At 40.9% G+C, this 125,034-nt stretch overlaps 3 protein-coding genes across 6 annotated transcripts; 1 reads left to right on the plus strand and 2 right to left on the minus strand.

Moving 5' to 3' along the window:
• Positions 1-7,607: 7,607 nt before the first annotated feature.
• Positions 7,608-15,403, minus strand: THOC7 (THO complex subunit 7). Of its 2 annotated transcripts, XM_021537254.2 has the most exons (8): positions 15,272-15,403; positions 14,868-14,985; positions 13,907-14,034; positions 13,495-13,581; positions 12,451-12,508; positions 9,386-9,452; positions 9,196-9,265; positions 7,608-7,982 (listed from the first exon to the last, which is right to left on the minus strand). In XM_021537254.2, the coding sequence occupies exons 1-8, from the start codon at positions 15,288-15,290 to the stop codon at positions 7,915-7,917; spliced, it is 615 nt and encodes a 204-aa protein (XP_021392929.1). In that variant the 5' UTR covers positions 15,291-15,403; the 3' UTR covers positions 7,608-7,914. The 2 variants fall into 2 exon arrangements, with proteins under 2 accessions (XP_021392929.1, XP_021392931.1); XM_021537256.3 differs by lacking the exons at positions 14,868-14,985; positions 15,272-15,403 and adding an exon at positions 14,499-14,597 and having other exon boundaries at positions 7,797-7,982.
• A 63-nt stretch (positions 15,404-15,466) lies between these two features.
• Positions 15,467-102,243, plus strand: ATXN7 (ataxin 7). 3 transcript variants are annotated; one of them, XM_021537251.1, is made up of 13 exons: positions 15,467-15,503; positions 33,578-33,670; positions 41,682-41,936; positions 42,445-42,513; positions 65,432-65,536; positions 90,111-90,363; positions 91,029-91,291; positions 92,013-92,095; positions 93,816-94,081; positions 94,503-94,701; positions 95,617-95,738; positions 96,020-96,971; positions 98,074-102,243. In XM_021537251.1, the coding sequence occupies exons 3-13, from the start codon at positions 41,693-41,695 to the stop codon at positions 98,089-98,091; spliced, it is 2,574 nt and encodes an 857-aa protein (XP_021392926.1). In that variant the 5' UTR covers positions 15,467-15,503; positions 33,578-33,670; positions 41,682-41,692; the 3' UTR covers positions 98,092-102,243. The 3 variants fall into 3 exon arrangements, with proteins under 3 accessions (XP_021392926.1, XP_077642287.1, XP_021392927.1); XM_077786161.1 differs by lacking the exon at positions 15,467-15,503 and having other exon boundaries at positions 24,029-33,670; XM_021537252.3 differs by lacking the exons at positions 15,467-15,503; positions 33,578-33,670 and adding an exon at positions 41,491-41,541.
• A 4,983-nt stretch (positions 102,244-107,226) lies between these two features.
• PSMD6 (proteasome 26S subunit, non-ATPase 6) lies at positions 107,227-113,666 on the minus strand. Its single transcript, XM_021537257.2, has 8 exons — positions 113,449-113,666; positions 112,241-112,446; positions 111,578-111,723; positions 110,406-110,625; positions 110,189-110,297; positions 108,924-109,092; positions 107,680-107,757; positions 107,227-107,532 (listed from the first exon to the last, which is right to left on the minus strand). Exons 1-8 carry the CDS (start codon positions 113,591-113,593, stop codon positions 107,436-107,438), a joined length of 1,170 nt encoding a protein of 389 aa, XP_021392932.1. The 5' UTR covers positions 113,594-113,666; the 3' UTR covers positions 107,227-107,435.
• Positions 113,667-125,034: the final 11,368 nt, after the last annotated feature.

Here is a 125,034-nt window from a genome sequence, read left to right on the forward strand (position 1 = left end):
CATTTGTTGTGTTCTAGTGCTTGTCCCTATGGCGCTGTATCCCGTGGTTTCTGTTTGCCCCCAGCCAGGCTTGCTCTGCAGCTGACCACATGCAGGTTACAAGGGTTCTGAAATCCTCTGCTTGCTACTTGCATTAGCAGGAGAAAGTAAATATTCCCACTGCTTTTTAGCAATTCCCCTCCTCAGGCACTGTTAGTGGCATAAGCCATCTATCAGCTGGCAGCAGGCTGCAGCAGCAACTGGCACACTTGAAAAGCCCGTGAAATTGGATTTAAAAGGATCCACAGGCCAAGTAAACACTGGCAAGGCCTGGGCCTGTGGGAGCAGGGAGCTCTGGGCAGAACCTGCATTCCCTGGCTGTGTCACCAAGGCTGGGCTTGTTGCTCCTGCAGCCCAAACTGTAAGAAAATGCTGTGCTGCCAAACAACCCTGTGGCTTCCCTCAGGATTTTGGTCTCTTAACTATGCTGGGATGTTTTTGTTCTTTCTTACTTTTTTTTTTTTTTTTTAAAATCTGAATAGTTTTGCAACCCCCCTGTGCCATTTTCTGCACAGCCCCTTACCCAGATTGCAGGAGCTGTGTGATTTCCTTCCTAAAACTCGCTTGTTGGGTGATGGCTGCAGCCCTTACGTGATATCTAGCAAATTATCATCATGTGAGAGGCCTGAAATAGAGGTGAACAGTTTTCTGTCATTGATTTGGTGTAGGATAGCACGGTGTTAGCTGATGTTCTTGTAGGATTAGGGTCTGGGTTTAGTCCTATCAAGTTCAGGGAGTGTCTCTGCCTGCATCTTGAGAGATGATGCAGTGGAGCACAAATCCCCTTTTTACCTCTCTAAATTCGGTAAATATGCTGGCTGTTTAACGTATTTGAACAAGATTACACAAGGGTTTTTCCCCATGTGCCTTGAGATCCTTTGCCATCCCTTGGTGTGCTTAGTGCAGCAGCTGGCAGGTTTGGTGGGTTAGGCAGTAAAGAAGAGAAAAGGAGAGAAACCATCACAAGCTAAATACAAACATAAGCTGTCTATTCAAAGGGGGATTTGCTGACTCTTACACCATCATCCTGAATGTGTAGTACTGCCAAGTTAAACCCAAACACACCCCAAATATGCCTCTCTGCTCCCCCAGCATCTCAGCACTGCTGCTCTGCTCAGGCAGGTTTTGGACAGTGCCCATCTGGCCAGGGCAGTTCCTGTCCCCCCTCACTGCCACCCTGTGCCCCGTGTACACAAGCAAAGGCACCCACGGGCATTGCCAGAGCCCACACAGGAGAAAAATCTTCCCTCCACTTTGCTGAGTGTTGTGGGCTGGGAAAGGTTGGGGAAGTGCTGGGAAGAACCTGTTTTTCTATATAAAAAGTGGAATGAGTCTGTGCTCCTGACAAGCTGAGTTCTGAGGTGCAGAAGTTCTCTCATTCCTCCAGTGACTCCTGCTGCTGTTACACACCAGCAAATAGTTTTGCTGCTCACATTTTATTTGACTGAAGCTTAGGTCTCCCAGGAAAGGTTTCTGCCATCAAAACCACCAGTTTGCCTTCAATCGCTCCTCAAGTCACCTCAATAACATAACATGCCAGTTTGTCAGAAGGGCATAAATCTCACACAGATGTGCAAGCTTTGAAAAATAACCAGCGAGGGAGAAGCTCCAGCATAACCAGTGTCCTGGCACCAGGGCATTTGTGGGTGTGTGGGCAGGTGGTGGATGCTCCCACTGCAGGGGATGTCCCCACTGTAGTTTTGCACCTTGCTGGGCACAGGGGACACTGTGGTGGTCCCAGAGCTCCATGACCCTTCCCATCTCTTGCAGCCACAATAACAGAGCAAGAGAATTGATCTGAAAGCTTTCTGTGTATTCATGCAGAGTGAGTCAGAAGATACTGACATCAATAGGCATTTGAGGCAATTAAGAAAAAAACCCCAAGATTTCCCCCCTCACCCCCATGTTTTCTCTCATATAAGTTAAAACATCCTCACCTCTGAATTTCCACAAGGTTGTCAGAGTTTGCTTAATGTAACTGGGAGAAGCAGCACCGGGCAGTGGTGGTTGTTTCCATGTGTTGTGTCTAAATGTGTGTCTTATGCTTGATAATCTACCACAGGCTTTTGAATTCGGCTTTGAAGCTTAGCGTTGTTTGGGAGATTTTAGCAACAATACAGCACTTTTGGGAAGATACATAGTTTGAAATAGGAGCTCATGGACAGAATTTTGGTGCAGCAAATGGAAATGTGAATTTCATTTAGGCTCATAAGATTTAAGTGTAATAATATTTTATGTAAGTCTTTGGGAAGGTGTCTACAGTCAGCTTGCCCTGCCACATCATAAATTATATATTTTGTTTTTATTACAAATGGGCTCCTGTTGGGGCCTATTTGTTACATGCAGCACACTGCTATTTCCAGCATAAACTTCTGATGAAACTTTTGTGTTGAGAAGAGCCAGCTCCTTTCCTCCTTGGAGATAAACCATCATTTTAAATTCTCTTGCTGGTGACTTTTCATTGTCAGCAAACTGACCAAACATGAAACAAAAAGTTGTTTAGGTAGTTTACTTTTTCTATTCCCTTTATTGTGAAAGCCATTTAAAAACACATGTCTTTGCTGTTAAATATTTTAGGAAATCTCATGCACTATAATGCCTTTAGCAAACTTTTGCCAAGTTTCTCACTATGATGATGCAAATTCAGAGCAAACCAGTATGTAATGGTCCTGAAACAACTCTTGTCCTGGTTTTGGCTGAATGTGTTGGAGGCAGCAGAATCTCACATGCCAGAGGGTGTTTTGTTCCTGCTGCACTGTCAGACTGCTCTGCCAGCCCGTGCATGGGGGAGGCAGTGTGGAGGGTTTGGGATCTGTCATAATCAGCAGGAAAATGAAGAATTGGATGCACTTGTGTTGCATCGTGTGGCATCCCAAAAAGTGGAGGTTTTGGGATTGCACCTTCTGCTCCTTGGCAGTGCTTTACGTGTTTTGTGACATTTTAGAGAGAGGCTTTGAGAATCAGGGTAGTTCAGGCAACATGGTGTGGTGGCAAGTCAAACCCAAACCCAGTGAAAATAAAGTGTGGGGGTGAGCAGGGAAAACCCAGGACTTGAGCTCTGTGAACATTGTGGGTCCCTCCAACTCAGGATATTCCATGATTCTCCAGGGTCTGAACCCCTCAAGACAGTGGCAGGACTGGCTGTGCGTGGGAAACAGTACTGAAATGAAAAAGGAGATGTCTGAAAACAGCTCACAAGGCTGGGAAGCGCTGGGAACAGGGCCAGTGGGATGTACAATCCCAGGAATGGGCCGGTGGGATGGGATGGGATGGGATGGGATGGGATGGGATGGGATGGGATGGGATGGGATGGGATGTGCAGATGGACACTCGGATCCCGGGAACGGCCAGTGGGATGGGATGGGATGTGCAGATGGACTCACGGATCCTGGGAACGGGCCGGTGGGGTGGGATGGGATGGGATGCGCGGATGGATGCTGGGATCCCAGGAACGGGCCGATGGGATGGGGATGGGATGGGATGGGATGGGGATGGGGATGGGATGGGGATGGGGATGGGATGGGGATGGGATGGGATGGGATGGGATGGGATGGGATGGGTTGGGATGGGATGGGATGGGATGGGATGGGATGGGATGGGATGGGATGGGATGGGATGGGATGGGATGGGATGGGATGGGATGGGATGGGATGGGATGGGATGGGATGGGATGGGATGGGATGGGATGGGATGGGATGGGATGGGATGGGATGCGCGGATGGACTCGCAGGTCCCGGGAAGCGCCGCGCCCACCCAGCCCGGCCTCTGCTGCCCCCTGCCGGCCCCGCCCCGCAGCGCTCCCCGGCATCGCTCCAGCTCGAGGGAGCCGCCGTGGTTTGCGGCCCCTCACAGAACCCACGCAGACATAAATGTAACAAGTGTGGAAAAACGAGTCTGTTCCCAAGTTCCTTCCCCGTGGGCTTGTCGATTAAGACCAGCTCCTGCCACTCAGCCAACAACGGCTGCCCAGCACAACCAGTGCTGCCTCTGGCCAGGTCCAGAAGTGCTCTTTCCATTGAACAAGCCCTCCATGGTTTCACCTGGTATAGAGGTGTAAGCCCCTCATCCTTCCCTTCAGGACTCTGCTAGCCCAGGCAAAGTCCACATCATACTGCATGCCTGGCTTTAGGATTACTCTTGAGTATCTGGGAAGTTCTTTGGTACAAGGATGCTGAGCTTCCTTGGCTGGGATGTCCTGGTGTCCCATTCCCCAAGTGCCTTTGGCACACCACTGAACAGCCTCACACAGCCCTGCCATGCCATGCCAGCTCCTGCTGGACACTTTCCTGCTGCCAGCAGGCAAGTGAATCACACGAGGTCAGGGTGGACACAAGCCAAAGCCAGACCTGGCTTTGCCCCCTGGCTGCTGTGGCGCTGCCCAGCACACAGAACAGCCTTTCTGTTCTACCTTTGCACAGTGCCCAGCAACACACAGCCCTGGGCTATGAGTGGAGGGAATTCTGCAACGGTGCTAACAGCCTTTATTAAAATCGACTAGGGAAATGAAGGCTGTGGTAACCCAAGAACACGTTTGACAATTGGGGTGAAGCACAAAAGGTGGAGCACTTCTCTGTTGCTGACTTGCTTTCCCCAGGGTCTGTTGCATATAGATTTATAAAGTGGTTCATACACATCCTAATGCAGCTAGTTGAGAAAGAAAAAGCCACACAGGTTCCCAGAGCAGAACTAACAGTACTTGCCTGCATTTCTGATTTTTTTTCTTAGTTTTTTAAACATATGTGAAAAGGAAACCCACCTGAGCCTTGAGTAAAGGAGGGAAAGCATGGTACAAGCCAGCTGTGACATCTGAAAAACTTACAAGTATCTCAAATAACTCATAATTTCTAGCTCATAAATATTTGGGATTTTCTTTTTTATTTTTTTTTTCAATTTTCTTTGCTGGCAGCAACTTTCTTCAAATTAACATGGTTTCAGAGATATCCCATCATTTGACAGTGTGTCACGGTGACATTCTTTCTCCTCCCTTCTTCTATCCCTCCATGAAGCTTGCTAAATCTGTCTTAACAAATCCTGCCAATTCTGTCCAATGTTCTGTCCAACCTGCCAATTCTGTCCAATATTCCACTCCCTCTCTGCTGCTCTCCTTTGGACAGGACATAAAAACAAGTCCTGGCACTGAAAACGTCAGTTTATCAATTCAGCAACTCTCTTTCTGCTTGTATTTTTGCATCCACATGACAAGGGAACTGAGATGGACCACTTAGGCATATAATGATTTTTCAGCTTAGATAGGGTCAAGGAAAATCATAAATCCAGGAAACAGGTTTTTAAAATAGTGTGGTTGTTGGGATTCTGAATTTAAGTACCTAGGTTTTTATACATGTACATTTAGAGTCAATGCAGGTAAGCAGCATGTCAGAGAACTTTCTAGGCAGGGATGTAGCAGTGACCATCATGCGTGCCTTGCAAAAATGACACACAGAAAACTTCTGGAACAGAAGATTAAAGGTCATGCAGATATACATTTCCAGCATATGCAGGGCAGATTCAAAGCTGGAACCTGAGTCTTCGTAACAAAGCAGGTTAAACAGTGGCTGGTATATGAATTCCACTTGGTTTTGTTTTTTGGTACAAATCTAATGTTCAAGAGGTTAAAGGTATAAATACTGAAAAAAACAAGAGCAAATATTTTGGGTGTTCCACTGAGGTTGTATTTGCAATGAATTTATGTTACTTTTTTCTTTGACATCACTTTCTTGCTGCCACCTTGCACTAGGGCAACTTGATTTTCCAAGGCAGTAATTTATTTTCAAGATTGCATCACTGTAATTTGAACTAGAATATATTCCTTTGCCATGCATTTGTATTGCTTCTCTTGGGTACAACTCTTATTTCTCTGTAATATTCCTTACCAGAGGGTCAGACTTAGGTGTTGGCATGTTTCTGGTCAGGTTCTGAACAGAGTAGTGCAAGTTCTGAGATAAGATACTTGACTGATCCAAGTAATTTCTAAAGGATTATGTAAAACAATGAATGGAAAAATTTCAGATTTTCACTGTGACAAAGACTGTTTTTAACTGGTGAATATCATCCTCCTCTGCACCAAAATACAGTCCAGATAGCTCATGGAGGCCATTTTAACCACAAAAAAATTTAATATGCTTTAAAATTGTCCTTGAGTCCTTGTCACTTATGATCTTCATAATTCATACATTCATGACAATGACTCCTCCCTGACTTGCAATAATTTGCTGCTTTACAAAATATTTTACCGTTCTCTGTTGTTGAGGCGAAAAACCCTGTACACTTAATATTTTTGAAGGTGTACTTCTGCTAAATGCCTGTTGTTTGCTTAGCCACCCCTCAACCTGCCAAATTCGTAGTGCATGAGAAGCCCTGCATGTCTGTACAGGCTCCATCAGGCAAACCTGAGCTTCCCGTGTTCTGAGCTGACCAGCTGTGAACCAGAAGCCTTTTGACAGCTTATTAGTTCAAGGCTCCACTGTGCTACTGAAGCTGTGTGACTTCTTATTCAGCTGGCTTGCCTTTAGCAAACTTGGAATAAAAGCAAAACAAGCTCAGATATGTCTGTTCAGCCCCAACCCACACAGATCCACAGCCACTGAGAGTGGGGATTACATAGCATCTAGTTATAGATGTCTGAAGTCTCAGTTGTGGAAATCCCCCTCAGCTGTCAGCCAGTGAGACAGCAGCTCTGTTCCATGTAATACTGTTATTTCACCTGAACCATGCATGCTTATGGCACAGTCTGAGTGAAAGCCAAAGTTTTCCTTCACCCGAACCACAGGAAGGTTCTGTTTAGTGAGTGTTTTCAGAACATGACCTACTACTGCCCCTTGTTCTTTCCTCCCTGCCTTACAAAAAAATGTAGAGCATGTTCCATTCTCTTCTCTTTTGGGGAAGGCTGAAACTTTTCTTACTTCCCAACAGAATGCTCAGACAGTAGGATGATCCAGATGCATGGATAGATTCCACTTTGCCTACTAATAACAAAAGTATCTCTGAGTCTTAGACATTGTGATTATTGCTCTACTGCTTCAGTTTGTTATGAGAAAAGAAGGGTTCCACCATCTGTTTCAGAAATTATGATGTATTTTGATAATAGTCAATTGACAGATAAAATCCAGAAGCAGATTATAAACGGTACTGGGATTAGACTCCTGGTTCTTCCAGAACAAAGCTTTTAAATTGAAGTTTTAAATATGCTATTTCAAAATGTGACTATTGATGTGGTACAACAAACACAGCAGAGCAAGGCTTGGATCATTGCAGTTCTTCACATCACTTTGAGGAAAAAATTAAAGCTAGCACTGTATCACTTTTTGTTTCTTTATAACCCTTAACAAGCATTAATTCTACAGAAGTAATTTCTTTTATATGAAACAATCACATTCTAGTCTAGTCACAGTAAGTTCTAAAATGGCAGCTACTTTGAAAAACTAAGAGCCTACTTAGCTCAAATTTGGATCCCATCTAGAACAGGGTATGGAAGCTGGGACTCATTAAAAGATGCACTGCCCTCAGTCTGATGACACGTAAGAAAAGTAGGCTATTATAAGGCTCAATTGCTACTAAAAATAGGAAAATCTGTGAAGACACCTTTTATTGGCAAAGTGTTACAAGCACTTTAGTTCACAAGTATGGTGTAAAAGCTTCATCCTTGGTGAAACAAAGTATATTTGTCACAAATTACAAAGTTTGTGGATTATCACCAAGTGACTGCCTGCAAACATCTGCAACTCTTTTCTCCTGAAACATATGCAAAACATGTATAAAAATTCACAGAAGCAGTAGAAAACTATTTCCAGCTCAATCTCTCTTACTGTTGACTTCAACAGAAAGTGAAGATACTTGGACTTTCTTAAGTAGTAATTGTCAGTCTTCATATGACATCTACTGCTTGGCCTCTGCTTCCATCTGAGTTTCTTGTGATTCCTCAGCTTCTGAAAGTTTTTCATCATCTAAAATTCAATATTACTGTTAGTCAAACACACTTGGTCATATATACAGACTATATTGCAGAACTTTTGTCCCACTTAAATATTTTGATTGCCTTAAATGTGTAGTTGAGTATCTCATTCTATAAAATGCTATGTTCAAACAAACAAAAAAATCCTTCCGTTTTTAAGGATGTTATCTCAAACAGCTGTTACTGGAAATATGGGGTAAATTCTATAGTGTCAATTGAAGGAAATGGTACTAGATTGCTTCTAACCCCTTCTTTCTCTTTGCCTACTAATGGTTTATTTATTCTATACTGAAGCTGTGCTTTTCACTAAACTACTACTTCCTTCACAAAATCCTCAAAAGTAATCTATATAATCACATGAAAATGCATTTTCAAGACTAATACTTAAGCAAGTGTTAGTAACACATAATAACAATAACCTTCTGCTAAAGTGCACCTAGGATTAACAGTTCATTCTGCTTAAGAAGATCTAGATGGCCTTAGAGAATGAAAGTCTGCTCTTGGAGCCATCTCTGCATTTAATCAGGTCATACTCAGAGGCTGTACCAATTGCTCTGTCTTTGAAAAACAGTGCAAATATACAGCAAATACTTAAAAAATATTACCCATATTAGAGCATGAAAAGTTAGCGCCGATTTGAAAATATTAAGTATTTGTATGAGAAAAGATGAGTACGACTAAATCCTGAATTTAGCTCTTGTGTCTGACAGTTTTAGTCCCTGCTCTATCACAGATTCACAGGCTCAGCTGGTTGTCATTTATCTTCCTTGTATTTCATTTTCTTTTTAGTAAAGCCTCAAATGATACCATGGTAGCAGTGACATGTTTAAAACTACTGAAATAGGAATTATAAAACGAAATTCGGAAATAAGCACAAGAATAACTCTCTGTAAGAAATACTGTTAAAAAATAAAAAAAACCCAACAAACCTCAAATTGCTATTTTCCATCCTCACATTTTAAAGAATACTTCTGCCTACAAATTAACCTGAAGCTAGTCAGGAAATGGCACAGTGGGTAGCTTGTAGAAGAAAATAAAACTCTGAGCAGGCTTAGGCTCTGGACTACTACTGAGAAAAAATTCTGCCAATGCAAGAGGTCACTAGCCTCAATTGCACAGAGCTATCCCCCTGCTGGAAGCTGTGATTCCTTTTCATCTGCTAAAACATAACCCAGTTATACCTATTACCAAAGAACAGCACTTACTCTCCAGGGTTTGCTGAAGTTCATGGATGGTGCTCAGAAGAACATGGAACTGCTTCCTTCTCAGCTCCAACTGGAATGATAAAATACATGTTGTAGGAAACAGCACATACATCCAAACAACCTATGGCAGACTCTACATTAATTGTATTCCTAACAAATTATTATATAACCATCTCTATGAAAAACCTACCTTATCTTCAACATTTTCCTTAATGTGAGAAAGATTTTGCAGTTCTTTTCCCAAAGCTTCTAGCTGCCTGAAAAGAGATTGTCAGAGTATTCTTTAAAAATTCTGTAAAATTCTTGCAAAACAGATTTGCTCTAAGTAGAGGAGAAAGAACAATAAAATAAACTGTTTATGTAAACAAAACAAGCGAAACAATTTAGAGATAAGGTCACTTCATGCAATTCTAAACTATTATGTTCTAGACTTGTAATTTCAGGACATTTATAAAAAATTAGGCCTCCAAGCTGGAATACAGTTGTACCCTGGCATTTATAACAATTCAATCCTGACACAGCATGTTATTTACTTGACCCTACAATACAAGTCAAAGTAGCAGATTCATAGAATCTTAGAATATCCTGAGCCAGAACAGACCCACAAGGAACATCAACTCCAGTTCCTGGTCCTGCACAGAATACCCCAAGAGTCACACCCTGTGCCTGAGAGCATTGTCCAAATGCTGCTTGAACTCTGTCAGGATTGGTGCTGTGACCACTTCCCTGGGGGTCTGTTCAGTGCCAGATCACCCTCTAGAGGGAAGAACTTTTTGCTCTCACTTGAGCTCACCATGGACCACCACAACCCTTTTTGAGGCAAAGAACAGCAGGTACCATAATATACCTTTCAAATGAGAATGGAACACGAACTCTTACAGCCAAACCTCCAGTTTGGTCCTTCTACTTCTAATGCCTATTGTAATTTATACACCATGCAATGAGAACAAACTGCTCCTTTAAAGGTGAAGTGGATTGAGGCTGATCATCCCTGATTAATTAGCAGGCAGAGTCATAGAGGGGTCAGCAAGGAAATCAACCTTTTTTTCCTGAAGCCCACTGACAGCTGCTGCAACTAGTCTGGGCAGGGAACCACAAAAAGTCCTCCAGTCCTAAGTACGTCACTGTGGATGGGAAAAGGTCTATTTTAGTGCTACCTGAGGGGTGCTGTCTTTTTTTGAGCCAGCATGCTTGGTACCTGAGAGAGTTGTGTGTGACATGACCCCTTTCTTCAGCTTATAGGCTCATACACTGATTTTGGAAGCATTTGGTTTCTAGTTTCTGAAAAACTTCCATTTAGCCAAATCTTGCTGTTTACACTGTACTGTCAGGTATAAGAAGACTGTGAGAGCACAGACTTTTTTCTTCTAATAACATCCAAGCTACATCTGGAATTTTACTCCTTTTACTTTACATTCCAGAGAATCTTTGCTTAGCCTTCTTACCTTCATATTTCCTTTTGTAAGACTCAGTGTCATTTCTTGGTCCTCTGAACAGCTCTTCTGATCCTGCATCTAATTACACTGTGGGCACTGCTGTTCAGTACTTCTGCTCCTATCACTTCCTGAATTGGCTCCTGTGCACTACTTGTGACTAAGCTGTTAACAGCTTCTTTTGTGCTGTATGACTCATTGTTCCAAGAAACAGACTCTTAAAAGCACAAAGAAAGTGTTTTTCTAAACTTTGTCCTATTGTGCCAGATAACCTGCAAAGGCTATAAATCTAACTTTTGCAATAAACCCTTCTGTTTCTTCCCACAAGAAGACTTCTCAAGTGTTTTTAGTGATTAAGAGTTCCATGAAAAGTGTGACATTGTTAGTGAGGTTTCCTCTATTCTAAATTAAGGGTGGCCTTTGGTTCATTGTATCATTTTCTGTGTATTTCCTATGGACTGAACTCTTACCAACTATAACTTACCACTCTTTCTAGCTTTGCTTAAGAAACTTATGCATGGATGTGTTAAGCAAAATTAGAACAATCCCTCCAAACCTACAAAATCCAGCATCCTCCAAGATAAAAAAGTATAATTTATCACAGAATTATAGAATAGTTTGGGTTGGAAGGGACCATAAAGATCATCTTGTTCCAACCCCCTGCCATGGGGAGGGACATCTTTCACTAAACCAGATTGCTCAGAGCCCCATGCAAACTGGCCTTGAACATTTCCAGGGATGGGTCAGTCAAACTTCTCTCATTGTTGTTTCTATTCTTAATGGACTTATCTGAAAAACTGCATTTTTGGTAGTTCTTTATTAAAGCCTCACTTGATAAATATCACATGCTGAATAATGAAGTAAGAAGTAGTCAAGCCTCATGAGAACTGCCTGTAATAATCAAAGCTGGGGTAATAAAATCAAGGCACAGAAAAACAACATACAAGAAAGAAATGTGTGAAATATTGTCAGTGGCTTATAGCTATAAAAATGCTATTATTAGGTAATAGTATAAACAAATAGTATAACCAAATCACTTCCATTTGCTATGGAAGGCTATGGAAAATGGAAATACAGCCTCCCTTGGCAATTTCACTGAAAGTGGGAAGAGGATAAGTGCACAGCTGTACTTATATGGGAACAGTAATCCCACACCACATCTTTAATCAGTTTAAGAACAAACTCATACATGCAATAAATCCTGGAATGTTTCTATGGCTCAATAAAGTTAATCTCCTCACAACTGCCCCAAAAGCACAGACAGTGATGCAAACCCAGAATGTGACAAGCAGCACACAAGGCAGGTTGGACAACAGGTAGGTCTGCCCTACATGACAGGGCAGGTTATGTGTGGTGCACAACACAGCCATTTACAACTGGGCATGCAGGAACAGCAACCAGAAGGGAAACAAAAAAGAACCCCTAGGAGCTTTCTCCTGTTTTCTCTCATTCCACCTTACTTGCTTGTGTGTTATGCATTTCAAGTGACTCCTGAATCTGGCTGGTGCTAGTTAAAGGACTTCCCACCATCTCTCTTTTCTGAGCAACTCGCAGGTAAACTGACATCAGATGTGCATTTACATCTCAGTTCACTTATTCACCTTAACAGTGGAAAAATTTCAACTATGGAACAATTAGCAATCCTTCTGACCCATACAGATTAAGATTTTAAAAGATCATAAGGGCATAGAAACACAAGTTTTTATTGTGTCAAAGAAATTGTATAAACGTGAGGAAAAATCAAACTGGTATCAAGGAAATGTCAAGTCTGGTGACTTCTAGTTTACTGTTCTATTCTAATTTAATGTAGTTTTATACTTACTTCAGTGTTTCATGTCTGTCTGGGTGATGCTGTATGACTTTGGCCAATGCATCATATTCTGAAAGACATTTAAATAGTTAATCTAAATACTTCTGAAAATATGGATTCAAGAACCCAAACTCAGGTATCATGAAATGGCAGATTCTTTTTCCTTGAAAAACTGTTTCAATGTTTTTCAAAACACCTTAAGACAGATCTGCATTGCTGCACACAGTCTTTTGTGTCTGATTCATAAACACTGGGTTTCGATACAACCAATGTATATGTGCAGAAAATGGTGCTGATTTTACACATGAACATTCAAGATTTTTAGAAAAAAGTATAAGATGCATGGATTTTTTTTTTCATTTTGAGGATTTTTTTTTAAAAACTATTACACATTAAGAATAATATTATGGTTATATATTATGGTTATACAGGCAACTAACACAGCCATTTCCTGGTAGTAGGACCATAAATATGCAAATTACCTCATTCACCTGGAAAAATTTGTGCTGCAGACAAGACAGAACATACCAAAAAGTAAACACTTCAGAACTATGTTCGTGAAGATGTAAGAACTCCACATTCCTACTGGTTATTTTATTTTCCAGTTGAGTTCAATATTATCTACAGTATTGATCAAATCAACTTGTATTTAAAACCTTTCATGTTGTATTTCTGAAACTTTTGGCATTTCATTTATCATGAAAAAAACATTTTTTGATTCTTCTCAACTGCTCATCTTTTAGAGTGTTGTAGATTTCAATGCATTATGAGTATATAATTTTAAAAGTAGGGTAAAAACACGCCTCTTAAAAAGGATGTACAGAAAGGACACTGTTTTAGGTTTTCCTGATGCTGCATGTCATTGAGATTTGGTTCAATCTTGCCTGTGCCATCCAGCCAAAACTTTCAGTTGTCAGTGGAACCCACCAGGCTGAATACACTAATCACAATGCCCTGCACATTCAAAAATTTAGAATCTATTTTCCAATACAATGTATTCTAGAAGATCAGAAAACAGTGAAGCCCACAACTATAAATACAGATATGGCACCTTACCCTGGCGATTTTTTCGAATCCTTTTTGCTTGCAGGATTTGTTTTTTGCATTCAGAGATCTTCTCATGGGCTGCAGCTATACTGTTTTCTTTTAAAAAGAAAGAGAGTCATATTGAACTCAGTACATGTAAATAAGCTATTCTGCTAAATTATAGAACATGGTGGCTTGTTAGCTCCATTAGCTTAAAAACTATATAGATGCCAATAGGTTAAAAAAGCTCTTGTTTGTATGTATTCTATGTAATTACAAGATGCTTATAGCACATATATGAGTGCTATCTAGTAAGAAAAACAATCCAAACCCAAAAAACCTCCAAACCACTCATCAGATGTATATATTATGTTTACTAGGCTTGAGCTTGTTCGCAGGAGAAACTGCCAAACAGAAATCAGTAACATTTTCTCATGTTTACCTATATCCTTATAGATTTTTTCATAATTTTCCATCTCTCTCAGGTTCATGTCATATACCAGAAGAGTTTTTCCCATTGAAAATTCACACTGTGATAAAGTGCTCAGCATTCGTTGGTACTGGGTATATCTGAAAACAGACAAGACATTTACTCTCAAGCAGCATAAAAATTTTTCCTCACTTCACAGAGCAAGAAAACAAAACTTCATGTAGCTTAAGGGACAGCTAAATAGCAATTATTCAATAAAGAAATTATATTCAGTGTATAGTTGGGGTTTTTGTTGGAAGTGCAGCTAGAAACCCTGTACACATTGATTTCAGCATCATTTCATTTTCAGTGTAGAGTGGGTATTAAAGCAGTGAGCAGTTTGACCCAGGGCTTATAAATTTTCCAGCTCGGGTTGGCTCTGTACCACCAAATTAGTATTTTAATACTGCAGTGCTTCTCTGTATACACACTGGTAATATTGTGATCTCTGGGATTTTATATCCATTACTAACACAGACCCTACAGAATGCTGTCACTCGTTACTCACTAATTTAGACTTAAAAATAAATAAATAAAAAAGAGAGAACGACAGCAGCAGAAATACCAGCAGTATTTCCCTTCCCTAACAGAACAAACGCAGAACTGCCAACTCAAATATCCGAGTCATGATCCTGTTATAAGAGCGGGACTCCTGGCTGGAGCACGCAGCAGGCACAGCATCCTGCGGGCACTGGAGCGGTGCTGGCAGATTTCACGATACAGCCCGCAGCCCTCGGCGATTGCTGACCCGTCTGCAGCCTCCTCTCCCAGCACAGTCCTCGGCGTTTGTCCTGGAAACACCACAGAGCCGAGGAAAAGCAGCTGTGCACATTTTTAACGCGGACCTCTTCCAAACGGATCGAGCCCCGCTCCCCACTGAAACGCAAGCTAAGCAGTTCCAAGACTTTAAAAACCGAAGCAAAACAACAGATACCCTTCCTCCTGAGATCCGGAATTACACCACTTAATGAAACTCTTCACCAACAAATTGATCCGCCTGTCGTCGCCAGCTCCATCGCCATCGATCAGCAGCCGCTTGCGGATAACTTCATCTGCGGAGAGGCTCCCGCTCAGCCCTCACGCCATGGCAGCCGGCCCCCGGCGCCGCAGGGAGCGGCTCCCGGAGCCGCGGCGGGCGGGTCCGCTGAGCCGCGGGCCCGGGGCCGCCTTGCAGGCCGGCCCGCGGGGCGAGCGGCCCCGGGCGGGCGCGGGGGCCCGGCAGCCGCTCCCCGGAGGGCGGGCGGGGGGCGCGGCGCCGCGGGGAGCCGCGGCGGGGGTCGCGGCGCGGGGCGGGAGGGAGGAGGGGAGGATGGAGAAAGGGAGGGAGGGAGGTCTCACCGTCGGTCACGGCCCCCATGGCGGCGAGTGCCGGAGCCGGCGGGGCGGCGGCAGCAGCGAGTGAGGTCAGCTTCCCACAATGCAGCCGGCGAGAGCGGCGGCCATGGAGGGGGAGGCGGCGGCTGCTGGGGCCTGAGCCGGCGGGCGGCGGACGCGCGGCCCGGGGAGGGCGGGCGGGCGAGCCCCGCGCCCCGCGTGGAACCGGCCCCCTGGCGAGGGGCGGCCCCGCCAGGTGAGCGCCCCACGGGGGAGGGAAGCGGCGGTCCCGCAGCCAGGCTCCACCTCCCCGCCCCCGCCACCCGCACCGGCCCCGCCGCCCCCCGCCCGGCCGCCCCGCCATGCCCCCGGCACATGGTCCCGCGCCATCGAGGCCGCCGGGGTCGGGGCCGCCTCGCCTGCGCTCCCGGCTCGGGGTGTCCTGCCCAGCGCCCCGCTGCTCCCGAGCTCCCCGCGCAGGGCTCCGCACGGTCCCACCGGCGGCGGCGGCACGCGGGAGCGGCGGACGGGCCCGCCGTGGTGGCGGTGGATGGTGCTGTCACGGTGTCGTTGAGATGGCACTGTGAGGGTGGTGGATCCCCTGTGCTGCCTGGCCAGCCCCGGTGGCTGGAGGCAGCGGGAGCGATGGCTCCTCGGTGCCTTTTCGCTGGTGACGGTGTGGAGGACGTGCCCATGGCACAGGTGTCAGGACATGCAGCAGGGCCAAAAATTGTTCTGATGTTTCCTGGTGAGTTTGGCTATGATCAGCAGATAGGAAAAATAGCTGTTTCTTCCTGTCCTGGCAAACTAAGCTGGTGCTGGAAAACGTTGCTAGAGGCGTCTGGAGAAAAGATATATTAAGGTGTTACCATGTATTGAGTTTAAGGCTTTTGGTCCATAGGCTTGGATGCTTGCACAGTGCTGGTAATGTTACTGTAGTGTATATCACAGTAGATGAGGCTTACCAGAACCCGACACCTTTCTATTCCCTCTTAATTTTGGTTTGAACAGTTAAGTGGCCAGCTGTCTTGTTCTGCTGGACACTATCCATTGACAGTTTTAGGATGGTGGGGAAAATTAGAGTGAGAAAAGAACAAAGTTAATATGTGCTATCATCTGTTAGTTCCTGGTTTTAGACCTCTGAGAGGTTAAGAGGCTCTTTCTTGTTCTTGATAGAGGCATTTAACAGCTCTTCACGGATTTCTAGATTGTTTCAAGTCAGTCCTTTGTCTTCAACGGGCAACTGATCAGGCCCTTTGGAAGGTTCTATTAGGGGAGCATTACTGGGAGCGGTCATTAAAACTCCCACCAGAACTTTTAGGAATAAAGCGTTTCCAACATAGGAAACTTGGATAACTGTTCTTGAAGTTTTTATGTACTCTTATGTGATTGGTGAGTGATATAATTGTATATGAAAACCTAACGATCTACCCAGTTACCCAAGTTGGGCCAAAGAATGGGCCATGCATTCATGAAGTATGTAAGCTGTACTGAAGGTGTTCACTTCTATGAACTCTGATATGTTGCCATTTGTTGGTTTGACTTAAAACTTCGTTTTTCTTAAGGCTTTGATCACTATGGTACAGCCTAGTATTTTGCCAAAGGGTGAGAAGAAGACCTAGCTGAAGTTCTCTATGCAAATTTTGTACAGTTCCTGCCTTTCTCTCTTTATCCACTTATTTCCTTTTGCAAGTCTTAAGCATTTTGAAACATCCAGTTTAATCAAGACTTAATATTTTTTTACACCTCTCTGAGCTCTTTCCATTTCCTGAGCCCTTTTGTTTTTTATCACAGAGGGAAGTTGGTCAGAACAGAAGACTATTGTGGGTGAAAATACACAATTATTTATTTAACCATCTCAAAACTTCTCTGTGATTTTCTGTCATTTAATCCAATACAATCTTTTCTCACTCTTTGTTCATCATTCCATTCTTGGTCAGATGGTCTTGTTAAGCTCTCCAGAATGACAAATAGATAGTCCTTGAGTAATCAATTTAGAATACAGCAGTACATATGACTAGTTAATAACATTTAATGCCTTTTGTTCCATTCTTCGTATGTGTTACTAATTACGAGCTTCTATGATTTTTTTTATTCCAGGTCTTAAGCTCATAAGAACAATTTTGAGAACAAAGCCATTATTTTTCTTTTTAAGACAGGGCTTTCAGGCATCATCAATGTTCATTAACTTTTCTCCTTTAGAATGGAAGTAGAACTTGGTAAATACATCATCAAGAATCTCACTACGGCTAGGTATTGATGCAACAGCCTGTTTGTTCTCTCTCTTGCTCTATTTTGACATATTAAGTATCCATGGGATGTTTTTGATTGGGAAGCCAGGTCCAGCTTGCTGGGTTCCTGTATGCATTTGAGAATTCACTGTGTCTTAGGAGTTTCTGTTTTGCAAGTTTCTGTTTTCCAAGTAGAATTCCTCTTCTTGTAAATGTGAAACAACCTTTGTTCTTGCGTGTGGAGGGTGTTGCATTGGACTGTATACAGCCATGCCTTTGCCATCAATTCAGTGTGATGTATGGTGTAGATCTCTAAAACTGGGTTAACTTATTCTTATTTATCTGTACCTCACCACTTTGGGTACTCTGGGCAGATTCTATCAGCCACAGTCTTTTATATAATCCTTCAACTGAACCTTCCCTAAAGCATCAGTAGTGGAGATTCACACAATAGGAAAAAATTCTTGCACGGGGGACAGCACCTGACTTTGTGCCAGCTCTTTTGGAATAAGTACCTGTGTGTGCTTTCAACCAAGCTAAAATGTCACACAATTTTCCCTCTTTCCTTGAATTCTTTTATGTGTGCCATATGGTAAGACCCTGGATCAGCTTATACATAATAATTTGTTGCACATCTGTCCTTGTCAAAAGTGTTAAATAATCCTCTGTAATGTTTCCAGGTGATTCTGGATGCAAGAAGTATAACCTAGGTAAGTTTAGTACTGCAAGATGTTACACGTGTGTGGAACTGGCTTTGATTTTTTCATAAGTATACTTTTTTTTTGTTCCTGAAAATATGGCTTTTAAGTGCACTGATGTTTTTTTTTTTTATTGAGGAAATCTGTTAATGCTGAAGTTTTCTTTCCTGAGAAACAATCTATGAGAGCAAAAGTTTAAAGTGACTGTATACCTCCTCCCTTTTTCTTTAACTGTGTGTGTATATGATTTTTTTTCCCAACCACACAAAAAGTTAAAGGGGAAGAAGCTTTTTATAGTATTCCAGCCTATAATGAACTATGATTTTTAAGAGCTAAGAAAACAGCTTTAACTATTGACAAGGTGGATTAAAAATATTTTTCTTTTGCCTCCCTAATAATTTATGAGGTGGTTTTAGAGTCCAGGTTTTCTTCATGTTGACTAACTTCTAAATCAGACTTCTGTGTAACACTAAATCTTAAAGAGATCTAAGTATAGTAGGTCAGAAACTGCAGGGTATTTTTATCCAGTCCAACCTATATTCTTGTCAGAAAGCCATACCAAATTTATTTAGTGAGACCTATTTTCTGTAAGCCTATGTTTAGCATTACTTTTTACCACCATCCTTTATCTTTCTGTTGATAATATACCGGGATTCTGTGCAAGATGGATAACAAGCTAACCTATCAGGCTGTTTTTCTCATTTGAAATTGTTAGAGTTTTATTATCTTTGCAGTCTTCTGTAGCCTCAGCATTTACTGAAAATTAGCATCAGTGTTCCAAGAGCTTGTCATCTTGTTCTGTAAAAATTCTAAGACACTGGCTGTCTAATTCTGCAGATATTAAAATAGTCACTCTTGGCAGATAAACCTGAAATCTTTCAACCCAGTGATTGAGGTATAAAAAGTAGCGAGTGATTCTCAGCCTTGTAAAAAGCTTTCCTGACATGGACCCTTGTCTTTCTGCAGAGCCAGCCCATTTTCATAGAATTACAGCAGAATGGAAGAAGGGAGGGTGAAAATACTTGTGACTGTAGTGATAGTACCAATAATTCTAAAATGCAACATTTTATTATCTAAACAGCAGTCAATTTTGCTGTATTCTGCCTGTGTTACCAAGATTGATTAAATGTGCTGTTAATCTCATACTTTAAATACCAGGCTCCTATCAGATAATAGTTTAATCACAAGTAGTGGTCTACAGTATTGGTTTTATTTGTTATTTTTTATTTTGTAACTGAAAGAAGCCTGTAAAATTTCTGAAGTTTTGATGGAAGCATCTTGCAAAATATTAGTCCTGGAAATATTTTGTTCATTAGAAAGACATTTTATCACTACTATTTTTCTCCTGAAGGGAGAAAAGCTTATTTTAGTCATAAAATTAAAAAAAAAAATAGTGCTTCATGGTCCTTTGAATTTTTTTTTCCTAAGTAAGGGCTCTGTGTCTTAGTTAATCTTAATGACACAGGTGGCATTCTGATATTGTCCTCTTTCAGCTATCTTCACAGGAATTATGTAACAGCTTTCCAAATTTCATATCCAGATCCTACTGAATATTTATGAAGCTTGAGGATCAATTATTGCACATTTTAGGATGATCTGTGACTAATTTATTAAAGCTTGTCAAACTCAGCTTGGAATTTCATTATATTGGATGTGTAGGTATTGAGTATAGAAGCCAGAGCTTTTAGGTGCAGAGATGCAAAGGGAAGTGTGCCCTGTGTGTGTGCCAAAAGGGGCTCTGTTAGAGTGGGATTAGCAGGAGTGGCACTGTGGGTCATGATTCCTACTCCCAGGGGCTTGGTAGATTCCCACTTAACAAGAAAGTCAAGGTGTTTTAACAGGTGTCTTGAGAAACTCTGTGTCATGAAGCTGCTGCAAGAACAGATTAGCTGGTTAGAATTTTCTTTTAATCTGAAAATCATTAACACTGTCGACTGCCTGTGCAATGGCTCAGAGATCCCACATGATGTCTGCATTCTGTGATTTAAAGTGACTCAGGTAATTTTGGTATGGCATTTCATGCTGTTCTGTGATTCTGTTTCAATGTGTTTTGTAAGAAAGCAGACGTTATTTTGGAGGTTTTTTGACAGGATTAGGCAGTTATCTAGCATGCTCTTAATTTGTTGGTAGGATGTTTTCAGGGTGACTTAATTTTATTTTATTAAGGAAAGAGAGCATATTTTTGTTTTTTCCTTCCTCCGTCCTTCAGTTCATGGCAGTGGTAGTGATCAGTGTTGTGCCAGGGTTTTCGGAGGAAGAGGTGGATGTTTAATGAGGTTTTACCACTGACTTAGAAGAATTTGTCTTCGCTGGCATTGGGCCAAATGGTAAATATTTTTATTTAACTGTGGTTTGAAACATTGGATGAACAATTAGAGAGCTGTGAATATCATATTTACTTGTATCAAGTTTAAATAAGTAACTGTTAGTGCTACCGAGGAAATTTTGCACAACGCTTCCAAGGGAAACCAGGCATTTCCTCCTTTGGAAAGAGCTCTTGCCCGACTTCAGAGCGGTGTTTTCTGAATCACGTGGCCAGATGCTTTGACTCAGCTAAGAAAGCTGAATCAGAGCTATTGCACAGCTTCTGAGTCAGCTTTTTGAAGTTTAAAAAAAATTGCTTGGTTAAGTTTGTTTTCTTTATTTTTTAAAAGCGGTCCCAAACTGTAAAAGAAAACATAGAAATTTTACAAGGCTTTGAGCTTGGCCACATCATGGAGAGATGTTGAAAGAAAGGCTTCTGTTTCAGGAGATGGGGAAAGAGTATCATGTCTATTGATAAACATCTGTTTCTTGTTTTAAATTGAGTTTATATTTTGCTTTGAATTATTTCATGTTTTATTTTCTTGTAATAGAGAAACTCTGCTAGTGGGTAATGTTCAAGCACAACTAAAATTTACCGTGTCCATTGAACATGATACACTGACACACGTTTTCACCCCAGATTTCTGAGGTACAAGCCTGAGCAAGGGAATAGAAATAATTGAGGGCATGATTCCATGCTTGGGTGATGCCTGTTCAGGTTTTCATTTGTAAAATGTTGAATGAAGTACATGTGGCACTGGCTGGGCACTGGAACAGGCTCCTCAGGGAATGGTCATGGCCCCAAACCTGCCAGGGCTCAAGGAGTATTTGGACAATGCTCTCAGGCAGAGGGGGAATTGTTAGGGTGTCCTGAACAGGACCAGGAGTTGGGGTTCAATGATCCTTATGGGTTTTTCCAGCTTATAATATTCTGTGGTTCTGTGATTCCATGATCCTGTGAAAACACTGAACTTTGTTAGCCTACCAATAAGGACTGGAAACAGTGAACCCCAAAGTGAAGTTGTGGCCTTAAGAAGATGGTATATTTTCTGCACTTTCCTTTTCTGGTGTGCCAAATGTAGCTTCTAAACTTGCTTCAAATGCTGCCTAAACAGATGGTTTAAACAAATATTTCAAGAGAAATGTGATGAGAGGATAACTGGGCATTTCCAGCAGCAACTGTCAGACCCAGAAGGGGCAGATGCAGTTTGTGGCTCAAGCTGGTCAAAAAGGGAGGGCTGGTCTGGCTGAGACCAGTTGAGTCATGTTTCCATGAAGGTCGGGGAGCCAAATTTTTTAGTATTTGTTGGTGTTTTGTTAAAATTATACCAGCCAGAAAGGCTTGAAGGAGATGATGAATCTGCACATTTTCTATGCAGTAGCTGAAGTACAAATGTGCTTAAATCCTGCCTCTTGCCAGGGCTAAGCACCTTTCTCCAGGGAGCATTTTGGATTCATGCTCTCTTGAAATTAGGATCATAAGCCCTTTCTTTCAAAAAGGGAGCAGAGGTCAATCTTTGCTTTCAAAACCCAGGAGGTGGTGGTGGTTCTGGTTCCCTTTTCATCATTAGCAGAGCTGTTATGTGCTGGACCGCTCACCACATGTGTGGGAGACTTCAACCCAGCTATCCTCCTTCCTGAGGGGATTAATGCCCGTAATTCTTTCCATCAGAGTGAATTTTGTAATCACCAGACTGTTGACTAGTACGAGGTGGTGTTGCTGTCAGAATGATAGACTGAACACAGCAGTGAAACCCAACACAAAAGATATTCAGTGACTGAGGACTAAGGTGTTTCAGGGAGTAATTCATAAAAGCAAACCAGTAATTTCAGAAGTGCAAGAAAAGAACAATCAAGATAATTTTTGAATTGCAGGTCAGATTCTATTCAAAGATGTACGAGTGCCTCCCTGGTGATTTTTATACTTTATTTCCATCAAGGATAGAATTTGAACTTGAAAAATACAAGGAACAGGGGGAAAAAAACCCCAATAAATTGTGGAATAAAATAATCTGCTTCATGGAGTGTTTGGTTGAGTTACAAAAAGTAAACAGACGAGCTAATGTCAAGCATCAGGGAATAGAGGAATTGGACACAAAATACATTATCTGTAAAGTATGTGTGTATCCATATGTGTGTATACATACATGTACATTTTTAGTTGCGATATGGAAGTGGCTATATGTGTGCCAAAAACATGTGCCAAGCCCATTTCTCCTAGTAGTGGCTATGAAACTAGGTAACAATGTGTCTATTTTTGCAATGTTTTATTTCACAGATTACAAGGTAACTTTTTCTTATGTTTTATAAATAAGCATTCAGATTCGCTTGTTGAGGTTTCTTTTTTTGCAAAACATTAGTGCATAATGCTTGAAAATCATGAGTTCTTTTTGATCCTCTGCCTTTTGCTTTTATTCTAATAAAAATTAAATTTTGATTATACGTAGAAAAAATTGAACTAATAAAACAGGCAAGGGAGATAAATTGGATTTTATAACTTAGTTCAATAAAGATTGTATTGTAGGAGATCAGAGTAAAACAAAGCCATGCTATTAATAAGTATGCACCTGTGATTTTGTGGCTCATGTTGAATATTTTCACTTCAGTTTCATTCCAGTGTCACTTTGGCAGTTATGAGTTGGTGGTTTGGGGCTTTTTCATTTTTGAAAACTGCTTGTGGTTTTTGGTGTGTGTGTGTGTGAGTATATATATAAAGTTAGGATGGTGTTGAACAGTAACATATCCTGAAATAAAATAGTGCACATGTATATTAAAATGAAACATACAAGATTTTAAAATAATTGTTATTAGTTTGAAATTTTAATTTTGGAAGTATCGAAATTGTACTTGAGCTGCAGGCACTTTGTCTGATTGGACTAGGAGGATGTTTATTGTCTGATTTTCTGGTGGAGCTTTTCTGTCCTGTTGTTATGTGAAAGGCTGGCACAAGAGTGACTGACTGTAACTGTAGTCATGTCATCAAACAAATGGAAGGAAATAGTTCAAGAGCTCTTGTTTTCAAATATTTAGAGAAGTCTCTCCTGGTCTTGCAAGCCCTTGAAGGGATTTTGAACCTTACTCATCTTCTGAAATGTTAGCGTAGACTTATGATGATAATAGAGGTAACAAATTTCCCAATGACTGGATTGTTCTTATCGAATCTTAATTTGTAATTGCCTCTCAGTCTTTCTAGGATTGGCTTACTAAATTTGGCACAGAGAGTTTCAACTCTGAGACAGCCATTTTGCAACCTACATTTTCTTCTCTTTCTGCTAATAGCTCTTAGTGAAATTGCTGTTCTGTGTCCTTTTTTGAGATGGATGCTATGTGTTGCAAAGGCCTCTAAAAGTTAAGTTGTCTTTGAAAAAGCAGTTGTTTTCTGCTGGCTTATGTGCAGGTGATGTCTTTTAAGCAGCTGCAATAACTGTCGTGGTTTGGGGAAAAACAGGTAACAGGCAGCCCTAGCACAAGGCACCTTCTGGGAGATGTGGGTAGGGTACAGCACCGAGTGTTGTGGTTAAGAAATATAAGCAATTCACAAAAAAATGTAATTTTTTTTTTCTTTACAAAGAAATAGGAAAATATCACCTTAACTATGTGTGAGTGCAGTTAAAGAATGGTTTGTGCTAATCCAGTTGTCAGCAGGGCCCAGACTTGGCTATGCTCCATTATCCTTTTGGTTGAGGAAAGAGTAATTGGAAATTCCATGATCTCTGATGTCGAGTCGAAGATCTTCCCAAACAAGTGTCTCATCGAGTGCCATGTTGATATGAGATACAGTTGTCTGTTGTTATCAGAGAATTTAAAGCTTAAGAGTGATATTTGCCTTAGAAAAATAAATGTTTCAGAAAGAGAAAGCATAACTATTGAGACTTTACACAGATAAATATAGTACTGGAGGATATATAAAAGAAAAACCTCACCTTCATGTGGTCATATTTTGTGAAGATTTACTTTGAAGCTTTCCAGTCAATTTATGACTTTTTATTTTTCTTGCCATTTGATGAGTATTTTTCTATTTCTGGTTTTTCATAGCTTTTCTTTGAGCACCATCTCTGATACCAGTGGGAACCTGCATGGTTTTTTTGCAGGGCAATTGCGCCAACCTCTTTTTTATATTTGTGCTCACACAATAATAGTGACATTTTATTAACTCATGAACAGGGCTTGAATTTTTAAAGTTATAAGAATATTATCTATGCTTTTATTTGTTTTACTTACATGTAAATCACTGCATAGAGGTGCATGCTGTGTTCTAGCTGAGCTTCCTAAACTTCCTTAGACAAAAAAAAAACAACAAAGTAAATCTGTATAATATTAAGGATCCTGAGTTTGTAAAAATAAGTCTGCTTGATCTGCTTTAGTTTTGAAATAAAGTATTCATTAACTGCACACATGGAGGACATCAGGTCTGTATTGAATGAAATTAGGAAAGGGGTGATGTGGAGATGCCAGTGCAGTTGCTTGAAGATTTAAACAACCACGATGCATAAACAATGTGTGTCTGCCACAAGAATGCAATTCCTTACAGTGCAAAAGAGGGGACTCAGAGGGTGAGAACACAGATCTGTTGAAGGGCATTGCAAAGCAGGGGGCTTGTGGCAGGTGGAGAAATAAATAGGTCACATTCAAGCAATGAAGATTGATCATGGACAAACACTGTTCTCTAGTGGAAGTATTGAAAGGCTGGAATAATCACCCATGGGACAATGGTTTATCAATTGCCCCAGGTCTTTAAGAACAAGTTTGATTACTTATATTGTTCCCACCAGGTACCTTAGTTATCATGCCTTGGGGCTGAGGGATGGACTGGCTGACCTTTGGAGGTTCCTTCTAGCTCTCCTTTGGTTAACAGATCTCTAAGTGGGCACATTTTAACAGGATTGTGCTGAAAGCTATTCTCCAGCACTGTAATCTGTTAATCAGTTCTATTTCAAGTGGAATTTGTTGTATCTGTGATAATTGCCAAGGAAAGGTTGTGTTTTTCAGTGGGTTTGGGTTTTTGTTTTTTGGCAGTGCTTCTTTCATGTCATCCTCCAGGACAATTCTACAGTGAGTCCCTGTCATCCTTCTGTTTAAATATTCTTCTCTGCTGCAGTGTTGCATCTAGGCCAGTTGCACAATTGTTATTCTGCCTGGGAAAGTGATGGGGATTCATGGAGTTCCTTGTGAGGGAAAGCATGTCCTGAGTGTGGATCAGAATGAGCAATTTTTCCAGCTGGCTGCATTCAAACTGTTGATTTCAGTTACTACAGCTTGACATTTAGTTCATATGGTAGGTAGCCATGTTCCACAGTGAGATTTTTAATTCCATTTAATTTCATTTTATCTGTGAACATGTATCCCCTTGGGAAAAATTAATTTCTTAGTGGGACTAGCAGTAAAAGGAGGGGTACTGTGGAACCTGGAGGTTGTGTATCTAATGGAATGATTTGATAAATGTGAGAAGAAATCCTGTTTTTCTAATGCTCTGTTACAAGTCTGCCTGTCCATGAGCAGCAGAGTGAGGAAACTGGAGAACTGATTTCTTCACAAGGCATTATTAGTCATAGCTAATAAATTATTTTAATAGCTAAAGAATATGCTAACACTCATACAGCTTTGGCTTTGCAGCAGTGTATAGTTTGCAGAGAAGGGAACTGCTACTGGGAATATTTTAAAATGCAAATTATTATATTCTCCAGGTAAATTATAACAAAAAAATCTTTCCTTTTATTCTGTTAAAGAGTATCTAGTGGTTGTTTGACTAATGCTTGAGAATTAGGCACCTTATTAATAGTTACATAAGTAGTAGTTAGAAAAAGATATGATTTTATACAGTATAATAAGCAGCTATGAATTAATACAGTTTATAAATATGTGTTAAGCTTACAGTGTATCAGAAGTGCTGTTTGCTTGGGTGGGCTTTTGTAGACATTTAAGCCACTGGTATATTTGGGTCAGTATGAGTATTTCTTAAAATGTAAATATTAGGGTTTTTAAATTAACTTTCATGCCACTAAAAAGACATTTCTTGTCTTATTAATATCACTGATGTCATGAATGTTGAAGCCTTGTCAGCATTTTTACACACGTAGTGTTTGAAATGTCACTGTTGCATCTTCAGATAATGATGAGATTCTGTACTCAGTTTCCTAGCGTGGCCCAGCACATTTCTTAGCAAACAAACTGAAACAGGATTGAAAAGCAGTATAGTGCTATTTTATATATATTTTCCCACATATGTGACTTAAATATGTATAACAAAATAACAGTTTTCAGAGAAAAACAGGGAGATATGGGCCAAATGCTTGCTATTCAGAAGGTATGTTAAGAAGAGAAACCTAACTAATTTAATCTTTTCAGCTGGTTGTAACTTTCTAGAGTGTGAGTTCTTGGTTTGTTTTTTTCTTTTGGCTGGGGCTCACACTTTTGTTGTTGCTGTAACATTTCTGTCCTGCTTGGTGCACTCTGGCTCTAGGTGGCAGTCACTGGTAGGCAAAGGGAAGAGTCATTCTGGGATGGATGCTGGGCTTGCTGCCTGCACAGTTTGGCTTCTCCAGATGAAATTTTTATGGTGTTGGACAGCATTAAAAGTGCCACTCTGCTTCTTTCCCTTCTGAACTGCGGCAGAGATACCGTGAAGAAAGGAAAACAAAACAAAAAAAAAAGGGCAAAAAAGGACAGGAAATATTGAAGTGAAATATTCACAAAGGAGAGCTTTAGTAATGCTGACAATATGGAGGAGATTTCTTTTATATCAGCATGACTCCTGTCCTAGATTAACAGACAAGTTTGTTTATAATGGAAGAAATACCAGTTTTTCACTAAATTCAGTTTCAAAGAGAAACACAGACTGACCAAAGTACAGTCAGGGATAATAGGAGTGGAGAAATGTGTGATTGTAATTTCATTTGAGTGAGGACTTCCCCACACTCTTATGGGCAAGTGTTGAAGGAGAAATAATTCTCTTTTTTACATAAGTCCTTGTGTCTTCCACCCTATGTCCTGCATCCCCATCTTCCCTTTGCAGTGTCCATCCTTTCTCAATTTCCAAGCTTTTTTCCATCATTAGACAGGTATTTCCCTTCCTTCATATTTGTTAGCTGCCTGTCTCTTGATTCTCCACCGTGTCTCTTCTCTATAAAGTAGGATGGGCTTTAAGGGGGTTTTTTTCTCACTCTTGGTGTAGGTGCTGGTTGCCTCCCTAAGTCCTCTCTGCTAAACATCTAGATAAAAAGTTGCTGTTGGAAAAGGCAGCAGCACTCAAGCAAAAGAGCAACAGTTTCTCGCCCCTTGCTGTGTAGGGCTGATTGCACTTCATGAGATGAATGCTGCTTGATAAGAAAGCTGCTGTTATCATAAAATCACGGTTCAAACCCAGGGTTAGTCTATACATTTTATTGATCTCTGGTTTCAAGTACCATGCCAGATAACAGTCTTGTTTATCTATGTGCAAATCCCAAGAATCTCTTTGGAAAGATCTGAAGTAATTCTGGATGTACAGAGATATACTTAAGTTCATGTTTTGGCTTTCAGTTTTAAAGATAAATAAAATACTTACTATTATTTTGCATATCGTATTAACTACCAGCTCTAAATGCTTTGCAGATATTCTGCAGGATATTTTTGCCTTAAGAAGAATAACCAAAAACCAAAATATCTTGATTTTTGCTTTATACAAACCTAGCAACAAGCTTTTAATTTATTAAATACTTGTTTTAACTGTGGAAAACTACAGATTTTTGAAAAGAAAGGTGCTTTAGCTGCAGAATAATAAAAAACCCAAACCACAAAAAAAAAACACCCAAAGATTTAATTAGTTCTATATTTTCACATGTTTATAACGAAAAAGACCATTAACTTTTGCAGAGCTGAGTTTGACAGCTCAGTCAAGTGCATTCCCAGGGTCAATTTGAGAAATATGGGCCATCATCTGTGAGGGAAAGCTTTCTGAGAGTTAGGATTATTAATAATAATTTAGTACAGATTTCTGTGTGAAGTTCATGAGTAAGAAATACAAGGTAGAGATAATCCTGGTATTATGACAAGATTATATATTAGGGTGACAGGTATCACAGTCCCTAATAGATTGCAGAGGACAGAGATAATGAAGAGTGATGCTTTGTGTTCCCAGGCCTGCCTTAGGCCTAGTATGTAACTGTAGGCAAAGCACTCCTTCCTCAATTCCTCTGTCTGTAAAAATGATGATAATGATGTGGATTATTTTGTGTTTTGTTTGAACATCTTAAGGGAATACGTAGAAATGAAGTGGTAGGAACATGAAAGGAAATACAAGGTAGTAAAATATGCATCTGTATTGCAGACAGCTTTGTTCTGGCAATTGATTATAAGATTATTGATTCTACTGTTCTTTCCTATTGAGGGTGTCACTATGTACTTGTTCACAGGATTGTAGGAAAAAAAACCTTGCTGTTTCTTACACTTGCCTATCTTTCAGCTTCTCATTCAGAATTTGTGATAAGGTTATTCTGCTTTTATTCTTGCCCATTACTACCCCCATGAGGGGCAGTTAAAGCTGTAGTTGGTAGAGGATAAGGACAGCAAAGGTCTGTCTGTCTTTATTTTCTCTATCTCCTCCCTTTCTATCTCTCTGTCTCTCTTTGGCCGTTGAAAATGTAGGTCATATTGCATCACCATAAAATGGAACAGTCAGAAAGGTGTTTGAAAAATGCTGACATCCTTAGCCTGGGGTGCATGCCAGTGTCCTTTGTTTACATTGGGAATAGTGTTGTACCTGTGTAGGAACCTGCATCTCTGTTAAGGTTAGTGGTATGGTACCTGAATTATGAGTCAGATTTTAGGATGACTTTCATCTGCTTGCAGTAATTTAAAATTAGACAGATAAAATGCAGCTACTCAAAATAATGATATACACCAGGAGCTAATTTGAAATCCTTAATCTGCAATAACTGTGACGGTGTCATTTGAATAATGTTACCTTTAACAGAGAAGCTTGGTAATAAATTTTGCAAATCCTATTATTCATGTACTCTCAATTGTCTTGATTAGCTGTGCCTTTCTGTCTTGAAAAGTATGTTTATATTATATGTTTGTATATTCTTCTTCATTTTTTACTTCATTATTATTTTACTTCATGCACCCTTTTAACTGAGCCAATCAGGTTTTTTTTTAATTTTAAAAATGGAAAATGCTGATGTCCAGTGTCTCACTGCTAGCTACCAGGCTTTCATTGTTTGTGTTTCTGATGTAATACAAGTTGTAATTGGTATGAAATATTCCTGTGGTTTAAAATGCAGGACATATTTTTTCTTCTCCACAGACATAAATACAATTTTAAAAGAAATTTATAAATATAATTTCAACTGTCTATATATATCTTAGTTTGCTGCAATAAGATAATGTGTTTTAGGGTTGAACTTTGAAATAAATAGTGGTATAAATGATGCTGCAAGATGTGGATGTTTTGAAATATAGGACAAAATACTTGCTTATAGAAAATCTTGCATTATTTCTTAAATGAGGTATGTTTTTTACTTTTCTGTTCAATGCTTTGTATGGTTTTACTTAAATTGTTGAAGTGGAATATGCAAAGGGTTCTTATGACTTTATTAATCTTGCTGCTGAAGAAGACTTCTAAGTTAAAAGAAATTGTTGCAAGATAAAATCAGTGATGACATGATTTGTTGAGGAAGATAATGAAAGCTGGTCTTTGCCTATTGTCATTAGACAAAGGAAAATTACAGTAGTCAAAATTAAGACCCATCAAGTGCACTTTGCTGTGCATAATAATTTTGCAATTTTTGTCAATTATCCAAAAGGTGTTATTGCTTCTCCATTGATTAAGGTATTAGTTATGTAGTAACTAAAAGATTAGTTATTAAAGTTTGATCCTTTTAGTTATTAATTAAGATACCTATTTTTTAAATAATTTCAGAATAACTTATTTCATTATTATACTTTACACCAAATATTCTGTTGCATCTGTGTTTGCACAGAATAATAGTAAATATTTTGGTAATTCTGGGAAACACTTGCTATTGGTATACATAGGAAATACGTGAAATCTTGAGAAGCTGTAATTTTGTAATTGGTATTTACAGAAGTTTGGTATTTAATCTCTGAATGGAGCTGGCACTTATTTTTCAGCCTGTGAAGATGTGAAGAATTGTGTCTCCTGGAGAGACCAGCAGGGCCAATTATGCAACTGGTGGTTCTGATGCCATCTTTGACCCCTGAGATTGTGCAGTTGGTGGGTTCAGAGTCAGTCTCCAGCACAGCCAGGATTATTAGCCTGGGAGCTGCTGGGCTTTGCCCTTGAGTTGCCAGCTGGCCATAGGAGCAGCCCTTGGCCTGGTGCTGCCCCACTCCTGCTCCTGCCTCTCCGAGGGGCACAGTGACATCTCCTGAGGTTATCCCCAGACTCACAGCTGGGTGTGATTACACCCTGCATGTCCACATCTTTGTTTATATAAATACAGCCTTGGTGTTCTATATTAAATTTGAATATGTAGTGTTCTAAAATTTAGGTACATTCTTTGGTGCATATTTCTGGCACCTGAAAAGAGACAGAGTTAAAGGACCTTGGATAGCTGAGGCATTAAGTTTTGATGCTTTCAAAAGTTAGGGATGCTCTATCACATACATTTCCATTTTCTGTATTTTAATGAGTTGATTTGCAATTGCAATTTTCATGTAAATGTGTTTCCCCTTAAATGGATAATATGCATTTGTAATTGTAACTCTGCCTATATTATGGGTAATCTGTGTAGATACAGTTTTGACTGGGTATATAGCTCTTGCTCTTCCAGGTTGTGCTTCCCTGCCTTGCATATCAGTAACTCCTCAAAGTATCAAACAGGAATTTTGTCCAAGTTTCTTTGATAGTCAGGCAATGAGAGTGACATAATGCTTCACTGGATTGGAAATGCAGGCCTTTTTCCATTTTGCTGGATGGCTGCTTTGGCTTTTTTTGTCATTTTTCCACCTTTCAACTAGCTCTCCCTTTTCCAGGGTACCAAGGAGAGAGCTCCACCTGGCTTGTTCTCAATCATCCCTTGACTTCCTTGTGTTACTCTCTGCTGACAGTTGTGGTTGTAATTGACCTGCTGTAAATTCTCAACAAGAATCATTCCTGTTCTCTGCCACCCATTATCCAGAGAAAGAGTTCTCTTTAAAGGGTTATTAAGCTGTCAGTTTATTCTTTTGAGACTTACTCTTTTAACTTCTTTCCAATTCAACTGCAGGTGTAGTCCCTACAGCAAAATTCACAGGTGGTGACATAGTATGCTCTGATCTTTCATATACAGGAATAAATTTTTTGCTGATCCTTCCTTCACCCTTGTCTTCTCATTACTACCCTATTCCTAGATTTGTAAGTCTTGGGAGATGTCTTCTGCTTTATAGTTTTTGTTTTCATTTTTGCATGAAGCAACAGAACTTGCCTTTTGTGAAAAAGTTTACACCAGAGTGTTTTGCATGCAAAGCTTTCATATCCCCTAAGGAAAATGGGGTAGAGATGGAGGAGTGAATTACTTCCACAGCAGGTAGGTCGTATGCTCAAAGGGCTTGGAACTTGGAGGCTAAACATTGAATAATCTTCTGGGAAGGGGATGATCCATACAAATTCAGAGTCTCCTGTCCTAAACTACTAACGGACAAAAAAGGATTTTTGGTAAACACTGCATTGCATTTTCTTAGTTAGCAGCAGCAGGAGTTGAAGAGAAAGTTTTATACTGTAGTATTCAGTGAGATTTGTATGTGTAACAAGCATTTTCTGAGACTTCTACCAGTGTAGAAATTTACTAAGAATCACTTCTGTTAAGCATAAAGTAAAACAGTGCCTGCAGAGGGGAGAAAAAAATAATATTGGACTTGCCCTCAAGTCTTGTCCATTGAAAACAAGAGAAATTTGGATTTTATGCAATAACTAGAATATAAAGTGAGAATGTTCTTTGGATAAGCTATGTCACTGAACAGAGTCAATCTTAGAAATAGTAAATATATCTCTAGAGGATCTCAGTCAAGGTAATATCAGCTGCTTTGCTGCAGTTTAAAGGAAAAGAGGAAAAAAGGGTTTATCCTCAGTGTATAAAAAGACTTTAAAGATATAAACTTAGTTGGCAGACATTTCCCAGAGGAGCATCCAGAAGCCAGGAAAAGCTTCATTCAGTACCTTCCACTGGAGCAGAGCCCTACAGACTGGGGGACAGCTCTGATACCCTCTTGGACTGCATTCCTCTTGTCTGGACTTTATTCCTGTGAGGGGAAAAAATTAGTTTTCTCTGAAGTGTCATCCAGTCCCAGTGCTAGCTGGCTAATTTATATGTATCTTCATGGCTTTTTAGTGATGAAAAAAAATCAGTTTAATTTCAAAGCACTTGTAAAAATCAATTAACTGATCTTAAATATAACCTGTGCACAAAAATAGTTGAACTTTTTTCTAAGTTTTAAGGGCTTTGGTTTAGCTGTAACCGGTTTGGCACTGATTTATGCTAAACCAAAGCAAACTGGAATTAAGTTTAGTTTATATAAACAATTTTATAAGCATTGAATGAAAGGATCTTAAAACCTGAGCTTGAGATGATAAAGGTCCTGTTTGTGGGAAGGCCTCATTCAGAACATTTCTCTAAATTCTTCATTGGAGGTGCAGTGATAGTCCCTGATGTGGATTATGCGAAGGATCATTTTTACCTCTCCATGTTCTGTGGCACGGCGGTGAAGCTGTCAATGGCTGCATCCTGAGAGCCCCTATTCTTGGAGTTGTATTTTTTAAAAACCCTGAGCAGAAAATGCAGCACTGTCATATTTCCTGCGTGTGATACAGACACAGCCACATGCTCGGGAACCTGGTCAGCGAGAGTCGATGTGCAGTAACTGGGCTGAAGATAGAGGTTTCATCCAATGCATACCTTTGTGGTAATGTCAGGCTGCCATTTAGAGAGCTGCTCTGTACAGAACACACCATAACAGCTCCCTGCTTACCTTTCAGTTTGAAATCCATTGCACAAACTGTGTTTGTAAAATTGATAAAATGGTTCGTATTCGTTTTTAAATAGATACATTTATCGCCAGGAAACGGAGTTAAGGTTTCAAATGTTTCAGTGCTGTACTCTTTTTCTGTTCTTTTCTTTCAGAATTAATCAGGTACAAGTTAGGAAAAGCTTCCAAAATCTGAACAGATGAAGATCAATTGATAAATCAACCCAGAGATTCACCATACTTTCAAGGTACTGTGACATGCTTAACCAAATATTTTCCTTAAGCATAAGATTCTCAATCTCTAGATGCGAGAAGCATAGAGAACAGAATATTAGCAGGGTTGCAAAGCAAGTCTGAACTGTTATCAGATGCAGTGGGAAGACTTTTTTAAAATGCAGATGTTTATTGTATGTTTCATGGAAAATGAAGTGACGTTACAGTCAACCTAGAAGGAGTTCAACTTGACATGCAACTGCCAAACTTAAAAAGATAAAACTAAGCTGGATTATATCTTTCAATCAATTAAGTGTTTTGGAAAAGTAAATTGTGGCAGATGGGGAATATAGTAGAATCAATATTTTAAATTTATTTGGTTTTTGTATTTTAGAAGAAGTAATCTTCATTTTCTGAATAATTTTTTTTTCCTATTTACATGTTTCCATATGTTAAAGCATTTAAAGGCTGTTAGGCCCTGGCATATGCCATAGCCTACCAGCTGCATCAGTCCTATTGTTTTACAAGTTCAGAAAGTGGAATTGTAATCTGGGATAAGACTGTACAGTTGCCTAACACAGTGGGCTTATTCTATATTACTAGTGTTCATTGCAGAATGCTAGAAAAAAGAGAAAATTATGGTAATAAATTGAAATTTTGCCTGAAGGGCTGTTAGTGCAGATTATTATATCAGGTACTGCTAATTCATTGAAAGATTATCTGTTTCTTTCTCTGTTTCCCTTACTCTTTACTCTTTATCATCACGTGCATTTCACCATTTTGTATATTTTTGCTTAACTCCATGAAAAAAAAAAAAAAAAAAGACTTCACTCCTATGTACAGATATGAGGAATCCAGACTATTGCAGCCTGGTCAGTATTTGCTGGGCAAATCATCTTTAAATACATTTTAAAATAGATTGCAGCAGAAAGGGCCATTACAGCTAGCATGGATCTGGCCTGCAGAGTTATTTAAGTGGCAGAGTTAACCTGAGCTTAAGAATTGTGAGGAATGTTTGTTACTGTCTGGATCTTGCAATATGTCACATTCAAAGATGTAATAACCTGAAGTTTTTAAAGCAAAATGCTTCCCGTGTAGCAATGATTTTCCAGCTACCTGAGAGGTGGCTGTCTTGGTGAACCCAGAGTGTCTGGGTTGCAAAAACTGGCTTTATTCTTTTTACTTCCTTGCTCCTCATCACTGAATAGGGCCACAACATCTATTAGGCTTTCATATAATCCTAGGAAAGTCTAGATTGGAACAATCTTCTGGACATCATCTGTTTGAGGCAGGTTATCTGAGGCCTGGTCAAACTAAGGATTAAATATTTTTGGCTAGAGAAAGTTCACAATTTCTCTGGGCAGTCTGTACCAATATGTAATTATCCTCACAGTAAATATTTTGTTGTTACATCTGGACAGAACTTCAGAACCAACTTGTGCTTGTTGCCTCTTTCCGTGTCACCTTGTTCCTTGTGAAGAGAGTTATCTCCATCTTCTCTATAATTATCTTTTATTTATTGGAAGACTGATTACATCTCACCTGAATCTTCTCTTCTTTAGGTTGAATCAACCCAATTCCTTTTAATTTTTTTATATTTTTCCTTCTGATCTTCTAATCACTTTGTTGGCTCTTTGCTGGACCCTGTCCAGTTTTTTAATATGTCTCTTGAAGTGGCTCAGTCTTCCAACATGTCACAATCTCTGTACAAAGGGACACTATGGGTGGATCTATTTGTTTTCCAAGTTTTTGGGTCACCTGCAAACTTACATGTTTATTCCAATCATTCAGATGATATTGGATAGGAATGAGCCCAGTATTGATCCCTAAGAAACTCTGTGGCTGATTGCCATTTGATTTTGAGCCATTCCCACCCTTTGAGCACAGCAGTTTAGCCAGTTTCTGGCAATCTTATGGTCCCTATCTGTGACCTTTCAAATGAATTCTCTTAGCACCCTCACCTGCATCCTGCAAGTCCCACAGACCTGCCCATGTCCAATTTGTGTAATATTTTGTTGCTATCTTGCCAAGCATGTGGTCAGAGCAGGTAGCATCAGCAAGCATCAATCAAACATGAGAAGAAAGTTTAAATTTAAATTTCCTTGCACCAGGGTTCTTAGGATCCTTGGTTTGATGTTAAAAGCACATCAGAGGTTATGGGGCCTCAACAGCTTCTCTTCAGTGATAGTGTGGCTGTGGCCTCAAGAAACTCGAGTCCTGTGAGCTGTGCTTGGACCCAGAGACTTAAACTGGCAAGAAACCAGGCAGGGTTATGAAACCAGGCAGGGTTAGGCTCCAGCAGAAAATCAGTAGTACCAAATCGCCCCCATCAAGTGCTTTGGTTTTAATAAGTGGAAATCCAGCACTAATGTTCCTGTTACAATTGGCCTGAACAGCTGTGTACTTCAATAATTCTAAGTTGTAATATCATATTCTCTGTGTATAAATGAGAATCTGAAAGGTCATACCTGTTTGATTCCTCTGATTAAAATGATTCATCTGCACAGTTAGGTTGCTGAAATAGTTTTAACATTTCCAAATTCAAAAGGTAATTTCAATACCTTATGTAAAATTAGTAAACATTAGTTTGATTTCAAGATAATTATCTGGATGTATTTTGTGTAGTTTTGCCTATTTAACACTTGGAAACTTTGTATCACTACAGAGTGTTTTCTCTATAAATTTCCCTTCAAGAATTGACAGTATGTGGTGTCATTAAGTAGGGCAAAGATCTGTGTTCCTCTATTCATTATTCTGCTTTACATCACTGTGTTGTGAATTCTTGCAGACATATTTGAAAGTTAACTAAAGAAGGAAGTGGTTATAGTCTTTTGCTAGGTTCTTAATGCGTGGTAATAGCATTGTCTGATAATTTGGATGTAAAGGTGTTATTGTGATGTTTGGATAAGCATATAAGGGCATCTGTTTCATTCTCACCCTTATGCAGAATTCTTTGCAGATTTACTTATAAATCTCCATTCCCCAATTCTTCCTTCTCAGAAAAGGATATCTCAAGTTAGTCTTCTAATCTTAATATTGTTCTTTCCCCTGGTACAGGTGGTTTGTAGTAGATATGCACAATAATTTGTATTCCAGCATTTAAAGGAGCTGTATTCCAATGATTCTGAGCATCTCCAGTTTCACCTTTGAAGTGTTACTCATAAATAAAATTATATATGTCAATTATATGATGTATATAAAATTATATACATCAATCTGTTCCCAGGATCCATGGGAAAAGGGATAATAAACTAGCATGATTTCTTATATAATTTTTTTATTGTGTGCTGCTTATGATTAGTATTATTTTGCAGGATCACAATCCTTTGTGTAGTTGTAAGGGGAAAAGTTTCTGATTTTCTGGATGTCAGAGTGAACTACAGATAATCATAATGTGTTTTTCTTAGTGTATTAATATTTTGCCATAATGGGGCTTAAATTAAATGGTCTGTTTGTTATGGCTAGGTGGTTCTGTCTTCATCTGAATGTATTGATTTATGTGAACTTTTTATCTCTTACTTCCACACTTGCCCAGTTATAGTCTTATATTTCTCATACTGGAGATACATTTTAAAATGCATAGAATGTGCTCCCCATTCCAGCATTTTCAGCAGGAGGTGATGGGTCGGTCAGGACTTCAGCATGTCAGCTTCTTGAGTTGTCACTTTATCCTGAATCCCACCTACATTACAATAATGACATTTCTTCTTAGTTTTTATGCTCTTCTTGGTCATTTCATACCGTTGGCTAGAATTAACTTACTTGATTTCATTTAGTGCCATAATGCCCCTCAGAGCTTCTCCTTGATAGACATTCTGTGAATTCACTATTTTCCTTTCTTCTGAGTACTGATAAAGTGACACCCCCGTGGATTCTCCCTGTCTCTCCCTTTGCACTTCAGCTCTCACATCCTTTCACTTCCATTGTGGAAAATCATCGGCGAATCGTATCATTGTACTTCTGCTCTTAAAAGAGTTCGGCTGCAGATTCATCCTTCCTTTTTCATTCCAGTTAAGAGTTGTCATATCTCAGGTCCTATACAGAGGCTGTCATACAGATTCTAACTGAACAGCTGAAGTAGGTGTTCCCTGTTTGAACGGCTTTCCCGGACCACCTGGCAAAAGAATGAAACCTGCTGGTACAGGTGAAAAAATGCCCACAGTGTCATGCCATGAAATAACCATCCGCTGCAGTTTTCAGCACTTGCATGCTGTCTGTAGGCATACATTTAATCATAGTGTTGCCAGCCATGTTTAATCTATTGTTAAATCTATCTAGTGAGCTTTAAAACTGTGAGTTTTCCTTTTCTGTATGTTTTGTTTCCTATTTTTGTCTTTCTTTGCTTTTGCAGGCTGTGTTATATGGTTTTTTTTTTGTTTATGCTTTCTTCACATAATTTTTTTACTGTTTTCTCTACATCATATCATCCACTGTTTTCTGCTGTTTTCTTGCTTCATATTTTTCCTTCTCTACTTTCTCTTTGAGTTTAACCTAACTTCTCTTTGTGCTTTCTCTTTGTTCTCCGAATACTTGTTCCCATTGACAGGTATGAGCAGTTAATGATTTTTCACACATTGTCTCAGTCCCAATGCTATTGCTTGGGCTATTTTGTTTTCTCAGATAAGTCCTTAGAACCAGTGGCATTTCCAAGCTCAGTCCCAATGCTATTGCTTGGGCTATTTTGTTTTCTCAAATAAGTCCTTAGAACCAGTGGCATTTCCAAGCTCCTTTTTGTTCTGTTAAAGAGAAGTACTGGCTTCTAGACAGTTTTACATACTTGAATGTTCTCCCCACTCCTGGCCAGGTTCACCCCACTTAACTCTGTATGTCTAATTTATGTGTGTGGTCATCCATGGCTACTTCTGTGGTTAGTGGGAAGAGAAGGGCTTGTTCAAATAGTGGTTTACACCAGGAGGGACCAAGCTAATCCCAGAAGTATTCCTTCCTCTCTGCTGCCCACCAAGGGAGCTTTGGATGACTGCTCTTCTAACCGGATGTCTCAGATTTGTAACAGTCACCTCTGTGAAAGTCTACTGCTTGTACATGTGTTTTCAATTCTGATCTCCTTCTAACATGACATATTTTCAGGGATTTCCCTATTTTTACTTAAAATAATCAGTGCAACCATGCACAACATTATGGAAACAATGTAAGAAAATTGATCTAGTGTGCTTTAAAGAGCCCAAACAATGTATTCAACCTAATGACTTTGTGGGGAAAGAAAGTTCTCGCCACTTCCAGTCCTTGTAAAATTAGTTTTTCATCTGCCCCTATTCCTGCTGTCTGACTAATCGGTCTTGTGCACTTGAACTGATGAACTGATCCTTCTGCTGCCACTTCCCTCCCTCTGCTGGAATACTGATGTACTCACGGCACAGTGAGAAAATATTGCAGTAGCGGAAGGTTTACTAAAGGACAGCCTGAGGCCCAGACTGCAGAATTAGATCTTGAGTGGGAATATACAGGGAAAGAAGAAAAGCTGTGAAAGAGGGAGGCTAAAAATGCACAGCCAGATTGAAAGAGCAGAGAAGAGCCATAAAGGGGATAATCAGAGCTGTATGAAATAACAGTGGCATGTGCTTTTACCTCTGTGGCTGGCACTTTTGAAGCAAGAGACACTTCTGAGTAACTTGATGAGTGTCATCTCTAGAAACTAAGAAGTTGATAATCTATTGGCTTGTTAATGTAGTTGGTTAATTGATGTAATTTTGCCAATTTTTGCATAGTTTGACATAAATTCATTAGTAATGTTTAAAGAAAAGAATCATGTGATGTGTGAACATGAAATTGATCTGCCATGGTCAACCTTGTCACTGTTAAAGGGTAGGTGATGGTGTTCTGTGACTCTCTTTGGTCACTTGTCACTATATTTGCTTTATGATTTATGTAAAGTAAATAATAGAAAAACCCTTTATGAATTTGGACACTTGGATGTATCAAGGTTTCTTTTTTTAAACTGCAGCTGAGGCAGTTTTCTGACAGCTTACCCCAGGACAAAGGAAAGCTGCATGAATGAAGTTTGTAATATAAATGAGAATATTTGACACAGAGAATACAGATCTATCTGGGACTTGCTTTATCCTATGCCTGGAGTCTGCATTCAGCTGTGGATACTATCTTAGACTCCATTTGTGAAGCACTGTTAAAAACTAAGCTTGAAAGAAATCAGGCATAGGCATTTTTCCTATCTGGCTTCTACACCACAAAATAAAAAAGCTGAGGTTCAATTCAGAAATTGTTCAGCACCTGACAGACATTTTTTTCCAGTGATATTCTTAGTTTTAATTATAAGTAGTTTTCTATATTATAAAGTATGCTATTTGATAATTAATCAAACAATAATGCAATCCATTCATCTTTAGACTCTGGTTCCATGGCAGGGCATTGTAACTGTCTGAAACATCAGGGCCCAGCTCAAGGGCTGATGGCCTTTGATAATTAATCCTGCTGCAAATGTCTGCAGTAGAAGTCAGTGTTACTCTCTTTACCTAAATTTTATGGTGTTGGCCTTTTATGAAGGAGCTAAGTTAGACTTCATGTTGATCAGGAGGAGAGAAAAATCATGCTAGCTGCTCTGTATTAGATCTGCAATTTTACGAGATACGTTCTGAGTATGACATAAATTATCAGTTGGGTGGAACACTGAAATTATTCTTTTAATTACAGCCTATGCTATTCAATGTGATGAGCTTGAATTTATAGATCTTTTATATGCATAAATTTGGAAAGAAACATCTCTAGCTTGTATAGTCCCACACTTGAAATAGAAAATGAAAATTAGCTAAGCCTGCATGTATATGCACCTCTGCAAGTTAAACAAATTTATTTACAGTTCTGATTTCTGCTCTGTGGTTTTGCAAATACATGTATGGAATCTGTCAGCAGTTCTGCTGACAGTGCCAGTCCCGTGCTCTCGAGTACCTGTAGAGGAGGCAGCACATCAGATTTACATATTTTTAGCTGTTCTTTGAGGATGTTGTTACTGACAATGGCATCAAGCATGGCCAGAAATCATTGCAGATCACGGCCTGACAGTTTGACATTGGTACTTGAACACTGTAGTGTAAAAAACTCTGTAATATATTAATTCTAAACCCAGGTTTGTTGTTGTTTTTTTTTTTTAATCAAATAACTTGATTTTGCAAAGTTTAGACTTTATTACTTGGAGTTAGCAGGTACGACAGCATCCTTTAATCCCGTCTTTTGACATGGCACGACGTCACCGCAAAGTTTAGGAAAGGGGCGGGGGGGGGGGGGGGGGAAAGCTGTTTTAAAAAAGAACTGTGGAATGACAGTGAGAAGGTGCTCTCCCGGGAGACAGGTTACGGGTATAACGAGGCGAAGGAAAGTCGCTCGGTGTGGCCCGTGTGCCGGGCGGCCGCGGGCGAGGAGCGGAGGGAGGGAGGGAGGGATGGGATGGGATGGGATGGGATGGGATGGGATGGGATGGGATGGGATGGGATGGGATGGGATGGGATGGGATGGGATGGGAGCCGGGGGGACCGGCCGGGGACGCGCCCACCTGGAGCGCGTTTCCTGCTCGCCGCTGCCTTTAAGGAGGCGCCGGGTTTAAGGTGGACCGGCGATGAGGGCGGGGCGCGCCCGCCCGGCTCCGCCCGCCGCGTCGCCCTCCGGTCCGCCCCCCTCGCCGGGGCAGCGGGTGCCAGGCGGGGTTGTGATGCGGCCGTTGTTTTTGTAGGGTCGCGGGGCCGCGGTGCGGAGGTAGCGAGGCGGCCCATGGAGCCGGGGTACGCCTGGCAGGCGGCGTAGCCCTGCTCGCCCCCGCTGCCTTCCGCCGCTTTGTTAGCGCGAACACAAGCGCGCCTCACCTTCACGGTGAAGAGGAAGGCAGCGCTCCCCGCACAATAATGGGCACCCGGGCGCTGCCCCCCGGGCCGCCGCAGAGGTGAGTCGGCGCCGCCGCAGGGCCGCAGGTTCCCCGCGGGGAGGAAGCGGAGCGAGCGGGCGGGCTGACAGCGCCGCGGCGCTGCCTTAAGAGCGGGGCGCCACCTTAAGCGGCCGCTGACTTTTCTCGTTACATTGTAGCAGCGGAAAGAATGTCGGCGCGGGCCGCGGGTGACGTCAGGAGGGAGCAGCGCGGCGCGGCCGCCAGGCAGCGGCAGCGGCGGCCCCGCCACGGCGAGGGAGGAGGCGGAGGAGGCGGGAGCGGCGCCGGCCCCGCCGCCACCGCAGCGGCAATGGCGGCCGTCGGGGAGCGCAGGTCCCTGCCCAGCCCCGAGGCGATGTTGGGGCAGCCCTGGAGCCACTGGGTCGATGCTGCTAAACTTCACGGGAACGACGGTGAGTGGCCGCCAACCACCGCCACCCCCACCCCCCTCCCACCGGCTCGTCCCCAGCGCACCCCGCGGGTGCCCCGGGACGGCACGGCGGGGTGCCGGGCCCGGCGGGCAGCTCGGGTCCGTTCCCACCCCCGGCGGTCGCGGCCGAGTTCGTTGTGCGGTGCGCGCCCCCCGGCCGGGCTCGGGAGCGGCGCGGAGCGGGCAGCGCCTGCCCCAGTTCCTGTAATCCGGGACACGGGGCGAGGAGGTCGGAGCCGGTCCCCGGAGCCCGGCACCTCCTGCCCTGGATTCAGCCTCGGCACGGGGCGGGGAGCTCCCGCCGCAGGTGAGGCATCCCCGCCGCTGACAGCCCCGCTGCGGGGCCCGGGAGCACTCGGTCCCTCTGTCCTGTGTTTGTGTCGTGTCCCTGCGTGTGCCCACGGGGGAACGGGACACGGGTCACGAGCGGGGCGTCAGTCCTACCCTCTGGCTTGTCCATGGACTGAGATCTTGTGGCTTTTTGGTTTTAGGAACAGCATTAGAAGAAAGTTTCAAGGAATACGGGAGAAACCGAGAAGCAATGCGACTTTGCCGAGAAGGTGAGTGCAGTTCATTCTCGAAGAAAAGTGCACGGAGAAGTTTTCTTGGTCGTAACTACTTAGCAGAGGGGCAGGTATGGGAAGGAGAAAGGATCAAAGTTTCCTACCGGTTTGGATTTAGGACTGGTGGCCTGTCAGTGACTGGTGTTGTTAGTATTATTATTAAATTAATGGGTATTTTGAAAACTACAAGGTAGGGCATAGACTGTCCTTACTGTATTTCTACGTGTTTTCTTTTTCTTTAGACTGTAAATAGTCGTAAGGAAGCTCTGTGACCAACACTGATAAAATCTTCTGTTGAGCTACATTATTTTTTCTTCTTGGTATAGTTCATGTCACTGTTTCAATACCAATCCCTTCCTCTGTCATGTCATTATATTATGTTTATTGCTTGGTACTCTGCTAAATGAGAGTGACCTTTCACCTGTGATTAGCAAAAGCCCATTATGGCCTAGTTTCTTGCAAGAGTAACAATGCTACTTGAAGTTGTAAGCAGATGATGAATGAAAGCTATAGATTATTATTTGCTTTCTAACAGGCAGTGGAAAAAAGGAAGTGATGAGTCTGATTTATTATGTTAATTTTTGTTTGTTTGTTTTTCTAGTTTAATGATTGTTTTAGAGCAGAGAAAGTTTTAGAACCTTTCTTGATGTTTGTTCTTGGTTCCCTCTGAGTGCCCGAGACGTGTGCCGGAGAACAGGCCCAGCTGTTTTAAATACTAGAGCAGTTAGACCCAAGTCATTTATTTGATGTTAGAAGTGGAAGGCTGAGTTTGTAGACATGGTTTACAATCACGGGAAGCAGAACTTGCCAGCGACCTTAAGAGATGATCTGATTCAGCACTTACTGACCTGCAAGCTGCAAGCAGCAAATGAAACATAAAGCAAGGTGGCACAGGTTGGCAGGATTGAGAGGCAGTGATCCATACTGAGTCTGAATCAAAATGGCTATTTTTTGTGCAATTCCCAATGTTGCTAAAATTTGGAAAATACTGTTTCTAGGATCAGAGTCGGTGGTCAGTGGCATGGAAGAAAGATGAAATAGGCAGCCGTGCTGCAGCGTGCAGATTCACTTGTGTTGTTTTGCCATCTTCTTAAGTGTATCTCTCTGAGTTCTTAGGCACTTGAAAAATCACTTCATTACTTCATTGTCAAGTTCCAATCTAATCATTGTGCTGGATATGTAATTCATTTTTCTGAATAGACGAATCATTCAAATGGTAAAAAAGCATTTACAACAATAAACACACACACACATTATCCTAGTGAATATTTTACCAATAAGGATTTTCAAACATTTGCTCTTATTTCTGCCTCTTAAAATGCAAGCATCTAAGGTTTCCAGATTCTAAAGATTAGCTGGCAGGGTAAAGAATAATCTATCCTATTTTTTTCCCACTGGAGAGAGATCATGAAACTCTTTTTGTGCAGGCTGATCACTGAAAAACAGCTTTTCTGCACTGACTCCAACCATGTGAATGACTTGTAGGGTTGTGAGTCGACAGAATTTCATAAAATACTTTGAGAATTAAAAGTGAAACTTAGTAGCCCTGTCAGGCTTCCAGAAGTCTATTTATTTTGGTTGCTTTATGACATATGAATGAGACACTGACTTGGCATATACCTGTAGCTGGCCTGTAGGGAGCTTGGCCTGCTGTAAAATACAGCAAAAGTAGTATTAATTAAATTTATATTAACTTAAGGAACTAGGGGAACAGCAAACATGCCAGCATGAGTATGTATTATCAAATAAAACTTTGAAACTGTTGTAAATTATTCATTTTCACAGGAAGAATTTTGCATTCAAAATTGAGGAACAAACATTTATAAAGTCATTGGACTTTCTAAACCTCAGTTCTTAACAGAGAAGGGTGAACCAAAAGTATAAATTTTGTTAAATCCACTTTAACCTCAAGACTTTTGTCGTGGTACCCCACAGTATTTTAAATACAAGTAACAGCAGAACTTGTGTAAGAAAGTTATTTCTCTACAGATCGGGAGTTGACTCTGAGGCCCAACTTCACAAAAGGATTTCAAGGTTATTTAGGCTAATTTAACCTTGCATTGCAACTCTTCCAGTTTGCATAAAATAATTAAATATTCATGGCCTGGAGAGGGAGCAAAAGAAGGAACATGACTTTACAGTCCACATATTAGAATTGGGTTCAAAACCAAGAACCATTTTCTTTATTTAACAATTGTCAGACTCCCACTGACCCGTGTCCCCACTGGGGAATGGGTGGTAGTTGTTTCTTTTCCCATGTGCTGTTTCTCTGCATCTCCTGGTGGGAATGGCCTCATCCTCAGCATGCCTGGTAGCAAGAGGTGGATTTCAGCCTTGCAGGCAGTTAGTTGAGTTTGAGTCTCCTGAATGAAGAGTGAGCTGTTCCTCTTGTTGTAACACTGTATTAGAAAAGAGGCTTAACATTGCCAGCTTCTCCTTTTGTTAAGCTTTAAAGGCAAAGAATGATGTATGCTATTTTAAAGGAATAAAGGAGGATGCAACTGTGGTCTTTCAGGATGATATTTGCAAGCAGTGGAGAGAGGCAGGATTTCAGACACACCTTTGTCAGTGGCACCTTCTATTTGCTGATCAGGTAGTTCCTCTCTCAGCATTTTAGTGGTTGTGAAGCCTGGTGAGTCCTTAATACCTGTCAATGATGCTAGTTCCATGCAGGGATCAGGAAACATGTCTCAAACATGGGTTTTTTATTGTATCCAACCCTTCTTGTCATAACCAAGATACATTGAAGTAAAAATTAGAATTTGAGTTTGGGCTTCCCAAACTCCCAGTGTTTGTGTCTCATACTTTCCTGTCTTTTTCACTGCTCTTACATGCTTTCTGTTCTGCTAATACATAATAGTAAATCATTCCTGCTGGGATACTCACTGACCTTCATGAAAGTGAGAAACTCGCTGTATACTTTCCTATGTTGCTTTTTGAGACAGTAACAGTCCACACGAAGCTTTGATGTAGAAATCAGCTGCAGGAATAAGGTATGGGCCCAGTGGACTTAACTTGCTCTTGGTATGGAAAATCCCCAGGAGATGGAAGTGAGAGAGGCATACCCAATGGGATGGGAAAATTTTACTTTAAAATAAGCCTTGAACTTTACTTTGACTTTGTACACTGAAACCGTCTTCTGCTGAGCAATCCTATCAAGGTAAGAACCTGTTACAAGCAATTGTGCTTATTAATTGTTTTCATATGTAATTGATGTGACAGAATCTTTTGGCTCATGCAGTCACTTAATTACTCACTGCTTTGTGAACCAGCTGAAGGTGTGAATCCCCTGCCACTCACTTGTGCTGTGATGAAGCAAGGATGGCATGTTGCATTATAATATGTAGATGAATTCCAAAACAGCAAGGCAGAAAATCTCGTCCTCTTCATGCATTTTTCCTATATTTTAAAATGAAACTTTGCTGAAGTGCATCTTCCAAACTTGTGTGATAGTGGGAGCGAGTGCCATAGGATACAGCCAAAATGTTTTTAGTCACTCAGCTCATCTTGGTGGTGCAGCAGATCTTAAAAGGAGTTTGATGTGTCTGTAGTACCTGACACTGATTTGAAAAAAAAATTATTCTTTCATATCAAACCTCATAATCAGTACTGGAAACAGTTTTTCAGGAGATCCTTGCTAACTTGTGCTGAATTTAGTTGGCTTTTAAGATTTTTTTTCTAGCCCATTGTTGCAAAGAGGATCTCTAAATAGAACTGTGCCTGTGAGTGTAGAGTTCATGCGTGGTAACTTTGACAGGCTTCAACAGAGGCAACTGTTGCTTCTTGCAAAATTTAACAACAGGTTGGCTCATTTTGCTCTGTGAAAGAGTAGAAAAGCTGTGGATAGAAACAGTGAGGACCAAAATTGTTTACTGGGGCTGAGGGCCTAATCTTCCACCACCAAGGAACTCTTGACTGTCCCCACAGTAAATTTTCAATTGCTAAAAGTTGTCATGTATGTTCCTTTAAATAAAACAAAAACATGGGGGAAAATATCCAAAATAAGAAACCAAAACCAAGCCATCCCCACCCTCAAATCTATATTTGAGAGTCAGAGAGATACAACCCATGTACATCATCATTAAATACACCATTACTTACTAATTTGTGCAACCCTTTTGAAGTGGTTGGGATAAAAGTCTCTTATATTCTTATACTGACTCATAAAATAAATTTGAAATACTTAAAATTATAAAGAAGGAATCTATGGCATCTCAGATGGGAAAATAAAAGCATGGGGAGCAGAAAAGGAGATTTGACTAGACAATTTAAAATAGTGTTTTTTTGTAATAGTGTATTCAGTGCACACTGAAACGATGGTGTCTTTACTAGAGCTGAAGGACCTCATTCTTTCAGTTACACACACAGCCCCTTTTCTAGTTTGTTTGGGTATTTTTGTGTGTGTTACATCCTTTGAGAGGTTAATCCCTTGCTACTGTCTATTTCAAGCACTTTGCTCCTACTGTCACCATAGCTTAGAGTTAACTGGCAACAAAGTAGAGGAGGAGGAGGAGGACAGAACATCTGTAACTTGGGTCCCAGGTCAGAATTGGTGTTGGCTGTGGGGTGATGTAGCACAGTACCAATCTTACAGCTTTTAGAATATGCTGTTTTAATAAAGCAAGTGGTGAATTTTCTGTGGGAATGCAGATTGTCAGTTTTTGGTGGGCACCTTCAGAAGATACTCTGGAAGGTTTACAAGTGACAGTAGGAGTCAGTCAGGAGAGCAGGTGGGAGCAAACTCTGTTCAGCATGTGTGTCACCTGGTAACAGCTGGTCTTTGGCAGTTAATATATCTTGGGGTTAAAAAAAAATGGTTCTGTGAACCTCTAGGGCATTCAGCAGAAGCTTTGAGGTTTGATTATATTAATTGCTATTAATGAAAGTTACCAGAGTTGTGACAGTACTAAGAGCCATGCAATGAACCCTTGCTCTTCTTGAGCTCTTTCTGGGCAGGGTTGAGCAGTGAAATCCAGGCCTTGGTTGGCTCACTAGAAGCATCTTTATCACATAGACACAAGGTCTAGAATTTTCCCAGCAGCAGGCTCCATAAATAATTAAAGCACTGCTGAAACTTCTGTTCCAATATTAAGTTGTAAATACAAGTAAGAGACAGCATCTTATTTCAAATTTAAATTTGTTTTTATTCAGCCTTGGGAGGTGCTTAGTTGAGTTTATTTTTTTGTTGTGTCACATCATATCAGAGAGATGCTTAGAGGGCTCTATAATCCTTGACTACCTGCAAATACATTTTTGAGAATTTTTAATACATTGAAATAAATATTTTAAGGTAGCAGTACAAGGTGCTATGCTTTTTTTTTTACATTCTGCATAGCTCTTCACAGTCTGTAATCAGACAAATCTCTTCTTCATTTCATTGCATTTTAATTGGCTATTTACATAAATTGTTTTAAGGTTTTGTGGACTGGTTATCGTAAAACAATTACAGGGAGACTTCAAAATTGCATTGAACTGTTTAGGAAAATTTTGGAAGTTTTATGAGATTGCTTGAAAAACATGCAAGTTGAAAGGATGTTACTTCTGAAACTGTCTGCAGTGATTTGCCCTAATTTTTTACTTGGTTCTTTTTTTCCTTTAAATCTAAGTTCTATTTACAATATTTAATTATTTCTGATGGGATGAGTCAGGTGTTATAAATAGAATATTGTGATGTTAGACTGCAAGTTAGAACTGTGCCATCTCATATGTTTTAAAGATACTTGGCAGGTTTTAGGTATTACCATAATATTAGTGTGGTATTGCAAGGCCTTGGGGACTTTAGCTAGAAGTGCAGCCACAGAGCTGTCTTGATCTGTCCATAATATGTGAAGAGGCAGGATATATTCTTTTTTATAAGAATCTTTTGAAATAGTTGTTTGTACACACACATAACAGTCAGGCATTCACTGTTATCTAATCCTTCTTAAGTGGTATGTATGATTAGCAAGGTTATCCCTGTGCAGAAGAGGTGATGTTGTGATAATACTTAAAGATTGGTTTTTGTAGTGTTTCTGTGCTGTATCTAATAACAAAACCTCAGCGAGAAAAAAAGAATGCAATAAATATGTAGAAATGTGATTTTCATACAAGGTGGTAACTTTGTCTTCTAAGTAGAGCAGGAAAGACAAAAAGGCTTAGTGAAGGATACTTTTAAATAAATTGGGTTAAGAGGATGCAGATTACTCTCTCTAAGGTAACTATTTTGAAAAGTATTTCCTCCATTGCAGCAGATCTATAAAAATGAATGTCTTCAGTTCTTACAGCTGTCCTGGCTATGCCCAGCCTGTGGCTGGAACTACTGAAGGTTGTCTGGGGATAGGTGTCATCTCTTGTCTCTTACAAGACAGAAAAGATTTCATCTTTCACAAACCATTGTAATATTTGACTTGTAATTAACTATTCTAAATAATCTCTAGGATGCTTGAATATTTTTTCTCTTCCTGTGTAATGAATGAAATAATCCACTGCTGTAGAAGTTCCCCATACGTATAATATTCAATGGTATTTCCTAGGCATTCTGACAATGTAGGTGACAGCACAGAGATGAATAGAGCTTTGTACTTACACTTGAAGTTTTTTAGCAGCAAGTGTTAAAATCTGACAAAGGGAATTCAAAGTGTAATGTAGCAGAGTAGCATGATTATAAAAGCAATTGTCACAGAAGGCAATAAATTTATTGTAACCTGTGTTCCCACGGCTAGGAGGCTTTGCTCAGTGAAAATCTTTCCCTGCTTGTGCAGGCTGTGTGCAGCTGTGAGCCAGGACTGGTGCTGGTGGCTCTCACACTGATTCTTGTGGCAAGTCAGACACTCGTGGTAAGCCCAGATAGTGCAGGTTATGACAGGATGTGACTTCATCAAAGTAAACTGCTCACGCAGCTGCTCCCACATTGCTTGGAGTCATGATTGCTAGGTTTGGAAATGGCAGATATTCTGGGTTATTGGCTCAGGTAGATTAGAAATAGTCAAATTACTTGTGTGTGCATGTGCTCATCAGCCCTGTGGAATAAGCTGGTTTGTGGTAACGTGTTCCAAATGAGAAAGATGGTTGATTTACAAGCTCACTCCCACCCTGATCTCCACTTCTGATAGCTTTGGCATAGCCCATGGATAAACTTCATTGATAATGTAAGGAGAAAGGGATAATTGGTTATGCCTTGTTTTTCTGCTGGGGGGGATTGTAATAGGCAGAAAACATACAGTGTTCTTGATCTGCTCTTCCTTCTGTTGCTAAGCAGGACTTGAATCTTCATCAACTGTCTGTAATGCAACAGAAAATACAGCTTTCTCAACTGGCACTGAAAAAATATGCACAAATGAGCTGAAGGACTAAAATCCTGTAGGGAGCAATTTTGAGGTTAAGTCCATATTGCTTTGATTCTGAAATTGAGTTCTGATTGTTTTCTTTGCAAGCAAATTGGTTGGATGCTTTCTCACTGATACAGTTGCCTGGAAGTCTTATAGCAGCTTGCCTTAAAATGAAGTGTGGAGGCTTTAATGAGTTAAACTTGAAAATCAAGTCCTATGATGAATACACAGTAAATTGGATGTTTGCTTTCCTTGGACATCAAATTCTGTTGTATTTTACCATTCATAAATTTAACTTTCAGTCTATGGTTTTGTTCATTGACTGCCTAAGTGGTGTAGTAGATGCTGTGATTAGGAAGATGGGAGTTCTGATGGTTTATTAAGTGTTACCTGGGGATGTGAAGTCTTGTTGTGAGCCACTGAAGTCCAGGGTTTTTCTTGTGATTGGAAGGAGAATGTAGAACCAGGTGTGGGGCTCAGTAGGTGAGAGAGGAGACAGCCATGTTCAGTACAACCTCACAGACAGTCACCAAACGTACTTCACTATGCAAACATTTAATTGTCAGTCCCTAGATATTGCAGCCATGCCTTTGTCAAGGTGTATATACCCTAAATTACACCCTCTGGCTATTGTTTCAGGCAAAACTACAGAGGAAAATCTGTATCAGTTTACACCTAGGGTGTGGTACTACAATCTTTTTTTTTTCTCTCCTAGTAATGCTGGATTAAACAGCTCCTGTCTCTGCTGAGTGAAATACTTGTGAAATAATAGTTGTATTCTAACTGTAAAGTTTTTCCAAAGCAAGGTGATGACTGCTTAAAGGAGAGCCTTAATCTAGACTCCATTGGACTGTGCTTGATTATGTATCTTTTGAGAGTGAACCTGATCTGATTTTTGCATGTCTGCCTACAAGACTGTATAGCAAATAGATCTTGTGTCTTGATTATCTTTGAGTGTTAAAGATGCCATGTCATAACCAAGGTGTAGATCAGGACCAGTTTTAAGTGGTGTATAGTGAAAACAAGTAAGAATTAGTTGTTGTTATTATTATTAGTCAGTATTCTTTTTAAAAATTCCTTTTCCATAATTAGTTATGTCAAGAGGACAGGTAATAGAAACTGTGAGTTTTTCTAATGTTCTTGAGGTGGTTCCCAGTAACTTTGTGAACTGGAGAAAATACCATTTGAATTTGTGTAACTTTGCTGAACAAGACTTACAGCATCATTTATCTTTATCTTTTTACTGGAAGGCTGTTTCAAATGATGCCAAAAGGAGAAAGAAGGATCATTTATACAGTATACATAAATGTATTCCATACCAAATACTCTTTTTATCCCTTCAGATGAAATCTATAGTTGTGTGGAATATCCAGAAGCCTTAAATGCTGCAAAGATTTGGGTTAACTGGCAGTATTTTTGATGGATATGTCAAAGGAATAGAAAGTGTTCCCAATAGCCAGACAGTGTGGGTGTTGGATTATTGAGACAGCCATGTAAAATAATTTGGAAAGCATTTTTCAAAATAATACATTTTCCGAAGAATTTCTCTACTTTTCCCAGGAAATGTTTAAATCATCTATTTCATTTCTGTTCAATTAGAATGACTCCAGAAGTATATTAAAGGGGTTTAACTTGCCTCTGACAACTGGAAGGCTTTACTAGGCTTTGGTTTATAACAAATATAATTTTTGGATTATACTGTCGTAGTTTGACACTGGCCAGGCAGCAGTGACAGTCTCTCACTCACCCCCCTGTGTCACAGCTGGGCAGAGGAGAGAAAAATTTAATGAAGGCTTCATGAGTTGAGATAAGGGCCAGGGGAAAACACTTAAGGGCAAAGCAGGCTCAACTTAGAGGTAAAAAGTGAATTTACTACCAACGAAGTCACAGGAGGATAATGAGAAGTAAAATAAGCCCTTAAAACACCTTTTCTTCCCCCAGCCATTCCCTCAACAGCACAGGGGGACAGAGCATGGGGGTTTTGGTCAGTTCATCACTGAGGTTTTCTTCTGCTGCTCTGGGTGAGGAGTCCTTCCCCTGTGAGGCCGTGGGGTCCCTGCCATGGAGACAGTTCTCAGTAAACTTCTCCAGCGTGGGCCCACTCCCACGAGCAGCAGCCCTGCTGCGCCTTCTGCAACGTGAATTCCCCCCAGGGGCACACAGGCCTCCCAAAACTGCTGCAGTGTGGGTCAGTCTTCCACGGGCTGCAGTCCTCCAGGGACAGGCTGCTCCAGCCTGGGAGCAGGGCCCTCTCTCCATGGAGTCTCCCACTGGATCTCAGCCTCCTCCAGGCATCCTCCTGCTCCAGCATGGGCAGCTCCCACATGGGCTGGGGATGGATCTCTGCATCCCCCATGGATTCCCAGGGGCTGGGGATGGATCTCTGCATCCCCCATGGATCCCCAGGGGCTGTGGGTGGATCTCTGCATCCCCCATGGATTCCCAGGGGCTGGGGATGGATCTCTGCATCCCCCATGGATCCCCAGGGGCTGTGGGTGGATCTCTGTGTCCCTGTGGATCCCCATGAGCTGTGGGTGGATCTCTGCATCCCTGTGGATCCCCAGGGACTGCAGGGGCTCAGCTGCTCCACCATGGTCTCACCACAGATTCCAGAGCAGAGGAATCTCAGCACTGGCACCTGGAGTACCTCCTCCCCCTTCTTCTCCACTGACTGTGGTGTCTCCATGTTGTTTCCCTCACATCTTCTCACCTCCTCCTCTTCTCTGGCTAGGAAAAAACTGTGTCCCACTTTGTTTTGATTTTCTTCTTAAATCTGTTACCAACCTCTGAAACTGGTCCAGTTTTGGCCAGCAGCATGTCCATCTTCAGAGCCATCAGGGACTGGCTCTACTGGACATGGTGGAAGATGCCAGCAGCTTCTCACACAAGTCACCTCTGTGGCTGCCCCAATACCAAAAACTGAGCTGTGCAAAACCAACACAGATAATTTGTTTTTTAAAACATAAAATCTGTGTTTGAATGTGTCTCTTCTTCTCGGCTAAGAGAGATGGCAGTCATCCTGCTCTCCCTGGTATTAAATAAAAGTATTTGAGAGAAAAGGCCTAAATTAATTTGCTGATAGGCAGCATTTACTTCATCAAAGTGCTTAAAGATTAATTCCCAAAAGTAAATTTGTTTTTCATTTCTATGAAGTTGTGTTACTCAAATCAGCTGTCTAGAAATCCTGCTTGTTAAGGAGCTTCTGTTCCACATTGTAGTTTATAATTTATAGAGGAAAAGTTTTGAGACAGGTTCAATATATCTGTGTTACCTACCAAAGGCAGTGTAATATGTACTTAAAATTCTTGTCCTAAATACAAGGTTGGGGCTTTTTGTGGCCAAGTGATTGAGGGAAGACTTTTTCTACCAGTTGTGGTGTGAGATTTTAGGGGAAATATCAATGTCTGAACTGTACCTGATACAGTTTGATTATGGTTTGTATCTTGGCTGGACAGAGCTCTCTCCTTGTGTGATATGTCATCTGTAGAACCTGCTTTAACAGCCAGCTGACTGTGCCTGGCTGTTTCAGCACCACTGTTTCCATGGGATGTTTGAAGTGCTAAATGCAACAGCCCTTGTTTGGGAAGTTTCCTTTTTGTTTTGCCTGACTCCCACCTTATGCCCCAAAATGTAGGGGCACAGACCACTGTGTCATTTGATGGAATAAAACTTGTAAGTTTCTTTTCTTGTTTTTATGGCCTGAATTTAATGATGTGAAGTGTTAGCTTGATAGTCTTGGAGATAAGAATACTATTTTTATCCTCAGAGTAGAGCGCAGGAGTAAAATCTTCAGTGTGCTGTCAACATGTCTCATCTGATGCTTGTTTACAACTGCTTGGGATGCAAAAGGGGTTCTCTGTGCAACAGTGCAATTCTCTGTCCTCCCTCTGACACCATCCAAAATTATCATGGATAACCACAACAATGTGAAGAAAGGCCCCTCCCAGGAAAGGGCAAAAATCACAGCCTGGGTAGATGGTGCTCTTCATTATGAAATAGGAAGACATGATGGTAAGGTGCAGCATCAGCAGTTTTATTTATAATTTAATCCCTCCAAGACTTTTCCTGCACTTGATGACTGAGGTCTTGCAGGAAGCGTGGCGTCGACTGTCATCGCAGTGCCTCGGGGTGATGTCACTGACTCACGGGAGCATTTGGGGTGTCCCTACTGTTATGGTGGCCTGGCAGTACTCTTTCTTGGACTCCTTTTGGCATTTTTCCCCACGTGTTCCACACTGTTGCTGGAAGCAAAAGCTTTTGAGCAATTTCCAAACCCAAAGCAGTGCATTGTGGGCCAGCACTGGGAGGACTGGATCAACAAGTTTGGCAGCAGCAGCTTTGGCTTCCTGCCTACCCTGGATAGGCACCAGTAGAGATTGCCTAAGTCTCCCGGTGAGTTTGAGCTGAAGATCCCAGCCTAGGTCCTGAAAGTCATGTGTGTACAACTGCTGTGCCTGGCAGAGGATCTGCTTCTGTTGTAAACCGTGGTTTTGTTATCCTGGATATGTTTGCAGTAGTTATCTTTTATCTGCTTTAGGAAGGTGGATATTCTATTTGTTTTCAGTGTACTGGAGGGTGGTAAACTCTACAAATTTGTTAAAATATCAGAGGATCCTGTTTACTTTTCAGTTTTCTGTTGTCTGTTTAATCTTACTCTTTTCATCCTGAGTTATCCAGGGGTAGTTAACTGGTGCTCTGAAGTGTCCTTTTCTGTGTGTTTTTGAAATACCAACTCCATGTTCTTTGTTGTGCCTGTTCTTTAATTCTGACCCCATATGTCATCTGTGATTTCCCCTTTGCAAACTGGCTTCATCTTGTAACACAATGCATCAGGACCACCACTTGAGGTCTGGGGGTTTCCTGGGGGAGCAGGATACCACTTGCCTGTGTCTCATTGCACAGTTGTGCTCTGAATATGTCTAATCTTGTATCTGCATAAGGATGACGTTGTCATGCTGCTTATATAATCAGGTTTATTGGTTTTATGTCCTTTTTGACATGAGATGTCTAAAAGTTAAAGCTGGTGCCTATTTCAGTACCTTTTCTTAAGAGTGTAGAGCATTTTGTTCCCAAGGTACCCTGAGAAAGGTAGAAGAGTTCTTTTTTTCACTTCTCACTGTGTTTTGATCCATTCATATGTATCCAATACCCTCTTCCCAAGTGTGATGAGTACTGTTGTCTGCAGAGACACCAGAGGAGGGAAGCAGTCTTAGAAGTATCTGTCAAAAATGTGAGATGGACCAAACAACCAAATCAAAACATTAAATAGTCTGAGCAAATTCTTTTCTCCTGTCTTTTTATTGTGTTCTGCTGCAGGTGTTACCTTCTGTGTACATCACAAGCGGGCTGGTGTTCTGGTTATGTTAAAGAGGCACAGACCATGAAAGAGCAGAAAAACTACTTTAAAACAGTTCAGTCCTTTCAGATCTTCTGCATGTATAATGTGATCTAAATTATCTTAATTCTTTAATACATTTTAATTTAATAATACTGAAAGATGCAATCCTTCCTTGCCTGTTTCTGTTGAAGAGTAGAATTGGTGATTTCAGTAGTTAAGAGCTAATGCCAGATATGGAAGAATAACACCTGATGCAGATTTGTTCACCTAATGTTTTCAAAGTTTTTTTTCCTTTCTCTGTAACACACATATCATGTATTTTATGTGTAATGTTTGGAGATGGAATTTTGGGAGGTTTTGTGAGGGCAGGCTCCAAAAATAAGGTGAATCTGTCCTAACAATGAAGAAATACATCTTGGAATAAGGATAGCTATGGGTTTATTCTAAAAAGGACGTGACATTCAAAGGCAAAACCTCAATTTCTTCTTTAGAACTATTTAAAATTGCATAGCAATAAAAAAAAATTCACTTCCACAAAGATATTTTTAGGCTAGACTGTGTGTTATATCACAAATAACCAGCATGAAATTACTAACCTTATTCTGTGATTCAGTTGCCTGAATTTTTTGTCCCTGCTTACCTGTTTAATTCATATAACTGTGTGTCAGAGGGCAGCTAGCACAAGTTTAAAGCCTAACCCTTCTGAACAGGTGGGTCCCCTCTTGGAAGGAAATCTCTGATGACAGTAGCTCTGTATGTACTGGAATGTATCAACTGTAAGAAGTAAAGACTCAGGGTTTACCAGTTCCTCGGCTAGATAATTGAAATAGTCATATTTCTTTGTTTAAAGGTATGCAATACCTAAGTTGAAATATTTTGTGTGACTACATGTGTGTTCAAATACATAACAAGTAGGTTAGCCCTTTTACTGCCCTTTAACAACAAAAATACTTTTACATTTTATCTTCTGATCTTAATAATTATCATAGTGCTGTTGGATTTTTTTGATATAGTACATTTATATGCCTGTTGCTGTGCAACTTACATTATTTTTTTTATTGTATCAAGTGAAGTCCCAGTAAATCTGCAAAGCAAAGGAAGTAAATTTTACTGGAAAAACTAATAGTGCCTGCCAAATTGAAAGGAGTGAGGAAGTGCAAGCTGGTTTGTGAAAATCAACAGGCATCAGTTTCCTTATGGCTATATGAGGCATGATTGAAACAGTCTTATTTTTGAGGTGGATGTTCCAGTGCATGGAGAATGGGAGTGGCAGGGGTGGGGTGGTTTTAGGTAGTTGGCTTGCCTAATAAAAGAAAATATTGATATACAATTCAGTTGACAGGCTCTGTGTATTGTTTTCCTTGCTTTTCTTGTTTTATTTTTTTATTTTTTGAATATGCTGATTTGCTCCTTCAGGTATCAGGTGCATGATGTGAAAAGTGGCCAGAGTGTTCTTTGCACAAATATGTGCTGTCTTTGCACATCTTGTTAAGGAATTAACACCATGCTGCTGTCACATGAGAGTTGGGGCTGTAGCCAGCAGGGAAGAGAGGGAAAAGGTGGAAAGGTGAGCACTGTGCATGTCCCAGGTAGCAGGGAAAAAGGTGCACTTCATTATTGCTAAATTTTGGGTGTTCTCCTGTCACAAAAGATGTAGTCCTGGGCACATTGTGTTCCTCCACAGGTAAGAAAATGTGTAAATGGAGGTGGCTATTACTGCTCTGCTCTGTCAATGAACAAAATATAAAATGTCAGTTCTGTCAGTTACTGAGTTACAGCCAGCACCCAGTCACATGGCTGGATGTGGACAGTCACACAGGAAAGTGGCAAAAATGCCACACATATGCCAGGTTTATTTTCCCTTAAAAGCATGTCTAGGTGGGAGATGGGAGAGGCTGAGAAGCCTGGAACGTGTTCACCGTTTGCAGTCACATCGTATCAAAATACTTCTGCTGCGTCGAGCAGTTTTATGTAAACTGTGAGTTTAGGTTTAAATAAAACAAACTTCCTTTTTCCTACTCCAGAAGTACAGCTGCTGCAGAGTACACGGAGTGCTGTGTGTGAAACAGGAGAAAAATACCAAACCTGTTGATGTTAGAACAATTCATAATTGTAGTGTGCTTCAGGCTGTGACTTAAGATACATTTTAGAATATTCTATGGGTGATTTATTTCAGTTTAACTGAGGCTGTGTTTGACTAGTGGCTTATCCAGAACTTTTCTCCCCTGTCATGGTAGGTTTCCTGCATAATAATTAAGGTATTTCTGTGTACACTTCCATATTAGTTTAGTCCAGATTTTAATTTTACTGTGCAAATTATAGGGTTTTTATTCCCTGAACTCAGTTTCATTTTTGTGTCATAATTGCAAAACTCAATTCATTTTTGAGGATTCCTTAAGCTATCTTAGAATTGAGATTGTTTTTGTTTTGTGGGGTTTTTTTTTGTACAGAAAAACATAAATAATAGTTTTTAGGCTTTCCCAAAATACAGCAGTGGCACTATGAGATCATGCCAACTGAAAATAGTGCATGACTTTGAATGAAGATATCTTACATGACAAATTATGTGTTCAACATTTGTGTAATATACAAATTGGTTGGAGAAATTAAAAATATCTTTAGGTCTGAAAACTCATTAAAAAGAAAATGGGAATGGTTTTTGCAGATGACTGACTTCATTCAAATTGCTGATGAAAAATTGATGTAACAGGATACAATGTGAGTAGGGAGACTTTTAAAGCTTTTCAGCAGATTAAAATATGCTATTTGTGTTTCATTGAGAAATTTACTCATCAGTCTTTCTACAATCTTCTGTAAGCTTCTTCACTGAAATTATTTATTATTCTGTACAATAAACTTAGAAAACCTGTTTAATAATTTGACATGTGTTTTGTGTTAGATTTTCAAAGAAATTAATTGTGTGTAGATGAATTCATATACAAAAAATTTAACTAAATACTTAGATGTCTGCTTTAATATGCTTTATATATAATTACAGGAACATTGAAATCTTGGGAGCCTAAAATTAGAACTCCCAGCTGTGCAGTAGGCTGCAGGTGCACGTGTGCATGACATACTTCTCTTTGGTATCTGCTGCTCAGTTTTTATCCTTGGGTAAAAGACACAGACGTTTCCCAGAACTGTTAAATTTTAGAGAACTAAAATTTAGTGTTTCATTCTGCATCCTGGCAGAGAGAGGGAGGAAGGGCTCTAGGGGAACTGCTGTGCCTGTAGCCTTGCACAAGGATGGCTGTTTGGATTTGCCACCTGTGTGTGCACAGAGGAGTGTTGCTGCCTGCAGCAAACCTTTCTGCTCGACCTGAAGCTCCAGGGGATGGGATTTTGGGAATGCAACACAGCTGGACCTATGGAAAAGAGGTAGGTCATCCTTTGCCCCTTCAGCAGGGCAATCTGAATTTGGGAAAAGCAAAGTAAAATCTGGAGAGCTGTAGCTTTGTAAAGACAGCCTGTCCTGAGTTTTGAAAGGACACCAAACAGAGAGGATTCCCCTTTTAGAGATAAATCAATTGTTCTAACACTAGTAGAGATTTATGACAGTGATCAGATTTTTTAATGTAGCTCCTGTGCCTAGTTAAACCAGATTGTGGTGTTTTTTGGTCTTGAACTGAAAGTCATTTTTCTGAGCCAAAACTTTGGGGTTTGGGTATTCAATAAAATGCTGGGTAATTGCTGTATTTGCTCAAGTGGAAAACACAGTTAAGTAACAGTTTATCAAGTCTTCAGCTGTTCCTTTCTTCAGCTGATCAGTCAGCATCTACTCAGTGAAACAAAGTTCATGCACTTGTGCTCAGAACCCAAGGAGAGCTCTGCCTTTCAAATGTTCCCTCAAGTAGCTGGACTTCCAAAGCTATATGTGCAGGAAATGTAAGTTGTTTAATGTACAGAGTGGAGTTGGCAAGGAATTTTAATGATGGATAACTGTGAAGAAAATACTTCAGCAGTGCTTCCCTCTGAACATAAATGAAACAGCTCAAATATGGGAACGTGCGTTTGGTTTGTTTTATTTTGTATTAAAAGGCTGTTTTGTATCTGAGGCAACACAAGCATAAACCTTATGGGAGAGATTTTATTAAAACAGTGTTTCTGGGTGTAGATTTGATCATTTTATATTTTGTTCATTTGATTATATGTATGTTCTCTGCAGGCACAAATTGGTTAGTCCTGCACATATGGTTCATAAAATACTTGTGTTCTATTAATACCTAAGTGTTCGTTACTTGAAATTTTGCAGAAAACCCTCAAGTATGTATGTTTTACTAGAATCTCTTAGTTTGGTTCAAAACTCATGTAAACCAGAGCACTCTAATTTCTATATAGGTTTAGTTATTTTGTTCACAGTATCTGTTTAGAAATATTCTTCTTTTGTTATCATCTTGCATGGTACACAGTAAAAAAAGTGCAGTAGTTTAATTTTACGTCAGCATTGATAAGTATACAAAAACACATCTGTTCATGAATGATAAGCACTTGAGTGTTTCTCCAAAATAGTTTGGAAGATATTGTTTAGAAAATAATGGTTTAGTTGCAGAAAATTCCCTGTGTATAAAAGGGAAGTTTTGTGGAGTTAACTTGGATCACTTAATTTTTTTAATAAGACATTCATATCAGTTAAAATAAGGGCCTATATTACTTTAAATAGATAGGAGCTTTACTTAAGATAACCAAGTTAGTTAAGATACATTGCAGTGCTGTTTGTAGCTGCCTCAGTTTGCAGCCAAGATTCTCCTTCTGCCTGGAGAATACTTGGTATTGACACTTAATGTCAGCAATAGGTTCAGCAGTGAATCTATTGCTTACCTGCTGTGCAGATTTCTTGGCAGTTTAGTTTTTTTGGCTGACTCCAAGTCTGGTGGTAACAGAGGTGAACTTTCTGAAATTTGCCTGGTTTTGATACATTCTGTTTCATGTGGTCCTCAGTGCTGGTTAGTTGCCTTCCTTCTCCCTCCTTGTGCCCCTTCCTCAGATCACAAGCTCTTCAAAATAGTGATTTGGGAGGTTTTGTCTGCTTTCACATACTAAATTACATGTTCACTACAGCCATAAAGGGTAAAACAATAGAAATATTTTTATTACTTTATCAGGATCTGACAGTACCCAAGACACGTTACAAGCAAACTATCGGAGTTACCACAAAATTTCTTTTCCTTCAAGGTGTCAGCTACAACTGTGGTGTTTTCTCTCCTTTTCAAAAATTTTTCAGATGTTAGTGGAGAGTTGTGTTTTCTTAAATAGAAGTTCTGCTACAAGTGCCTGTACAGAAGGGGATCTACCAGTTAAGTTAAAATGAGGTGTACTTGCATTTTTTTAACTTAGTATGATCAAGACTGCCTTCTAATGAGAAGACAAAACCCAGCTAGTAGAGAGCAAGTGTATTCAAGATAGCTCTTGGTGGACATAATTTAAACTTGCTTGGTCTGTGAAGTAAATAGTTCAAACAATCCAGATTTTGGCAACATTTCAAAATAATGAGATCTATTTACAATTTCCTTATATTGTACTTGAAACAATTCTTTGATGTTTTAATGTAAAACCTAGTAAATTGATAAAAGTTGGCACATTTACTTAAGGTGGATTTGGATGAGACTCCACTAGAAACAAATTCTGTGTTTGGGACGTTATAAAGATAATAGGGAATTCTATCTAGGCTGTCAGTATAAATTTAATAATGTTAGGGCATTGTGAGCACTAATATTAACTATAGTGATTAAAATTTTTCTGCAGGTTATAACCAGGTTGGTGTAGTGGTAAAGGCATGTTATGCTGTTCTGTGGAGTCTTTGCAGCCAAAATATTTTACTGTTCACATCAGGCATCAGCCTACAATGTCCATTGTCAAATTACACTTAGTGCTGAGGAGAATGTACATCTTTCTTGTAAATCAGGCTTGGACTTTAAAAACTAATCTTAATAAGCAGATGTTTAAGCTGAGAGGGGAGAACAAGTACTAGAAATGTTCTGGCTTTAAAATATTTCTGTGGAGCTTTTGCATACTCCTTTTGCTTTTTTTGGATCAAATTTCCTATTCTTTTGTCATAACCTTGACAGTTTTTTGCCTTTTCACCTCTTGCTAGTTTTGCTTTCTCTTCCACTGATTCAGTTTTTAGTCTCCTCCTCCTTTGAATTGCAATAAGCAGACTTCTGGCAAATAGGAAAGTGGTGTTCTGGTCTCTGCACACAGGCTGCTTTTTCTCTTTCCTTCCAGCAGTTGCTGTCCTGGAGATGTTAACCTCACTTTTTTTTGTTGAAATTTAATTTCATTTCTAGAAGGGATGTTATGTTAGACACTAGGATAGATGGACTGTGTAGTGGTCCCACTCTGAAAAGATAATTTGTAGGAAATTTTATAAATTTGGAGAGTTAAAACATAAAAATCCAATTAAAATACATAGCTGTGGTAGTCACTGAAATCTAGTGGGTAAATAAATGCAAGCTGCTGGCCTGTTCTCTAACTGAGGTAGTGTTAGCCTGTTTTATGTGTCCTTTTATGTGTGATATTAAGTAATAGAATTGAGGGATTGAGAGTGTGCAGGCACAGTTAATTTTAATGAGCATGAGTTTTTTCTGTGTAGCTGTTCTGAAAGAGAATGCTGGAAATACTAAGAAATTATTCAATCATTTGTGTGTTTCCACAATGTGTTTCAGAGAAGAAGAGATGGCAGATCAGTGTAAGAAAAATTTCCAGATGAGGCATGCTGAGCTCCATTTTACTGATGTACAGTATGCCAAATTATCCATTATTGCTTTTCCCTTTTTTTTTGTTAGAAAGTGATGCTACATTGACCTTTTCCAAGTAAGAAGCATTTTCCTTGTTACATGGTCAGCAACTGATGCAGTTATCTCAGAATTGTATGACATGGGCTTGTTCTGGTCGTGGTAAAGAGTGCAGTAATGCATAATTTAAAACTGTATTTTTAAAAACCCAGTTACATTTGAAAGGAGAAGTGAATTCTGGAGATCAGTGTCCAGAGGCTTCCTATTATGGAGGTAAATAAGGTTGTTTCTTTTTCTGATGTTAATAGAATTAATGTAACTAACAGCACTTATAATAGTATCTGTATGTTGATACAATTAATATTGTATTTATGAAAAAATATATCAAAAGTTTGAGGTCCTGATTTAAAATTTTAGTTTGACCTTGAAAAATATTCCCAGATGGAGAGAGTTAAATGAACCCAGCTTTGAAAGAGGAACATATGAATCATGGTTGCCAGGCTCTTCCTTGAGAGGCACAGACTTTACATAGCGAGGTATTTCAAACAGTTATCTTCAAACCCAGAGTAACAGTGCATTGAGATGACACTGGTGAAATACTAGAAACTTCATTAGACTTCTAAATAGAGAATGTGCATGTCATGAAGTGGAACAGGTATAAGGCATTGGATGTTAGAATACCAACCACACAATATATGTGAACTTTCATAAATGGTTGTCAGGGGACAGAAAAGTTGGGCATCCATCACCTACTCCTGCTACATACTTACATAGTAAGTTTTGTTAAACTGTTCTGTATGTTCTCTAAAATTTTCATGGTCTAATTTGTCACTCCCTAACAGTGCCACATATGTGTTTGTCCTGTTGGAACACAGAAAGAGAAGTAAGATTTCCCTGAAACTACTCTTGCCCTGCTCAACTAATGACATGAGGCACATTAAAGATGTGAGAGCTTACCTGCCTGAAAATGAGGCTCCTGCATTGGGAAATGTGGACTCGGGTCTCTTCCAGTTGCCTTAAATGATCTTGGTTGGATCAAACTCCTTACAGTTTCAAAGCCATTGTTAAATTGCATTTAGGCCTCTAACCTTTTCTACTCCCTCACTGGTTATGTTGAGATGTTGTTCTGTTATCAGTGCTGTAGGAGACCACCATAGGGTACAAGATCTTTCGCATTGATTTGTATGATCTGGCTGGAGTCTTGTGCGTGACTTCCTTTGAAATCAGGTTGTGATTTTGTGTGTACAGCAAATTCTTTTCTCTGTGTCAAGTGGTTTTACCCTTAGAGTGGTCCTTTGTGAGTCTGTGTATTTCCTGGCATTCTTTCTGTCACTTGGAGCTAAGATTTTAAAACTGAAGGTGTTTCACAGTGTAAAGGATCTTTGTAAATTATTCCAATTTCTTGGGATCCTCAAACTGAACTAGGGAAACACTTTGGTTTACATCAATTTCTGTCAATTTGTCTCAGTTGCCATTTAAAATTGCAGTTCTGTATTGCCAGCAAATATTCAAATATTTCTTGGAGTGATGGCACGTGGATGTGGTGTCTCTGACTGGTGTGAAGAAGTGCTTTATCTTGCAGTCCTTCTCTCCTGTTAACAATTCCCCCTGCATTCAGTAAAGCTGGTGTAAAGTCTGAGAATTCAGCACAATCTGAAAGCTATGGGAACAGGTTCCAGGGTGTGGATTTACCTGGCAGCACACAGGAGTAGCCTCTCTGTGGGCTGATAACAATGTAAAATATCAGGCTGTTACTATCCCATTCATCTCAGTGTATTTGTCCTCGGGTGAAAGTGACCCTGGAGTATTTGTTTGTGTGTATAAACTGATACACAGGTATACCCAAAGAGAATACTCCTGCATGAAATATTAGCAATGACATTTAAGCTTATACTTGTTTTCTTACATAGCTTAATATTACATCACAGAAAGTAGATATTGAAAAATAATTCCTATCTGATTTTTCCCCCCTCAGCATATATTTACTAATTTTGCCTGGCTTACAGTAGTTGGGTGTGTCACAGGTTTTCATGCTTTTTTCAATAATTATAATATAAATAAATAAGCAAGAATTGCTACTTAAAGTGCAAACAAGATTATTTGTTTATTTGATGTAACCTCAGTTGTGAAAAGGTGTCTGTGATTTAGGTGAGGGTAGCTGTGATCTCAGCCAAGTTAGATGTCATTGGTCATTGCATTTGCATCCAACTGCAAAATCCAGTTGGGGCTGTTATTGCAGGTGTCACGCTTAATTTTGATGTAGTACTAGTAAGATGTGTGGAAAATGTGGGATAGACCTTAAGTCTTCTAAATAAAAGGATTTAATTTTGTGATGATGAAGGCACATACTAATTCTGGAAGTAGTTTTGGTGTGGATATGTTCTCTGTGAGAAACAAAGTGGACAGGGCTGATGGTGTTGTTCTGTGAGCAGTTGCCTTGAATTATGGCACACTTAATGTGCAACACACTCAATTTATTTCATAATTGCTGTTCTATTAATGAACGAAGCAGTGCATGTTGCTAAAAGTATACATAGGCAAATTAGCTGTAAAAAGAAACTGAGGTCAGTCTTAGCACAAGAATAAACAAGTTTAACTTATTTTCTAAGTTTCTATTAAGATAAATCTATTACTTGAGGGTTTTTATAAGAAAATAAGTTTGCTTATGTCAACTTTTAACCATTTAATAGTGTTACAGATCCTTAGCTACATATTGTGTTTGCAGTTTCTGGGGTTTTGTATTTTAATGACTGAATAACATTTTTAGTTATATAAATGTAATATACCTTTAAGTTTTGTAGTGAATGCTGCATTTATTGCTTCAGTAGTCTCCAAATGCAGTTATAACCATTAAATAGAGTCTTAACAAACTGTATTCTTCAAAGTAAAATTGTAGAAGCTAATTTTATTTGTAAAAGTCTCCAAGTATGTGTGTTATCTCCACAATCCACACATGCTCTGACATACTCTTATCTCTGGTTCTGTCTCCTGTGTAGCTGTTCCATGGACCTCTGGCAGCAGATGGCTGGACTATAATGCACTGTTAAACAAATAAAACCATTAGGCATGTAATTCTTCCCGGTGAATGACTGTGTGTTTAAAATGGTTTAAAAAAATTAAATAGCAAATGAAGTTCACTTTTGAATTCATTTAATGACATTGGAATAAAATCCAAAGCCCTTTTCAGAATACATAAAACATCCCCTCTTCTGTTGTGTTTGTCTCAATTAAAGACAGACATTTTTTATTGCGTTATTGCATCTGGTATAAAATAATCAGTCCTAAATCAGTTTTCTAATACATGTTTTCTACAAGTAATCGCTCATTTTACATTTATCTTTGTAGGAAGATTTTTGCTTTTGTAATACTCCAGCACAAAATTATCTATTGCATTATATGCTCTTTTTTTCCTCATTTTCAAATTTGATACAAATGTCTCTAAAATTTTGATTCAACACTAGTGTCATGGCTCTGTAATTAAACTGTTTTTCTATAATTGTCAGCAGCTGAGAGATGCCATTTTGTCTTTTTGTTTTTAGATATGCCAATATTTGGTCTTTGCCCGGCTCATGATGATTTCTATTTGGTGATGTGTAACCACTGTAATCAGGTCGTAAAACCACAGGCATTTCAATCACATTATGGTAAGTGCTTAACTATTTTTAATAATTAAGGGTGAGGTTAAATCAGGATTAAGCCTGGCAATTTTTTTTTAAATTGATGGTAAATAGATCATTAAACTATAAAAAATGTCAAAGAACATAACCTGTATTTAATAATTTTGTATACACTGTAATGAAGTTACATAAAGATCTTGTGCTTTTTAGTTTTTTTAATGCTACTTGAAATGCTGCATAGCTACAGTTCAGTTTGAAAATGACATATCTAGGGTATTTAACAGCCAATATGTGTAGTGTGTTTGTGTCTCTGTGTCATTTCTCTTTGTGTATTTATACAGACTATTTTTACATGGCTTCTGGTACAGCGTGAACTTGAACTGAAAGCTAAACTTACAGTGAACATTTGTAAAATGTAGTAAGCTTCCAATCTCCAGTAAGCCTATTTATTTATTTTCAGAATTATCAATTTGTATTTGTTTTACTGGTCCAGTGGTTTTGTATATAAACTATGTAAGGAAGCTCTTGTTGTACTGGTTGGCCAGTGTTTAGAGAGGACTGAGAAAATGTGAAGTGCTATGCCAGTTCAAGTGCTTGGTTACTTCCTCCAAGCCTGACTGGGGTGGTTGGCAGTTCTGCTTTTCCATGCTCCTCACAAGACTAGAAATTAGCCTCAAACAATAGGAGGTTTTTTTGAATTCAGCTTTTTGTTTCTTAAGAAATTCATGAGGTGTTTTCTGACCAACTCCTAATAAATATGATGGACAAAGCATCTTCTGAAGTAGTCCTTCCTCCCTGTGTGTGCAAGTATTTGTACACTCTCTTTTCTCTAGGCTATTGCCCCTACTGGTTGTCTTGATGTTTATAGGGATACAAGCTGGGTATGGGCAGGGAACCTCTTCCAGAGCTGAGAAAAAGGGGTAACTTTTCATACATCTTAAATAATCCAGTGCTCTGGCAAGAAAAGAGATATTCATTTCTGCTTCCTCAAGACTCGAGAAGGGCCTTTCTGGACTGTGCAGAGGGTGAACTTCTTATCCTTTCTCCTTCTAACTTGGCTTTGTGTTATATTGCCTTATGGATTACAGCCCAACCCTTGCTGCTGGATCCTGCAGTTGTGTCACACAGCGTGACTCAGAAAATAACCTGAATAGGTTTTGTGTCATAATTCTTAATATCTGTGCATCTAGGTCTTTTGCATCTAGGATCTAGCATCTAGTCATCTGTGGATGGCTGTACTAATAATTTTTTTGAACCCATAGTTTTGTGGATATAAGTCTCCAGAGCTGTTTGGAACCAGAAGAAAAGGCCATCTTGCTTTTCTTGCTCTGGTTGCTGTAAGCCTTTTTACTAGCTAAGAGCAAGTCTACCCTTTGCCAGTGAGATTCCTCACATGTCACTGAATATCAACTTAAGATGTCCAATAACTCCTTCTAAAATATCATATTAAACTGATTCTGACAGCTAAAAATAAATTTATTGGGGAGGACTGGATGAACCAAGTTTTGAGTGATGGCATATTGAATATTCCATCTTGAGGTCAGAAATATTATAGTGAAGGAGAGCTGTGGATAGTTGCAGACACTTAATGTGGTCTTTATGAAATGAGCAGGTGATTTCCAAACACTGTCTGACAAACAGGTGTCTGGGAGGAAGCAGCACTGTGTTTGTCTTTATGGACAGGTGGCAGAAGCAGCTCAGGAGCTGAATAGGTGCAGCATTGTGTCTTGAGCATGGACATGGAAAGATGGCATGTTGTAATGCTGCTCGTACTGCTGCTAGACTTGTTAGGTGAAGTTAATTCCAGCTCCTCTGTAAGCTCTGTTTGCAATTTAAAAGGCACAAAGTGAACAGGGAACCGCAAAATGAAGGTATGGAAAGTACTTTTAAAAGTTGTAATAAATACTAACATAATGTTTCCATTCTGTATCACTTTGTGGAAGTGTGATCTCTAAACGTGAAAATTTCTCCAATACAAGCCTTTCATCAGTTGCACATTCATGCTTTAGGAGAAGTGTAGAAGGAGCAGATAGAAATGATGAGGTTATTCTTAGTGTTTCTTAAGCCTGTTCTGAACAATGGAGAGTCTTGGCGTGGGCTGTGGCGTGCAGAGGAAACAGGCGGGGTCATTCTGATGAGAAAAACAGGCTTGGGTGGGGTGAACATCATTAAAGGACCTTAGTTTGCCAATCTAATAGCCTCAGAAAGGTAAGAAGGCTGATTTGGTGATTTTGTGTAACACTAGTTCTCAGAGCCTTCTATCAGCCTTCCCATTATTTATATCCTTACACAGTTGTCCCTTAATTTAGAAAATTAAATATGAAAGCTGATAATATGGCAAGTGATTGTCTGGTAATCAATGATCTATTTTTTTTAAAACACTGTATAGCTCGGGAGAAGGAAATTGCTGAAGTCCTCAAAACACATGGTTATTTTAAAACAAAAAGTGTGTTATCATGATAACAAGAAACTAAGGCACCCTTTGGATTCACCACAGTCAGTTTACCCTGAATTAAGTTTTTTATTGATGGTCATCAATCTTTTTGTTATGTTCTTAGGGTCTTTTATTTTTAATTGTTGCTAGAGAAGTATTAATCTCTTAAAATATTCTATAGCTCCTGGTGGTACGTGTTGCTGTACTTTTTGGTGTTTTTTGAAATTTGTCATGTGAAACTTTGTTTTCTGAAGTAGTAGAATATGTTCTGCTAAAATGTCACTTTTGTCAAAGGAAAGTTAAACAAGCTATTATTAAACCTAATGAGCTAATTAATTTCTTCCAAAGCATATTTGTGATAAACTACTTAACTAGGTAGGCTGAAAGTGCGTTGCAGGACATGCTGGCTTTTTTCTCTGGACCGTAAGTAGTCAGAAATAATTCAAATGTAACCTTATTAATTAGAATATGTCACATTTTTAGTAAAATATTTATTGATACAAATGACAGATTTGTTTGTATAACTGATTCTTTTCTATTTCATGCATTTGACTAGAAAAGATACTAATATAAAACTAAATTCTGCTTTTTTGTGCAATCCATGTGTTTGGACTATGAATTTCCATTTTAATAATTTATTCAGTAGTGTTGGTATATGTACTATGCTTGATTTGTAGAGTTGGTATGCATAACACACCTGCAGGTTTGTTTTTAAGAGCAGTCTAATATAATGAGATACCTGAAGTCAGCTTGTGGTATTCCTTCTAGCCTGTGTACAGCAGCTGGCTGGCAGGGCAGTGCAATGGCTTCAGCCCCTTGCCTTAGGGTGGCAGCCCTGCTGAGGCCATGGTGGGGCAGGAGCAGGCCAGCCAGCCAGCCAAGCCAAAGTTGTTTCAAGACAAATCCTCTGTTCTGTCAGATCACAGCTGTTTTCATTTGAGGGGCCAGGCAAGTGATTGCAGCCCTTTAGTGCTCCTGTTCCTGCTGTTGCTTTGTGAATGGCTGCACTTTCATGGTATCAGCATCTTCCTTGGATGAGTCAAGATCAATTCAGAGGTGAAAGATGGAAAAAAGATAAAATGTTCTGGCACTGAGTCTTGTGGGTGAAGCACCTGGGATCACTTATCATGATGACCTATTCCCAGAAAGTGTTTTTCTCCAGGAGTATTTGTCTACCCCCTGGACGATCGTGCAGCAGCTGTCATGCTCCTCGGGACAGCACGATGTGCCTGTCTCCCTTTGATTTCCATTCTTTCCTCCCTGGAGACATGTTAGATACAGTTCTGATGCTGTACCCAAAGGTTGCTCTTTGAGGAAGCCATCGTGACAGTTATTTCAGGTTGTTCGTGGAAGCCCTGAAGTGCTGTGGTTTTCAGGCTGTGTGACCTTTTGTTGGCATTTCAGCTGTTCCACAGGTTTATCTCATCTCCCTGTGGTTATCAGCCTCCTGGCTAATGAGAGCTGCTTCTCTGCCCTGGCTGGGCTGCTCTGTGGCTAAGAGAGACCTCAGCAGTGTGAAAGGAGCATCAGCATAGAGATGTGTGGGGTTTCTTCCTTTTAACTTTTTTTTTTTTTTCCTACTCTGTGGTTTAGTTTCCATGAATACAAAGCAGAGTTAAACTCTGAGCAAGAATAATGAAGGCTACCTGTAAAACTTACACTGAGAGTGCCCATGACTCATGTAGTGATTGTGAAAACCATGAATACAGTACATGTTGGAAAGAGATGATGATAGTGTGTTGGGCTGTTGACTCATTGAAAAGCTATGACAAGTGTTTTGATTAACTTCCATGGGCATGGCACAGTGGCAAAGGTGAGCAGCCACCTTGAGTTTTGCCTGCTGCTGCTGTCCTGAGAGCTGATGGGGAATTGCTTATTCCAATCAGTGCATGTTTAAACCTGAAGTCTATGAATCAGAAGCAGGGTTACTATACAGATATGCCCATCATCTGTTGTGGTTTCTAGGAGGTTGTGGAATTGGAATAGAGCATCACACAACCTTTTACTTAGAGGGCAGATCCTGGCAGTAGAAAAAGAGATGTTTGCTGGTTATTTGGGTTCATCCTCTGAGTCTGTTGTCTTTTCTGATTCTCTTTCATCTGATTGCATAACCGAGGTCCTTCCTCCTTCAGCCAGGGCCCACACCCACCTTTCATTTGCAGGTCTCCACTTCAACAGTCCTAAAGGGTTTTTTTTGTGTTGGTGCTAAGTGGCTGGATTCAGAGAAATCATGTGATACTTGTGATTTTAATTGAGAAAAATGATCTGTTAACGATCTCTGTTGGTGTGCTGATGTATTTTGGATGTGTATCATATATAACTTAAGTATTACAGTCCCTGCAGTGTTACATGTTTGGATTCTTCTCAGGCTTTGAGTTGAATATGAATTTGTCCTACTGTATTTTTGTTAAATTTGGCAGCAGCGAATTGTTCTGAAAAATCTGTCAGTATTTAATGTTTTTAAGTTGTTGTGCATGTATTGCTTGTTTAGAGTAGAATAAAAGAGTGTGTTTAGCATGGATTCATGGATTACAAAGTCAAAGATAGTGTCTGTACAAGGCAGCATTTGAAGCTGATAAGAAAAGAAAGGAATGTACTGGATCTTGTTCCAAAGCCATTGGACCTGAGGACTGGGTTGTTGTTCCTTGGGTTTTGGGTTGGTTGGGGATTTTTTTCTTTTTTGGGTGTGTGGGGTTTTTTTTTTTCTCATGGGAGATTGCTTGAGCTCATCCTTATTTTGGAGGGCTAAGCCTTCATTATGGCCTGCATACTTTTGGCAGCAAGCAATTTGTAATTAATGTCCAGTAATTAATGTCCAGTGTTCACTAAAGTCTCTTTAAAGCAGTGTGAAAAGGTTTTTTATAAATCGTAAGAATTTTCGTGGGTATCAGTGATCTTCTGTAGAAGTTAAACAATGAAAATAAACTTTAATATTCTGTGGTGTGTCACAGATGTGCTGGAGCAATCTGCCAAGCATATTGCCAAACGTGCACAGGTGGCATTTGGCATATTATGGCTCCAGTTAATGTATACGTTTTAACAAGTTATCATTGGCAGCTTCTGTTCAGGAGCTTCTGTTTAAATGCACAGTACTCTCACAGTAGTTCACACAGTCCAAGTTCCAGCAGCTGGATCTTAATCTGTGGGTCCAGCAACAACTAGTCTAATTTCTTAGTTGAAATTTGTGAAATTCTGTAGCTTTTGCAAGAATCATCTTGGCATATAGCAGGGAATGTACTCAGAGGTCACAGGATTCAGTTCAGAAGGAAAAGCTTCAGCTGGCTATTTAGTCATTTTTAAATAAGGCATCATTAAATGAGAAATTAGTATATGGAAAGAAACTCTGTAAACATATTTTGTGCTTTGAAATGTGCACCCCCAAGCCATTAGCTGAATACCAAATGTGCCATACAGATTTTACAGAGCAGTGGAGTTCGGTGCTGTGGTTACTTGTATCATCCCAGACTGTTCACATGCAGAAGATTATTTTTGTACACAGAATGGCTGTGGTCTTTGTTTATTATATAAAAGCACAGGGAGAATGAGAAGTTGATGGCAGTTTACTAGTACAACTTCCTCCTTTTTTTGTGGGTATGTGAGTTTGTCAAGCCCTGGTTGAAGACATAAAGCAATTTTTAAGTATCAGTTAAGGAAAAAAGTGGTGTTCAGCTTCAGATTTATGAGATACTGATTATTCAGTTTACTGCTTATCATGTAACTCATGTTATTCTGTCTACAGCACTGTGTGTGCTAAAATACTACAAACTTCAAGTGCTTGGCTCTTACCTTTGGTTAATGTGAAATTAATTTTATGCTGTTCTGCCATAGCAGAAGACCTAGATGCAAAAGTCCTTTTGGTTTAATATTGACTTTAAAAAATCCTTTGGTTTAATATTGAAGAGAGAGTATATACTTTTTTATTCTATTCTTACTGAAATATTAAAAATATTTAAAACTAGTCTAACATAAAAATTATGCAAGGGTTCCATGAAAACCCTGCTCCTTTATAGAGTTCTCCTTGCTGGGTATTTGCTTGGATACTGGGACTGACTGCTTTATTTTCAAAACAAATGTTGATGGGGAAGAACAAGTGGAAAGAAAGAAAGAAAAACAAATATTTATATCTTTGTGGGAAAAGAAGAAGCAGTGCCATGTTCACTATCACAGAAAGAGTAGTTCAGCAAGAGGGAGAAAGCGTGTTGATCAATAGACTGGAACAAGATCTAAAGAGAACAAGTGATTCCAATAAAATGTTGCTATTGAGTGTACATGACTACAGCTTCACTTTCAAAGTAGCCAGGTGGGATAGTTGCATCAGGTCTACAATCAGAAATGACTGACAATGAGAGGACTTAACCAATCTAGAATCAAGGTTGTTTCATCACTCAGAACTCATTTTGTGAAAGAAAACGGCACATGGAGCAGGACACAGTTCTTCCAGCCACCATTCCTGATTTTCTGCAGCATCAGGGAAGGCTCTTCTGCATCAGCTTACATGATCCACATCCTTGGAAGGTTTACTTCACAGCTAAAAGGGCTCTTTCTACCACCTGAGCCACTCCTGCAGGCTGGAGCGCTGCCAGGGGAGGTGGCACACGCTGAGGGCAGGCCGTGGGCACGCAGGGTCTGGCACACTGCCCTGAGCTGGGTGCAGGAGAATGAAGCTGCAACCTGTTTAAGAGCTGAGCACGTGGAAGTAGCCCGAGCTGAAGTAAAAAAGAGACAAATTTCTACTGTTCTGAAGAGATCAGAATGTGTCAGAGCCATGGAGATACAAACTTGGTGTTGGAGGGTGGGGTTAGTAGTAGTTTAATTTCAGAAGGTAACCACATGCAGATGAATTATTTATAAGGACTTTCTAATTTGTTTTTTGGGGAGAAGTGAGTTCTCATGAACTGTCTGGATTATTCCAAGAACTGCAAACCTCAGTGAATACCACAGTGCTTTGTGATTCCAGGGATAAGTATTCTGGGAAGCTTGTAAAATTGTTTTGACTATTGAACTGTCATGAAGAAAATAATTTTTTGGGTTTTTTTTACCTATTTCCACCCCCCATTGAAGTACATAGTTTCCGGTTAGACAGACTGTATCCTCTCATCCCAGCATCTGACTCTTGAACAATTGCAGTGTTTGGAATGGTCTTTTTTTCTCTGCAAGCAAAACTTCATAGGTGAGACAGGAAATCCCCATCAGTAACCATCATTGACATTACTTCTTGCAAAGATACCAGTGCACCCAGTACAGCTGGCTGTGCAGTACCTGCCTGGGGCAGGGGTGCCCAGCTTTGGCAGGCAGGGGGATGGCAGCTTTGGCAGGGCTGCCTCAGCATAGCTGGAATTAAGTGGTTTGCAGTCTGTGTGTATGTCCGAGGAGGGGAAAGAGAGGACACCAGGGAATAGCTAAAAAGAGAAATGTAAAACAAAAACTTGAGTAAAATACATGTGAAAAGAAATAAAGACAATAAGGAGGAAGCTAAATAAGGAAAGTAGGACAAAATTACCTTGGAGGAGGGAGATTGAAGTGGGTACAGTGCTGGTTTTATTCTGTAACAAGGGGTAAAAGTGGTAAAAAGGAGGAGAGGCTAAACAGGGCAAAACAAACAAAAGCTTTTCACAAGTTTTTCCTCTCTCAATATTTTGGCAGCAATACTATTAATGTGGTTTGTGTAATGCTGTGATGTTCTTGGATTTTGCACATTTTAGTGGGGGGTGAGGGTAACAAGAATGTGTCCTACTTGAGACACATCTCCTGGCTTTATTAGGCACTGAGCATCAAGGGAAGAGATGGATATATACATGTGTGTGCACTTAGTAATATCATCTTTTGGTTTCTTTTGCATTGCTTTTACTGTTTGTTTGGACTTCTTAATGTTATTCCATAATTCTCATTTCCTATAGTGTGAATAATATTTTTTTAGACAGTAAGATGTATGTGTAGCCTTCAGCAGCTTTTACTATTAGAAGAATGCCCCCCAGAGAAGATCAGGTGTAGTGTACTCGGTCAAAAAAAGTTATCCATGCTAGACCACCATAAAACATAAATGTTTTGTAGGAACTTCACCTGCCACCTCTGGAAAAGTAGACGTCATTTTAAAATCTATATTCTCACCTACAGCAATAGTGCACTGAATGGTAACCAGGCATTAGGCATGAGTCAAGCTTTCAGAAAGACTTAGGACAATATAGTTCTTACCAAATTAAAAGAAATCTGTAACATTTTGGTTTTAGACACAGCGAAAAAGTAGCCGCTACTTACTTTAGTTAGGCATTATGTCAAGTAGTTTTTACCTGTTGCTTATTTGGTTTTGATCACCAGTTTGCTGACTTTTAAGAAGAAACATTATATTGCCTTGAGGGTCTTTTTCTTCTGAAGAATATGATACACTTAAAAACTAACATATGATACACTTTTAAGTCTAGAAACTGTGTTTTTAAGATAAAACCAGAAGAGGGAGTTTATAACACTTTCTATACAATGAAACCTGTAAGTTTATTGATCTAGAGCAATCAATAACTACATGGCTTTTTTTTTAAGTTAAAAAATAACTGCAGGGTCAAATTCACTTTCAAAATAACACAATTAATGCCACCTTTTTAAGCTTCTCATTCAGCTTAATTCAGTTTCACACTAAATAATTATATCCAAGTAATATAAATGGCCTGAAAGGCAGTTCAGATTTCTAAGTGGTGTGTTGTGTCTACTGTAACAAATATACAAACAGCTTTTCAGTTGTAGTCTTTGATTAGCTCTTGCATTATCCAACTCTGTGAGAGCTCCATAACAGTATGGATCAATTAAAATATCTTTTTAAAATGTAGAAAATAAACAGGAATAGATAAATATTATATGTAATTTTATTTAAGCTTGTGATAATATTATTATCACAAGGCCATCATTAGCTATCTCAGACAGTAACAGCCAAAGTACTTCCAAACCTTATCTCCTGTTGATGAAATAAATATGTCATGTAGTGTTTGTATAGAAAATAATTATTTTTACTATAATTTGTGTAGATATTCCTGCAGTTGTTGTGCAGCTGGGAAGCAGGTTAATCTTTTCAACAATACCAAAAAATGTAGGAAAAACATTTGTTCCTTTTGCAAGTTCTACTGTGTCAGAGTGCTGCTGGCCACAAAGGTAGCAATCCTGTTTTGTTTCACCGAATTGCATTAGAGAAAGAAGGACCACTGTCAAGAGATTCTTGTCCTATTTTCTGTTCTCTCTTCCCTCAATAACAAGTTGCCCAGGTTGGTATGACTCTCACCCTCTGCACTGCTTTGTAAAGGATGCAATTAGACCAGGCTCCTGCAGGGTTGAAACAGTTCCTACATAACCGAGTTTTGCCTTGTTGTTTGGCAAGATTGTCAGAAAACCTTTAATTTACAATTCTGTATGAAATAGCTTTCGCAAAGGAAGCCTTCCCTTTTAGCCAGATCATCTTCTTATGTTTTTACCCCACAGGATTTTCTCCCTCTGCCAGGCCAGCAGCAGTTTTGTCCTCCCTATGTGACCCTGCTGGTTGCAAAGAACCTGTTTGTCATGTCTGGCTCTTGGAAAAGCCCTGGTTTCTGTGGAGCATTGTGGTGAATTCTGTGCATTAGGTAGAAGGTGTGCCCCTTTCAGGGCACCTTTCCACCTTTGAGCCTAAAACTTGCCAATGTTTGTAGATTATCTGTAGAGCTGGGCTGGAGCTGTCATTTTTATGTGATGTACACTGTTCATCACTGTGTGATGGTACATATGGTATTCGCATGGAATTCATGGCTCTTCTTGCTAAGAGGAAAATTGGCTGTGCTTCTTTGTCAGTGTATGGCTGAAGTTGTCACCTGAGTTCTTAAGCATTTTGGTTTTCTGCTGTATTGGGCTTCATGAAGTAATTGTTTTTACTTCTTTCACTTTTCTAATGATTATAATGAGAAGCCCTATTGTACTCTGTAAAAGTTCTGGCCCTGCTCATTGTTGGCATGGGACTAGCTAGCGCTCATTTTCTTCAGTTTCATTTTGGCTTGCAGCCTCTGACAAGCCACATGTAACCATGTCTATGCCTGGAGAGATGCCACACTGGCTCTCTCCTGGCCTCTAAGGTCAGAGGAAAGGTTTTTAAGCTGCCACAGTTCAGTCCCCTCCCCATCACAGTGACATGTACTATTTGACCAAAGGTCAATGTGGGTCATGAAGCAATCCACCAGCTAGCTTCTAAAAATACCTGGGACTGCTTTAATAGCCATAGAAATTATATAAACTTATATATGTCTGTGGTATTGCAAGGCTTGATGCTCACATCTTGCTTGCCACAAACAGAAAATGACACCTAGGAACTGGTCAGTGCCAAGTTTGTATCTCTGTAGGATTAGTCTGTCTTCAGATTGAGGATGTGCACTGGCCTTTAAGGCCATACTTATCTTGTTTTTCTGTGATTACAAGAACATATCAGGGAAGGCTGGAGTTGGCAGATAGTTAGGATGTGGTGAAAACCCTGCAGAGCTCCTGGACTGTTTGCTATTTCCTCTGCCCTGTCCCAGTTGTCCAGGTGGCAGAGAGTCACAATAGCTGTGGTTGTACACTTGAAATCTAATGGACTCGATGTCCTTTCCTGATTTTAGTCCCTGGAAATGACATAATTCTGTACAGAAACCTTCATTCTATGTGTACACATGTGCTGCATGAGTAGCAGTTATATTTTGTTTTTCTGATGTAAACAAGCACGTTGTGTAAGTGGAGTTGTTACTAAGGCATAAAATGCTGTCACTTGATTGTGCACCAACAAGCCTGTCAAGTTGTTCCTCTGTACTAAGTCATCTATTTTAGCTTGGACTCGCTCCAGTTTTCTGAAACCTGAGGAACTTCTTAACTTGCTCACTTGGAAAAGAAAACATCAAAACCAGTAATCTTGCCCAATATATTTGTTTTGTTCTGCGGCATGTAAAACACTCTCCAAAGTGGCAGCTGCTAGAGAAAAAAATCCACGTATTTCAAAATGCATTGCCTTGTGGTTCTGGAGGTTCTGGGAATTTAATTCATGCTGGTACTTCAGAGCACTTGTTTCCAAATACAACGGAGTAGCACTACCTTTTTTTTTTTTTTTTTTTTTTTTTGCTTCTCTTTACTAAGGCTGGCTTTGTGGTGTCATGTAGCAAATTGAGGGGTTCTTTTCATGCACTCCCCATAGCAGCAAAGTTGATTTTCTAAGTAACCACGCTGGAGTCCTCAATTGATCAACTTTAAGATGTTTGATGTTGGCTCAAGGCCCATTATTCTCTTCCTTCCAGGAAGAATAATAATAGTAGCCAGTAACCAAACAATCTCTTTAAAGCAAAATATTTACAACAAAATCATCTTAGAGAGTACTAAATGTAAACATAAGCAGGCTGCAGTGTAAGCAAGCCCAGCTTATGCACTATTGATATCAATCAGATGAAATTCCTTGGAAATCTGATTTTTTTTTTCTAATGTACCCCTCAAAGCTTCTAGGAACTGGCAAACTTATCATTACTGCAGCTCTTAATGCAGTTCATTTCTGTGCCCACTTCTTACGCCTGCAGCCTTCTCCCTGGGATCAAATCACAGTTTAATTCTTGCTAGTCCTCGCTCAGTTCACTGCCAGCTTTGGCACAAGCAGGCATTTGGTTTGTGACACTGTCAGGCCTTGGAGCGAATGGCTCTGCTCTTTGTTGTGGACAGAGCAGATGGTGCAGAGGCTCAGGCTGAGTGGCCAGGACTGGGGGAGAGGGCAGGAATGCTTTTTGCCTGTGGCAGTATTAGCTCGCAGCAGCCGGTTTAAAGTGGTTGTGAAATTGGTGCCTGAGTTAGCTGAATTTTGAGAAAGGAGAAGTGAGTCTTAATATGTGGTGAAGACAGTGAAGCCTGGTTGTCTGTGGCTTTGTCCTGTGTGTTTTGCCATCACTCTCCCACTGCAGCACCTCCTGCTCTGTGCACAGGCATAGCTTCAGTTTTCATGTCTTGTTGTGTTTTGCTTTTTTGGTTTTGTTTGGTTTTGTTGTTGTTTTTTTTTTTCTGACCAATTTAATAAGACATGTGCATGACTGGGCTGGAATGTGCTCATGGTGTCAAGCCAGCAAAGATCTTCCTGCCTTCCTTCTGTAACAGTACCAAGAAGTCCTACCTTTGCTGTCTGAATGCTGCTTTTATTGTTAATGATAAACACCAGTATCTTCAGAACATCTCCCAGTAGGGGTTGGGAGGACACCATCTCAAATCCAGCTCTTCAATTTTACTACAATCAGCCTAATTTTGAAATACAGACCACTGTAATGTAGACAAGTGGAAGGAGATGTGATAGAGCTGCATTTATCTCACTTCACAAAACTAGACAAGAAATGTAATGCAAGTAAAAGACTGGCTGGAGAATTTTTATTCTTTAAATCAATTTTCCTGGCAAATGCAAAATGTGCAGGATACTTCAACTTCTGGATTCTCTCTATTCCCCCAGTTTTATTCTTACTTGTTTGTTTTCAGTTTCTTGACATTCTACAGTGCTCATTCATACAAGGGAGCTACTGTATGTGTGTGTGTAGTGATAGCATCACAAATTATATAAATACCTTTTTGTGTTTCATGTGTTCAGTGAGAAAATAAAAAAAGAGGGAGTCAATGCTGTTCTTTATCTGAAGTGGTAGGAAGCAAACTTTCTTCTGTTGCAATGGTTTTGGCACAGTTCAAATTGTCCTTCTTGGATGATTGTGCAACACCAAAGACCTGGAAATTGGGTTCTCTGCAGTGATTCAAATCAAACTGCTTCTCTCCATCCTGCCCTGTCCTGATGCCAGAGCAGGAATCTCCTCTCTGCAGCCTCGTTCCCTGGGAGTGAGCGGCATGTGCAGGTGGGTGTTCTTTGTGTGTGGATCTGCACAGTGCATTATCACAGCCTGTGGGGCTAATTTTAGCCTTCTGAACTCAGGTATTAACTGATGGTGTGAGTGTTTATATTGAATCTAATGTTGTTGATGTTTTGGGGATTTTTTTCAATGGCTTTGAGTATTGTTGATAATAAAACCTCTTGTAATATTTAGTACCAGGAAAAGAACTTACTAATTTCATTGCCTTACATAATGGATTGCTTTTGCTACATTAAGTAAAATTACTTTTGCATTTGTCACAGTACACTGGCAGCGCATGATTTCACTGTACCACATGCACAATGCATTTCAAGGTGAAACCTTATGAATATTTACTGCATAATGTTACTCAGAAGCCTTTAGACACTGAAAAATAGTAGGTAAAAATGCCTGGATCAAGGCAGTTGGCATATATGCGCCTGCTAGAACATAAGCAGGCAAAAAATCCCATCGTATTCTCTGTGCCATTGTGTGCCTTCCCATGAGCCCAGGCTGCTCTCTCCCTGTGTGAGTGTCCCGTCATGCCTCTCCCTTCCATTCCAGCTCCTGCCTTGATGCCCAGCTGCTGGGGTTTCTTAGCAGTTGGGTTCTTTGTCCTCACTCTTACCCAGCTTTCTGCATTGTTCCTTGTGGGAATTACATTGCCTGGTGTTGGTCAGTTTATCTGTGGAACAAGCAACAAAATAAAACTTATTTGCCCTCTTGTCCTTAAAATAAGAATGGGCCAAATCAAAGACTAAGAATTCTAGTTTTTAACAAATACATCAGTGTTGGTTCCCCGCATAGTATTTTGAAGTCAAGAATTTTGTGAACCACTAAAATCTTTTTGAGACTACCCAGTTTTAATTATGGGTGTGAAGTAGAGGAGTGTATAGTAGAAACAAATCCTCCAAAAACATGCATGCCTCTGGTACTAATTTTAGTGGTGGAAGGAGTAGTGTTTTACAAATAGTATAATCTGAGGAAATGTCTTTGTATTCCTCAGTTGTCATTAACAATTAATGGGTAGGTGACATGAGCTGTCGACTTCTTGAAATTTGGAGCCACAGAGGAGCTGGTTGTTGTCTGGTATTCTGAGTGCATAGACATGGGAACATTAGTATTTAGTATCTGTGGTTTAGGATTTAGTATTAATTTCTAAGCTTGGTAATGGGAGCAGTAACCTCCAGGTTTCTTCAAGTTTCTTTAAATAAAGGAAAAAACACCCAACACTAACAAAGCCCAGTCTGCTGAAATAGTACTCCCTTCTTCTGTTTAAACCTTCTTAATGAAGGAAAGTATTATAACACAATGATGCTAATACACAAAGGTGTTTGTACAAGCCAGCTGCCTCTCTTCTTGGCAAACTTCTTATTTTGGTGGAAAAGTAATTTGCTTGGTTTTAAAAATGAATTTATGTGTAATTTGATAAGTGAGGGAAGACCAAAAATTTTAGCTTTGATTATGGTAACTTAAAAAAAGAGCAAAAGCCACAAACTGGTTTTTCCTATTTCTTTTGTCAGTAGATATGCTGTAATTTTTATAAGTGATTACTTAGGAAATGGTCCAGAAATTAATCATTTGGTAAAAATTAGATTTTACTGTCCATGTGCTGGTGTTGAGTGGAAATCAGACATTGACAGGCAGATCTCAAAGCGGGGAGCCTTAGGATGTGGAGACACATCTGGAAGTTCAGGCCAGTAATAGCAGAGTGAATTTTTGCTGCTGGAAAAGCACAGCAGGAGTATCTGCCGGGGTGGCAGGGCTTGTGCCCCAGGGAGCTGCAGCTCTGGGGGCGTGGGTGCCCGCTGGCCGGTGACATGGCTGGTTTGCTGGAGAAATTGTCCTGGAGCCGCCGGCAAGGCCTGGCAGCTCTCTGTGGGAATCGCAGGAGCATCCAGGGAGCCTGGCTGTGTACGAGCAGAGCCGCTGCCACCTCCGGAGTGGCCGGCAGCAGCCGTGCGGGCGAAGCCGGGGCTGGGCAGAGGTCTGGGGGCACTGGTGGCCGCGGGGTGCCCGAGGCTGGCCCGGAGCTCCCGAGGCCAGCCCGGGGTGCCCAGCCCGGGGTGCCCGAGGCCAGCCCGGAGCTCCCCAGCCCAGCCTGAGGTGCCCAAGGCCAGCCCGGAGCTCCTCAGCCCAGCCTGGGGTGCCCCAGCCCAGCCTAGAGCTCCCCAGCCCAGCCTGGGTGTCCAGCCCAGCCCGGGGTGCCCCAGCCCAGCCCGGAGCTCCCCAGCCCAGCCTGGGTGCCCAGCCTGGAGCTCCCCAGCCCAGCCTGGGGTGCCCCAGCCCAGCCCGGAGCTCCTCAGCCCAGCCTGGGTGCCCAGCCTGGAGCTCCCCAGCCCAGCCTGAGGTGCCCAAGGCCAGCCTGGAGCTCCCCAGCCCAGCCTGAGGTGCCCAAGGCCGGCCCGGAGCTCCCCAGCCCGGCCCGGGTTCGGCCGGCGGCGCTGCCCGCGGAGCTCAGCGAGCTCTGTGTGCGGCGTGGAAAATCCCACAGCCCGGGATTAAACACGGCAGGCGGCCCCGTGAGCCCTTCTGAAATGTCACCGGAGCCGCCTGGCACGGCTCCAAAAGCAGGCGGGCAGCGAGCTGGCCACGGACAGGGACAAACCCCGCAGCTCTGATCCTCAGCGCTGCACTGCCCGACAGGGCCGGACGATGCTTTGAGCTGATTCCCTGCAGAAACCTGAAAATCCCCAAAAGCCACAGCTCAGATGGAGAGACTGGCAAGATAAAAAAAATAAAATAGCAATCAAACAATAAACAGCCAATTGCAGTCTTGCCAGTCCCTTAGATAAATTGGCAGCTGTTAATCAAAATGTTAATTAAAGAAACTAGTTAGAGTGTGTTCATTTTAGCTTGTTTTTCTGAGCGTGCTCAGCCGTGTGATGTATAAATCAGAGGGCAAACACACTCGTGTTACACTCTACTGCGGGTGGCTGGCTGTGGGCAGGAGGGTCTGGGCTCCGGAGGAGATGGGAAATGCACAACCTGCATGTGTCAAGTGCAGTCGTGTTTTTCATTTAAAAGGTTAAACTGCACAAACATTCTAGTTAGCACATCCTAATTACAGCATTGCTGTATTCTTTCAAAAGGAAGTGTGAAAAGGCTGGTAATATTTAATTTGAAAGACACTATTGTGCAGGCACAGTAGGTCTCTGCCCTCATTTGACTGTATTAGTGATTTCCCTAGGATTTTGCTGCAGTAAATTTTTAATTAGTGTAAAGTTAACGTGGTCAGTGTTTTTAAACGTGAAAACAGTTGTTTCATGCCAATGTGATTGATCAGTGATAATGAAATAAGCAGCAATGATCTTTTTTTTGTCCTTCAAAACTTATTAATGCCTAAAAATGTTAGATTGGGGTAAAGTAATGTAAGGGTTTTACTTAAAAGAAGAAACCGTGTTATTTACTTTCCATTGATGTTGCAAAATGCATGTTTACATTTCAAGGGATTTCAAATTTTGGAAATATGAGAAATATTGCAATACCATTGATTTGCTTCCTATTGTCCTTTTCCATTGTGAAAGAGTTAGACATTTTGTGCTTAATACCTCAGAGCAGAAAGAGGGAGCTGTACAGTCAGTGCTGTTCTCATTTCTTGATGAGTTTTTCCTGCAGGTGGGCACTGCCCCTCAGTGTGGGGTTCCCTCTTTGCCAAAGGGAAGCACGTGGCTGTCATATCTGTAGGTGTGCAGGTACAGAGACAGGTGAGACACGGGTGTGACATTCAGAGAGAGTCTCAGGAGCTTCCTCCTCACTTCATCAGCAGAGAGGGACTTTGTAATTGGCTGGTTCAAATAGCCACGTATGTGTTTATATTTTAGTTTTTAATTGTACAAAGTTCTTGTATCATAGCAGTGGATGTCACTACTTAGTCATGCAGTACGTAAGAAAAATATTTGTGCTCAGTGTGTATTTATCCTCTAGTTTCTTAATGAGAAATTCAAAGAATGCGATTTCCTTAGCTGACATCACTATTTTCGTGTACACCCTGTGATATTTCCTCCTATTTCTACATTCAAAACAAAGTCAATTCCCTCTTGTTGATCTCTTTTGTGTGGAGAGCTTTCCATTTCAAGGCCTTTCTTTTATACCCAGCTTCAGAACTTTGAGTTAGTGGTAGCCCCCTTTGTATTTTGGTTTAGGAACAGCTTTTAAGTAAATTTGCATTGTCAGCACCTTTTCTTTTGTAGCAGAACTGAGTCTGACAGTCAACCTACAACATTTAAAGTTTGCTAGGTGTAAAGAAATAGCTACAGAGGAAAACATTTAATTCCCAATCTGGTGTGAATAGAAGCATTGGGAAGATGAAAGCCAGGTAGGCATTTGGATAGGTGAGATCATCTGAAGTCATGATACAATATTGTATTATGTGATAAGGTCCTCTCAAGAACATTGTTGATGCTGAAGAGGAAGAACATGGTGTTAGAGATGTCAATCTAATTTCTGGGTAGAGAGTGGGCAGAGAGAGAGAGAAAAGCAGGAATTAGGTGGTGGTTCTTCCTTTTTTTATTTGCATCTTTCAACACACCATTCTTTATTAATCTTTGTTTAACAAACTTTTTATTAAACTTTGCAATAATGTTGGGGTGATGTATTTTGAATTTGCTTTATACTTTTTTTGTAAAATTGAACTCTTCTTTCCTGTCATTCAGGGCAAACATAAACAGCTGGAAAACTGTTGTCTTGTATTTTTGAGAAAGCTGACCAAGAGTGTCAAAGCTGACCCTCGGTGCATATTGAGGCACTGCTGATCTTTACTGATTACCTCTGTTTGATGCTCTTGTTTGTCATCATTGTGGCTTTTCTGAAGGTTATTTTAAATAAGATTTTTTTTCAATAGTGGAAGAATGACTTAGTAGTTGCGTTTTAATCAGACAGTGAAGGTATCAGTGCAGTTGTCATGTCATCAACAGGCTACACAGAGATTAGTGTTGATAGTGTGGATGTTATAATCTCTCCATGGCCCCATTACCCTCCAAGACACCCTACTGTTCTTCCATAGTAACTTTGCCATATTTGTATTTCAATGCCTAACAGATTTACAGGACAGTTAATGACCACATTTCACTGGGGAACTGTAACGGAAGTTCTGGCTTGGATGTTAAAGCCCGTGCATTTGAGTTTACCTGAGCAAGGAGGATGGGTGAACATCCTTCTCTGGGTGATGAAGGGAGACTTTCCAATAGTTCATCTCCCTGGCTCCATTTTTGCTTGTGGTTCTGCTCCATGAATCATTTAGTGTCCTGCTTCTATCAGTTTTCCCACACTGTTCTTTAGAGTTTTACTGGTCTGAAGGGGCTCTGAATAGCTCAAGCAAACCTGATGGGAGTGTCCTTAATGCCAGTTTGCCACTACACAACACAGAAAACCCCAGTCTGTCTGCAGGCTTGGGATGGCACTATGCTTGATGCTTCAAAGGCTATTTTACATCTCTTAGGGGAAACCCCATGTATTTTACAGAGGAATTTTAAATCCAGTGGAAATTGATTACAGAACTACTTATGTGCTGAATACAAGAGGTTTTGAAAGGATTAGTAACAAATAAGGAAAAATTAAAAAACTGGTTGTGGAGGGGCAGCAGCTGGGAAAGGGAGATACTTGAAAGTTATTTATTTAAGCACATTATTTTATTGTCATGTTCTTAATAACTGTGTTTGGAATCTGCTCCTAACTCTTTTTCCTGTGGTGGCAATCTTGGCTGTCAGGGGAGGTGTGCTGGGTTTGGGGCCATTTTGCAGCATGTACCATAGAGGAGATGGCATTCCTACCCAGGTAGTGTATGTTACTAGAGAATTAAAACCCATCCTGGCTATGCTGTAATTATACCGTAAAAACAATAATTTATCCAAAGTAGTTACATAATTATCTCCTCTTTGAAATATTTCAAAGTACTGAAGTTGGCATTCAGAATCTTACCAGTGTGGATGATCACTTTCCATTTCTCCCTCTCTTTTCTTCAATGGCAGCAACAAAACTGACCCTGCTTATGCATAATTTAACACACCTTTATTGAACATATTTTGCACAGTGATCACTTGTGAGTGGATTTTAGTTCTCTAAAATAAATGTCTAGGAAAACTATAAATTTACTGTGCTGAATATTTCTCAAGTGAGGAAGCGGAAGACAAAAGGTTGCCTCAGGATTGCTTGGACGTTATCTGTTCAAAAGATATTATATATGGCTGTTTCTTAGTGCCACAAGCATACGTGACTGTCAGTTGGTTTCTTCTTGTGGTTTTGTTAACACTGATAAACTAATAATATCAGCTGCCAGATGCAAACCAAGGGTTTTTTATGAAACAGTAAGACAAAGCATCTCAGGACATGACAGATAGTACTGGTGCCCATCAGGCCTCACTGGTCTGTCATACTGGTTGCTTGGGATCCATTAATATTCTGTTTTGTAACCTTCTTGCTGAAGTGAAGATGGCTTTGTTCAGCTGCTCTCTGTTCAGCTAAATGTGTAAGATCAAACACCACACAGTTGGAGCGACCTCATCCTGACTTAGAGTGTGCACAGAATTGATGGCATGATTAAAGGGACATCAGTGGAAGATTAAGGCAGAATCCTTGGTATCTAGGTCCCGTGATTAGAGCAGGATAATGAAGCAGCAATAAGTGAGCGAGCAGCAGATCAAGCTCCTGCACAGACTAAGCAGCTGCACGCTGCCAGGGTGGCAGCAAAGGAAGAGTAATTTGCCTGCTATGCCTGTGATTGTTTTAGTTCCCAGTTTCTCCTGCAAAATCCTCATGGACCTAATTTCTTTTTATCTTTGTTGTGGTGAGATAGAGTGATGGTGGACTAGACCTACAAAAGGGATTTTAGTTGCTTGCTAAGTAAAATCTGGAGCTATTGAGGTGCCCTTCTTATAGCAGTGTCTATGCTCTGATGTCATGTCATGGATCTGAGCTTCTTGGAGAAATGAGAAGACCAAGGCAATTAGCTCGCCGAGTCAATAGCTCTCCATTTATTCTAGGAATGAAATAAGGTTTTTATCCTCAGGTAGAAGATGTTTATTTTAATATGCCTGTCTAAATTTCTCAGATGACAAGACACACAGTAGCTCAGTATGATCAAGAAAAGGACAAATTTTTTTTAAGTTTCACAATTACTGTGCTTATACTTTGTAATACAGACATGAAATAACAATTGCTTAAGCATAAAGAGGTTCTCATGCTTTGTTTCAATATACACATCTAATCCTATAGTTTGAGGAGTACTCTTACATTTATTCTACACAATAGTCTTAACCTGTGTTAACTCTTTTTCTGAATGTTCAATGAAATTCCAACATCTCTAGCTGAACCAAACTTGTGTGGGTGCTTCTGGGTGTGCTTTGTTTTTACTGCAGCTGCACCAGAACTGACACAGGGCACTTTGACTTTTTGCCCAGTACTTATGTAAGGAGTCAGTATAAAAAAAAAAAGGGTTTATGAAACATGATCTGTACATCTTGTATGTGCTGCCCAAAGCTATTAATTGATGCCCAGAGAGAATGAACAGCACAAAATACTTGCTAGCTTTTGGGAAATAAGCATAAACCTGGGAGGAATGTCTTGAAAATTTTCAAGATTATTGTTTCTCTTAAATTAATTTTTTTTCTAAGCATGCAGCAAAGAAAGTGACATTTTATGAAAAATCAAATCGTTTTTTCTATAAAAGGTACTGTTCTTTAATATAGCAATAAGTTATGAATCACAGTAAAGTCTGACTGTTTAATTACTTATGGAAGAATAAGCAGTAGTAGCCAAATACAATAAGAAGCTTTCTTTTTTTTTTTTTTTTTTTTTTCCCCTTCTTTTTTTTTTCCTGCCCCTTCCAGGTTACTTTTTTGCATTTTGTCAAAGATTGCTGCATGTTTAGTAGGAAATAGAAAATGGAAAATAGGCTTTTTAAACCCAAGAAGATTGGCAGCCACACTAAGGGCCAGGTAAAGATTTTTTTAAGCTCTGGAAGAGATCTATATTATCAATATCTATTTTATCACGAAGTCCTATGTCCTTTGGCCTGATGCTCAGCTATAGCACAGAGATGCTGTGTTTTTCCAAGTTCATAGTTCACAGTTATCCTGGTCCTGGAGCAGAGACATCTTTTGCTGGGATGCTATCTGTCTTTTCACAGCTTTCTCACTCTGTCCAGCCCCTTTCCATAGTGTCACAAACCTGTTTTGTAAATGCAAAGGTGCTTAAGGAGGAGTTTTATCTGTTAAAGTTTAGTGTTGAACGAAGCTGTCATTTTAGATCAGATTCTTTCCAGTGCTGTGGCATCAAGGAAGACTTTCTGCTTTCTTGTCTAAAACCAAAACTTACTTTTTCTGATATTTAAAAAGCAAAACAAACAAAAAAATAATCATCATAAAAACCCAAGCAACAACAACAATAAAACCCCTCCTTCCCCTGAATTTTAGAGTTTAGAATCGTCATACACAGGTTGCAGAAATGGAAACACCACTTTGATATGCTATATAAGCAATCATGACAAAAATTTTTTTTCCTCTCAAGAGTTATGTGAGGGGATGTGATTGCCAACCGTTAAAATCTGAAAACTGAACACCTGGAGATAGTTATATTTTTTAATGTTTTTGGACTGAGACAGAATTAATGACAAATGGGAACTATGTTAAATTGGCAGAAGATTACCAGAATTTATTATTGTAATATGCTAGCATAAAAAGCATGGTGGTCTTAATTATTCAGTGACAGTTTGTGTAGTCATTTTTCCAGTAAAAACTGTGGCAGTCTGTCTGTAACTATATTCATTAGATCAAATATGCAATTCTTAACACATCTGGTTTCAAAAATAATATAAGCTTTCTCTATTAAGATGAGACTTCAGTGCTCATCACATGGTTTGCAAAACAGTTCTTAAGTAGATTTCATTTAAAGCCATGAATGTTATAAAATGACTTAAACATAAAATATCAGCAAATTGTAGTAGCAACCCTACCTCAATTTGTATGTATGTCAACAGAAAAAATAGGTCTAGGCAGGTTATAAAATGAGCTGAAAATTCGTCTTGTTTTGTTGATAGACAACGTAAGTTGTGGTTATGCACAGAAGTGGTAAGTGAAGATTGCACTGCCCTGCACTGTTACGATATCTCTTTCAGAAATTGTCCCAGAATTCTAGAAAAAGTTGGTTTGATAGTTTTTTTTCTGGGGGTGTGTGTCTGTATATGGAAATCCTCTCTGACAGGTAGACTGTAAACTTGTGTGTGATCAGCCATTAGCTTTAGTTCTCTTAGGTAATTTTTTTTTTATTATTATCACCAATTTAAAACACTTTCTGTTAAACTTTCTTGTTTGTGCCTGGTGCTGTTGAACATTTGTGCAAACAGCCGTAGCATCTCTGTTTGCAGTTGCCAGAAGAGAAATTTTCCTATCATCCAGATAAATAGCTGAGATTACTATTTTGTCTCATTTCTTCCTAATGATGTAATGCAAGGAGGTTGTCAGTTTTATTCTAGTCCCTTCTTCTTTTCATCTGCTTTTTTTTCAAGAAAGTAATACTCTCACTTCCTTCAGAAAGAAAACGTCATCATAACAAACTCCCAAGGACTGCATTAGTCATCCACTGCCTTCTTGGAGATTATCTGTAACTGTCATAAGCACTTGGATTTTGAATTTTCTAAATATACAGAATATGCAAGAGTGTTGAGTAATGTTTCTCATTATCTCACAGGGTGTAGCATCAGTGAACTCTAATGGCCCTCAAATAGTAACTTAACAGAGCTGTTCAGGGATGCTTGCCATTGCTATAAAAAGCCATTTGGCAATAAGCACTGCGTCATACTAGAAACACAGGCATTTACTAGAGCATAAATATGCTAAAATATTTCATTTACAGACTCTGTAGTGGTAGCTGGTTCTAGAAAACTAAGTGGATTATTTTGATAACTAATTATTTTAAATACTACAATTTTAAAGCAGTTGTTCCTTGAGATGGGTGATAAGTTACTGAATTAGTTTGGGTTTTTTTGTCGGGCATTTCACACTTGACTTCTCCACTTCTTCATAATTACCCATTCAGAAGTGATAAATATTTTGGAAAATTTTGCAGAAGGTTTGTTAGGTAGTTTGCACCCATTTCTGCAGTTAAACAGAGAAACACGCAGGAGCTGGTTCAGTTTCTTTCTTAGTCCAAGCTCTATATTCATTCATTACTTTTATTTTTCTAAGCTAATTAACACATTTCAAGTGCTACTTCCAAATAGGTCATAGAAGCAGAACACAGATGTACTAATTTACATTTCCCAGAGCGCTACAGGCTTCTGCACAGTTTGCACTGGACTTGGCTGTCACTCTTGGCTGTATTTGTGGTGTCATGAGCAGCCTGCTGCTTCCACAGTTCACTCAAGTCAAAATCTGTAAGGTGATCCTGAGATTGATCATGGTGGATTTGGGCACCTCTAACAATACCTGGCTGCAAAAGAGGTGTTACCACTGCCTTTGCACTCCCCTGAGAGACCTCTTTCTTGTGCCTCTGAGATCTGTGGTTTTCATTTCCTTGCTTGCCAGAAGTGTCTCTTAAGTAGGTGTTGATTACAGAGTTCCTCGAGGAATCACAGGTGTCCAATGTATCAGTGAGCACACGGTCCATTCCCTGTGTAGGCAGAGCTGGAAGCTGCCAGGTGTTTTGAAAATTCATGGTTCTAAAGAACTACCTTTACAATAGACACTGTTTTACTGGAAATGGTGCTATCAACATAGAAATTTTCATGGTTTTTGTTAATTAAAAACCACATTCAGTGATACTCAGATACTCAGGTTTTTGTAGAAGAATATATGTTGATGCTTTTGATGCTGCTGCTAAATAGAAACAAGAAAGCCAGCAATGCTCAAAAAAACCCGATGTAGCTCAATATTTGAGCTGATGTTCTCAGAGGTGTTCCATACTGGAGGTCTGGTAGATCATACCAGAAGTTTGTCGTGAAGTAAAAGTGAAAATGTTGGACTCTATATAATTTTGACAATTAGGAGACATACTTACAGATAATTCTTATCCCTTAAGGGAATATAGTATTTAAGCTTGCCTGGCCTGAGGACAGGGGTCCCTTGGCTTTGTGTGTCTGGAGTCCAGAGCTGATTGTTTGAGATGGAGAGAGAGCTAAGCTTTAGTGGCTGAGATGTGCAGCTCCCAAAGCTCAAATTGATTCTGGGAACCCTCTGGAGACCAGCATTGAGTGGAACCTCAAGGATTACAGAGAGCCTCTGTGTGTGGCAGAGAAACTCCCAGGCCAATAAAGGAAAAATATTAATGGAGTAAATGACATGAAATATTTACAAATTCTTGCTATATGGGAGCTTAAAACCCCTTTTCACTCTTTCAGAAAGAAGACACAGCTCCTCCAGCAAGCCGCCTTTGACTCCTCCCTCCTCTTCAGTATTTTCCCTCATTTCATCTTTCCCTTCAAAAAACAAAGGTAGCAGTGGAAGTGGGAGCAGTCGTTCATCCAGTGGAGGTACTAGTGCATCATCATCAAACTCCAAGTTGTTGAAATCACCCAAAGACAAGCTGCAGATCAGCGGAAACAACAGGTTAATGCATTCGGTACAGCACAGCAAAGTTCCCCATGACAAAATGTGAGTGTGTCTTTTGGAAGAGAATTAAATATCATTACTTGCATAGACACTGCTATGTCAAGAAAGTTTTCTTTTGTTTCAGAGTGTTTTTTGTTTAGAAGATAATTTTAAACTCCTTCAGATCCTTTCCCACTGCCTAGTCAAAGATGATAGTTAATGCTGATATCTGTATTGAGGAAGAACTCTTGCAAAGCTGCATCTTAAATCACCCTGAATAAAGGTCATTTCACTAGAAGCTCCTAATTCTTTTATGTAATTTGCATACTTTGATTGTAAGGGAGTTTTAGCTCTGATTCAGGTGGTTTTGACCTGCACATGTGAGATAACAGCAGTGCTGGTAAAATCTACTGCTACAGAATGGTGATTTCTCACCATTGCAATAGACCCATGGACATAATGGGTCTATTGCAGTTGCTTTGGACAGTTTGCAGTGATGCTCTCTGTCCATTAATGAAAATAATGGTTTCTGAAGTCCCTGGATACTCTGAAGTGTCAGGGGGGAAAAGGACAGAAGAGATTATGAGTATCATAAGAAATGTGAAAGTTAGAAAGATAGTAGGAGGAAAGTTTGCATTTATATTGGGAACAGATCATAGTATTGTTAAATAATAACATATTTTAGCTTTTTTTTTTCAATTTTTCTCTTTGTTTTTCCTAAATAACAGTATGACTCCATCTGTCAAAGTGGAAAAGATTCATCCAAAGATAGATGGTGCCCAACTGAAAGCTGCTGTTGGTCCAACTTGTTCTACTACTGTGAGTTCCTCAATAAAGACTGGCCTTAATTGTCCCTCAATACCAAAGCCACCCTTGCCTTCCCCTGGACAGATACTGAATGGTAAAGGTCTTCTCTCTGTGCCTCCATTTTTGGAAAAGAAACCTGAAGAAAATACGAATAATAGGAAATTTTTACATAAAAGATTGTCAGGTAATTTTTAAAAATTATTATTAGCTATATTCCCTTTAGTAGAAATATATATATGGAAATAAGTTCCAGAAGTAAATTAAAACTCCTGTAATACTGTAAATTGTAGTAAGAGTTTTTAAAAATTATAAATCTATAATTTACACTTTAAGGATGCAAACACCTTGAAATTGGCTTTTCCTTTCAAAAACCTGTACAGATCTCAAATGCCTGACAGTTCTGATAGTTTTAAAATTTTACTCTTTTACTATCTCTAAAGATTTTAGTTTCCTTCTTTCTATATGGAAGGTCCAAATGTACACAGAAAACAGAAAAACTAGCACCTGATAAACTCCAAAATGGAAACCCAGTCTGCTCTTTACACTTTTTAACACAAATATTTTAGGTGTTAGTAAAATGGTAGAAAAGTTCTTGACACTGAAGCCAACAAGCAAAAACCCACTATTTGTTTGTCACAATCCATAATGGTGATCTCTACTCCTAATAGGGAGCATCAAATCCTCCTTTGAGGTCACTTAGAGGTGTTTGTGGACTTGAGATCTGTATTTCAGCTTGCTGAGAGTGTAGAAAAATTCATTTGTACAATTTTATTGTGTGTTTGTATTTGTACATTTGCCTGTGTCATATTTGAAAAGTTTCCAATATGATTAATTTTAATTATGAAACTAGATGTTCGTCTTTCAAAATGCCTTTTGATAACTTGTCAATACTGTGTCTTTGACAGAGAGAGAATTTGATCCTGATATATACTGTGGTGTCATTGATGTGGAAACCAGGAAACCTTGTACTAGGTCTTTAACATGCAAGGTAGGATATCTGAATCAGGATAAGATTATCTGAAGTTTCTATTCAAATACTTGAAGAACATGATAGAAAACAGAGAGCTGCAAATTTTTGCTGTTGGTAATTACCACTGTATGTGGTACCTCTCAAAACATGTTGCTCAGAACCAAGACGAAATTGTTTTTGAAATTTACTTAATCATTATTCAGACAGCATTTCTCAAAGTAACCTGGTGGTTTGTATTTTTGTGTAAACCCTTTAAACATGGATGCTGAGGTGGAACAAACTGTGTCACTCCACATGTAGGTAGCAGGGGCAGCATGTTCCGCTTTTTGGGGAATAACCTTCGGTTGTAGGTCATTAATTTTAAAATTCCTAATAAGCATTGAAAATATTGCTTATACAGGATTTAAGTAATTCAAGCTCTTCCCTTCTCACACTCTTTCCTCTCCCCTCAGCAGAGTCTGCAGCAGGTTCTTGGTAGGAATTTGTGTAAATGCTAATGCTGCTGGGTGTACTGCTACAGCCAGCTCCTGAAAGAGCCATGGAGCATGCCTAGAGGTCAAACTCTAAATTAAACAATTATAAAAACTTTTGGTCAGACAAAAAAGTATCCTCTGGCTCCAAAACCCTGGGGGACAGAGGGCTGTCACTTGCTCCCAAGTAACCAAGAATCCAGATCCCCTGCACTTGTGTAATATTTTGCTGCTTTCCTGCAAAGCAGCTCTACTCTCAGTTTGGGAAATGTCTGGTAAATAAACCACCTACAGAACAAAGGTACATGAAGCTGGCACTAATGACCCAGAGCAACTGAACTTGAACACATTGCCCTTTTGGAATTACAGAGGGGAGGAAATTGTTTTGCTAATAGAGGAGGGAAAAGGTGCAAGATTTTACAAGAGAAATAGGCAAATCAAAATTGAAAAAGAAAGAGGAAAAAAATTTCTCAGCAATTCTTTAGACTACACTACTCATAAAATAATTTTTGGAATTACTGTTTGTGTCTGAATTACATGACAAAAATTTTTACCTGCTAAAAAGAACCATATCAAACCCTTTATGCCATATTAAAAAGGTATTATGTGTGACTTTAACAATTCAGAAAAATAGCTTCCATTTACTTCACCTTACTTGGAATTGATGTCATTTATACACAGTCACATCTTTCTGTCTGTAGTGCTCAGGACACTCAAAGAACTTTGAGTCCTGCCTGACTCTGGATTCTGGGCTGCTGGATGTTTTAAATTCCTCAATATCTATTTGATTATATTAGTTTTCAAGGAATATATTAGTTCATAGAAGGCAGCACAGTACTTTTATAAATATTTTTCAGTTCTCCCATTAGAAGTCTGATTTTAAACATGATTTTGTTGAATATTTTTTGAAGTGAAAGTAAATATTTTCTCTTTTTGGTTTTGTAGGAGTTGGCAGTTGAAATATCAATGTAAAAAAAAGTTTTTGGTTCTAGTTTTAACCTTATTAAACATTTGGCAGTTTGGTTTTTTAAAAAAAGTTTCAAAGAATCCTTTTACCAGATTTCTGGTTTTGTTACTCTGTATCAGACAAGGATATAATCATCCGCCAAGGAATTTTAAAGTTTGTTTTCCAAGCTGTATTTCCATTTGTTTACTAAACCAGAACTCTGATGATTTTCTCTGTTTTGGAGCTCTTGACACATGTTTTGGGTGTTTGACTTCCACAAATGCGATAGCCTGGGATTAATGATTTATTCCTGGTTCTGCAGACACATTCCTTAACCCAGCGGAGGGCTGTACAGGGTCGAAGAAAACGATTTGATGTGTTATTAGCTGAGCACAAGAGCAAAACCAGGGAAAAGGAACTTCTTCGACATTCGGATCATCATCAGCAGATGCCCCCTCTCAGGGAACCACATCCCTCACCTACTAAAACTTCCCAGGAGCTGCACCAAAATTCTCATGGAGTTACTCTTACAGAATCAAAGCCTTTATTACCTAATAAACCCAAACCTCACCCCCCCAGTCTTCCAAGGTAAGGAAAATCTGCAGATGCAGTGATGTGAAATGAACACTGCGAGCTTGATGAGGTGGATGTTGAGGGAGCGATACGGATCTGTTGGATGGGCCAGTGTGTTTGCTGCAGGCCTGGTGCTTGTCTGCAATTAGCAATTACCTGCTGAGGGTAACTCCTGGTGAGGAGGGAGTAGTAAAATTGCTGTTTGAAGTTGTAAAAGCTGACTTGCAATCAGTGGAAGTGGTTGAGCAACAATTGGGCAATGCTGCTTTTCTAGGGGTACCACTATACTCTGTCCTTGCCCTTGGCAGGTTACAAGACTGTGGACAACACTAGGGATCTGTTAATGTAGATTTCTTTCTCTCAGTAATAATAATAAGGATGGAATTTTTATCTGGACTGGGTTCAATAACACCTGGTTACTGCTTGCCTTGCCCAGGCCTCCAGGCTGTCCAGCCCAGCACAGTGGAAATGTCCCCAGTGAGTCTCCTTCTGTCCATGAGTCCCCACACCCTCCCTTGCCTGCAGCTGAGCCAGCATCTCGGTTATCCAGTGATGAGGGAGAATGTGATGAAAAAGAAGAGCCTGTTGAAAAACTGGATTGTCATTATTCAGGTCATCATCCTCAACCAGCCGCTGTATGTTTGCAAAGTTAACCTCGGTCTTTCTCTGGCTCTAATTGTGTAAACAAGTTACTTTGGGGTTTTGGGGGTGGTTTTCTGTGGGAAATGTGATACTTTTTTCCCTTTTTTTTTTTTTTTTTTCTTTTTTTTTCCCCTCTCCCTGTATTTTGAGAAAGTTGTTCTGTGGCCTAGTAGGCAGTGAAAGTTTAGCTAGCTGGAAAATAAACATGCTAAAAAAATGTGTTCATAGCTCACTTCCCCAGTCCAAAAGAAACCAAAATGCCAGAATACTAAAGATGAAATTGCTAACTGCTCTAAAGGGCTGTGGTTTTGGAATAAGTAAACAGTGTCTTTTTGGTGCAATATTCTTATTGGACTTCCCCTTCCACACCCACATACATTTTTTTACTCAAATTACCAACATCACGTTAAAGGTAGCAATAAGGTATTTTAATATTTAAATTTTGACAAAAGTTAGTTAGTATAACTAAAAGCAAATTTATTGCCCAGCCTGGATATCAAATTATATCCAATTTTTTTTAATATTTTATTTATTTTTTTATATCCTATTTTTTTTACTTCTAGCTGATAGGTGGTAGGTCCTCAGAAGCAGATGTTACATAAACATGTGTCTGTATATGTGTATAATGTTTATACATAAACACATATACTGCTAACCTTCTCTGTTTAATCCAAGGAGTTCAAATTTGAGTTCTTCTATTAAGTATGTGATATCAGAAGACAAGAAAATTACCTCAATATACCAAGGCAAAAAATTTAAAATAGCTGTTGGGCCACAGACATAAAAACAAATTTATTTTTTTTTATCGTCTACTTAAACATCTAAAGGCATATTTATCATAAACAAATTGTTGTGCAGAAAGTTGTCATTGAAAGTAGAAAACACCAATTAAAATCATGTCTTTTCAGTTTTGCACATTTGGTAGTCAGCAAATTGGAAGAGGTTATTACGTGTTTGACAAGCGGTGGAACCATATTCGATGTGCACTTGACTTCATGTTGGAGAAGCATCTTAATTCACAGATGTGGAAGTGAGTAGAAGTGAAAGATTTTTTATTGTTCTTGGTGTTTGTAAAAGTACATGGAACCTTGTGATTCTAGTTAAAAAAAGTAATCTTGTGTTCAGACTGAAGGTTGATGATCTGTGTTTTATGTTTTGTGCAACAATTAACTATAAGTTTAGTAAAATCAGAGGCATTAATCAACCCTAAGATACAATCATTTTAAGGTAGCATTATTGGTATATAGAGGCATTAGTCTTAAGAATGGTGGATATGTGGGGTTTTATCTTTGTTTTTCTGTTCACCTGCAGGAAAATTCCTCCAGCATCCAGTAACATAGCATCGGTCCGTGCCCCACATCGGACAAACCTGATGCCTGCTTCTCAGCACGGTGTCAGTGCAGCAGGGTTCCTCTTACCCACCACGGTTATGTCATCGCCAGCCTTGGTCTCTCCCTCCTGTGTGTCTCTGAACAGCAAATCGGTACCATCCCACGGGACGACACTAAATGCCAATCCCGCTGCTCTGGGTGCAGTGGATCCTGTCTGCAGTATGCAATCAAGACAAGTGTCTTCTTCCCCTTCAACACCTACAGTGCTTTCCTCTGTACCCTCACCTATGGCCAGCAAACCTCAGAAAATGAAATCCAGCAAATCTTTTAAACCTAAGGAATCTTCTGCTGGCAGTGGCACCTGTAACAGCACCGGCAGCGTCAGTAGCAGCGGCGGCTCAGGAAAGAAGCGCAAAAACAGTTCCGCACTGCTCGCACCTTCTCATTCCACAGAGTCCTTTAGAAAAAACTGTGTGGTTAACTCTGGAAACTCTGGGACCTCCTATCATCCATCAGTGACAGCTTCGTCCCACAGCGTTGGCCTCAACTGTATGACTAGCAAAGCTAACTCTGTTAGCCTCAAACATGACCAATCAGGGAGGGGTCCTCCGACTGGGAGCCCTGCAGAATCCATAAAGAGAATGAGTGTGATGATGAACAGCAGCGACTCCACGCTCTCCTTAGGGCCATTTGTTCATCAGTCTAGTGAGCTGACTGTAAATTCACACAGCAGTTTTTCACATTCACATACTTCCCTTGACAAATTAATAGGAAAGAAAAGAAAGTGCTCACCTGGTTCAAGCAGCATCAACAGCAGCAGCAGCAAATCAAACAAAGTTGCCAAATTGACATCGGTGAACAATGTTCATGCAAAACACACTGGTGCAATCCCAGGGACGCAAGGACTGATGAACAATTCTCTGTTTCATCAGGTAGGAAATCTTGTCTCAAACTAAGCCATCATGAAATGCCTTCTCACATGCTTATAATTCATGTGTTCTCTTTAATATTAAATAGATAACCAGTTCCAGATCCTGCTCAAGTAAAAGGTAGTTCTTTTTGTCCAGTACTCATTTTGAGTGTTCTTATGGTACATTTACTGAAGACTTTTATAAATGTTCTAAATAAAAAAGCTAGGAAAAAAACCTGACATGGGATAATTCAAATTCCTTAGATGCTGCTGCCTGTGAATTGCTTCAGATAAAATTCATTCCTCTTATTTTTAAACCGTAATTTTAAAAGTGAATCTTGCCAGCCTGCCGTGGAACTGAGCTGTGTGCCTCAGCCTGACTCCTTGTTTCTGTGTCAGGAATAAACATTCTACAAAGTGGAACATAATGATGCTGATAACAGAACTGTGATACTGTGATAAAATAAGCCTATTATCCTAAGATGTCATTGACTAACTTCTTAGTAATAATGTGATTAAATATAATAAATCAGATAATAAACCTTTTTAGTTGGTAAGACAAATAGATATACTATAAAGGAAGCAGATCTCATGAGTATGTAAGATCCCATTTTAAAAATTAGTTTGGGGTTTGGGTTTTTTTTAAAACAAATCTCGTTGGAAAAGTTGTTAAAAATCAAAAAAACTTTGTTTTCTCTGCTGCTAAAAACTGAAATCTCTGTAGCTGGTGAGCTAGGAGGCCAGTAAGAACTTTTTGAGAGTGGTTTCTTAATTTTCAGTTTCAGCCACAGAGGAAGATTTCACCTTTTTGTGTGTTTACTTAAGAAAAAAAGCCTTCAGATGGCTGAATTTATTTTTGGACTTACCTAATAATTACTATATCAACTATGCAATATAAGTAAAAGAGAAATACAATTTTGAGTGAACTAAGAAGGAAAGCATGCTTGAAAATACCATAACTTCAAAGAGGTTTAGTTGAGGATTTTCAAGTCTCAGAGGGGCCAACCTCATGTTATCAAGGTTGCTTTGTGCTTGACATTTTCCCCCAAATATGCCCTTATTAGCTAAAAATAAGTTTGTTTTCAGTGCCTCCACTGATGGTTCTCTCTTTTCTTGCCCCCAAGCCGAAGGCCCGTCCCTGATAGCTGAAGGCACCACGGTGAGAAACAAACTGGACAGTTTTCACTACAAGCAAAACCTCCATCTGGATTTCTGGACTCCAAGATGCCTTGAGTTTTCCCAACTTCCCATGGTCCTCAGGTGTGGAAATCTACTGGACTGTCACTTAAACAAGGAATTTCCCTGAAGCCATGTCTGTAGCAGTGAATATACTAGAAATGGACACTGGATGAAGTTCAGCCACATAATTGCTCTTATCAGTGTTAACAGTGGTCTGGACTGTTTGCTACAAATCTGTGAGATTTTCCTTACAGGAGTACATCATCTTGCCACTATTTGACATAGTTTGGCTGGGCAAACGAATGTTTTCTGGGGGGAAATAAACATTACTGTGGACTTATTTTTATACTGATGGTGTCTTTTGTAGGTGATAGCTAACCAGACAGACACCCTCAAAGGAGAGGACCCCGTGACAAGGGGAAAAATGTGTGAGGCACAATGGAAAGAAGCCCTCAAGAAGGGAATATGGCTTTAGTGTTTTTATAGCAATGTTCCTTTAATGGAATATAAAAAATAGCACAATTCAAAAAATAGTCTGTTTTGCCCAGCCTTTTGCAGGTAATTTGGGATAAGAAGCTATCAGGAGTTTAAAACAAAACAAACCTAACAAAACCAGAAAAACTTGTTTGAGGCCACTGCTTAGAAAACAAGTATAAAAATGCCGTATTTGTGTGATACAAAACCTATTTTCTATTCTTTTGAATGAGATTTTATTGTGGAAGAAAAGTTAATTTTGTTCTTTAAAAATTCCAAAAATATCAAATGGACAAAGGCAAATAACCTCTAAAACTCTATGCCCAAAGAACATATTTATTGACCTATACTGTATACCACAGGCCTTTGCTTTTTAAAAAAAAAAAAACTGTATTGATGAAATTAGGCTGGATTTGTCTTCCTCTTCCAGCGGATAAAATCAGCCCTTTTAAAAATGAGTTTTTAAAATATTTAAATATTTTTTAACAATTACAAAAGTCAGTTTCTTTCTGCCTTGTTTGTGTAACAAAGTTGTTGATGTGTGATGCCTTCTACCACTGACTAAGATTTTTTTTTTTTTTTTTTTTAGTCCAAATTCTGGAATAAATGCCAATTTGACAGCAGAGTTCACTGTGAAGCACTGGTTTGTGCATCACAGTCATCCCAGGCCCTCCCAGGCTTTATGAGTATGGGGGGCTTTGCAATTTTGTTTAATCCAGTCAGTTTTTATGAAATATTTTGTCTTGCTTCAAAACACCTCAAAAATTAATTCCGCCAAAGGGCTCATTGTATTATGGTTCAACTCATCTGGATGTTTTTGTTAAATTTTTAAACATCAGGTAAAGGCTCAAAACTGACTAAACTTTTATTAAGGGGGCAAAGTGAAGGAAGATGAAATCCTAACGAAGAAGATTTTTATTTTCTGCCTTAAAGGGGCATCAGCTATTGCTGAGAAGAGACAATCTGAGCCTGTCCAGCTGTTCACATAGCCCAGCCTTCTTCCCATTCTGGTGGCAAGTAGTAAGTACATCAGGGAATCCAAAGCCACTCTGAGTAGCAGTTGCTTAGTTGTTTACCTAACAATGCTTTCAGTTTCTCCTGAACTTCCTATGAAATCATTGTTATACAGCAAAACAACAAGAAGCCTCTATGCAGACACTTTAGCTTTGAATTGATACAAACGATCACACTGAGAAAGCAATGTACTAGAGACTCTTATTATGCAAACTTAAAAAAAAAAAACAGACAACTTTTCAGGAACAAAAGGATTTGTATTTAATAGGATGCCCTGTTTAAAGGATTGTTAGAACTGCAATTGGTTTTATGTAAAAGGAACCAAAGTGAAATGCCACAAAAAGAAATCCAAGTGTATTAAATCTTGCACGTTTGGAGAGAAATCCATGCTCTGATGAAGTCCCTGGGACAGAGCTTCCACTTCAGGATAGCATCAGTCACAAGTGCAATTTGACTCTTGGTAGAAACAAAGGTACAGGAAACAGAAATTTGGCACGATTGGATGCTGGCAAGTTTGTGATTGAACTATCCTCTGGTTTTTAAGGTTCTGTTGATCTGAAAGCAAAATGGCAAATTTGTGCTCCATCAGTAGCATGCAGATATGTACCAAGTGAATTCCTGGTGACTGCTCCTCCAGAGCCAGTGGGTGCAGCCACCTGCACCATGTGGGTTTGAGCCACTGGAGCAAAGAGTCCGAGAATAAACTCTGCCTGCCCTAGACCTGCTCTAAATATTATGTTTTAGATCTTGGTTATAAGCAGAACATTGTTCCTGAAGCTTTTATTGTCACATAGTTCTTACTGTAAATAAGGAAGCTTAAAATTAATTTTCCTTGCAAAATTGAATTTGCAGTGGCTGGGTTGTTTCTAGACAGATTTTGGTATTAATTTAAGAGATACAGTTTTTATAGTCTTTCCAACTTCTCGTTATGACTCCTGCAGTTTTCTTAACCTAAAAAATTGCTGCAATGATGAACAAAGAATTATACAAGAAAAAAAAAAACATACTTTTGTATCTTTATTTTGGAATTTCTTGTTCTATTATAAATATTGAAGTATCCCTATTTCAGAAGACATATTTTGTTAATTGATTGTACATATTTAAATATGTATTTTTGCACAGGTCTTTTTTTCTTATATCCAGTTTTGGTACAATTGAGATCATCTAGTATTTATTTATTAATTAATTAAAAAAAAAAAAAAAGCAAATACCTTTTTATAATTTGAAGTGGTTCACTGCCAAGCCAATAGTTAACATGCCTACTTTGCAATGTAAGGGATGCCTCTGTTTTGTGAAAGCTGTGTCCCTTTTCCCCGTCTTGGGAGTGGGTGGATCCACGCCAAGGATCACCGAGCCCGGAGCCCTCGTGGTTGATGTGGCATTGCTTATCAGTTGCCTGACTCCCAGAAGATCCATTTAATTAAGTGACACACTGCTTCTCTTTTTTTAGTGTTCGTGTGTGTGTGTGCGCATCCGTGTGGGTCTCATGTGGTTTAAAACTAACGGAAAAACTGAAAGTGCCTGATATAACTCGTTTTAAGCTTGGACTGTTTAGACAGCTTCTCCTTAAAAGACTTGAATGTTCAGTTGAAATTTTGGAGCTTGCTTTTTCCACCTATATATAATATATGTGTGTGTGTGTGTACACACACATGCATATATTTATATATCTGAAATTAATGAGATGGGTTGACAAAGGAAAGCAAATTATGCTGGTAGCTTTTGTAAAATCTTTTCATTTGAATACCTACTGTTGGAACAATCCCATTGATAACTCATATTTAGTATAATGCCAAGGGTTTGAAATATGGTTTTAACCAGCAGTTTATTTAACTGTCTCATTTTGGGAAGGGGGTGGCAATATTAATTAGTCAAATAATTTAGGAGATGTTCCAAATTGTTGGTATTCCAAAACAAAGAAAAAACCCCAAGTAAGTACCTCTTAAAACCATGAAAAAAATAAAGATGTGATTTCCAAATGACATTTCTAAGGCAGTTGTCTTCCTGTAAGAGTTCTCTTGCCAAGGAATCTCTTGTCTTTTACTCATTCTGTCCTGGAGGAGGGAATTGGGCTTAGAAAGATTCTTAAATGTTTCACTGTTCAGCAGAAAATAATCATTTTTACCTTTTGTGCGAGATATTTTATGTTTTAAAGATAATTTTGAAATGAGCACTACATAATGTCAATGTGAATGTAGGCCTTGGAAGCATCTTGCTCGGTGTTGAGCCTGGTTCTAAAAGCAATCTCCTGTGTAAAATGTGTGAATAGTTTGATAATTTGTATACATAATCAAGAGCATCTGATCAGCTGAACTCTGTGTTGGCTGCTGTATAGTACATGAACAAATGTCATGGGATAGAAAAATTACTTTGGATATTTAAAAGAAAAATAAATATATAGTCTATTTGTTTTGTAACAAGTTTCTGTAAATAAAATAATTTATACTATTTATAAGAAAAAGTTGTGCTTTGCTTCATGAAAAAGATTAGTTTGTTGAACAAACATGTTACTAAACAAGGCAATAAAATTAGGACTTTTCAATAAATGAGGTTGGTTGCATGGAATATATTATATGTTTCTGCTTCATTATAAAATCCTTCGCTATTAAAGGAAAACATTATCTGTATTGGTGCCTATGTGAACTAATTTCGGAGAATTGGATGTGGTCAAATTCTGTCATTGTCCCTCAGCATCACGAGTCAGCCCGGTAGGTTCGGAGCTTTCCATCCTGCAGGGGGTTGGTGCCTGGTTTTGAGCAGTGCCTGTGTCACCTCTGCAGCATTTTCCTGTGCAAAGGACATTCTGTTACTTAAGGTTCACAATTTATATTGTTTTCTAATCAGAATAATGAGCAGCAGCCTTTACAGCCCCAGATGTGGTTATGTTGATTTGTCACGTTTCCTGGATTTTTTTTTTTCCTCCTAAAAAAGTGTCTTCTGTGTTCTCACAGTTTGAAGATCCGGCATGTGGATTCAGCAGTTTAAACACTCCTGCAGAGCTTTTCTCTGCACGTGACTCGGGACTCATGTGTCGTGGGCAATTTTGGAGCTATTTGTAAAACCAGTAGAGCTCCTGTTTGTGGGACGGGACTTCAGAGTGACATCTGTGGCACGGCTTCCCTTACTCTGCCTCTATTTTGTTTTGGTTTGGGTTTTTTCCCCTTTTAAAACAAGTTTTTCTTAATATTTGGAATAAATGCTACAAGATACAAACGGGGTTCAGACAACAGGCAAGTTCTGCTTTGTCTTTTTATAATAAGCACCTCTAGTAGTTCTAAGTTTACTTTTTGTGCTACTGAGTATTTTAATTTCTTTTTTTGTCCTGCCTTCTTGCAAATCCTTTTCCTTCCTAGTAGGAATTTTACCACCTGAGCTGCCTGCAGGAGCTGCAGCTGGTCCAGCAGAGCCGCACGAGCGGCCGCAGCCCGGAGCGCGTGGAGCCGGGTGTTCGCAGCCGAGCAGAGCTCTGAGCTTGGCATCATGTTCAGGCAGGTTCGTGACTCTGACTCTTCAATGCTGAAGGAATAACTGCATTTTACTGCATTTAGTACAGGGTTCAGCGTCCTCTAAAACTGGCAAGGTTAAGAAAGGAAAAAAAGGTGCGTTCACCCTGTGTAACGCTGAGCTCTCGGAGCTCTGTGGAATTGGAGCATCCTCCCTCTCTCCTTCCTTGGCTGCGTTTGGTGCAGGGCAGTGCGAGGGAGCCCTGACCCTGGGGCAGAGCAGAGCTGCTCCTTGGGTTCTCTCTTCTGGTGACTCCACTCACTAGAGGAGTTAGTGATGAAAAATGGTTCTGACCAGGTGCTGAAGTGGAACCCAGTAAGCACAGATGTCCCTGAAGTGAGTGCAAGACAGTTTCCCTCCCATCAGTGACTGCCTCATAGGAATATACTCCAGTTTATATTTGGGACAGTTACTTGGTGATGTAGGAAAGTGCCAAGGCATGCAATGAAACCCCGGGGTCAGAGGTTCCCTGAGTGTAGGGTCTGTGTATTTGTGCATCTTGTCAGTGCCCTTTGCACTTCGTATCAAAGCTGGGGAGATGTGTCCTGGGGTCCCGAAGCTGTCTGGCTCTCCCCTGGTGGGGCAGCTGGGCTCCGGGGCTGCAGCTGTCCCTGGCTGTGCTGTGCAGCTCGGGATGAGGCTGGCAGCTGGCCGGGTGCCTCCGGCTCTCTGCAGGCCGGAGCGCCGCTCCGTGGGCGCCTTGTTTACCCCGACTACCAAAACAACCCAAAGGAGGGCTTGTCCTGGCTTTTTAAAATGCTAATTCCTGTTGGTTCATTAGTATCACGTTCTGGTGCAACAAATAATCAAACACATGTGGCTTGTAGGATCCACCATGGGACTTTTTATTTTGACTGGATGCTTTTTTCAGTGCTTTGGCTCAGAGCTGCGTTAGCCTGCTGGATTTGTTCCTAACAAGCAGCATGGGAGCTTTGTCATGGAAAAGTGGCATATGCTTGGGTTTTTTCTGATCCGACAAACTTTGAAAACCTTTAGGGAACTTGTTCAAACTAATGTGGATTGAAACTTTATTGCCAAGGAGGAAAAACAGCCTGAGAAGTGAAGTAAAAAGCTTTGTCCAAGTCTATGAGAAATAGCTGGTGTTGATATTTGTGCCCAAATTGATACAAAAGTTTTCTTCAGCATCAGCAGGGACTGTGTTGCTGCTTGGGTTTTGTGGTCTCTGACTACTGGAAGCTTTTTGTCCTCCATTTTGCAGTTTAGGTCCCTTCACCTGAGTCCTTTCCTGTCCATGGCAGGTGACCTTTTCCTAAAGTCAGTGCCCTGTCCCTTTTCTGCAAGGCTGGAGCCCAGTGTTCAGTGAGGGAAGCACCAGAGGTGTTGGCAGGTGAGCCAAAAACTGCACAGACTTGCACAGAAACAACATTTCAACTGCTTTGTAGCAGAGCTTTACTAACAAATCCTAAATCACCCCATCTCCTGCCTTCCCACCTGTTTTCCCACCATTAATGCAGGGGATGAATTGCAGAGAGAAGTTAAAGCTGTGGCTTGAAATCTCTGCCTGGTTCTGGCTACCTTGCAATGAGGGTGAAGTCAGCTTTGCAAAGTGAAATTGGAGAGTGGCACTAGCTCAAGGAACTGCCCAAGCTTATATTACAAGAGAGAATGTACAACTTCGGTATGTGGACTATAAATCCATGGAAAGGTGTCAAAAGCGAGGCATGAAGGCCTGCATCTGAAATGCTGCTCACAATCAGAGTTAAATAAAGGGAAATTATGAGATCAGATAAACAGAATATAAAACTAACATGATCATGGGTCAGTAAAAATGAACTTAAAATTACTTCAGGAAGCAGAAATTCTAATGCTTCTGCTTCCATAGAAATGGAAGAAAGCATTTTAAAACTACAGAACAGAGAAAATTATGCCCTTGATCAGCTCAAGGTCTGACCACCCCAGACCCCTCAGCATTCCTACTCTTTGGAAAACCTGTGTATCAGATTGCTTTTTTTTTTTCCCAGAACAATGTGAACAGCCGTGCTAGCTAAACTGTGTGCCTCCAGCTGTGGTCTTCAGGATGTGCTGCCTTTCACCTTTCCCAGAATTTTATCCCACCACTATATGGCATGGCTGAGAGGCTGAACTGCTGCACAAAACCTTAAAAGGTTCAACTAAAATTGCTGTGACTCTTTCCTGTCAGGCCACAAAAATCTTTGTCCAGAAGATCTCCAGACTCTACCTGGATCCTCTTTTACAGGATATAGGCTGGCACCAGGAAATGTGAAGGCAAGCTGGGGTCTTTAGAGGGGGGTCTCTGCTGTAGTAGGATTGTGTACTTCTGTTTGGAACATTATTTTTCACCCACCTGAGCAGAGAACACCAGATTGTGAAGTGCTTGACTGCCACAGGATAATGGCCATGGTTAGGATAAAATGGTTGATAGCTCTGCAAGTATCTTAGAGCACTACAACTCTTTAGCAATGCTTTTATTTTCCACACAGAGTAGGGATTTCCATTTTTTTTTCTGCTGCTCTTACCTACACTAAGAGAGCAGTAAGATTTCTCAGGAATGCATGAAGCCTCTGATAGCCTAATTTTTCTTGTGTAGATTTTTATTCTCTTTACAGTTAAAAAGATACATGGTAATACATATGCTGAATGGAAACTTTGATGTAGTTAATTAAGGATACTTCATGTATTAATATGCTGGAAAGGAAAATTTATTTGTGCACCAAACAGAAATTCCAGAAGTGAAGACATGAAGACAGTATGATTTTCTGATAAGCTCCACACCTGCACCTATGGAAGATGGAGATATTCCCAAAAGTCAGACTGATTAAAGCCTTCCTAGCTAGCTCTATTTATCTGGCATGGAACAGATGTAGAAAAACAAGAGAGGTTATTGCAGGTCTGAAGTCTGAATACTGGGTTTTATCAGTTAAAACTTTATAGTAAATGGCATGTGTATGAACACACATGAGACTCAGAGCTGAACACATGGTAAACTAGAGTTCTTGTTTATTACTCTGCCTATTCTGAAGAAAGATCAGAATTTTCTTCTAATTAGCACTGTCTGAAATGTAAATCTTTAAACTCTGCTTCTTGGAGGGGGAAACAACCAAAACAGCTTCCAGTAAGTAGCAAAAAAACCCCAAAACCATGAGGTTGTATTTTGGGTTCCAGAAAAGTTCATCAGAGAATAGAAATGGCCCCTCAGCACCATGGGGTCCAACCTCGGGCAGGCAGCAGTGATCCCAGGACACGAGACCCTCTATGACCTTGCAATGGGAGGGCTGGGCAGAGGAAATTCCAAGCTGTCCTGTCTGTGGCACAGTAGCTTCCAAATGCTTGGATTGCTCTTTGGGTACACCTGCCTGCTGGAGCTCCTTCCAGCACTGAAATTGCAATGCATACAGGCTGTAAATGTTCCAAATGCAGTGGCATCAAAAGCTCACAGAACTCACTGAAAGGCCTTCTTTGGGAGGAGGGAAAAAACCCCTCAAGGCAGGCCAGCAGGGTAAACAGCTGCTGCTGGAGGCTCTGCCAGGCAGGAGCCATGTGTCATCAGCATGGCAGCAGCCTAGTGAGGCATTCATTCCTCAGCAGCTGGGAGGAGAGGAACTGTAACCCCTGCAGTACCTGAGCAGCTCTGTCAGTCTGCAGTAGTCCCTTCCACAGCCTCCACCATCACTGACATCTGCAGATCTAACTCAGGCAGTAATTACAAATGTAATGCTTTGCTCACATGCTGGCTTCCTTTTCAACAGTTTGCAAAAATATCGTTTAAACAGAGAGGCTACTTCTGTTCCAGTTGTTCCCAAAGTTTTAGTCCTGTGGTTTCTGTGGTTGTATTATTGCTTCACCCCAACCACTTGCATCTTTATTCCTTCTCCCTTAAGCTGTAATCCCTTCATTGCAAGACTCCCTCCTGTCTGGACAGTGTGCACTCTTCACTAAAACTTTTGGTCACTTTACTATTATGCAACTGATTGTTTTCACTTCTGATTCCAATATGAAAGTCTTAAAAGAGCAAGCATAAAATGGCCATGAGTTCTCTGTGTTCACAGGTTGTGAGCCTGCTTTGCTGTTCAACATGGAACACTGGATATACAGGCAAGGAAAGGAACAAAGTCTATTACAAGAGATCACCAACGATATCATACATTTAATAAATGAACTGGGTTCCATACACCAGAACAGAACAGTGTGTACATAATGAAATGGAAAGTAAAAACACTATCTTTTTGCTACTTGTTTTTTTCCCTACGGTATACCAAGTTATGCAATATATTTATAGGTTACTTCCAAAATGTTTTAAACATCTAAATTTTGAATTCTCTTGCATTAAAAAAAATTACATATTAATTACTCGGGAAAGTTTCTGAATTCTGTTTAGCAGCAAATCTCCTTTCTTGATGGTTTCTTGGTACTGCCAATTCTTGCTATCAGGCCTAGGAATCATTGGAAAAAAAAAAAAGGGGGTTAGAACTGAGAATATGATTTATACCAAAGCATTAAACATTTCTGTAGCAAATGTCATCAAAATATATAGAATTCAACTGGTTTGTAAAAAACAACCTCTAGGAATTGTTACATACCTGTTAGTTTCTACAATCTCATTTACTTTGTCTATTTTGCAGTGCAATCGCCCAGCTGCAATAAATCTTGAAAGCTCCCTAAATAAAGGAAAAAAGTTAGTTAAATCCTGTTTCACCAGGGACTTGTAGACCTAAGAGCACTGAAGCTGCTGTTACACCATGCTGTATTTCTGAAGCAACAGCCTATGGATCTTCATCAGGTACCTTATGCATCCTCTGGACATTGCACCCAGAAATAATCCTTTTAGTGACATGAATACAAAACCTCTTAGTTCTTTCTTCTCAGGCCAAAGTGTTGTACTTGAGTTAGTGAAACTTATCACTGGGCTTTGTATCAACTACTCTGCAAATCCAAAGGCAGCAGTAATGCAGCGTGGCTATTTGGAATTTATCCTGAGGTAAGTATCTTCATGCCAGTCAATTAATTAGAAAAGTATCGCGATAATTAATTTTTTAAAATGCGTTTAAAAATTTTATTATTATTGCTTTCAATCAATTGGTGGTCTACAGCACTGATGGTAGAATAAAATATTCCTGTGCTCAACAGTAAGGCAAGTTACAACTCATAATAAAGTACTGGAAAGCATAAGCATTAGCATGACTTAAAAAAAATTACTTCTTAATTAAATAGTATTTGGTTTCTCTTGAAACACTTATTAATTTTTGAATATTTAAAGCAGTTTCATATTTTGGTAAGGCTTCAATGCTAGAAAACCTGAAGCCTCTGAAACAGGAATAACTCTTGTGAAGGCATTTGAAAATAATGTGCTTCATGTACAGAGTAAAAGTCAGTTTCTCAATTCACTCACCACTTAGTTCTTATCATGATCTAAATCTGTTGGTTTTATTCTAGAAAATAATTTCAAATTGGGACTGCAGAGTATGTTTGATTTGAGTGAAAAACATCAGATCCTGTCCACATAACAGAAACCAAGCAAAATGAGAGAGGGAGACTGGCAGGGTACAAAAAATGTGCAGATCCTCGAAGTTGGAACAGCTCAGTTTTCACACAGCTGTGAATGAAGCTGTCTAAAATCTAAAGTTCCATAGCACACGGAGGTCAATGAATACAGCAATACAAAGTAATGAATAAAATACCAGCTTCTCACACTCTTTCACAGAAACGTAACTTGGCATATTTGGAATACAAGTGAACAAAGGTTTTTACTCATAATGAGATCACCATAAATATTTAAAAGGTATAAAAGGAGATGTCTACAAACTGGAAAAGCCAAAGAACTTACTGATCTATGAATTCTACACTGACTCCAAAGGCTTCTGCCATGTACCCTAACGTCAAGGACCGGTAGGACTCGAGGAGCTGGCTGTAGGCGTGGATTCGCATTTCCCGCACGTAGTACCGGTAGTGAGGTGCAAACAGCCAGTCCTTCTTCATCTCTTGCTCTACAATAGCTGCAAAGAAAAAGAAGCAAAATAAATAAAGAAGTCCGTAATTTCTAAGAAATGTCATATATCATTTATGCAAATAAAACACACGGCAGCAGTTAATAAGTAATAGGTGTGACCGTAACTCCATTGTATTCTTGCACTCCACAGGATTAAGAAAGGGATTCTGCACTAACAGATGTAAATTCATGTAATCTGTATCAGTTCTGGAACCAGCAGCGTAAGAACATGCAAACAATATTGTGGCAGAGCTAATGGGAGCCTGTAAAAATGCACAGCATCCTTCTTTCAAGGGGGAAGAGGGACCACCTCGCTGACGCTGAAGGCAAGAGCTGAACTGCTGCCCACAGAGCTGGGAAACAAGCAGAACTCGGTATGTAAGTTCTTGAAGAAACATTGTTACCCACACCTGTATAAGGACACCACATTAATTTTCTGCTACTAGCTCTTAAATTAGTTACAAGGATTTCCAGGCACTGAAGTGAATTTTTTTCCCCTGACAGCATTGGTTCTCAGTTTGGGATGAGGCCAGCAATAGGAAGATGCTGGTGTTTAACTCAGTCTCATCAGGCCCAGTCTTCCACAAAATCAATTCTGGATTGATTTTTCAATCCTCGATTTTTCTAAAGATCTCATTTTCTTGTATTCTCTCACAGAAGAAAAGCAAGCAGTCTGAGAACTGGCAAGAATGAGGATTTTCTGAAGAGCTTTTCTTTGGTGTCACCCTTTTACACAGCAAGCTTTCAAATCTTTCCTGATCTGGCTCTTCAGGTAAGATGGTGTTTCATAGCCATTTTCAAAGCGCTTTTTCACCTAATCAGATGTGACCTTTCACAAGGCTCATTGGATGAGAAATTTGTTTTTCTTTGTTTGAAAAATCAAAGCCAAAACTTTTAGGTCACTGTAAAAAAAAATCTCTAGTTTGTTTTTTCTGCACATAGCTTTAGTTCTAGACTGTAGCTACTCTACAAAAGTTGTGTATGATCTGCAACAAACTCTATAGTTTGTTTTTTCTGCACATAGCTCTAGTTCTAGACTGTATCCACTCCACAAAAGTGGTGTATGATGTGAAACAGTGTTGAGGGACACAGCCCAGCCTTACCCAGCGACTGGAAAAAGGCTGCGTAGCGACATTCGTAAAGAGAGAAGAGGTACTGCCGTACAGCTGGCAAACTGTGCAAGGCTTCCAGGATCTCTGCTCCTTTAATCACCTGAAAGCAAACACACATCCTTAACCACCATCCCTTTCAGCCTCGAGATGAACAGCTTAAGGAAAGGCTCTGTCAGTTTGCACCAGTGCTCCCAGGTGCTTTCCTCACCTTCTCCCTCAGGTCAGGCCTGTCCAGGGCGATCATGCTGACATAGACAGTGTATGTTACAAAGGTTTTGTAATCCATCAGTTCATAGGATGTAAACGTGGAAACTGTATCAAGGAAGAGCTCTGCTGCTTGTTTGAAGTCTCGAATGGCTACACAGTAAAGGCCCTGGTACACCTTGAGACGGTTTCTTCTGTCCCAGTCTCCTCCTTCTTCTATTAGACTTAAAATAGAACAAAGAATATTTAATTATTGTAAATGTGTCATGTAATAAGTTATATTAAAAAAAATAGAAATCAACTGATAACATGAGATTAGAGAAAGAATAACTTGGTTTATGTTACAGCTTGCTGAAACTTCCCAGGCTTTGTATACCTGTTGGTGTAGGAAAGTGGCTTCCTTGGGACAGGAGAGACCAGAGGCTTTTACACAGTGCAAGTTTCAGCTGAAAGGAAAAGTTTACAGCCTCTTCAGCTGTGACAACAGTCTCTGTGGATGTGTAGGTAAATATTACTGTCAGCCTCGACTGTGGCAACAGATTTCTACTGCCTTTGCTGCTGAAATCAAAGCTGCAGCATAGAAAAAAGATACAGGTTGCCACTTTTTAAGGATTTGCACAGGTGTGGCTGTAAGAAGGGAAGGGATGAGACAAAACTGCTGAGAAGGCAACACAAAATATTCCTGCCCAAGAACAAGGGAAGTGGGAACCTCCTCTGCCTTGGTGTCTCATGGCAGCAGCAGAGAGACTGGAACCACAGCTTTCTACAGGAACTGCTGAGGTTCAAAACACTGGGAGCACAGAGACACTGAAGCTACCAGTGGCACCAAAACACACCATGCCACTCCTGCTTCGAGAGGAAAAGCTCCCTCTTTACACAGCCAGCTGGGTGCCACTGGGAGCAGTCACACCCCAAGTGGGAGTGGGAGCTGTACTACAAATACAAATGGAGCCAGCTGCTAGAAAACAGCTACCACAAAATCTTAACCATTCTCTTCCCCCCAGTTAAAAAATCCAGGAGCAGGAAGTCCTCTAAAAAAAAATAACACACATCACTCTGATTCTCTCTCACAACCAGTCCCAGTCATTTATGGACAGAAAAGTATTTATCTTCTATTTCTTTTGTTACAGCTTGTTTCAAAAATGCTTTAGTGCACTCAGACAACCCAAGCAGTACCTTTTTGCCTTTTCAATGTTCCTTGTGATGAGGTCATTGTCCATATAAAACAAGCCAATCCTTAGCAGATAGAACACGATATCCAGGCGATGTCCCAAGGCCACAGTTTTGTCGTAAGTCTTGCGGAATGCAGTCAGAGCTCCCTCCTGGCAAAACAGTATTTGCTACTGTAAGAATGTTAAAAGCATCCAGAACATTTACAGAATACCTGCTGTAAGAACTAGTGTTGTCTCCCACTGGTAGATGTGAGTTGCACATTATGCATTTTGAAAAATCTTAACAACGCATCCAAGTTTAAATCAAGTTAGAAAAGCTGTCACTCATGTACCTTTTAAAGCTAAAGACTATGAAAAGCTACTCCCGAAACCTGAAATTCAGCTCCACGGTCTAAACAGCTTGGAAAAGTCTAAAGGTGTAAGGAAAGTAAATAATGGTGTCTGCAAACTTTTCCGTTGTCAAGAAAAAAAATTTCTTTCAAGGACTGTTTTATTTCTAGATAATTTATATATTTCAGTAAGACCTTCCCCTATCTGCCAGCCATGTGTGAGCTGTGCCATAGAAAAAATGCTCTGCAAGTCCCCCAGTGCTCACTGGGACTGCCCAGCTAACAGGGTTCCCATGCAGTGTTTTCTACAAGTCCATAAAGCCTCTGCTGTCACCAACCTTGTCCCCAATCCTGCACAGGTACTCAGCCTTGGCCATCATTGCATCCCGGATTTCGCTCTCCCCCAAGATCTTTTCTGCATCCTCTAACTCATTGTCAAGACGTTTCAGTTCCTCCTCATTGGCTTTCTTCATTTTGTTCAGCAGATCCGTGTCCATCTGCCACTCAAGAGACTTGCACAGGGCTTCGTAGTATGGAGCCATGTCTGAAAGAGAGGCAAGAAGGGTTCTGCTGTTCATTGCTGCAATGAGAGTGTTTGCTCCTAAAAGCACAAGACTGTCGATGCCAGAGATGTCCCTTCTGTGACCAGGTACCTGCTGAATCCAGACACAGCACAGCCACTGTTCCTGCAGGCCTTGCCCCTCATGCTTCTTTTCACTTATCCTTTTTCATTACTGCTCTTTACACTGCTCCCATTTGCACTTTCCCCTGCACTGGGGTGGCCTCACCTTGAGTCCTGGGGGCAGTTTTGGGCACCACAATACCAGAGGGACATGAAGCTGTTAAAAGGCATTGAAAGGAAGGACATGAAGATGATGAAGGGTCTGGAGGGGAGCAGCTCAGGGCACTTGGTGTGTTCAGCCTAGAGAAGAGGAGACTGAGGGGAGATCTCAAAGCTATCTAAAACTCCCTCATGAGACAAAGTGGAGGGTCAGGCGCTGATTTCTACTCTCTGGAAACCAGTGCCAGGACCTGAGTAAACAGCACGGAGCTGTGTCAGGAGAGGTTTCAGCTGGATATCAGGAGAAGGTTCTTCCCCCAGAGGATGGTCGGGCACTGAACAGGCAGAGCTCATGGAGCATTTGCACAATGCTCTCAGGCAGAGTGGAGCATCCTGTGCAGGACCAAGCGCTGGACTTTGATGATCCAAGCGGGTCCCTCCCAGCTCAGGATGTTCTGCGACTCCCTTCATCCCGCTGTGAGCACAGCGGTGCTCCGCTCACGGCTGCTGCATGCCAGCAGGACAGCGGAGCTGTCGGAGCTGTCGGAGCTGTCGGAGCCGCGGACCGGGCCCCGCTGGGCTGCCCGTGTCCGGGGGGCACAGCGGCGCCGAGCTGCGGACGCGTACCCAGCCCCCTGCCCGGGGATCGCTGCCCACGGACGGCCACACGGCTGCTGCACAGACACAGGGTCGGAGCGGGGTCCGGGAGCAGACAGACACACAGACACGCAGACAGACAGCCCCAGAGCCCCCGGCCCCACTCACTGTGCTGCCGCACCGCCGCCATCAGCTCCTCGCGCGCGGCGGGGTCGGGCGCGCGGGGCCGCAGGCTGAGCAGGAAGCGGAGCTGGGCGATGCGCAGGTCGGGGTTCTTGGGCAGCCCCTCCTCCTCCAGGTTCTCCAGCGGCATGGCCGGGGCTCGGCGGGCCGGGGCTCGGCGGGCCGGGGCTCGGCTGAACGGGGCTCGGCGGGGCTCGGCGGGGCTCACGGGACGCGCGGCGGCGGCGGGGGCGGCGCGGCGCCGTGACTCAGCCGCGGCCGGCGGAACAGGCCGCGCGCTTCCGCCGCGCCGCGCCCCCTGGCGGCGCGGAGGACCCGGGCGGCGGGGCGGGCCCGGCGCGGCACCCGCACGGGGACACGGGCACACGAACACGGGCACGGCCCCTACATCACGGACACGGCCCCTACATCACGGACACGGCCCCTACATCACGGGCACGGCCCCTACATCACGGACACGGCCCCTACATCACAGACACGGCCCCTACATCACGGGCACGACCCCTAAATCACGGAGTCACAGCCCCTACATCACGGGCACGGCCCCTACATCACGGGCACGGCCCCTACATCACTGAGTCCCAGTCCCTACATCACGGGCACGGCCCCTACATCACGGGCACGGCCCCTACATCACAGACACGGCCCCTACATCACGGACACGGCCCCTACATCACGGAGTCACGGCCCCTACATCACGGACACTGCCCCTACATCACTGAGTCACAGCCCCTACATCACGGGCACGGCCCCTACATCACGGACACGGCCCCTACATCACGGACACGGCCCCTACATCACGGACACGGCCCCTACATCACGGGCACGACCCCTAAATCACGGAGTCACAGCCCCTACATCACGGGCACGACCCCTAAATCACGGAGTCACAGCCCCTACATCACGGACACGGCCCCTACATCACGGACACGGCCCCTACATCACGGGCACGGCCCCTAAATCACGGACATGGCCCCTACATCACGGGCACGGCCCCTACATCACGGACATGGCCCCTACATCACGGACACGGCCCCTACATCACAGGCACGGCCCCTACATCACAGAGTCACGGCCCAGGCTGCCCAGGGAAAGTGGCAGCCCCACCCCTGGAAGTGCCCAAAGCCAGGCTGGAAGAGGCTCCTGGATCCGTGGAAGGTGTTCCTTCCTCACGGCAGGGGGTTGGAAGTGGGTGATCTCCAAAATGCCCTCCCAACCAAAAGCATCCTGTGATCCCAGAGCACACGGTGCAGGGTTGTGTTTGGATAATTCCGGACTGTTTCTAGTGAGGGAGGCTCCACAGCCCCTCTGGACAATCTGTTGCTGTGTGCAGCTGCTGCACAGGAAAGTTTTTCCTCATCCTCAGGTGAAGCCTCGCTTTGTGCCCGTTGTCACTCGTCCCATTGCTTGGCACCACTGAGCAGAGCCTGGTTCACCTTCTCGGCACCCTCCCCGCAGACACTGGGGAGGTTGTTGCCCTCTCAGTTGTCTCTCCTCAAGGCTGAACTGGCCTCGGAAGGGTTTGTCTGGTGTTCGAGCACAGGGGAAGGACACAGACCTAGAAGGGGTCACAGGACAAAGTGGGTCTGTAGCCTTTATAGTTTCAGAAAGGAGCTTGAATGTGTTACACCAGAGCTTCTGCCTCAAAACAAGTATATGACAAATAAAGGGGGCTCTAAACATCCCTGTTTTCAGTTGTATTTCATCCAGGATGGTGGGGAAGCCATACCTGACTCTGGCCTGTGTTCATCTGCTTCTCATTTTGCTTTTCTTGATGTTTCTCCATCTGTTTATTAAATATCTTTGATTTTGTCTTTCCCGACCTCACACAGCAAACTGTGTGTGACCTCATACAGCACTGCCAGTGCTGGGGCGTGTTCCCTCCCTGGGGAATGTCAAGTGGAGATGGTGGCAGAAGGGTTGGGTGGTCCCCACGTGTCCCCTTAGCCCTGGTCCTGCCCTGCTCTCCCTCCTCACCATGGCTGCCCATAAATTATCTGTGCCGCATGTTACAGATGGGCATCGCCTGTGCCTCCATGGCCCTGTGTGTGAGGTCCTTGAGGTCCATCCCCAGCTGATACCTGAAGTCAAGCCCTTTTTTAATCCTTACAATTCCATCTATAACAGCCACTGTATTCCCTTGGAAGCTGGCAATGAGATGAAAACATTCTGGAGTGGAACACAGCTGGGTGGTTGGGCAGGCACAGGGTGCTTGGTTCCTGCAAAGGGCATTTTTGCATGCCCAGGGCTATCCTGTGGGATACAGGTTCCCACCCAACCTCCTGGACCATGCTTGCTGACCTGAGTTGGGCTGAGCTCATCTTCTCCAGACACATTTTGGTGTTATTTGTTGGAACTGGGGTTTAAGTACAACACTTTTGGCAGGTGCCTCTGTTTTGGAGTTGTGCTTTGCATCTGGGTGATGGGAGAAACAGTTCCCTTGACTGTTTTGGCACTGTGTATTCCCAAGATTGGTTTCTGTATATTGGGTATGAATTATTGAGCAGATCGCTGGAAGAAACAGTTGCCTGCTGTGTTTTTGATAAGTGCTAGTATTTTTTACATTGATTCTGACTCCCCCCCACCCCTTCATTTATTGGCTTGTAATTACAGTATTTTAGAATAAAATAAAGGTAAAACTGTGTTTTAAGTTGGGCGGTTCCTTTGTTTCTTTAGGAGCAGTCATTTTTTCCTTTGTCTTCTGTTTCTCTTTTGGGGCCGCAATCACTTTTGTATCGATTGCGCAAGGAGCAATGGCTTTGATGCTTTGCAGGGAACAGCACGCTGATCTCTTGCAGCAGTGTTTATGTTATTTGCCTCTTGGCCTTTCCATTTGCTCAGAGGCCTATTAATTAGTTTTATTTATGACAGACACTTTTAGACATCTTGCATGGTTGTTTTTTTTTTGTTGTTTTTTTACATCTTGTCCCCAGCTCTATTCCTTAGGCAGCGTGCCCTGGAGCTAAGGAATGCTGTTTATTCTTTGCATGCCTTGTTTGGGAAGAAAAGGATGGTTGGGGTTTTTTCTGCTAAGTAAGGCTGATGTTCCAAGTGCTCAGGCATTGCACACATGGGTCAGTGTTGCTTGTGTGAGTAGCTGAGCTGGGATTAGCTCACAAAAATTGAAGACAGAAAAAATTGAACCAGCTCCAACATATAGTTATTGCAGACAGTCCCTCCAGCGACGGGTGGAAGGTGGAAAGTATGTGCAGCTCCCTTGTAAGCAGATAACCTGGCTGTCACCATAGCTCTTTTCCTAATCCCTAATAAAGATTGGTTTGCAGCCACAGCTGGAGGTCTGTCCTCTTCCAAAATTCACATCATTCGTAACCGTTATAATTCTGGCCATTCTCACTGTCCATAGAAACACCCACACCCTGTCAGCCTCGCTGGATTTGGTATCCTCAGCTCATTGTGGCAGCAAAAGCCACAGATTCATTATGTACTGTGGGAGAAAAATTTCTTCATTCTCCCATTTCTGGATTTGCCACTTTTTAATTGGCTAAAAAATAAACTGCTAGGTGTGAGAAGAGTAAGGGAACTGAGTTTTAATTTTCCTGGGTTTAGTTATACTGAAATGTCATGTTTTGGTTGTAACCATATGAAACCTAGTTAATTACCCCACACAGCATTTATTGCCTGTAAATATTTGCCTGTATTTTAATATTTATATGTATTTCAGCAGTAACAGAGAGAAAAGGAGGTGGGTACACACCTGTGACATTCACTACTAATGTGAAAAAAAAATATTCAGGGAGAATACTTATATCTCAAATATTTAAATGATGAAATAAGGCCTTGTGGTGACCATAATTTAATGTGGTCTTACAGCATTCAAAAGCATCCAAATAAGTTTTTTGTTTTCAAAAAGGGATCTCAAATGATTGTTTTCTTCCTTACAAGATGCATCAGGGCGGTGAGGAGCCCTGCAATTGTCCCTAGTATCTTTCTTGAGGAGTGACAGTATGGATGTGCTGCAGGTGGGGTCCAGAGCCCTCGCTGCCCTGGTGATGCTCACACACATCAAGAGCTTTGTTTACTCCCTGCAGTTTCCTGGGTTGGACACATCTTGTGTGGTCAGTGCCCCACACAGTGACCATGGGCATCCCACGTAATGCCACCCTCCTCGTTATCGTTTTTGTAGCTGTGGGAAGCCACAAACAGGGCTGGAAGTGCAACTACAGATTGCAGATCCCCTCCTTCCCCAGCAGCAGCTGTTAGTTATTAAATGCTACCCAGAGAAAGGTGGATTTCTATGCGTCTGTGTGATGTGCTCCTACTTGTGTCCTGGCTCTTGGAGCCGTGCCCAGGCCACCCGATGTCCAGCAGGACAGTCTGACACAGCGTGTCCGGCTGGAGCTGAGCTGCCACAAGGTGCCAGTGTTTCAGAGCAGTAACCACACGGTGTCTCTGCCTTCTGAGTGCTTTGCTGGGTTTTTTCCCCTTCAGGGTGCCAAGTGAAGCCCTGCTTCAACAGCATTCAACTTTGGTGGATGTTGACTGAAGTCTTTGGGGACTGCCAGCTTTCTGCAGGACCACAGACCACCCAAAACCAGCTGTGTCCCCTCCACAGCCACTGCCTGGTTTGCAGCCCCCTGTGTCCAGCCAGACACCGCTTTGCTGCTGGCAGGGATGTGCAACATACCCATTATGGCAGTGTCAGGAGCCTAGTATTTTGCTTGCCAGTGTCATCAAGGGTCCTGGGGACTTTGTCACTGATCCCTCTGCTTGTCCAGCCCTGCTGAATGCAGGGACTCCTCTCTTCCAGCCCATAAAGGGATAAGCTCCCATCACTCAGGGTTTGTGGCACTTTCCAGCAGCAGGTCACGGAGTGCTCCCCCCTCTCTCCTCTCCAAGGAGGTCCTGCAGCCCTACCTGGCTCTCCCAGACCTCAGAGACAGGGACCACCCTGGCCCTGTGAGCATCCTCTGCCAGCAGACCAGGATCTGCAGCAGGACCCAGGATTGGACCCAAGTGCTGCCGAGTGACTTTAACTCCCACTGCAGAATGCATGAAGGGCCCTGGGAGCTGTTCGACCTGTCCATGCTGTAACGAAAAGCTCTTTCTGCACAGCCACCATGCTGTGAGCTGCAGGCTCACCTCAGCAATACCAATTACGCTTTCATACCTTGCTGTCATCCTCAGGCATCTTCAAGGCCAGTGCATTTGTTTTATTTGCAGGGCTGGTTTAACTGAACTTGGGAAAAGATGGCATTTGAAACACTTCTGGCTTCATTTTTCACCCTTCAGTAGTGGAAGTGTTGACAGCAATACTCACAGTGGCACTATATAAGCATGCAAGTGTTAGCATTGATTTCTTCTGAATAAGCTCCTAGAAGTTGCCTGTTTTCCTAGGTAATTATTGTTGGCATAGGTATGGCTGTTGTCTCAGGAAGTCTGGCTCTCAGAAACGACGGTCTGTGTCAGCAGGGAATGAAAAGCACAGGGTCGAGCTCTCTGCTCGTACAGCTCCACAGGCTTGCTGGTGTTAAACAAGCCCTGGCACCACCATAAGAACAGCTAGAAAAATGCCCTTGGAGTGCGATTTCTGCATCTCTTGAACTTCTCTGATATTGTTTTGTCATCCTTTCTGTGTTACCAATTGCATCTGATCAGTCAAGTATTTGTTCCACAGCAATTAGTGTCTTTTCTTCCCTTGCGTATTTTCAAATCAGTAAATCCTTGTTTTGAAGGACAACATTTTACATAGTGTCCAAATTAAGTCTTTTGCAGCATTAGAGTCAGGGTGTTCCAACAAACAGACATGCTGGGAGAGTTTATTACCCTGGGAAGAGAGGGCTCCTGCATCATTACTTAGAGATCTGAGAAGCTATTAATGTGTAATGGCCATGAGAAATCAAACTGACAGGTAGGGACAGTGGAGGAGCTCCACACCTCTGGCAGCCCTGGGTGCAGGGAAGGGTGATGGCATACTGCTGCCTGAGGCTGGATATATTTAACACCATTGCCTCAGGAAATCTCAGGGGAGAGGCTCTTTCTGAACAGGTGAGAACCCAGTGGATTTGGTGCCATGAAGACATGCAGCAAGTGACAGCTCCTGGGTGAAATGGCTGTAAGGGAGAGTGGGAGAGAAGTCCGCTGGAACAGGGGAGTGAAATCCTGCTCAGTGTCTGTCCCATCATCAAACCAAGAGACACTGAAATTACATTTATGGAGATGTGTAAATACACACACACACAAACGTTTTATGCTTGAGCCTTTTGTTTCAGATCCTGTGTTCCAGCTCGCCTGTTACAATGCAGAAAGGAGGGTCCATGGGAGATGGTAGCCTGCGAGCCTGAAAGCAAAGTGAGCTCTGTTTGTTACATCTTGTCTCCTAAGTATCAATTTAGTTTCAGAAAACAGATACTCTAGACCAACACACTGATGTATTTGTTTAATACACAGCAACAGCACCCAGTATTTCCCATGATAAATGGTGTCAATATTTTCACAGGCTGGTGCTGGATCTGGCCTGCAGAGAGCACAAATATTGATACCGCCTCCAGACTGATGTGACAGTTTTAGGGGTACCATGCATAGGATAAGGTGTGCTGCTGTTTAAGGTAACCTATTATGCATAGAAATCCACAAATCTGCATTCATTTGGTGGCTCCAGCTATGTATCAGTGTCTGCCTTTGTTTTTTGGGTAATTTGTGCTGTACACTTTCACCCCATGGTTACTTATATTCTATATGGATCCTTCTGTTGGGCACTTCTCTATTGACCGTGATTACTACCACATCAACTGAAAACGCTCCTGTACTGTATAATTAACTTTATCTGCTTTGCTGCAATGCCTCTCACTGGTAATTACACACACACTTCAGCTCTTTCACTACATTTTTAAGAAGTGCTGATTACTCTTGCCCAGCCTCTGTCCAAACTGGAGGGGTTTTACATGCCTAAAATGATATCTTTTTCCTTTCAACAGCCCTGGTCTAATCTGGATATTGATTGTAGTACATATAATATGATCTTTAATTAAACCATATTTTTTGGAGTATACTAGGGTTTATACGTGCTGGTGGCAAAAAGCTTGTTTAAATCCTCAGGTTGTTGGTGGGTTGATGTGATAGTTATCAGTTTACTGACATAATTAGAAATGAAGAGCAAAGAATTTGAAATCTTTCAGTCACTTGGGAAGCTACTCCATTTTCCTTAGCTCAGCCCTCTCAGCCTTCCCTGCACTTCCAGAGTGACTTTTGTCCTTTGATGATTTTTTAAAGCCTGTTTTTCTCAAGCAATAGTCTCATGCAATTACACCCTCTGCCATCAGCCTGTGTTTCTGTGTTCTAATGCCTTTGAAGCCCTTGGTCAGCTTGAACCAAATCTGATCAATGTCATGAGCTCTTAGTGACATCCAATTCCTCAAAATTACGTGAGATCAGGGAGGGCAGATCCAAACTGGGAGGATTAGTCATTCTGCTAACCCACACCATCCTGCCCTGCAGTGAGGGGATTCCTGTGCCTTTTGCTCAGCTGGTGCTTAGGGAATGTGACCAACAGTGAAGATTGCTTTGTGGCCATTGCAGGGTGCATGAAAGGATGGGAAATACAGAGGAATGAGGAGCAGAGGAAGGAAGAGCTGGGAGTGTCACCGTAGTGGGGATGGGGCAGAGTGGGGAGAAGGGGTATGGGATCCATGGAAAAGCAGCCTTTATCCCTGACTGCTCACATAGCAGCAGCTGCCACTGCAATTGCAAATATTGATGTATTTTGCACAGCTTCTTTTCTAACACACAGGCTGGGGTTTTTTGTTTGGGTTTTTTTTTTCACTCTTTATAACACAAGTGATTTTCACATCATGCAAGGAAAAGCACTTGGCTGAGAAGTGTTGTGTAATTTCTATTGAGATCTTACAGTGAACCAAGCACACATTTATTAATTAAGGCAAAGGGTGTTTGACACAATAGTGTGATGATTTAATATTGTGTTGTCTTCTAAAATAAACACAGTGTTGAAGTGACCACAGTCTGAACATCCTGGTAAGTTCAGAGGATAAGGCATTTCTTTAAAATATGTAGGAATTTAGCTCTGTCTGTTTCTGCAGACTGTTGGAATACCTGGACAGCACCTGCAAAATGCCTGTAGACTTGAACACCAGTTTAACTGAGGAAGGTGCTCTTGTTTCCTTCTCCTGAGTGCCCCTTTGAGTCCCAGAATGAGTGGGATTTCAGGGTACACACAGTGCTGTGCTCTCGTGCCCAGGCACGGATCTCCCTAAATGTTTTGCTTTTACTAAAGGGCAAGTTGCTAGCCTGAGAAACTTCAGTTTTGGTGAAAAGAGCTAGATTGTTACTTTAGGGGATTTAATTTTGCTTTTAATAAGTGAGCAGAAAATTCAAACCATCTGGAATTGAGAGTCTGTCTCTGTGCAGTGCTAGAGAATCCTCCTCAACTGATAGAAAGAGCTCTGCCATTGCACAGAGTGACTTTGGGAACAAGAGAACTCAGGTGCCCTGAAAGATAAATACCTCCAGTGTACTTCTTTCTTTTATTTGCAAGACTAACTCTGCTTTCACAAAGTAGGAATATCCTTCACCCAGTAGAGGTGAAGAAAACTCTCCAGATGATTTACATCAAGTCTCCAGATCAAACCTTCAAAGGTCAGAGAGAAAGGCCTTAAGCAAGGAAAGTGTGATTTAGCCCTCTATAAATGCTACTGTTATTAGTGGCATTACGTCAATGTAGGTGACTTCTGGTTGCATATTTAATCTTCCTGAGCTGTGACTTGACATTGCTGAGTAAAAAATCCTGTGTAATTAATTCCTTTTGGTATCTTTCTATGTTGCAACCACTCAGAAGTAAAGAAACCTGTGCCTCATGGTATTTCATAAATACTTGGTTCATGCCCTGTAAAGCCCTGACTGGCTGCAGCATCCAGCCTCTGCTGCTGTGCAGTTTTCCTCCTGTCCCCACGGCCCACTGCTCTGCAGCTGGGGCTGTGTTGAATTCTCTCTCTCTGTAGCTGATTAGAAATGCCTCTTAGCTAGTGTTACTTTTCTCTCCATTGCCATTCTCCTTTCCCCTCTCCCTTGACCTTCCTCTCCTCATCTTTTGCTCTCTGGACCTTTTTTTTTCCCCCAGTTCCTTGCACTTGGAAGTAGCAATCACCTATGGTGAATGAAATGGTTCTGCTGTTGCCTCCTTTTGGGGTGTCACTTGAGCTACTGATTATGAAATTTTACATGGTGTGGGTGTGGATATGATCAACGTGGATGGTGTGGATATGATCAGCTATCTTGGTTTGAAAGACACGTATTTGCCTAGGAAGGTGGGAACCTCCCTTGAAATGGAAAATATGACCCCCAGTTATAGTGCAGCCAGCTGCACACCTCCCTCTCCCCCTTGGCTACATCTTTTGTCTCTCTTAAGTATGAGTCGTTATTATCTCTTAGTAACACATGGAAAAAAATTCCATGAGAGAAAGAAACATAAAGAAAAATCCTAACCCCCAACACCAACCTCTAAAATCCCCTGCACAACTCATGTGCTGCAATGCCAGAACACCTCTGGTACTCACCTTGAAATCTTTTGTCTTGCCTGTTGAAACAAGCTGCTTGGCACTTACTAGGGCATATATACAATTTGCTGTTGCAGGATTATTCCTGATTAATTCACTGTTTATTCCGGTGTGGGACAATAACTGGGGTGGGATTATCCTGGCCCCGGCCAGCAGCAAATACTGCTGAGTGATGTAACATATATTCTGCTGCTTCTCACATCTTCCAGCTAACACTTTTCTCTGTTACAACACAATTCATTCCTCTCCAGGTGCATAAACCATCTTTTAATGTTTTTCTAGTATGGCCTGCATGACAGAACCTCCACATCTCACCTGCTTTCCTCTGTGTTCATGCTGAATCCTGCCCTGTCATTCCCAGCACCACTACCTGCTGCTCCACTTTCTGGACTGGCACCCCTGCTCCTTCCCCTGTGCTTGCAGCTCCTTGTACCAGCAGTTTTGGCTGGAAGAGCATCCCTGGATGTGCCGACTGGCACAGGGAGGTGTTCCTTGGAGCACGGAAAAGGCACTTTGTGAAATGCAGTTTGCTGCTTTTTTGAGCAGGAATGAAGGTGTCTGGTTTGTGGACTGCCTCCCCGGCGGCTGGAGGATCTCTGGCACAAATCCATTCTGCTGTCGGGTGCTGGATCTCACCCTCTGTGTGTTTTCTGGTCACAGCCATCCTTGGGCAGATGCCATTTAGACACTGGTCCAACTCATCAGACAACTTGCTTTCCTGCTCAAGGCCTTGGACTTCAGTCAAGTTAACCTCTGAGAAACCTCCTCATCTTCAGCTGGATGCAGGAAGGATTTCATTTGTGCTGCCTTAGCTTTCCAGTATTTTTTTTCCAGTAATGTATATATGTTGTGTATATATACCTATATATGTATGCACACCCTATGTACTTAAAAATACACACTCTGTGCTCTATATAATCATGCACACATGCATTATTTTATCTGTCTGTCTATACATCTGTAGGTATGTGTATTGTAAATCTTGTAGGAGTCATACTTGTACTCATTTTTCTCTCAGAGATTCTTTTTCCTGGAGCGTTTCCTGAGCCACAGTTTTGTGGTTTGCCCCATTTTTCCCTTTAAAATCCATTTTCCAAGAACATCTAAAATCACTAAGCTGTTTATTCAGTTGCCTTTTAATGTCTAGAACCTTTGCAAAGAAATATTCCACAGCAGCTATTTTCAGCTACCTTTTTCATACCTCCTTGTGTTTTGTGCTACTTTACTTGTAGTTTCCATGACAATTATCCCCAGAGTTAGAGGCAGCCTTGCCCTCCATTGCTGTTTTGCAAAGCAGCCATTGCTCTTACCCATCTGAGACTCTGAGTGCAGAAGTTCATGTTTAATGTAAGTTTTTATTTCCATATCTTCTATATATCCCACTAGCACTACTTGGGTTGTGCAGGTTGCTGTAATATATCTTGCATCCTGCCTGTTTGCCATGGGAATGATCTGAAGGGCAGAGACATCCCATCTTCAGAAGGAGAAGCATATCCTGGTGGTGGAAGAGGACACATTGTCCACAAAAGGACTCACACAAAGGATCAGCTTTACCTGGTGCAAGGTAACCCACTGCCCCACGGTGCAGTGGAGCCAGGTTTGGTTCCTGGTAGGATGGAAGAGGAGGGTGGGCACAGTGGGTTTGTGCTGGTTTGTGCAGAACCTGAGCCCTGGCTGGCTCCTGGCCCACAACACCAGCTCCCCACTGGGCACAGCCTCTGTTTGGCCACATCCTCCCTCCTGGGCACAGGATGCCACTTTCTCCCTGCACAGTTGTTCAAACGTGAAAATAATGTACTTTTAATATTTTGAACTGTGTAGTTGTTCAATATATTCCAATATCTTTTAATGTTATTATCATTTTGGTGGTTTTCGCTTGCTCATTCTCCTTTTTCTGTTTTCCCCATCCCACCTCTAGTGACTCACAGCAGTTTTTGAAGTGCCCAGCAGCAATCCTTTGATATATTATCCTTATACATTTCCTTATTATCTTTATCTGTTCAGTCTGGTACGTGCAACTGAGCTTTCTGTATGATCTACTCTC

The sequence above is a fragment of the Lonchura striata genome, chromosome 12 (genome assembly GCF_046129695.1).
Source record: "Lonchura striata isolate bLonStr1 chromosome 12, bLonStr1.mat, whole genome shotgun sequence".
NCBI classification, from domain to species: Eukaryota; Metazoa; Chordata; class Aves; order Passeriformes; family Estrildidae; genus Lonchura; species Lonchura striata.

Excerpts from the sequence above, each read along its gene's own strand:
- PSMD6 (XM_021537257.2), bottom strand. The coding sequence starts at position 113,593 with ATGCCGCTGGAGAACCTGGAGGAGGAGGGGCTGCCCAAGAACCCCGAC. Across the intron at positions 110,298-110,405 it reads GGCCTGACCTGAGGGAGAAG|GTGATTAAAGGAGCAGAGAT; the intron begins GTGAGGAAAGCA and ends GTTTGCTTTCAG. Across the intron at positions 109,093-110,188 it reads AGCCTTTTTCCAGTCGCTGG|CTATTGTAGAGCAAGAGATG; the intron begins GTAAGGCTGGGC and ends TTTTCTTTGCAG.
- THOC7 (XM_021537254.2), bottom strand. Across the intron at positions 9,453-12,450 it reads GACAGACATGAAACACTGAA|GCAGCTAGAAGCTTTGGGAA; the intron begins GTAAGTATAAAA and ends ATCTCTTTTCAG. Across the intron at positions 7,983-9,195 it reads ACTTCAGCAAACCCTGGAGA|ATGATGAAAAACTTTCAGAA; the intron begins GTAAGTGCTGTT and ends ATTGAATTTTAG.
- ATXN7 (XM_021537251.1), top strand. The coding sequence starts at position 41,693 with ATGTCGGCGCGGGCCGCGGGTGACGTCAGGAGGGAGCAGCGCGGCGCG. Across the intron at positions 42,514-65,431 it reads AATGCGACTTTGCCGAGAAG|ATATGCCAATATTTGGTCTT; the intron begins GTGAGTGCAGTT and ends TTTTGTTTTTAG. Across the intron at positions 91,292-92,012 it reads TTTACATAAAAGATTGTCAG|AGAGAGAATTTGATCCTGAT; the intron begins GTAATTTTTAAA and ends TGTCTTTGACAG.